General features: G+C 43.0%; 1 protein-coding gene and 1 long non-coding RNA gene across 4 annotated transcripts; both read left to right on the plus strand.

The window, feature by feature from the left end:
• Positions 1-6,234: 6,234 nt before the first annotated feature.
• Positions 6,235-110,379, plus strand: LOC138745784 (uncharacterized). Of its 3 annotated transcripts, none has more exons than XR_011346508.1 (4): positions 6,235-6,426; positions 103,730-103,857; positions 107,574-107,676; positions 110,130-110,379. It is a non-coding gene; the product is annotated as an uncharacterized lncRNA (long non-coding RNA). The 3 variants fall into 3 exon arrangements; XR_011346507.1 differs by lacking the exon at positions 6,235-6,426 and adding an exon at positions 100,695-100,824; XR_011346506.1 differs by lacking the exon at positions 6,235-6,426 and adding an exon at positions 101,469-101,677.
• A 9,821-nt stretch (positions 110,380-120,200) lies between these two features.
• LOC138745211 (uncharacterized) lies at positions 120,201-123,004 on the plus strand. The gene is made up of 3 exons (XM_069902275.1): positions 120,201-120,545; positions 121,370-121,821; positions 122,911-123,004. Exons 1-3 carry the CDS (start codon positions 120,201-120,203, stop codon positions 123,002-123,004), a joined length of 891 nt encoding a protein of 296 aa, XP_069758376.1.
• Positions 123,005-144,179: the final 21,175 nt, after the last annotated feature.

Consider the following 144,179-nt stretch of genomic DNA (forward strand, 5'->3'; position numbering starts at 1 on the left):
CACACACGGACACCTGGGGAATCCTGTTGGGCGGAGAAAAGCTATGCTTCAGAGGATACGGAGCTTCAAATCAAGAATCGGCAACTGAGGCAAGAACCCAAAATCAAGAAACCGCAATTGTAGCAAGAAGAACAAATTGAATAGAGGAAGGAAAATAATTCTTTCTTTGGCTTGGCTTCGCGGACGAAGATTTATGGAGGGGTATGACCACTTCTGCTGCAGGTTGGTAACTGACAAGTCCGATGCGGGACAAGCAGGCACGGTTGCGAGGGAAAATTGGTTGGTTGGGTGTTGGGTTTTTCCTCCTTTGACTTTGGTCAGTGAGGTGGGCTCTGCGGTTTTCTTCATAGGAGGTTGCTGCCCGCCGAACTGTGAGGCGCCAAGATGCACGGTTGGAGGCGATATCAGCCCACTGGCAGTGGTCAATGTGGCAGGCACCAAGAGATTTCTTTAAGCAGTCCTTGCACCTCTTTGGTGCACCTCTGTCTCGGTGGCCAGTGGAGAGCTCGCCATAGAACACGATCTTGGGAAGGCGATGGTCCTCCATTCTGGAGACGTGGCCCACCCAGTGCAGTTGGGTCTTCAGCAGCATGGATTCGATGCTTGGGGACTCTGCCAGCTCAAGTACTTTGATGTTGGTGATGAAGTCATTCCAATGAAAGTTGAGGATGGAGCGGAGACAGCTCTGATGGAAGCGTTCTAGGAGCCGTAGGTGATGCCGGTAGAGGACCCATGATTCGGAGCCGAACAGGAGCGTGGGTACGACAATGGCTCTGTACACGCTGATCTTTGTGTGTTTCTTCAGGTGGTTGCTTTTCCAGACTCTTTTGTGTAGTCTTCCAAAGGTGCTATTTGCCTTGGCGAGTCTCTTGTCTATCTCTTTGTCGATCTTTGCATCAGATGACATGGTGCAGCTGAGGTAGGTAAACTGGTTGACCGTTTTGAGTTCAGTGTGCCCGATTGAGAAGTGGGGGGGGGGGCTGGTGGTCATGGTGGGGAGCTGGCCGATGGAGGACCTCAGTTTTCTTCAGGCTGACTTCCAGGCCAAACATTTTGGCAGTTTCCATAAAACAGGACGTCATGCGCTGGAGTGCTGGCACTGAATGGGCAACTAAAGCGGCATCATCTGCAAAGAGTAGTTCACGGACAAGTTGCTCTTGTGTCTTGGTGTGAGCATGCAGGTGCCTCGATTGAAGAGACTGCCATCCGTGCGGTACTGATGTAAACATTGTTGAGGTCTTTATTGGCTTGTTTCAGCATTATGCTGAAGAAGATAGTAAAGAGGGTTGATGCGAGGACGCAGCCTTGCTTCACACCCTTGTCAATGGAGAAGGGTTCGGAGAGCTCATTGCTGTATCTGACCCAACCTTGTTGGTGTTCGTGCAGTTGGATAACCATGTTGAGGAACTTGGGGGGGCATCCGAGGCACTCTAGTATTTGCCAAAACCCTTTCCTGCTCACGGTGTCAAAGGCTTTGGTGAGGTCAACAAAGGTGATGTAGAGTCCTTTGTTTTGTTCTCTGCATTTTTCTTGGAGCTGTCTGAGGGCAAAGACCATGTCAGTAGATCCTCTGTTTGCGCGAAAGCCACACTGTGATTCTGGGAGGACATTTTCGGCGACATAGGTATTAGTCTATTAAGGAGAATCCTAATGAAGATTTTGCCTGCAATGGAGAGCAGCGTGATTCCCTTGTAGTTTGAGCAGTCTGATTTCTCGCCTTTGTTTTTGTAGAGGGTGATGATGATGGCATCACGAAGGTCCTGAGGCTGCTTTCCTTGGTCCCAGCAGAGCATGAAAAACTCATGCAGTTTGGTATGCAGAGCTTTGCCGCCAGCCTTCCAGACCTCTGGGGGGGGATTCCATCCATACCTGCTGCTTTGCCACTTGAGCTTGAGGAAAAACATCCTATGAATACGGTCAAAGCATTAGCTCAGGCTTTTGCGAGATTTGTCATTCAAAGTGACAAACCCAAAGGGCTAGCACCTAATCTTCCAGCAGAGCAATGGGTAACGCAGCCACAAGAAACAAATATACTTGAGGAAGGAGCCACGGATTTCACTGTTAGTGCTCAAATGGCTATGACCAATCCTATGGATAGAGGTAGTGACATTCAATCTTTCCACAGCACATAACATAAGGATCTTCCTAAGAGTATTTCAAAAATGTTCAACCTTGGGAATTGATCATGCTCAGCCATTATGTCTCTCTATGTTGCTGGAGAACCAGCTACAAGTCAAGGATTCCCATCAGTGCCATCACTTACAACTGGTGGCACCAGTTCAAGATTTGTTTTCTCCATTAACCTTAAGACAACCAGTCGCAAGCCATGGAGGATAAGACAATATAATATCAAAATAAAATGAAATCTCTATATTAGCGCAGCAACAAGGTTTATATTGTTTACCTAAGAAGGAAATTCTGTTTTTAATGGAAGTCCATTACAATATCTGACACTTATGAAATCTTTTGAACATCACTTTGAAAGTAATACTAAAAATGCTGAAGATCATCTTTATTACTTGGAACAGTATACTGGAGGACAGAAGTCAGAGGAGATGGAAGACATTTAATTTTTTTTTTCTTCAGTGTTTACCAAGGAAACGAATATTGAGCTAGATGAAGTTAAGAAATATGATAAGGATCTCATGGATAATATAAGAATTAATGAGGAGATAATGTTGGATATATTAAAACAGATCAAGGTGGATAAATTTCCAGGTCCAGACAAAATATTCCCTAGATCCCTGAGGGAGGTTAGTGAACAAATAGTGGGGGCGTTGACAGAAATATTTAAAATGTCATTGGCCATAGAAGTGCCAGAGGACTGGAGCATTGCTTATGTTGTTCTGCTGGTCAAAAAAGGATCTAAAGTAAACTGGCAATTATAGGCCTGTAAATCTGATGTCGGTGTTGGGAAAATTAATGGAAAGTATTCTTAGAGATGGGATATACAACTATTTGGAAAGACAGGGATTGATTCAGAGTAGTCAGCGTCGTTTTGTACGTGGTAGCTCATGTTTAACAAATCTTAGAGTTTTTTGAGGAGGTTACTATAAATGTTGATGAGGTGGTGGACATTGTTTGGTCCTTAGTAAGGCTTTTAACAAGGTTCCCCATAAGAAGTTAGTAAGGAAGGTGGAAGCATTAGGGATTAATGATGAAGTAGTGAAATGGATTTAGTAATGGTTGGATAGGAGATACCAGAGAGTCGTGGTGGAAAATTGTTTGTCGAATTGGAGGCTGGTGTGGAGTGCCTCAGGGATCGGTACTGGGTCCATTGCTGTTTGTCATATATGTTAATGATCTAGATGATAGGGTGGCAAATTGGATTAGTAAATTTGCAGATGATACAAAGGTTGGCGGTGTTGTAGACAGCAAGATTATTGAGGCTTACAGGGTGATATAGTGGACTGAAAGATGGCAGATGGAGTTTAATAGTGATAAATGTGAAGTGCTACAATTTGGTAGGACTAATCAAAATAGGTCATACACGTTAAATGGTGGACAATTGAGGAGTGCAGTGGAACAAAGGGATTTAGGAGTCATGGTACATAATTCCCTGAATGTTGAATTGCATGTGGATAGGGTGGTGAAGAATTTTGTAAATCAGAGTATTGAATACAGAAGTTGGGATGTTATGTTGAAATTGTATAAGACATTGGTGAGGCCAAATTTGGAATACTGTGCAGTTTTGATTGCCGAATTATAGGAAGGATATAAACAATATAGAGAAAGTGCAGAGGAGGTTTACGAGAATGTTGCTGTGGTTTCAAGGTTTGAGTTACAGCACAAGGTTGAGCAGTCTGAGACTTTATTCCTTAGAGAGTAGAAGATTGAGGGGTGATTTGATAGAGGTAATCAAAATTATAAAGTGAATGGATAGAGTCAGTGTGGATAGGCTTTTTTCCACTGAGAGTGGGGGAGATTCAAACAGGAGGTCATGAATTGAGAGTAAAGGGGGAAACATGAGGGGGAATCTCTTCACACAAAGGTTGGTGTGGTATGAAATTGTGATGGAATATTTGTGAATGTTTTTGGTAAATAAATTGGTAAAATTAGAGTAGGTTACATACACTTTAAAACAGATCTTATTTGAAATACTGAAGAATTCATATTCAGTGACTTTACAGAAGTTATGAAGAATGCTATGGAGATTTCACAAGTGGCTGTTAATTGAAGTGAATGAATGGACTGTTGTCTTTAAAAGACACAGCAAGAGACAGGGCATCTCCTAATATTTCTTATTGTTTGATGGTGAAGTGGGGGGGGGGGTTGCAAATAAGGGAAAGAAGGACATGCTGCTGGCAGTTTGAATCTCAGATAGATAGAGAGACAGAAGGGAGTCTTTGACTGTGTGCATGACACAGAAAGCTATTACAAGTCAGGAGAAGCTTGTTGGAACTGAAACAGAAGCTCCAGAGTGGTAGATGGCTGGAAGTGCTATCTGTCTGATGTTTCTCTTGGAATAAGCAGAACAGAAAGGAACTCTGTGATAGCCTGAAAGAAAGAGGTTATCATCTGGAGAACCCTGATGGGGCAAGTTTCATCAGCAAGACATTGAGGTGACTAATGGTGGTACCTCAGTTGTGGAATTCCTGGAACAACACATCTCTCTCTGCAAACCTACAAGAACCTTCTTGAGCGGTAACCATTTGTCTTTCAAGCACCAAAGCCTGGTGAACTTCATACATGTTAAATTCTGTGCACAGTATAAGAATTGCCTGCAACCAGTGAACTTGGAAGAATGAGAAGTGAAATTGAACTGTGAACCAAAGAACTTTTCTTAAATTTACACACACATTACATACACATGTGCTTAGAATTAGAAGGGGATTAATTTGGGTTAATTAAGTTAATAGTGATAAGTTAAAGTTTGATTCTGTTTTCATGTTTAAAGATCATTGAAAACAACTTTTATTTAAGTAACCATTTGTCGTGGTGAATATTGCTGCTGGGTTTTGGGGTCCTTTGGGTTCATAACAGAATGAACTTCCTGCAGAGATGGTTAGAAGTGAGATCAATGTTAATATTCAAGGGAAAGTTGAATAGGTATATTGACGGGAGAGGTGTGGAGGGTTATGGGCCGAATGCGGGTTAGTGGGACTAGATGGGAGATGATGTTCGGCACAGATTAGTAGGGCCGTACTGGCTGTTTCTGTGCTATAGATGGTTATATGGACAGGTGAAGAAGTTAGTCAAAATTGCCAATATTTAAATCCAGAACAAAGTTTTAAAAAGGCAAAATGTCTATTACATTATCATTATGGCGATGAACATAAAATCACAAGGGTCCACATGGAGAAGATTCTTTCTTGGTCAGCAATAAAATCAGAGGACACTTTACAAGCATATGCACTCTTTCTGAGAGAGTGTTGTAATGCAAATGGAAGTTGTACACATTTGCAATTTGTGAATTTTCTTGCTAATTGGTTGATTATTGTAAATAAGTTGTCTTAGAAGCTGAAGGATTTATGAAGAACCAAAGATGCCAAGCTTAAGATTTTTCCTGGAAGGGATTCCACTTTTGAGGATGTTCTACAATTTTTGGAATGGGTATGTGCATGTTATTACTGTAGCAGGATTTGGAAATATTAAGGATACTTCAATAGTTCCTAAAGATGTAAAGAAGTCATTGTCTCAGCAGAAACCAAAGGGAAGTACCTTTGTTACTATTGTGTCAGATGCCTGTCCTGTTTGCTCTGCAGAACCTCAGTACTTCTCAGGAACCAATTGTTATATTCACTGACCACAATCCTCTGATGTTTTTGAATAAAATGAAGAACAAGAACAGAAGATTGTTAAACTGGAGTTTGATATTAAAGAATATGATCTGCAAATTAGCCATGTCAGAGGTGTAGTGTTATTGCTGATTGTCAAATTGTTAAAATTGATCGTGTATAAAAATACTTTCAATTTTGAATTACCTTATGATATATATTGTGCATTGTTATCTATTTAGTAATTTAGTTATAACTGAATTTTAACTCAAGAATTAAAATTCTCTTTAAAGGGAGAAGGTGTGACAGAGTATTTAGAGGTGGTTTAGGAGGAATTGTTAGAGCAGGTTGCACACACACATTTTAAAACAGAATTTTTGCAGGACTTTTGCAGAAAAATGCAACAAAGTTGCAACAAATACAGCTTGCCTGAGAGAACATGTGATCTTTGCAGGCAGAGAACAGTTTTGCTCTCAGAGAGGGAGGGTGTGAAACAGAGAGGAGAGACACATAAAACAATTCCAGAAGGACAAGCTGGCAAACTTTGGAAGGCTGCCTGGTCAAAGGAGAAGACTGATGTGTGAAAGATGATCTGAAAGAAAGAAGATTATCTGGAGTTTTGTCAGCAAGATTGATTGAGAAGGAATCAGTTGTGGATGTCCTGGAAAAGGAATCTCTCGCTGAAAACCAGCAAGAACCCTCCTGAGTGGTAAGCATTTACCTGTTAAACACCAAAGCCTGGTGAACTTTGTTAATGCTAACCAAGAATTGCCTGCAACCAGTGAGACTGGACTGTGATCCAAAGAACTTTTCTAATCTTAAATATACATTACACACACCTGCACTTAGTGTTAGGGGTGCCGTGGGGAGGGGGGGGGGGAAATTAAGTAATAAGTTAAAATTTGATTATATTTTCGTGTTTAAAGTTAATAATAAACAACTTTTGTTTAAGTAACCCTGTGTTGTAGTGAATAACTATTGCTGCTGGGTTTTGGAGTCATTTGGACTCGTAACAGTACGTTATTACGTCTTTATACCCTTGATCTATAGGAGTTGCGATCGCAAACCACACCCGCCCACTAGATTCTGCAGAGGCCAGGCTCATACCCTCACTTAACTCTCCCAAAATTTTACTATCCTCAAATCTACTCAAAACTTACAAAGATCAATTCATTTTTTTTAATATAGATCTATCGGGTAGAAACTGTCCTCTCTAATGTTCCCTCTCCTCTTAAAACTTGCATCATTTCATTATATTATCCCCAACTACAATCTTTCTACTTCCTCTCTTACTTCAAATATCTCCCAGTTCTTGTCTCATTTTCTCAGGCAAGAATCTGCAAACATTTTTTCATCAGGTTCTGTAAAAAATCTATTTTTACCCTTAGGAACAAAAACTTTTAACACTGCTGGGTACCTTAAAGCAAAAGTGTAACCTTTTTTTCATAACACATTTTTAACAGCATTCAATTCTTTTTTTCAACAAATCAAAACTTATATCAAGGTAAAAGAAAATCTTATTATCATTGTAAATCAATGGCAATTGTCTCTCCTTCGCTTGATTCGCAGCCAGCTCCAAAATCTTCTCCCTCACTTCATATCGAAGCAACTTGACTATAATCGAACGTAGCTTCTGATCTGGTTGTGGCTTTGATCGTAATGCTTGATGAGCTCTTTCAATCTCAATACCTCCTTGAAATTCAGTTACCCCCAAAGTTTGCTGAATCCAACGTTGTAAAAATCTCTTCATATCTTGCCCTTTGTCACTTTCCTTAAGTCCAACAATTTTTATATTATCTATTCTACTACATTTTCTAACATATTAATTTTTTGAGTTAATTGTTCTTTAGTTACAGCTGCCTCAGCTTGAATCTTCTTCATTTGCTCTTTAATATGCTGAATTTAAAATTAATTACCTTTAATTTTTGCATCTAACACTTCAAATTTTTGTTCCATTTGAGACAGCATTGTCTCCACCTTCTTCGTAGAACCCTTATTTTCAATTATACCCTCATTACACTTTTTAACTTCCATTGTTAACTGTAACAACGTTTACTGGAAAACATCCATATACTTCTTTATTTCAGTTGTAGATATGTAAGATTCCTTTATTTTTCCAGTTTTTTGGTCAAAACTCTGTGTTCAACATACATCTTCTTCCTGCTCCTCTTTTTGATCACTGGAGCTGGAAGCGTCTTGTGCTTTTTTAAAAAAATCCTCTTTTTTTGTGCTCTGTGCATGTGTGACTCCTCACTCATGCGCAGTATCACTTCTTCACTTTTGGCAGTTGGCCATTGTCGGGGGAGACCTTGTACAGCAATGGCCAAGGTCTCTCCAGCTTCAGGTCTGTCCCAACAGGTACCTGCCTTCAGGAGAGCTCCAGGATCCTTCTTCAAGGTAGGCCTCTTCTTAATCAGCTTGTTTTTCTTGTTCATGTCTTGAAAAGTAACAGTTGGTTTATCTTTCGTAGGAGGCATTGTTTATTGTTCTGAAGATCTTCAAATGGCATCTGTGGTGATATGTAATTACACCACTAGATCTCCAGGGGTCATGCCGGTGTCCTTGTAAATAAAGCAGTCGAGAGCTATGTCTACCCTTCCAGGACTGTCTTGCTGAGAGACAAGACCTCTTAGTGTATATATTAGTTTATTAAAGCTGCCTTATACTCACACTGCTGTTGTGGTTATTGTCAGTACACATATCACCACAGCTTCCTCTACTATTTTCTTTCAGTCAGTTCAGGCTTCTTAACTCTTTTTAAAAACTTTTTCGGAGAGAGCAGAGAATTCAAGTCTTGGTCTGCGTCATCACGTGGCACACCCCCAATGCCTCCAATTTTAATGTCTGCAAATTTGCTGATCCAATTTACCTCATTATCATCCAGATCATTGATATAGATGACAAACAACAATCATCCGAGACACACTGTAAGTCCACAGGCCTCAGTCTGAGAAGCAATCATCCACCACTACTCTCTGGATTCTTCCATCCAGCCACTGTCAAATCCAGTTCACTGCTTCACCATGAATACCTATCGACTGAACCTTCCTGACTAATCTTCCATGTGGGACCTTTACCCAAAGTCCCTGTAGACAACATCCACAGCCTTTCCTTCATCAACTTTCCTGCTAACCTCCTCGAAAAACTTGAAAAAAATTAGCCAAATACACCTAAACATCATCATTTTGGTGCTCATCTTGTAGTGACATCAAGAAAACATCGCTGTTTTTAAAAAAAAATGGTGATTTGTAACACATGCGCAGATTGGTGTCGCTGGGGAGGGAGAGAGAGATTGAAGAGGGAAAGCGAGCAACGGCAACCTGTGCATGTTCCAAATCACAATGTAGGTTGTGATGTGAAGTCGCTGCCTAGAGTTACCAGACACGATCTCGGTAATGATAACTTTACCTTATGATGCAAGTCGTGGAACTTGCCCCATGTAAATTGCCCCTGCAATTTCCACACTAGTCTAAGGTGATATGTATCAGACTTTAGGAATTTATCCACCCTTATTTGCACTTCCTCCTCTAATCTGTCTTAGTTCCATGACCACTCTGCTTATTTTCCTAACTTCCCACGACTCTGAGCCCATTTCCTGAATGAATACTGACAATTAAAAAAAAATTATGATTGATTAGACTGGGTTTTATACATTGGAGTGTAGATAGTTGAGGTATTTATAATGATGAGGGTGATAGATAGAGTAGATGTGAATAGGCTCTTCCCCTTGAGGGTAGGTGAGATTGGAACAAGGGGTCATAAGTTGAGGGTTAGGGGGCAAACATTTAGAAGTAACAAGAGAGGGAGCTTCTTCACTCAGAGTGGTGGCTAAGTGGAATGACCTTCCAGAAGAGGTAGTTGCAGCAGGGTCAATTTTATCATTTAAGAAAGGATAAGTGCATGGATGTGAGGGGATTGGAGAGTTATGGGCGGGGAGCAGGTAAGTGAGATCACTTAAAGCAGTACGGTGTAGAGGGGTTGAGATGGCCTGTTTTCTTACTGTAATTGTTATATGGTTATAATCCCCGATCTCTTTTGGCTCCATATAAGCCAACCACTCTGATCTTCAAGGTGACCAACTTTGTCCTGCACAATCCTTTTGCTTTTAATATACCTGTAGAAACCCTTAAGATTTTTCTTCATATTGTCTGCCAAGGCAACCTCATGTCTTATTTTAACCTTGATTTTTTTTGAAGTTTTTCTTGCATTTTTTAATACTCCTCAAGTACTTCATTTGCTCCATGTTGCCTATACCTACTATACACCTCTCTCTCCTTCCAAACCAAATCCACAACTTGCCTTGACAACCAAGGTTTCCTATGCCTGCTAACCTGACAGGAACATACAAGCCCTGTGCTCTCAAAAGTTCACCTTTAAAGCCCATCGACTTACTTCGCACATCCTTGCCTGAAAACAACTTATCCCAATCCACGCATTCTAGATCCTTTCTCATTTCCTTAAAGTTGGTCTTTCTCCAATTTAGAATCCCAACCCGAGGCCCAGTCCTATCCCTCTCCATAATTAACTTGAAACTAATGGCATTATGATCACTGGACCCAAAATATTCCCCTACACTTACTTCTGTCACCTGTCCTGTTCATCTCTAGTTGGTATCTCTATATATTGATAAACTTTCTTGAACATATTTGACAAACTCCAAGCCATCCAGTCCTTTTACAGTGTGGGAGTCCCAGTCAATATGTCGAAAGTTAAAATCTCCTACTATCGCAACGTTCTGTTTCCTGCAACTGTTCGCTACAGCTTTGCCCCTCTAATTTTCGCTGACTATTGGGTGGTCTATAATGCAACCCCATGAGTGGTTCCCATTCCTCAACACTACCAATTTAGCCTCAGTAGATGAGTCCTCTGGTCTGTTCTGTTTGAGCACAGCTGTAATATTCCCTGATGAGTAATGCAACTCCTCCCCCTTTCATTTCCCACCCAGGTTCCATCGTATCTAAAGCAATGGAAGTCCAGAACATTGAGCTGCCAGTCCTGCCCCTCCTGCAACCAATTTTCACTAGTGGCCACAGTGTCATAATTCTGTTCTTTAATCCACACTCTAAGTCCTTCTGCCTTTCCTCCAATACTCCTTGCATTGAAATAGATGGATCCAAGAACATTTCCACCTCATACAACCTGTTGACTTCTAAAAGTGCACACAATTTTCACATCATCTATTCCCTCCTCCATCTGTTCTGCCACTCTGGTTTCCATTTCCCTGCAAATCTAGTTTAAACCCACTGGAACTGACTTAGCAAACCTTCCTGCAAGGATATTAGTCCCTTTCCAGTTCAGATGCAAACAGACTTGTCAGAACAGGCCCCACTTTCCCTGGGAGAGAGACCAATGATCCATAAACCTGAAAAGTCCTCCCTCCTGCGCCAGGTCTTTAGCCATGTGTTGAGCTGTTTTATCCTCCCATTTCTAACCTCATTAGCACGTGACCTGGATAGAAATTGTGAGATCACTACTCTGGAGCTCCTGTCCTTCAACCTGGTGCCTAACTCCCTGTACTCTCCTTGCAGGACCTCCTCACCCTTCCTAACCACATCATTGATTGCTATGGACCACAACATCTGGCTGCTCACCCTCCCTCCTGAGAATGCCATGAATTTGATCTGAGATATTCATGGACCCTGGCATCAGGGAGACAACATCCCATCTGGGATACTCAATCTGTTCCACAGAACCTCTTATCTCTTATTCTAACTGTGGAATCCCCTATCACTACAGCTCACCTCTTCTCCTCCCTTCCCTTCTTAGCCACAGGGCTGGAGCTGACTGCCATGGCTTGTCCCTGGTAAGTCGTCCCTTCCCTTCAGCAGTATCCAAAATGGTCCCATCTGTTGACTGTCACTCATCTACCCTCCTATCTCATAGGTGTCCCTGAAACTCCTATCACCCCTCTATCTCCCAAATGATCCAATTCCTTAACTTGGCTGGTCAGGAGCTGAAGCTGGATGCACTTCTCTCAGATGAAGTCATCAGGGATACTGCTGGGTTTCCTGATGACACACATGCTGCAAGAGCAGCCTTCCCATGTCTTGACTGCCATTCTCACTGTCAAAAACTTAAAAAACATGATATTTAAAACCTGCCCTAGCCTGTGCCTACCTGCTGAATCCTTTTTATTCCTCAAATACGGTAGCCCTTTCTTACTTCAACTCCTGCACCACCACCTATTCATTGAGTCAAAGCCTTTCCACTCTGACTCCAGTTCTTGAATGAGCAGGGCATCGAGGAACATGATATCAATGGAGCCAGGTGGGATTGGTGTGTATCGGTTATAGTCAGCACAGACATGATGGTCAGAAGGGCCTGTTTCTCTGCTGTACAAACCTCATGATGAGACTCTATCCCTGCCTGCAGTAGCTCTGGCTGCTGGAGCCCTCACTGAATGACTCTTGCACCCTCCCACATTGACCAAGCTGTCGGTCATCTTTCCTGATATTGACCAATTCAACACATCACCAAAGTGTTACTGATGCCATCCTGCGTCTGTGCATCACCACAGAACCAGGAGTTTACCCCATCTCCTTCAGACCTGCCCCATTATTCAGTGGAGTCAATGCTGATCTTCCCCATGCCTGACCTCCTCTTCTGAGCCAGCTTCACACACCTCAGAATTCCCCAGTCATTCAAAAAAATGACCATCCTTCTCTTCAAGTACCTCCTGTGATCTGTTCTCCACAAACCACTCAGGTAGAACATTCAAGAGATTCAACTGTCCCTCCACCCTGCTAATGTTAGACGAGTCTGTGTCTCTGCAGGACTATGGTTAGTCTCTACTTGTCCATCTCCTTGCAGTGCAGGACTGGAGCTTGTGAGAAACAGAAGTACCTTCACAGAATTTGCTCGAGACAAAATTTGAGAACAAAGAACATTTATTATACAACAATGCAAAGTTGGGTGCTTTCCCCTTACCCTGGGAATACACACATACACTGGGGCTCACCCAACTTTTATACAGTTTATTTCAGTATAGAAATACCCTCCCCTTTGTTAGGTCTGCTTTGTTCATGAATGAGTGAGTCAAACACCAGACTGAGTCGAAATCAAGGTTCTTTGTTCTTTATTGCTGGATTGTAACACTTGCAATTAACAGTGTTAGTTGGAGAAGGCGCATTCTGCCGTTATTAGCAAGTGGTGTTTTTTATATACCTTAGGATACGTACTTAGTAAATTATCATACCATGACATTGTCCAATGAATAAACTGTTGCTATCCTTCTCTGCTAGTTTCCTGCACATCAATTTGTCATCCCCACTCTTATCTTGAGAGTACAAGGTCACAACTGCATCTTGTTACGGCCCAGCACTGGGTGACTCCTTCTACATTCCCAGCTCATGATGTTTTTACCTAACACCTTACATTCTTCTGCCTCCTGGATGAGTTTGGCATTAGGCAATCCTGTCTGCCTACGTGCTGTTTCTATGAACTTGGAGGACTAGGGGGTATCCTGTCGTGTCCCATCATGTCATTGTCCTTATTCACACCTTCCTGACTCTCAGGGCTTACTAACTTCTTATATGCAGAACTTGCAAATTCTGTCTAAGCCTTTTACTAATTACATATGCGGAACTTGCTGATTCTGTCTAAAAGGCTAGAAGACCCTTATCTTAGTCAGACTAACTTTACTTCCTACATTCTATTATCTATCCTTATCCTATTCATACTGGCTTTATCATTACATATATCCATACTAGTTTTATTCATCTTTCATATTTTCATATTAGTTTTACTCATCTCTCACAATCCTCACTTTTCTTTTAGCTGCGCTTCGTGAATTCTCAACTGTAATGTATTACTTGTAAACTTGGTCTTTTTCCCAGCGAGTCAGTAAACGAACTGCAGTCTCAGCATCATCAGACAGAATTTGGGAAACATACATCCTTTGGGTTATAGTGTTCTGCCGAGGGGTCCGTTGAATTAAATACTGCACACAAGTCTTTAGGCAGGGGAGTACCATAATGGCCAGAATAGCGAGTCCAGCTGCTATAAGGGCTGTGGGTATCAGACTCCAGTTACCAATAAAAAGTCTAGTCCATCCCACACCGGACCAAGGTTGCCAAGTCTGAACCTGGGCATGGGAAGATTTTCGAACTCCTGAAGAAGTGTCTTTAACCGCCTGACCGTTGTGAGCATTGTCATTAACCAGTCTTTCACAAACGTTGCCTTCAGCAGCCAACGAGTAATCGAGAGCCAGGCGGTTTACAACTGGAACTCCCCTTACAGTGGTGGTTCTTAACATTCCGAATGTCTGTGTGACCCAAAGGATGATTTACAGGAGACCAAGTTGGGGAGGGGTGTTTCTTGTCACTTAACCTGTGAGTTGCAGCCTGTCTGTGAACATTAGCATATGTATTCACTCTATCTCTGCTACATGTACAATCCTGACTAACATTCTGTCTGTCATTGTCCCACCATCTTCTTTGTGCTATCCCTTTAAAACTCCTCTTTTTAATACCTGTAGAGGCCAAAATACAAATCAAATCTACTCCTCCAGAGCCGTTCTGTTCCCCTGGTCCATGTTGGGATCCTATATTAACCCATACCCCACTATGACTATACTTTATATCTGTGCCCTGTCTATATTCTAAAGGTAAATAATTGTCACCTCTGCTGCCCCTATTCCAGGAGGACTTAATACATTGTGAGCAATTTGGTGATTTCCCAAAAATTGGGAACCAACAAGTAAACAAAACAGCAAATGGTAAAAACAACATTACAGCACTTTTTCTCAGCATAGCGTAACTTTCAGATCAGAAGGATGAAGGACTGCACGCCAGGTGGAGGGTAGATTATCAATGTCGTTAGTCTGTGGTTCAGCAGCTCATTTAATTTGTTGGATGTGGCTCCATCCCTTTTCTTTCGTTCGCACGGCAGTGTCTGTAATCAAAAGTACACAATAGGGGTCATCCCAGACAGGTTTTAGTTGGTGATCTTGCCATATTTTTACATATACCCAATCACCAGGTTTAATAGAATGAATAGGATACTCCAGGGGTGGGCAGTAACAGCTGCATGTCTATTTTCTCTGTGAGCGCAGCCTGTTTGGCAGCTGTTCCCCTGTCTGTTCCCCTCTGCTTCAGGACTGTCACCACTTTGATGGCTTCGTACATGAACTACAGCTATTTCCTCAGGTAATGTAAGAGCATCTAGAGATTGGACAATTAAGTTTTCATGGATCAACTTTTGTCCTTTTCCAGTTATCATTCCCCGCTCTTTCCAAATCTTCCCAAAGGTGTGCACTACACCAAAAGCGTACTTTGAGTCTGTGTAGATTGTGCCCACCTTGTTCTCTAGACCCTGAGAGCTCTACAGAGGGCATACAATTCACAAGATTGTGCTGACCAATGACCGGGAAGGCGACTGGCTTCAATCACTACTCCTTCCTTCCCATCCACTACACTATACCCGCTATAGCGAGTACCATCAATGCAATGGGAAGATCCATCAATAAACCATCTTTCACCCTCCTGTAAAGGCTCATCGCTTAAATCCTCTCTAACTTTGGTCTGTAAATCTATTACCTCTAAACATGCATGCTCTAACTCATTCATGGTATTGTCAGAATTTGGAGAAACCAAGAAAGCTGCTGGATTGTGTTCTTTATTCGTAATCAAGGTCAAATCATCTCTATCCATTAGGATCGCTTCATATTTTAAAATTCTAGAATCTGTAAGCCACCTTCCGGCACGTTGTAAGAGAATATTGTGGACTGTGTGAGGGGTGTGAACTATCATCGGGGTACCAAACGTAATCTTTCGTCCTTCCTCAACTAAAATAGCAGTGGCTGCGATGGCTTGCACACAATCTGGCCAACCACGACAAACAGGGTCTAAAACTTTTGACAGAAAAGCAACTGGCTGTCTACAGCCTGCCCTCTCTTGTGTTAGTACTCCGGTGGCTACACCTCCTTTCGCATTGGTATATAGGTCAAATGGCTTATTTAGGTCGGGTAAAGCACTAATAAGGCGCTGTTTCACCAAGTTAAAATCTTTAATCTCTTCCTCTGTCCAGACAACAGCTTCGCCCCCTAGAATCGTGAGTTTATCATAGAGAAATCTGACCATGCTGGAATAATTTTAAATCCAGATTCTACAGTATCCCACTAAACCAAGGAATTTCCTAAGTTCTTGGGCATTCTTTGGAGGTAGGATCTGTAGAATACCACGTATCCTCTCTGGACTTATTTTCCTAGTTCCCTGACTTACCAGATGACCTAAGTATTTAACTTCTGATTGAACAAATTGTAATTTGGATTCGCTCACCCTGAGACCCTTATTCTCAGAAAATTCAAAAGTTCAACAGTATACTGTTTAACTAATTCATTCTTTTTTCCGTGATTAACAAATCATCAACATATTGTATCAACTGGCAATTCTCTCTCTGAGGAGCCTCATCTAGTATTTGTTCTAAGACCTGGCCGAATAAATTTGGTGATTCTGTAAAGCCCTGGGGAAGGACCGTCCACCGGTATTGATTCTTGCGTCCAGTAAAAGGATTTTCCCATTCAAAGGCAAACATGTCTCTGCTCTCTGTTGCTAACGGACAGGTCCAAAAAGCATCTTTGAGGTCAATCACACTAAACCATTTACTATGTGGATCGATTTTACCCATTATTGTATAGGGATTAGGTACAACCGGGTGACGGGTAAGAATAATTTTGTTCAGCTCCCTCAAGTCCTGCACTAATCGATAGGTACTGTCTGGATTTTGGACAGGTAAAATTGGGGAATTAAAAGGTGACATACAAGGTTCGAGTATACCATCTTTCACCAACTGGTCAATTACAGGCTGCAGCCCCTTTCGGCCAGCCATAGGAATTGGGTACTGATTTCGTCTAATTACTTGCTCAGGATCTTTTAAAGTAACTTGCAGGGGAGGAATATCTAACACTCCTCTATTGCCTCTTTCTGCCCATACTCCAGGATTTATTAGTTCCCGATCTTCCTCGCTTAATACATACAATTGAACCCCGATACCCGATTCCTGTGGTCTGGTGCCGATAGCCAATTGGTCCTGTAAATCTCGTCCTAACAAACAAACTCCAGCTTGGGGAACTAGTTAAATATCCTCTGCTATTATCTTTTCTCCCATTTGTATTCTTACATCCCTTAATACAGGGACTGTAAAATCTCTTCCTCCTACTCCCGAAATCATCACTGTCCCCTCTATCTTAACACCCTCGGCTGGTTGTAAAATACTAGACCGGGCTGCCCCAGAATCTACTAAAAAGGTCATCTTGTCACTGTGGGGTCCTATGCTTAAATTTACCAATGGTTCTCCGTGCAGCCCCACGGTGTGTATTGACTGAGAACCGTGACCCTCCCTATTCATAATCTGCTTCCATCTGTCAGACTCTGGCTTTACCCTACCCTTAATTTAGTCTATGTGTGGTCTGAGTCCAGCGTGTTCATTAAATGAAGTGATAGGAGAATCAATTTATTACACAGCATAAGAATAAAGCTGAACAGAGCTCTGGTTCAGTCGTTAGTTCATACGTCACCTGCACAGTGAGCTGTTCCCCAAGACTCTACTGTCCAGTCTCTACAGTTTATATAGCTCAACCTTATCATACAGAACAAAAGTTGGCTTCCTTTGCTAGATTTCATTATCATACAGAACAAAAGTTGGCTTTCTTTGCTAGATTTTTTGCATAAGATTTATCACAGGTAATTTCCTGCTCTGCAGTTATCTGGGGTGCAGAGCTCCCATCTTCATCCTCAAGGTCAGAATATCCTGCTGTTTTGATCAGAAATCAATTCATACCCCAGATATTTCTAATTATTTCTTTGTTCTCATCTGGCCATATCCTTCTGTTCTACTCAACACCTCCTTCTGTCTTAGCTTCAGCTTCTTACTTATTCCATTCTCTTTGTTTCTGACAGTCTCTGTCAGATTCTTTTTGTTTATGCTAATCAACACCTCCTTTTGCCTTAACATTCCTACTAAATTGTTTCATACATATCCTTTCTTTTGTATTTTGGGAGCAGGCAATTCTAAACCTACTGGAATCAGCCAACTTTGCTACATACTGTGGCTGCCCCTTACATTACTCTTTCCCTTCACCATGAGGTAAATATTAAATTGTTACATAGTACTGGATTCATGTATACAAACTGAATAGTACATAAGAATATATTCTACATATTTTCTATGATTAATTAACCCCTATATTCCAACACATCAGTGCGTAAGATCGCGTCTCCCTGCCTTGCATTGGGCATTCTCTCTTAAAATGTCCCTCCTTTTACAATGGTAGCAAACTAATGCTCCTGTTTCCCAATTCCTACCGGGATTACCACGAGGTCCCGGGAACAGTTGTCGTCCCCGGAATCCCCTCTACCCTTGCCCCTGCCCTGGTCTCTACTCTCCCACTCCCGGAGCTCCTCCCAATGTCCAGGAGCTGGCACACAGCCCCTACCCTTTCCTTGCTGTCCCTCCACGACTTCCTTGACTGCCTGCATCAAAATCTTAGTCTTTCCTTTCTGTTTATTGGGCATTCTCTCTTAAAATTACGCACCTCCGTCGTAGTCAGGGGCACATTTACAAAACCGAGACCCCCTCCCATGGGAACTTCCCGTAAAGGTCTCATCCAGTTAATTTCTGGCTTATCCTCTCCTTTATAATGTCTAGATTCCTGCTGTCCAGGAAATGAATCAAAGGGTTCTGCCCTTCCCTCCCGGAGGGTCTCACACTGTTTTGAATCAAAGTCTCCTCCCTCTCTTGTCAATTGAGATGGTAATCTAGAACTTTGTGAACAGGTCATCATACCACCCCTACTTTCTTCTCCTTTCTTTAGCTGTGGGGGAGGAGTGGAAGGTGAAGAAGGGTAGAGCATAGGAGAGAGGGGAAAGATAGGAGCCGGCATAGGAGGAGCATAAGGTGGAGGAAGGGAATGTAACACATCCCATCCTTGTGCTTCAGGGACAAAAGGTTCCTCATCCTTGTCCTTACATTCCTTTTCATTCAAAACCAGTTGATCAACCGATCCACTGAGCCAGCACGCTGCATATTTTCTGCTCTCAATATTATCTCTGGTTTTGATAGAGCCAGATGTTCAATGCCTGACACATCCAGTCCTCATCGGATCCGAACTTTGGCCAATATACCGAATTCCCTTTTATCAGGGTTTTTTTTAACCCATTCCAGACAGCAATACCCGACCATGGTCTGTTTGTCTTTCCCACGGGTTTTCCCCACACCCCAATCAGATAGCATTAATCCTAACGGACTTTGCTTAGTTATCTGATTGTCCCGTCCTTCCTTAGGACTATTTCCCTTGCTACTCACACCTCCCATACTAACAGGTAAGTAAAATTCCTCTTACTGGGATCCAGTAGCTATTCCTAGCACGCTTCCTTAACGTCCTCCCGTCATTTGTTCTCAGTGCCTCTTCTTGGATATCACTCGCTTCATCCACTGACCAGTCACCCGCCGTCCGTGAGTCCAGCTGAATCAGCTGGGGTGCACCTACCCTCGTCATCAGGCACTCTGTCAGTGGAGGGAGTGGGATCCCGGACGAATCCTCATTTGTGAGAAACAGCAGTACCTTCAAAGAATTTGCTGGAGACAAAAATTGAGAACAAAGAACATTTATTATACAACAATGCAAAGTTGGGTGCTTTCCCCTTACCCTGGGAATACACACATACGCTGGGGCTCACCCAACTTTCATACAGTTTATTTCAGTATAGAAATACCCTCCCCCTTACATTCTTCTGTCTCCTGGATGAGTTTGGCATTAGGCAATCCTGTCTGCCTATGTGCTGTTTCTATGAACTTGGAGGACCAGGGGGTATCCTGTCTGTGTCCCATCATGTCATTGTCCTTATTGTCTTTATTCACAAACCTGCCTTTGTCCTTATTCACAACTTCCCGACCCTCAGGGCTTATTAACTTCTTATATGCAGAACTTGCTAATTCTGTCTTCTTCTTTGGCTTGGCTTCGCGGACGAAGATTTATGGAGGGGGGTAAAAGTCCACGTCAGCTGCAGGCTCGTTTGTGGCTGACAAGTCCGATGCGGGACAGGCAGACACGGTTGCAGCGGCTGCAGGGGAAAATTGGTTGGTTGGGGTTGGGTGTTGGGTTTTTCCTCCTTTGCCTTTTGTCAGTGAGGTGGGCTCTGCAGTCTTCTTCAAAGGAGGTTGCTGCCCGCCAAACTGTAAGGCGCCAAGATGCACGGTTTGAGGCGATATCAGCCCACTGGCGGTGGTCAATGTGGCAGGCACCAAGAGATTTCTTTAGGCAGTCCTTGTACCTTTTCTTTGGTGCACCTCTGTCATGGTGGCCAGTGGAGAGCTCGCCATATAACACGATCTTGGGAAGGCGATGGTCCTCCATTCTGGAGACGTGACCCACCCAGCGCAGCTGGATCTTCAGCAGCGTGGACTCGATGCTGTCGACCTCTGCCATCTCGAGTACTTCGACGTTAGGGATGAAAGCGCTCCAATGGATGTTGAGGATGGAGCGGAGACAACGCTGGTGGAAGCGTTCTAGGAGCCGTAGGTGATGCCGGTAGAGGACCCATGATTCGGAGCCGAACAGGAGTGTGGGTATGACAATGGCTCTGTATACGCTTATCTTTGTGAGGTTTTTCAGTTGGTTGTTTTTCCAGACTCTTTTGTGTAGTCTTCCAAAGGCGCTATTTGCCTTGGCGAGTCTATTGTCTATCTCATTGTCGATCCTTGCATCTGATGAAATAGTGCAGCCGAGATAGGTAAACTGGTTGACCGTTTTGAGTTTTCTGTGCCCGATGGAGATGTGGGGGGGCTGGTAGTCATGGTGGGGAGCTGGCTGATGGAGGACCTCAGTTTTCTTCAGGCTGACTTCCAGGCCAAACATTTTGGCAGTTTCCGCAAAGCAGGACGTCAAGCGCTGAAGAGCTGGCTCTGAAGGCTTTTACTAATTACATATGTGGAACTTGCTGATTCTGTCTAAAAGGTTAGAAGACCCTTATCTTATTCAGACTAACTTTACTTCCTACATTCTATTATCTATTATCTATTCTTATCCTATTCATACTGGCTTTATTCATTACACATATGTGTAATACTAGTTTTCTTCATCTTTCATATTTTCATATTAGTTTTACTCATCTCTCAGAAGCTGTACTGGGAAGTGTCCATGTGTCCCGAGCTGGGTCGTACAGGTCTGTGTCCCTCCATTGTGTGGGTGGCTGGTGCAGTGCTCTGATCATACTGGGCTGAGTATGGACTATGTGGGATGTGACATTGCAGTGCAGTGGTTATTCAGGATTATTGCTGTCAACGGTGTCCCTGCAGAGCAGTGCTGAGTTTATTTGGGTTTGGGTTCTTGCATTACAATGCCTTGTCATCCAGCATTGTGTGGTTGAATCAGTGTGCCCTAACAGGAGAGATCGGGTTGGGGGGGTGGGGTAGTTGGATTATTGTGACCTTAACAAGGATGTTTAGGTCACACAGTCAGTAAATGTCAGTGTGTCTGACTGGTACAGTTCTGTGGCTGTGCCTGGATTTGTACAACAAAACTCAACCAAGGGAATGGGGGAAGTATTCAGAAGGTACAAACTGACCTGATTGTTCCAGTATTTTCTGTCTGTATTTTAGATTTGTGCATTTGATTTTTTTTAAAATTCTAGCTATTTTAAAGGTCTGTGTCCTTATAGTGACTGGTGAATGTTTGGAGCTGTGATTTGTTCCAGACAAGTTTAAATTGAAGCTGAGCAAGAACCACCAGCCAATAAAAAGAAAGGAAGCTCAAGTGGAGCAGCATGGTGTGGAGCAGCCGCGGTGTGGAGTGGACTGGCGTGGGGGAGAGGCCTGGCTTGGCTCTGGTGGTGGTAGTAGTGCCTTGGCCTGAGTGGCTTCAGGGAGCAGAGGCTGAACATGTGCTATGAGTACAGGGAAGGTTATGTCCGGTTGTTTTAGAATAAGTAGTCAACATGGCAGCGAGACAAGTGGATGCTCTAGTCGTAGGATATGGGAAATCTGGAGCAACATGAGGGTTCCTGATGACTGTACCTGTAAGAGGTGCATCCAGCTACAGTTCCTTATGGAATGTTAGGGAACTAGATGAACTCCAGATCATTCGGGAGGCAAAGTGGGTGAATGAAGTCATAAGGAAACAGACCCAAGAAGAAGATAACTGTTAGGAGAGGGAAAGGGAATTGGCAGTCACCACTGAATACTGTTCCGCATAACAATAAATATACTAGAACCATAGAATGCTGCAGCACCAAAAACAGGCCATTCAAGTCTGTTATTCCGCTAGTCCCATTGACCTGCTCCCATTCCATAACCTTTCAGACCTCTCCCACACATGTATCTATCCAATTTATTCTTAAAACTTAAGATTGAGCCCGCATTCACCACATCAGATGGCAGGCAGCTCATTCAACACTCCCACCACTCTGTGTGAAGAACTTTCCCCTGATGCTCTCCCTAAACTTTTTCCCCTTTCAGCTTAAAACTATGACCTCTCACCTTTATCTCCCCCAATCTAAGTGGAAGAAGTCTACTTGCATCCACTCTGTTTATGCCCCTCATAATATTGGTAACCTCTATGAAATCTCCCCTCATTCTTCTTCACTCAAAGGAATAAAGTCCTAACCTATTTAATCTTTCCCTGTAACACAACTCCTGAAGACCCAGCAACATCCTAGTAAATCTTTGCACTCTTTCAATCTTCTTATCCTTCCTGTAGTTTCATGCCTTGAACTGCACACAATATTTCAAATTTGGCTTCACCAATGTCTTAAACTACTTCAACATAACACCCCAACTCCTATACTCAATACTTTGATTTATAAAGGTTAAGATACCAAAAGCTTTCTTTACAACTCTGCCCACCTGCAACAACACCTTCAGGGAACAATATATCTGTATTCCCAGATTCCTTTGTTTCTCCGCACTCCTCAGTACATTATCATTTACTGTATATCTTCGACTTTGGTTTGCCCTTCCAAAATGCATCAGCTCACACTTGTCTGCATTAAACTACATTGGCCATTTTTAGCCCATTCTCCCAGTTGGTCCAAATCCCTCTGCGAGCTTTGAAAATCTTCCTTGCTGTCCACAATACCTCCCATCTTTGTGTCATCAGCAAACGTGCTGATACAATTTATCACATTATCATCCAGATCATTAATATTGACAACATACAGCAATGGTCCTATTATGGGCCCAGGAGGTCCCCAAAACCCAGCAGCAATAGATATTCACCAAGACAAATGGTTACTTAAACAAAAGTTGCTTTTAACATCTTGAAACATGAAAACAGAATCACACTTTAACTTAACTTAACTAACCTAACTTAAATGTGTGTGTAAGTTCAGAAACGTTCTTTGGTTCACCGTTCAATCTCACTTCTTGCAGTGCACAGAATTTAATATTTATAAAGTTCGCCAGGCATTGGTGCTTGAAAGGTAACTGGTACCACTCTGGAAGGTTCAGAGAGAGATTTGTTGTTCCAGAACATCCATAACTGATGTACTTCTTTCAGCCACTTCAGTGTCTTGCTGATGTAACTTGCTCCTTCAGGGTTCTCCAGATGATAACCTCTTTCTTTCAGGTGAACACAGAGTTTTTTTTTGTTTCACTTATTCCAAGTGAAACAGACAGCCAGTACTCTCTTCTTGCATGAACCACAAGGACTTTGACCTGGCCTTTTCCAACTGGGGCTTTCCACAAGCTTGCCAGCTTGTCCTGTTCCAGTCCCAGCTGCTGTTGCTGACTGAAACACTTCAGTCTTTCTCTTTCTCTCTCCGTCTCTTTCTCTCTGAGAGAAAGCCTGTTTGATTCTCTCTGCTTGCAAAACCACATGACCATCTCAGAACAACAACTTCTCTTCCTGACAATCAATCTGCGGCTCCAACAAGATCTTTCATCTGTTGCCTTTTGAAAACAACAATCCATTAGTGAAGTCTCGAGCACTCTTCAAAGCTCTTGCAAAAGCTGTGGAGCCGATATCTCTAGCATTAGAGCTCCAGTATTTCAAAAAAGATCTGTTTTAAAGCATTTGTATGTAACAAACCTTTCCCAATTTATCTCTCAAAAACATATATGTATATACTCTGTTACATTCCCAACATTCAAGTAGATTAATACCATTGACAGTGGGTAACAAGATCTTGGACACTTAGCGTCATAATGGCATCAGGTGTGTAGAGGACCGTTAGGAGTGGGGGCAGCTCATGTCATTTTAACAACTTAGAAATAAGTATGATTTATCAAATAAAATGTTTCATAGATAAGATCTTTGCAACAGGACTGATTGGGTCCAGCTATGGCCCAACCAGTGTGCAGTGACATGGAGACCCTGATTCGAAGAGGGAACACAAAGAAATTAATCTTGGCAATATATTTCTTGCTCCGAGTGGAAGGGCCTAAACCTAAACCTAAACCTAAATCAAGGCAGAGGTGGGAGTCAGGTACAATTTCCTAAACCAGCTGTACCCGATGCTGCAAAAATTGAATAAATCTGAATTATCAGACCAATGCTTCAGATGTGGCACTGGGATAGGGACCTTTGTGCATGCAACCTGGACACGTACCAAGGTGAGATGTTTCTGGGTGGACCTGGGCCAAGCTCTGGGAAAAATAGATAAAAAATTCCCACAGGACCCAGAGTTACTCCTGTTGGAAACATAATGGACACGAGACTTAAAATAAACCTGTCCAGATTTCAAATCCAATTAGTAATGTTTGCATTGGCAATGGCCAGGAAGTGCCTAGTGGTTACCTGGAAGTTCTACTCCGGCTTGAGCATTGCATGTTAGAACGCAGAAGTGCAAAGTTGTATTCCCCAGGAGAAAACTACTTACAAATTAAGTAAAAAGTACAACACTTTCATGAAAATTTGGCACTCTCAAAAGTTTGCCTTTGAAGGCCATCCATTTATTTAACATATCCTTGCCAGAAAACAACATATCCCAATTCTCTCTTCCTGGATTCTTTGTCATTTCCTCAAAATTTGCCTTCCTCCAATTTAGAATTTGTTACTTTGGTACTGTTAGGGGAGGGGTATGATCTGCCAGGGACAAGTTGGAATGATCAGGTCTCTAGCAGACATTCTGCTGGTGTATCACTGTCTGGTACATAGGAACCAATGCTCAGGACAAGAAAAAAATTCTAGAAGATTGTTAACTTGGCCTGCAACATCATGGGCACCAGACTTCTCTCCATCAAAGACACCCACAAGAGGCGGAGACTTAAGAAAGCAACCTCTATACTCAAGGACCCCCACCATAAAGGCCATGCACTCTACTCTCTGCTACCATTGAGAAAAGGAGCCTGAAGACGAGCACTCAGTGGCACAAGAACAGCTTCTTTCAAGCTGCCATCAGATTCCTGAATGATCAATGAACCAAAGACACTCCGTTACTTTGACTTCTTGTGCATTCTTTTAATTTATTTTTATTTGGTGGTTTATGTGAATATTTGCACTGTCTTCTTTGGCTTGGCTTTGCGGACGAAGATTTATGGAGGGGGTAAAAAGTCCACGTCAGCTGCAGGCTCGTTTGTGGCTGACAAGTCCGATGCGGGACAGGCAGACACGATTGCAGCGGTTGCAAGGGAAAATTGGTTGGTTGGGGTTGGGTGTTGGGTTTTTCCTCCTTTGCCTTTTGTCAGTGAGGTGGGCTCTGCGGTCTTCTTCAAAGGAGGTTGCTGCCCGCCAAACTGTGAGGCGCCAAGATGCACGGTTTGAGGCGTTATCAGCCCACTGGCGGTGGTCAATGTGGCAGGCACCAAGAGATTTCTTTAGGCAGTCCTTGTACCTTTTCTTTGGTGCACCTCTGTCACGGTGGCCAGTGGAGAGCTCACCATATAATACGATCTTGGGAAGGCGATGGTCCTCCATTCTGGAGACGTGACCCATCCAGCGCAGCTGGATCTTCAGCAGCGTGGACTCGATGCTATCGACCTCTGCCATCTCGAGTACTTCGACGTTAGGGGTGTAAGCGCTCCAATGGATGTTGAGGATGGAGCGGAGACAACGCTGGTGGAAGCGTTCTAGGAGCCGTAGGTGGTGCCGGTAGAGGACCCATGATTCGGAGCCGAACAGGAGTGTGGGTATGACAACGGCTCTGTATACGCTTATCTTTGTGAGGTTTTTCAGTTGGTTGTTTTTCCAGACTCTTTTGTGTAGTCTTCCAAAGGCGCTATTTGCCTTGGCGAGTCTGTTGTCTATCTCATTGTCGATCCTTGCATCTGATGAAATGGTGCAGCCGAGATAGGTAAACTGGTTGACCGTTTTGAGTTTTGTGTGCCCGATGGAGATGTGGGGGGGCTGGTAGTCATGGTGGGGAGCTGGCTGATGGAGGACCTCAGTTTTCTTCAAGCTGACTTCCAAGCCAAACATTTTGGCAGTTTCCGCAAAGCAGGACGTCAAGCGCTGAAGAGCTGGCTCTGAATGGGCAACTAAAGCGGCATCATCTGCAAAGAGTAGTTCACGGACAAGTTTCTCTTGTGTCTTGGTGTGAGCTTGCAGGCGCCTCAGATTGAAGAGACTGCCATCCGTGCGGTACCGGATGTAAACAGCGTCTTCATTGTTGGGGTCTTTCATGGCTTGGTTCAGCATCATGCTGAAGAAGATTGAAAAGAGGGTTGGTGCGAGAACACAGCCTTGCTTCACGCCATTGTTAATGGAGAAGGGTTCAGAGAGCTCATTGCTGTATCTGACCCGACCTTGTTGGTTTTCGTGCAGTTGGATAATCATGTTGAGGAACTTTGGGGGACATCCGATGCGCTCTAGTAACTGTGATGCTTCAAAAGCACTGTGATGCTTCAAAAAATAACCAAATTCTTGACTTGTTCATGACATAAATTCTGATTCTCATTCTAATGAGGTGGCCCACCTATTCTCAGACCACATCCTCTGGTTAGAGTCATACAGCAGTGAAACAGACCCTTCAGACAAACTTCCTCACACTGTCTGAAATGCACCTGCACAAATCCCACACGCCTGTGTTAGGATCATTCCCCTCAAAACCTCTCCTATCCATGGATATAAACAATTTTTTTCTGAATCATTGCAATAATGCTTGCCTCAACCACCTCTTTCAGCACCCCGTTCCATACACCCACTACCTTCTGTGTGAAAATAAAGTTAACCCTCAGGTTTCTGTTAAACCATCCCCCTACCTCCATCTTAAACCTGTGGCCCCCGGTTATTGAAATCCCCCTACCCTTGGCAAAAGAATGTAGCACATTATAGCACAGTACATGTAGATGACACTTTCCTTATTCTAATATTTCCTAATTTCAAAGTATCATCTTTCAAAGCGTAAGATGCAATATCCCAAATTTCAATCTCTTTAATAAATCAAACTCTGGCTGTTAATTTATGTAGTTTTAATTCATTGATAGAACAGATAAACATTTTGCATAGCTTTGGCACAAGACTTTCATAACAGTGAATAACAAAGCATTTACTGCAAAAAGATGGTCCTTTAGACTCTAATTACTTAAAAGTTGTCATAACAAAAGCAATAACTAAAGAATGCTTGCTATAAACACAATGATACATTGAGATATAAAAATTTAAAGAAGAATTTCTCGTGCTCACGCTTCCTTCACATTTTGTGGAAGAAGAGCAAGCATTTAGCTGGGGTGGATATTACATTATAGTCACTATGGTTACACTACAAACAATAGCTCTCTTAAAGAGACAGGTACAAAATTAACTAAGAATCAAAACCACAAGATTTTAACCTTCACGTTCCAGCCTTTAATTATTACAATAGACATTAATAGCCAATATGTAATAATTACTAATACAGATGCACAAAGCAAATATAATAAGTATAAGATTAGAAATCAAAATGTTCAGCTTTCTTTGGAAGGGTAAGATGTCCAGAGTTTCCATAGAAAAATTTACATAGAAATATGAATTAGAAGGTTTACAGCTCCCAAGTATTAAAAAGTTATTACCGAGTGGCGTAGTTGAAAATAGAACTAGAAAAAGTAGGAGAGAGAATCGCAGGAAATTTTATATGTAAATGGGAAGTTAAATTAATATCTGGTGAGAAAGAAACCGCTTGTTAAAACATGTAATTAATATTTGGTATAAAATACATTATGAGATTGGAACAAAAGGGTGTCTCTAATTCAAAAGAGGCTTATCCCTTTTACAATGAGTAATAACATTTTAGAGACATGTAGAGCGATCAGTTATATTGAGAATTGCTATGAGCAGGGGGATTTGTGTCATTTGAACAATTAAAAATTAAATATGGAATCTTTAAAAACTCAATCTTCTGTTTTTTTCAATTAAGTGCATACACAAGGTACAAATTGGGGCCAACAATATTTTTATCAAAGTGTCGTGACGTGGAGACTCAGGTTCAAAAGACAAACACATAAATTCACTTTGGCGATGTATTTCTTACTTCAAACGGGAGCCCCTAAAAAGGGGATTCATAAATCTAGACAGAGATGGGAATCAGACTTAAATGTGAGTATTGATGAGCAAATCTGGTCTGATTTATGTAAGGACAGTATGACAAACAAAATGAATGTAAGATATAGATTAGTACAACACAATTCTTTTGCATCAGTTATATCTCACGCCACAGAAATTAAATAAAATCACACTTATCCAAGGAGATGGGAACTTTCTTACAATCGACTTGGTCATGTTCCAAAGTGAGGCCTTTTTGGGTGGATTTGTAGCAGTTACTACGGTAGAGCTACTAAAGAAATACAAACACACACCAGAGTAGTCAACTCAAGACTGATTTATTCTGGGTCTACAGGCTTCTTTTATACACTGTGTGCTGGGTTCCACAGGACAAGGTGGGACATCACTATGAGATTGCTGCTGATTCACGGGACCGGCAGGTTTAAATTAAGCCTTGTGAGTGTCCTGCACCTTCAATATGTCGTTCTTCGGTACTCGGTATCTCTCGTGTGCAGTCCATTAGGTGAGAAGGCAGATGTCTATTATGGTTCAGCATACCCGCAGAACCATGCCAGTGACAGTTCGCATTGCTACTCAGCCACGAAAGCACCCCCCGAGAATTGTTGCCGGAAATTAAAACACCAGTTGCGTGTGCCTTTGGAGATCGCCCATGATGTCTGGGTGGGGGCATTGAATGGATGCAGTGGAATCCACATGGGAAGGCTTCAGTCTGTCTACATTAAACAGCTGCCAATGTCCCCCAATGTCCAAAGTAAACACAACTTTGTCCCTCTTAATCATGCAGAAAGTGCCCTCATACTGTCGTTGGGACCTGGGACCTGTCTGTACAAAAACAGAATCAGCATTGAGGAACTGTGGGGTTTCAAGCCAGCTGGTAGGAACAGGTTTCCAGCTAGTGATACCGTGTTGAAGTTGCTGAAGGACGTCTAGGTCAGAGTTGGTTGTGAAATGAATGTTCCCTGGAACTGTAAGGACCGTACCATAAACCATCTCTGCTGATGATGCAGACAAATCCTCCTTCTACTGGGGCCATGCGCACTCCCAGTAGAACCCATGGCAACTCATCGACCCAATTGGGTCCGGTGAGTCGGCCTTAACTGTAGACTTTAGTTGCCGTTGGAACCGTTTCATAAGGCTGTTGGACTGTGGATGGTATGCCATGGTGTGGTGCATGTGTGGGCCACAAAAGCACGCAAAGGCAGACCATGATCCAGAGGTGAAGCGTGCTCCGCGTTCTGAAGTTATGTGCTTTGGGACACCAAATCTAGTGATCCAATTGACGATGAATGCCCTAGCATGTTTCAGTGTCACTGGATGGCAACGGGATGGCCTCTGGCCCATCTCATGTTTTGAGATACTAGCAATGGCCCGACCAGGTCCACATGCATGTGTTTGAACCTCCTGCGTACCACTGGAAAAGGCTGAAGAGGCTGAAGAGGTGCCTTGGTGGGCTGCTGAATGTTGGCTGTCTGGCAGGAGGCACATGTACGAGACCTTTAAGTGACATTTTTTCTTAGTCCATGCTATACGTATTTATTTGACATGAGCTTGACTAATGTCCTGATGGATGGATGAGACAAGCTGTGTATCTGATCAAAAAGGCAGAGCCTCCATGATGCCAGATTCATGGTCTAGGGTAGCCCCAAGACACATCACAAAGAAGGATTGGGCTACCCTGTTGTGGTGCCACCCGTTGTATGTGGCCGTACTGTATGCCTGAACATCGGGGTCGATGGCCTGTTCACTGGCCAATTCAGGAATATTGATTCCACCCTGAATATCATATACAGTCGGTCTGGACAGCATATCTGTGACAAGATTATCTTTCCCTGAAACATGGTGCACGTCCGTCGTGAATTCTGAAATGTACGATTGGTGACACTGCTGTCTTGCCCACCTTTATTTTGCTGAAGGCAAAAATGAGTGGCATATGATCGTAAACACAGTGAAATGGCTAGGTACAATGCCAACAGTTTCTGATCAAATGTACTATATTTAATTTCCGCTGGCTTTAAATGGCTGCTGAAGAAAGCGAGGGGTTGATAATGTACTGCTCGAGAACCGCACCTACGGCCATACTTGAAACGTCAGTGCTCAGTACCAAGGTAGCCTTAGGGTTGGGATGGGCAAGCATTGCTGCTTGGACCAATGCCTCTTTGGCCATCGTAAACGTAACCTCTGCCTCAGGTTACATCCCTGTGCTTGGTGGAGACGATCGGAAACAGTGGCCGAAGAAAGTCAGAAGCTGCAGGAATTTCTGCAGTCCCTTAACCGTGGTAGGTTTGGAAAAAGCAGAGACTGCGTCTACCTTGCTGGATAAGGGAAATATACCGTGATCCGAGGGTCGATGGTGGATCTGCCAAATCGACATTTATCAGTGTTGATGGTAAAACCAAATTCTTCTAGTCGTTGGAAAAGGCAGTGCAAATGCAAGTGGTGATCCTGCTCAGTTTGACTGGCTATGAGGATAGCATCCAAGTAAATGTATGCAAACTCAAAATCCCTGCCTAAAGTATCCATCTACCGCTGGAAGGTTTGAACAGTATTTTTCAATCCAAATGGCATTCTGAGGAATTCAAAACCCCAAAAGGGAAAATAATTGCTGTTTTAGGAATGTCATCCTTATGGATAGGTATCTGATGATATCTTTTGACCAGATCAACGTTGGAAAAAATATGGCAATGGTGTAGATGGGAAGCAAAATCTTGTATATGAGGAATTGGGTACCTGTTGGGTGTACATCGTTAAGTCTACGGTAATTGCCACAGGGTCTCCATCCACCTGTCTTCTTGGGTACGGGGTACCATGTGCACTGGTGATGCTCAAAGACTGTTGGAGTGTCGAATGATACCCAAATCTTTCATTGCTGTGAATTCCGCCTTTGCTTGCAGCAATTTATCAGGTGGAAGACGACGAGCCTTGGCTTATATCGGTGGGCCTCAAGTGTCTATGCAATGAGATGCACCGTGGGCTGTTTTTGAGACATTGAAATTAGGAGACTATGGGGAAATTCATTGAGCAGGGCAGCATAGGCATCCTTGTGCAGCGTATGTACCCTGAGCTGGGAAACTCTCCCTTTGCTGCATGCCAGTGGGTATGTCTGAAAAGTGGTGGTATGAACCTAGTTCCTCAGTTTCACGTCCACTAGTAAATCATGGGATTGTAAAAAGTCCAAACCCAAAATAGGCTGAGCAACAGAAGCTAAGACACAATTCCAATGGAATGTGGTCCCTCCTATTCCATTTGTGATCCATCACATGCCAAAGGTGGGAATGGTAGTTCCATTCACCGCTCGGAGAGCCAGGTGTTGTTGTTTATGTGGGAGATGTATCTGCTGCCAAAAACAGGCAGACTCTTGTGTAGGAGTATGATAGAGCCTGTCAGCCTCCCATGCTATGTCATGGGGTTGGCGGAAATCCATGTTAGCAAAGGGTATGGCGACATGAGCTGGCAGCTTTGATATGAATAGGGTTTCAAAGGGCAGACAATGAGAATGACCATCTGCCAATGCCAGCAACTCATTTATTAGGTCCGATAGATTCCTGTCACCCAGGCCTTCCATTTTTAAAAGCCACATGCTGTGCTCATGCCTTGTCAATTCCAGTGTATCCATAAGAAATTGGTGGAACGTGGTGTACTGGTTTTCCGCCAGGGGATTGGTAATAAATTTGCTTACTCGAAATGTGGTAGCAGCATCCAATGCACCTACAACATGCCAGAACTTTGTGTCCTCCGCCGTTATGCCCCGAAGACGAAACTGGGTTTCAACCTGAAGAAGCCAAACCCAAGGTTGATGGGTCCAGAAAGGAGACAAGTGAAATCCCACTGCGTTAACTGCCACTGTGGCAGCAGCTGCTGCTGCTACTGTGTCCATTATAACTTTGGCCGAAACTTGCAGTCAGGGACACCAATTGTAGCGGCTACTACGGTAGAGCTACTAAAGAAATACAAACACACGCCAGAGTAGTCAACTCAAGACTGATTTATTAAGGGTTTACAGGCTTCTTTTATACACTGTGTGTCCCGGGTTCCACAGGACAAGATGGAACATCACTTATGAGATTGTGTAAATTTAACTTGTAAGTGTCCTGTGCCATCTGACAGAAGACTCAACAGCTCAATGTGCCATTCATGGTCACTCGATGTCTCTCGTGTGCAGTCCATTAGGTTAGTAGGCAGACTAATGTATTATTGTTCTGCACGCCCTCAGAACTGCGCCGGCAACAGTTCGCGTTGCCACGCGTGTACCCGCTCAGCCTGCTACACGGCCGCTACATATTTAGAAATTTTTTAAAAACAGATTACTGGAATTCCATTTCCACGAAACCCAAAATTGCTTTCACTGGTAAATATAGTGGGGAGAAGACCAAAATTGGAATTATCTAAATATCAATTTGAATTTGTTAAAATTGCAGTGGGAGTAGCCAGAAAGTGCATCCCATTTAGGTATGGCACACTGGAATGCAGAGATGCATAGCTGAGTTCCGCTGGAGAAAATTACTTACAAACTAAGAAATAAGTATAATATATTTTTCCATTTCAGGTTGACTTCCAGTCTTCGAATCCACATTAACCTTCTCCAAAGAAGACTAATTAAATAATTAATTGAAATCTGTGGAGTGAATGGCACTTTCCAGCAACCTTTCTTATTTTTTCCACTCTCACATTTTTTTCTGGGTCTTTGGGGTAGATGGGGGTGGTGGGGGGGGGGATTTTTAATCTTGTATTTGACAACATGTATGGTTTAAAAATGTTTAAATAAAATATTCACAAAATTAGAAATGCAGTGTTGTCATCTCAGAATGCCATGAATCAGTGATGTAGTGAGGTAAGAAATTGGAAGACCTTCCAGTCAAACATGTAACTAAGGAGTTGGTGCAGGTGTACAGTATTATATGGCGAGCTCTCCACTGGCCACCGTGACAGAGGTGCACCAAAGAAAAGGTACAAGGACTGCCTAAAGAAATCTCTTGGTGCCTGCCACATTGACCACCGCCAGTGGGCTGATAACGCCTCAAACCGTGCATCTTGGCGCCTCACAGTTTGGCGGGCAGCAGCCTCCTTTGAAGAAGACCGCAGAGCCCACCTCACTGACAAAAGGCAAAGGAGGAAAAACCCAACACCCAACCCCAACCAACCAATTTTCCCTTGCAACCGCTGCAATCGTGTCTGCCTGTCCCGCATCGGACTGGTCAGCCACAAACGAGCCTGCAGCTGACGTGGACTTTTTTACCCCCTCCATAAATCTTCGTCCGCGAAGCCAAGCCAAAGAAGAGAAAAAAGAAGACAGTGGACAGGATACATAACTGACATTCCGGGTTTGAGCCCTCCATAAAAGTATGAGAAAATGCTAGCAAGCATCCGAACAAAAGAGTGGGAAAGGTAGGAGATGATAGGTGGAGAAAGGAGGGAGGGGACAGCAGCCATGAGCGGAGGAGTGATACTGGGAAAATGGGAAAAGAGGGAGGGGAAAGAAAAGGCGAGCAGGTTTAGTGCAAGGCAAAGTCAATGTTAGCGCCATCTGGCTGGAGGATGCACAGACGGAAAATATGGTTCTGTTCCTTATTACATAAAAAAATAGGAACAAGAGTAGGTGATGCGGCCCATTGAGCCTCCTCTGCCATTCAGCAAGGTCATGGCTGATCTGATGATTGACTGATGATCTGCACCTTCTTGCCTTTTTCCCCATATCCCTTAATCCCGCTAGTCCAGTCAAAGTCGAAAAATCTGGACCGAGTAAACTCTTGTTTGAAATTCAGACCATTCGAGAATCTGGACTTCTCAAAAAAAGGGATTTGCATGCAGGCATGTGTAAATGCCACAGAAGCAGAGCAGTAACAAGTAACCATGCAGAAGTTGTGGAAATGCAAGAATAAATATTGCTTTTATTTTGTATGAAAACCATTAAAATTTACCTGTTTATTCTCCTTAAATTTGAGTCTTACAAGTACTGGCCGTGAATCAGGAAAATCCAAACTGACCTGATCCCTGATCAGTTCAGATTTTAGGACTTTTAACATCAATCCAAAATTGTCTTAATTATATTTACTGACGTCATCTCCATTGCTTCAATGGGCAGAGAATTCCATAGATTAACCAACCTCTGGGAAAACCAGTTCCTCCTCATCTCCATCCGAAATCTACTACCCTGAATATTGAGGCTGTGTCCCCTGTTCTTGATCCCCCCACCAATGGAAATAACTTACCCACCTCAATTGTATCTATGCCTTTCATAATTAGAAGATCCCCTCTAATTCTCCTAAATCCCAGCAATGTCTCCTCATGCTAACCCCCTCATCTCTAGAATCATTTGGCGAACCTCCTTTACAACACCTCCAATGCCAGTATATCTTTCCTCAAGTTTGGAGACCAGAACTGCATGCACTACTCCAGATGTAGCTTCACTAGTACCTTGTTCAGTTTCAGCACAACCTCCCTGCTACTAAATTCACTCCCTCCAGCAATGAAGGCCAACATTTGTCTTCTTAATAGCCTGCTGTACCTGCAAACCAACCTTCTGCAATTCATGCACAAGTACTCCCAAGTGTTTCTGCGTGGCAGCATGCTACAATCGCTTGCCATATAAATAATAATCTGATCTTCTATTTTTCCTTCAAAAGTGAATAATTTCACATTTACCATCTGCAACCTCTCCGATTCCTCTGCACAATTTGCTTTTCCACTCAATTTAGTGTAACCAACAAACTTCGATACACTACACTTTGTCCCCTCTTTCAGATCGTTGATATATACTGTGATCAGTTGCAGGTCCAGTACTGACCCTTAAATTACCTCTGCTTCTCTTGTCCACTCAAACTGCATCCTTTAATCTGTTTATCAGCCACAACTTTCCCAACTCCAAGATGACTGGGTCAAACCCCCTGCCAGACGTGATCTCCTTGACGTGATCTGGATGCTCCTCCAGTTCAACTGCACCTGCTGCCACCCTGCACCAGTTCCTCAGACACAGAATCATTCGCCAAATGATTCTAGAGATGAGGGGGTTAGCATGAGGAGACATTGCTGGGATTTAGGAGAATTAGAGGGGATCTTCTCGAAATGTATAAAATTATGAAAGGCATAGATACAATTGAGCCCTCCATTCCTTGTCGCTTCCTGGCACATGGAGTAAGCCTCAGATCGGAATACTTTTACTTTTAACTTGCTACCCAAGTCTCAAATTTTCTTTGAAGAACCTCGTCTTGTTTATGTTGCCGACGTCATTGGTACAAAGGACTACACTAATCTGCCCATATTGAACATATCCCATCTATTGTGGAAGAGAGCCCAGTGGTCAATATGTGTGAAGCCATCACACTTGCAACAGCTCCTTAGTCACATGTTTGACTGGAAGGTTTTCCAATTTCTTACCTCTACATCACTGGTTCATTGGCATTCTAATTTTTATGCTGTGAACGCTATCTGCAAGATCTTATCTCTTCCTGCCAATCAGGGTCTCTGACAGGAATTTCATCGGGGGGTACAAATTTTATTTCCTTTCTCCATTAGTCATCCAATATGGCCAAAATGGAATGGAAAATTAGAGAATTGAGAGCTGCTTATTTTCTGCATTTGAGGCCTTGTGCTCCTGTACTCCCTGCATAATAAATATAATTACAATAGAAGGATCAAAGAGAAGAAAGCACATCCATTTCAAGCATCCTTGTTGATGCTACAAGACAGAGGAATAAGGATTAACATTGAAACATTCTTTTATATTGCAATGCAGATCAGAACATCGGAAGGCAATTATTAATAAAAAGAAAAAAGTAGATAGGCTTAGTGTGAGAGATGAGTAAACTTGACATGAAAATATGAAAGATGGGGAAACTAGTACAGACAGATGGAGTGATGGATTAAACCAGTATGAACAGGCTAAGCATGGAAATTAGGATGCAGGAAGCAGAGTCAGCCTATGTAAGATAAGAACCTGTAGTCCTTTCGACAGGATCAGTGAGCCCACCTTATGAATAAGATAAGGAGAGGCAAGGAATAATAGAATATAGGAAGTAGAGGTAGTCTGGGTGAGATAAGGGTCTCCTAGCCCTAGACAGAAATATACCAAGTTCTACATATATAATTAGTAAGCCTTACACAGATTTATCAAGTTATGCATATTAAATTAGTAAACCCTAGACAGGATTAGCGAACTCTGCATATGAAGAGACTGTAGCTCTGAGAGTCGGAAAGGTGTGAATGGGGACAAGGGCAAGGTTGTGAATAAGGACAATGGGGACAATGACACGTTGAGACACTGACAGGATACCCCCTGGTCCTCCAAGTTCACAGAAACAGCACATAGGCAGGCAGGATTGCCTAACGCCAAACCCATCCAGGAGGCAGAAGAATGTAAGGGGGAGGGTATTCCTAGACTGAAATTCACTGTATAAAAGTTGGGTGAGCCCCAGTGTATGTGTGTATTCCCAGGGTAAGGGGAAGCACCCAACTTTGCATTGTTGTAAAATAAATGTTCTTTGTTCTCAATTTTTGTCTTGAGCAATTTCTGTTAAGGTACTTCTATTTCTAACATTAGTGTTTACTTTTAAAAATGAACTTTCCTTGGCTTTTTTTGGTGAAAATTTTTGAATTACAGCATGAAAATTAATTACTCTGGCAATGTTTGATTCAATACTTAGCTTGGTCAAATCCACAGACATTCCTGACTCATTGTAGAGCTTAAATAATACTTAATCAGCTTGAGTTTGCTGAATGACTTCTCTCAATGATTCCTAAAAAAATTTCCATTGTTTGAATCACCAAATCGACGGGATGAACCAGTAAATGCCAGACCATGTTCTCCCAAGAAGAATACAACATTGGTGATCTGCCTTAAAAGATTGTACCATTTCACACCTTCAGTTTTGATTGATGCTTCTAAGATGGTGTCATCTCCTGTCCCAGGTAGCAGGCACATTTTTAGTTTTCGCCAAGCTAGGTAACATTCTCTGTGACCATTGCCTTTCTCATGCTTTGGAATCCTGTAGGAACGTTTTCACCACTTCCCGTTAGAATCTCAGCCTTCACCAGATACCAGTGCAGACTTAGACACAGAAGTGCTGGTCTTGACAGTTTGGTGCCAAAATAATCGACATGGAAAACATGTTTCCATTGACTCCAAACAAGCCAGCTCTTACATGTAGTTCACCATTGATGCTTTGAAATCTTGATATGCTTTCTGGGAAAACATGACTGCAAGTGTCTTTAAGGGGATGTTTTAGGCAGAGAGATGTGACCATTCTTAACATCATTTTCTATTTTATTTTGAGATGGAAACTCAGTTGTGATACATCCAATGTCAAGGCCTACATTATGATGACCCCTCTCACCTTCCAAATTCACTTTCACATGTGCATGTATGTCTGTTTCTTTCAGTTTTCTATTTTCATTTTCTGAATCTGCCCCTTCATCCAAATCCTGTGCAGGATTATCCAAATCAACTGCTCCTTGTTTGGGTATGAGGTTTCCAACACTATCTTCTTGCTCCAATTCTATAGTTGAGTTCAAAGAAAATTTTTTTGAAGCTGCCCTTTTTTGGATGGCACAGTTGGTGCAGTGGTTAGCACCATGCTGTTACAGCGACGGCTATCGGGGTTTGAACCCTGTGCTATCTGTAAGGAGTTTGTACATTCTCCCCATGTCTGCGTGGGTTTTTTCCCGGGGACTCCAGTTTCCTCCCACTGTTCAAAATGTATGTTAATTGGGTGTAAATTGGGCGGCACAGACTTGCGGGCTAAAATGGCCTATTGCTGTGCTGTATGTCTAAATTTAAATTATTAATTTTCCTCTTGTTCTTTCTTGTCTTTTCTTCTCTGGGCTCCTGATTTGTGAGAATACATTTTGGAGAGAGGATTTATAATTTATATTTTAATATCTGACAAAAGGAAAAATAACGACAAAAAATATACACTAGTAGTAGTAACATTATAAAAATAATCTTTACATAGTTAACATGTTGGATATCAGTTATCCAATAAAAAGGGCCTTGTGAGTGTCCTGCACCTTCAATATGTCAATTATTTTGTTACAAGTGTTACAACCCCAGAGGACCACAAAACCCAGCAGCAATAGATATTCACAAAGACAAATGGTTACTTAAACAAAAGATGCTTTTAATTATCTTTAAACATGAAAACAGAATCATACTTTAACTTATCATTATTGGCTTAACTAACCTAAATTAACCCCCTTCTAATTCTAAGCGCAAGTGTATGTAATGTGTGTGTAAGTTAGAAAAGTTCTTCGGTTCACTGTCCAATCTCATTTCTCATTCCTACAAGTTCACTGGTTGCAGGCAATTCTTATACTGTGTACAGAATATAACATGTATAAAGTTCACTAGGCTTGGTGCTTGAAAGGTAAATGATTACTGCTCAGGAAGGTTCTTGTCAGTTTTCAAAGAGAGATTTGTTGTTTCAGGACACCCACAACTGACTTACTTCTATCAGCCACTATCAGTCTTGCTGACCAAACTTTCCCCTTCAGGGATTCTCCAGATGGTAACCTCTTTCTTTCAAGTGACCACAAAGTTCTTTTTTGTTTCTCTTATTCCAAGTGAAACATTAGACGGCCAGTCCTCTCCTCTTGCATGAACCACAAGGGCTTTGAGCAGGCTGAACAAAGCACTCACAACCCATCTTCCAAATGGGGTTTCCACAAGCTTGCCAGCTTGTCCTGCTCTAGTCTCAGCTGCTGACTGTAAAACTGTAGAACTGATCTCTGTCTCTGTCTCTCTCTCACAAAGAGAAAGCCTGTTTTGCTCTCTCTGTTTGCAAAACCACCTGGCCCTCCTAGAACAGCAAGTTCCACTCCAGACAGAATGCGGCTCTGACAAGCTCTTTCACCTGTTGCCTTTTTGTAAACATCTGTTCATTAGTGAAGTCTCTTGGGCACTCTCCAAAGGTTTTGCCAAGGCTCTGAGGCCCCGACATGTCTAGTATTAGCAGAGCTCCAGTATTTCAAATAAGATCTTCTTTAAAGTGTTTGTAAGTGACCTACACTAACAAGCCTTGCCCCAATTTATCTCCCAAAAAACATATCTATATTCTGTCACACAAGCAAAAAAAAATTCTGTGGTTACTACATGAACAATGAAAAACTTATCAGCACTGACATGGACTACATGAGGTCAGTTCTAATGGAATAATTTTGAAAAGATCTATGTGTGAGGTCAATATCTTTTTTACTAGATTCTCACCAACAGCTGCAGATTAGTTCTTGCAGTGACACGCCCATCACACTTCCTCTAATCGTGCATGCATGCAAAAAGAAACATGGTCGTACACGGCAAATTTAAAAGGTAACTGCCTTTTCTGCCACAATTCGTGCACCATTTGAGGGCATAGGGTCTGCACCCCCAAATAGACAAATTAATGTCTGGGTCGAGGTGGTGCTTGATGGTGGATAGATAGCTCAAATCCTGCCTAAAACTGGATGACTGGCTACCCCACTCCCCATAGTTGTATGGGGTCTCATAGGTTGGGCAGGTTTGGGGGGTGGAGGGGTTGGGGGTGGAGGGGTGAGGTGGTGGAGGGGTTGGGAGGTGGAGGATTGGGGTTGTGGAGGGGTTGGGGGTGTGGAGGATTGGGGGTGGAGGCATTGGCGGCGAGGAGGGGTTGGGAGGTGGAGGGTTCCACCTTTGATCTCCACCCATGGCAAAGCATTACTGGAATATTTTTCTCCCTTGAAGTGACAGAACTGTGCACATAACGAGTCATTTAGGTATAGTAAAACATCATTAGAACACGGTAGTTGGGGTCCAAGATTTCATATCGGGTTGCAGCCAAGTTGCAGATCAGGTGCAGGGATGGCCGGCGCAGGACATTGGAGCAGGGGCAGCTGGCATGGGATTTCAGGGCCGGCAACTCCTGCGCAAAAGATCGCACAGGCCATCCCTGTATTTGTTCCGCAACGGGGAGTTGGGTCACCGGCTGATTGTCATCTGCCCACCCCTTAGCAGTTTGGGGTCTACAGACCCACCCTATCAGTGAACTACAGATTAACGAATTGCATTCTAACGAAGTTTCACTTTACTATTAAAACAGTGGCTTTCAACTATGTGAGTGGAAAGAAAAAATTTGAAAACCACTGCTTTAAACGATCATTTGTTATTAAAATATTGTGATTTGCTTTCAACAGCATCCACTGGTTAGCAATAAGTACCAGATTTTTTTTTGGTGGGGGGTGTCTTTTACAAAACCAACAATTTAGATAGAAATTCTGGGTTGTCCTATACTACAGCAGACACTGTGTTGACTGTGGCAGGAATGGGACGAGGCTTGTGTGAGTGTTGCAGCTCACAAACTTCTGAAGTTTATCATATGTTTATCAGACTTCATTGCAGGCAGGGAGGACACACTATCTGGAAGGGCAGTGCACGCAGATTCAACAAGAAGTTTTCCCAGGGGAAACTGGATGTATTGAATGTTCACAGGGAAATGCTTCCAAGGCTCATTGGTAAAAATCACATGGTGGGGGTGGGACTGGCCTCCTCATTAAAGGACAGAGCTAAGAACCAGGGAGCCTGGTCTCTGGGTGGCCACTTTGGACTGAGATCAAGAGGACCCTTGTGTTTGGTGATGGTGAATGGAAACCACCACACTAGTGTGCGAGATTGTTCAGCCACTAGGTGCTATTCAAGGGTGTAATGGGTGCAATTTCAAACGTGATGAAAGTAGTGGGGAGGGAAAACTAATCAAAGCCTTGCTGGATTGGGTATCACAGGCTGAGATAGGACCGAGACTTGTAACTTGAGCCCTCCAGTCCCAGAATCTCTTTTGCACCCCTTCAACTCATTGACATCCTTCCTATAGTTGGGCAACTGGAACTGTGCACAACATCTTCACTGCAGTCAAGCCAACAGCTGGATCAGGGGTCCTAATCTTTGTTCTCAACACCCTGCCAAATGAAGGCCCTCATTTCCAAACACCTGGTTCATTGTCGTGTCCAACAGAGTGGACACTTTCAAGGAACTGTGTCCCTGTCCCCAGATCTCAGTTTTGCATCACTCTCCATATCAGTCAGACACTGGATTGATTACCAAAGAGCAACACCTCAAACTAGAACATAACAGCACACCACAGGCCCTTCAGCCCATGATGTTGTGCTGACCAATAGAAACCTACTGAACAAACTAAACCTTCCCAACCTCACATCATAACCCTCTATTTTCATTGTATCTACGTCTAAAAGTCTTTTAAATGTCCCTATTGCACCATCCCTGACAATGCATTCCAGATCATCACCACTCTGTTTAAAAAGAAATTACTCCTGATGTCTTCCCTGAACATTCCTCCCCTCACCTTGCACATCCTTTGGTGTTTGCTTGACTCATCTTCAAGGAAATGTGAGGACGATATTCCAAATTACTATCTTATTAATCCAATAAACCAAACTTTGTGGCTACAGCTTTAAGTATCTTTAATTTGTTGATGAAACAGTTAAACATTTTGCTTAACTTCGCATTAAGATTTTCAGAATGATGAATAAACAAAACGTTCAGCTATATTTAAAGATATAATGATAAACAAGAAGAAATAAGATGAATTCAAAGAAAATTATCTCAAGCTTACGTCTCCTTCATAGTTTGTTGAAGAATGAAATGCAAGCTCTTAGTCTGTGCAGATATTACAATACATTACATCATTGTCACTATGGTAACACTACAAACAATAGTCTTTCTTGAAGAGATAGGCACAAAATTAACTAAGAATCAAAAGCACAAGTTTTAACCTTTACATTCTGACCCCTAATTATTATCATAGACATTAATGGCTAATATATAATCATTACTATTACAGATAAATATGGTAAGTAGATATGGTAAGTAGAAGATTAGAAATCAAAACTTTCTGCTTCTTGTAAAAGACAGATTTTAGTAATAGGTCAATTTAAATAAGTAGTCTTGGTTTTCATCCTTATTTGCTGAATGAAACCTTTCTTATCTGGAACTGTATCCACGATTTTCTCCAGCAACCAAGAATTTCTTGGTGCAGAATTATCCATGATAATTACATTATCACTGCATAAAAAATTGCTTTTAGCTTTAGACCATTTTTGTCTTTCTTGTAATAATGGAAGATATTATTTAATCCATCTTTTCCAAAACCTGCACTTGTCTCCATCTCTTTTCTTTCTTTGACTTGGCTTCGCGGACGAAGATTTATGGAGGGGTAAATGTCCACGTCAGCTGCAGGCTCATTTGTGGCTGACAAGTCCGATGCGGGACAGGCAGACACGGTTGCAGCGGTTGCAGGGGAAAATTTGTTGGTTGGGGTTGGGTGTTGGGTTTTTCCTCCTTTGTCTTTTGTCAGTGAGGTGGGCTTTGCGGTCTTCTTCAAAGGAGGTTGCTGCCCGCCGAACTGTGAGGCGCCAAGAGGCACGGTTTGAGGCGATATCAGCCCACTGGCGGTGGTCAATGTGGCAGGCACCAAGAGATTTCTTTAGGTAGTCCTTGTACCTCTTCTTTGGTGCACCTCTGTCACGGTGGCCAGTGGAGAGCTCGCCATATAACACGATCTTGGGAAGGTGATGGTCCTCCATTCTGGAGACGTGACCTACCCAGTGCAGTTGGATCTTCAGCAGTGAGGATTCGATGCTGTCGGCCTCTGCCATCTCGAGTACTTCGATGTTAGGGATGAAGTCGCTCCAATGAATGTTGAGGATGGAGCGGAGACAACGCTGGTGGAAGCGTTCTAGGAGCCGTAGGTGATGCCGGTAGAGGACCCATGATTCGGAGCTGAATAGGAGTGTGGGTATGACAATGGCTCTGTATACGCTTATCTTTGTGAGGTTTTTCAGTTGGTTGTTTTTCCAGACTCTTTTGTGTAGTCTTCCAAAGGCGCTATTTGCCTTGGCGAGTCTGTTGTCTATCTCGTTGTCGATCCTTGCATCCGATGAAATGGTGCAGCCGAGATAGGTAAACTGGTTGACCGTTTTGAGTTTTGTGTGCCCGATGGAGATGTGGGGGGGCTGGTAGTCATGGTGGGGAGCTGGCTGATGGAGGACCTCAGTTTTCTTCAGGCTGACTTCCAGGCCAAACATTTTGGCAGTTTCCGCAAAACAGGACGTCAAGCGCTGAAGAGCTGGCTCTGAATGGGCAACTAAAGTGGCATCGTCTGCAAAGAGTAGTTCACGGACAAGTTTCTCTTATGTCTTGGTGTGAGCTTGCAGGCGCCTCAGATTGAAGAGACTGCCATCCGTGCGGTACCGGATGTAAACAGCATCTTCATTGTTGAGGTCTTTCATGGCTTGGTTCAGCATCATGCTGAAGAAGATTGAAAAGAAGGCTGGTGCGAGAACGCAGCCTTGCTTCACCCCATTGTTAATGGAGAAGGGATCAGAGAGCTCATTGCTGTATCTGACCCGACCGTGTTGGTTTTCGTGCAGTTGGATAACCACGTTGAGGAACTTTGGGGGCCATCCGAGGCACTCTAGTATTTGCCAAAGCCCTTTCCTGCTCACGGTGTCGAAGGCTTTGGTGAGGTCAACAAAGGTGATGTAGAGTCCTTTGATTTGTTCTCTGCACTTTGACACTAACTGTACATTCTAACCACTCATCAACCGATTAACTTATTCTTTATTTTTCCTTGTATGAGGAACCCTTGGACACTTTTCTTAAACTCGCACCAGTCCCGCGCTTTCTGAACCCAAACAAGGAGATACGACAGGGCTGCTGTTACGGCAATGTGACGTTGCTGGCCTCTCATTCGCCGGCAACTTTTGTTGTCCATTTCCTAATCAATGGGGGGGGGGGGACGAGAGTTCAAAGACTGAGGAAGGGGACGCAATTCTGAATTCTTTCCTATAATCACCTTAAAAGTTTTCCGCCGGCTTCAATTCTGGGGAGTCCGGATGAAACCTTAACGGGGGAAACACCAGGCAGGAGAATGACCGATCGCTCTCTCTTGTGAAACTTTAAGTAACCCTCCCAACTACTGTCACAGCAAATTCCAGCCTGGATTCCTGAAACTCCCCAACCAACCCCCCACGCAAACAACTTTCTTTCACTTTTAAAACTCCTGACAGCCAGAAAGAGGGGACTCAGAGCAGTGTGCCAGGGTCGACTCTTCACAAAAGCAGTGGGGGGGGGGGGGGGGGGGAGAGATTCCAGCTGAGAGGCTGCTGCCTGAACTGTATTCCTGATCTCTCGCCCCAGCCTTAAACACACACATATACAACTCTTGATTGGAAGACGAGAAATATGACCAAAAGATCCAGGCAAAAAAAAAACAGAGGGTCTCTCTTTATGGTCTAAACATCCATCAAATCTCTCAGCACAATTCCACACTCCTGTCACCAAATCCTCTCCACACACAGCATGAGAGGGCAGGTGTAAGCCTGTCAATTCCGCGCCACTTTGCAGTTGTCATACACAGGCACTTTGCCGCACGGAACTTCCTGCTTCATGGTGGCAATCAGACTCCAAGAAACTAGAGGCTTGCCTTAAACTGTCCGCGGATGGTAACTGTATACAGAATGTGAATGCGCTGAGAGTATGTTGCGCGCACAAAAATGTCGACTTAGGCGAGGGAATTTACATGTAATTTACCTCGGTTGGAACTGAAAATCATGTCGACATATGCGAGTTGTCAACTTATAAATGTCGACTAAGACGAGGAAATTTTCATTGAATAACAGGGAAAAATCGGGACTTTTCTGCTGCGTCGACTTGGGCGAGTTTTCGACTTGCCCGAGGTCGACTTGTGCGAGGTTACCTGTATCACAATTGGTTCACAAGAGGTACCAAGATATACATCAAAACGCTGCACAGCAAATATTATAGTAAACAGTTCTTTCTCAATGGTGGAAAAGTAAGCAACTGGATCGTCAATTTCAATGTTTTTGCAGTAAAACTGCACCTCACTGGCATCCACTGCTACAGAAAATAGTCTTGTCAAAATCAGGAGATTTTAACACAAGGCAATGGCATAGCATCTCCTTTAAATTTTCTAAAGCTGTCTGACAAATTTTAGTCCACACAAATTTCTCCCCTTTCTTCAAAAGGTTGGTTGAAGGAAGAGCAACCTCAACAGAATTTCTGCAAAAATTTCTATAATATCCTGCTATTCCTAAAAACCTTCTCACTGCTTTCTTGCCATTGGGAATAGGAAACTCAGAAATTGCATTCACCTTAGCTTGAATAGGTGCAACTTTGCCATGACCAGTTAAGTATATTACAGCGGCATTTGCAAATTGATTTTTGCCAAATTAACAGTTAACTTTGCTTTGAATAATCTTGCAAACAATTTGTCCATTTCCCTTAAATGTTCTTCCCATGTGTCACTTTTTGTCACCAAGTCATCAATATGAGCATCTGTATGTGTTAACCTTTGGATTACTGAATTAATCATCCTTTGGAATATTGCAGGGGTATTTTCATGCCAAAAGGTAACACATTATACTATTTAAACCGGATGGAGTAACCAAAGCCAAAATATTCTTTCCATTCTAAGTTAAAGGTACCCAACAAGCAGTAACCCTTCAACAAATCCAACTTAGTAAGAAATTTAGCTTTCCCAATTTTATCAATATAGTCATCTATTCTGAGAATAGATAAGCATCTGTTTTAGTTACTGATCTGTACAGAAGCTAACAGTTCCATCTGGTTTCAGTACCAGAATACAAGAACTCCAATCTGAGTTCTAAGGTCTAATAATATCATTTCTCAACATATATTCCAGCTCCTGATCCAGGATTTTACTCTTCTGAGTGTTTATTCTATATGGGTGTTGTTTTATGGGACTTGCTTCTCCCACACCTACATCATGATAAATCACTGATGTCCTCTTTGACACATCAGGAAACAAATACAATAAAACCTCATTAGAGCACAGTAGTTGAGGTCCAAGATTTCATACTGCATTACAGCTGAGTTGCGGGTGGCTGTTGGCAATGGGGAGAGGGGCTGTCGGCAGCGGGGAGGGGGGCTGTCGGCACTGGGGAGAGTGGTTGTCGGCAGTGGGGAGGTGGGCTGTCAGGCAGCTGCCCTGGCCACGACTCAGGAGCCAGCGTTTGCTCCATGTCACCTCTCCCCATTGCGGACATTTCAGGTGGCAGAATACCGCCTGAACGTCCCTTGCAGATACCCACAGCTGGGTCTGGAGCCATATTCTCCAGGCGATTCCACCTGAAAGCGGCTTTTAGGGACAACCGCGCTATAAGCAATTCCGTGGATTAACAAATTGTGTTCTCGCGTGGTTTCAGTGTATGTATATTTCAAAATTAATTCTTTCAACTGCATCTGTTCTTGTGACTTACGATGACCTAACTTTTCCTCCAAATTTTCCAAAATTGTTGAGTTAGACAGGCATTAAACATGGTTGTTTTAAGGTTACTCTCACAAGATTCTGTTTCCATAATCTTACGATCCACAACTTCTTCAACCCTGTCAACAACTAACAACCCTGATACAGATTATTCTCCACTCCCATCATCCTTATAATAAGGCTTCAACATATTTATATGACAAACCTGACTTTTATTCCTTCGATCTGGAGTGTTAACAACATAGTTAACATCATTCAATTTTCATTTAACTATGTACGGTCCAGAATATTTAGCTCTCAAAGGATAGTCATGTGTTGGAAACAAAATCAAAACTTTACTTCCTGTCTTAAAATTCCTCACGAGCTTTCCTGTCAAATAAACTCTTCATTTTTACCCTGAGCCATTTCTAAATTCTCTTGAGCCAAAGTCCACACTTTTTGTAGCCTATCTTTAAATTTAGAAACATAATCCAGCAAGTTCAACTGCACATCCTCATTAATCCACTATTCTTTTATCAACATTAAAGGTTCTCGAACCCAATGTCCAAACACAATTTCAAAAGGGCTGAAACTTAATGACTCCTGCACAGCCTCCCTTGCTGCAAATAACAATAAATGAATACCTTCATCCCAATCTTTTCCATTCTCCAGATGTTACAAGCCCAAAGGACCCCATAACCCAGCAGCAATAGACATTCACCAAGACAAGTGGTTTTTAATCAACTTTAAACATGAAAACAGAATGAAACTTTAACTTATCTCTCTTAATACTTAACTAACCCAAATTAACCCCCTTCTAATTCTAAGCGCGCGTGTATGATGTGTGTGTAAATTTAAGAAAAGTTCTTTGGTTCACAGTTCAGTCTCACTTCTCCTTCCTCCAAGTTCTCTGGATGCAGGCAATTCTTATACTGTGCACAGAATTTAACATGTATAAAGTTCCCCAGGCTTTGGTGCTTGAAAGGTAAATGTTTACCAATCAGGAAGGTTCTTGTAGGGTTTGCAGAGAGAGATTTGTTGTTCCAGGATTTCCACAACTGATTTCCATTAGTCACCTCAATGTCTCACTGATGAAACTCGCCTCATCAATGTTTTCCAGATGGTAACTCCTTTCTTCAAGCTACCACAGAATTCCTTTCTGTTCCACTTATTCCAAGAGAAACATCAGACAGATAGCACTTCCAGCCATCTACTGCTCTGGAACTTTCTGTTTACAATCAGCTCTTCCTGGCTTGTTTCAGCCTTGACTGTTCAGTCACTTTTCAGTGTCCCACACACTAACTGGGAGAGCTTGTTAACTTTTCTCTCTCTCTCTCTCTCTCTCTCTCTCTCTCTCTCTCTCTCTCTCTCTCTCTCACTTGCAACAAAACCCCAACCTTCTTCAGCAAACAACAGGAGTCCTTCTCCTTGGTCAAGATGTTGACTTATGTAAACAAAACCCAGGGGTGACCTTTTTGTGAGCTCTTTGCAGAAAGGTACTTGTAGCCAGTTTGTCTCCTCCAAAACAATGGTCTTTCACTTTGTGATGTCATTTCAATTAGCACCTACTTGTGAAATGTGCATCACATTCTCCAGAGATCCAGCAATGTTACTAAATATGAATTCTTCAGTATTTCAAATAAGATCTGTTTTAAAATGTGTGTATGTATGTAACCTCCTCAAAATCTTAACAAATTCCCAAATATTTATAATCCATTATACAGACAATAAATCCTCATTTTAATTTTAAGAATAGAATGAAATCTTTCCAAAGTTCCCTGAGTTTCAGGATGGTACGCAGATGAAGTGATCTGTTTTATTCCCAACTTATAAATCAACTGCTGAAAAAACTCAGACATGAAGTTAGATCCTTGATCACACTTTAGGTATTCCAAAACAGAAAATTCTTTCCATGGCCTTTACCACCATTTTGGCTTTAATATTCCTTAATGGTATAGCCTGTGGAAATCTCGATGCTGTACACATAATTGTTAACAAGTACTGATTCCTAGACTTAGTTTTAGGCAGTCCACGATAACCCTAGTGAAAGGTTCCCCAACAACAGGAATAGGTTGCAATGGAGGACCCTGGTGAGGTTTCCCCTCAACCTGACAAAAGTGACATATCCAGCACCAATTTACATCATCCTTCCTCAAACCAGGCCAGAATAATAATCTCAAAATAGTACACCCAAAGGTGTACTTTGGGCTTGATTTAAAATTTCATTCCGGTAATTTCTAGGAACGATCACCTCAGAAATCACCACAGACTCTTCATTAGCTGGAATATCAAGAGGTCTCCTTTTCATCATCAACAATTCACCCTTCAAGTAATATCCACGTCATTTCTTTAATCTCCTGTTCACTTACTGCTTTGTCCCTTCAGTCAATAAGATCTGTATATGTCCTATGTGCTGAATTAACTCTTTCCTTGACAAAGAGAAATCCTTACTCTCACAATGACCCTGCTCTTTCAAAACTATTTCAGAAGCACTGGGCAAGTCTTTATCAACTGGATCTTCCTCAGCTCTCATCATTTTATTAGACAAAGACCTTGTAACAGCACATGCAGGATATATCTCACAATCCATATCAACCTCATCCTTACTAGGCCGATTTGTTAATCTCAAAATTAACCCAATTTTATCCTCTGCCAAATCATTCCCTAATAAAAATGAGACCCCCTGCATGGGTAACTTTCAAATTACTCCTACTACAACAGGTCCTTTAACTAATTCTGAATTCAGCACTATGTTGTGAAGAGATATTGACTCTACCTCACCTCCATCACCTTTAATCAAAGTTGTCTCCCCTGTGTCAGTCTTCTAATCAAGAGTTAAAACACTTTCCAGCAACAGTGACTGAGCTGCCCCAGTATCTTTAAGAATTTTAACTGGAACCTGTGATTCTCCCTCCTTTACTGAAACTGAGCCCTCTGACACAAAAGGTTTGAAAACATCCATAACACCGTCACCAGGCATGGAATATCTGGTCTCCTTAAATTTCACTGTTGGAATACATGCTTTTGGTAAAACCTCCTTTTCTCGTCTCTTTTTCAATACTGGACAATTCTCAATAACCTGACCAGGTTTCTTACAAAAATGACTTACAAATCCAGAACTTCTGTCCTTTCCCACTTTACTTTAATCTTTTCTCCTAACATTCTCTCCAGACTTAATTTCAGGTTTACTAGTCCACTTGCTGCTGGGTTTTGGGGTCCTCTGGATTCATAACGTTTTATGGGACTCGTCCTTTCGGATTGAAAATTGGAGTTTTTGTGATTAATTAGTTAATTGAGTTCATTTAGCTCCATCTTTCAGCTACCTCACTCATATTTCCTCCATTTTTCAACTTCCTCTGCTTCATATATCCTCTGTTTTTCAGCCTCTTCTCTTGTTTTTTAGTTTGGTCTGCCTCATATCGTTGTCTCTGCAACTTAAAATTCCATTTCTCTCTTGCCTCTTCCACCCTTTTTTGTGATTCCAATTCCAATTGCAATGCAACAGATCTGTCCTCTGGAAAATTTTCTAAGTCTTTCTCAACAAATTTTCCCTCACATATATAATATTTCACTATAATCCTCTTTTATTGTATTTTCCTAATCTAATCCTTGACTTCAGTCAGCTTTAATACCTTAGAAATTACCTTCATTTCCTCTTTCCTCTGCAGGTGATGGTTGTGACATAAATGTGTCAACATCCATTGCGGCTCTTTTTCCACACACAAGCTTTAAATTAGCTTGAAAAAAACTCAATTAACTGATAAATCACAAAATCTCCAATTTTCAGTCTGAAAGGATGAGCCCCATAAAAGATTACGAATCCAGAGGACCCCAAAAACCAGCAGAAATAGATATTCACCAAGACAAATGGTTACTTAAATAAAAGTTGCTTTTAATTATCTTTAAACATGAAAACAGAATCACACTTTAACTTATCACTATTGACTTAACTAACCTAACTATAACCTAACTTCTAATACTAAGCGCACATGTATGTAATGTGTGTGTAAGTTCAGAAAAGTTATTTAATTCAGTCTAATCTCACTTCTTATTCCTCCAAGTTCATTGGTTGCAGGCAATTCTCATACTGTGCACAAAATTTAACATTTATAAAGTATATAAAGTTCACCAGGTTTTGGTGCTTGAAGACTCTGGAAGATTCTTGTCAGTTTTCAAAGAGATTTGTTGTTTCAGGACACCCACAACTGATTCCATTTTAATCAGTGTCTTGCTGATGTAACTTGCTCCTTCATGGATCTCCAGATGATAACCTCTTTCTTTCAGGTGACCACAGTGTTCCTTTTTGTTTCTCTTATTTCAAGTGAAATATTAGACAGCCAGTCCTCTCCTCTTGCATGAACCGTAAGGGCCTTGACAAGGCTGAACTAAGAACTAACAACCCCTCTTCCAAATGGGGAAATGGGGTGTTCCACAAGCTTGCCAGCTTATTCTGTTCCAGTCCCAGCTGCTGTTACTGTCTGTAACACTGTAGAACTGATCTCTCTCCCTCTCTCTCTCTCTCTCTCTCTCTCTCTCTCTCTCTCTCTCTCTCTCACACACACACACACACACACACACACACACACACACACACACACACACACACACACACACACACACACACACACACACACACACACACACACATACACACACACAGAGAAAGCATGTTTTACTCTCTCGGTTTGCAAAGCCACATGACCCTCCTAGAACAGCAAGTTCCCTTCCAGACAGAATGCGGTTCCAACAAGCTCTTTCATCAGTTGCCTTTTTGTAAACAATAGTCAATTAGTGAAGTCTCTTGGGCACTCTCCAAAGCTTTTGCAAATGCTCTGAGTCCCCAACATGTCTAGCATAAGCAGAGCTGCAGTATTGTAAATTTTTAAAAGTGTTTATATGTGACCTACACTAACAAACCTTGCCCCAATTTATCTCCCAGAAACATATCTATATTCTGTCACAATACAAAGAGAGCGTCGAATAGGAAAAATATCATTGTAATAATTTGCAATTACTTAGGTCCGGTAGTGTTGTAACTGTGGCCAGAAATGTTAAATGAGGAACCGAACACCCACTCTTGGTTACCCAGAGTAATGAAACGACAGACACAGAGGTTGCCCAAAACACCGTGCTCTTTACTTCAGATTCTCAAGACATAGACTATTTACAGAAAATGGCATAAACTATTTATAGTATTTAAGCAAGGTTGTGACTTCAAGACACAAGGTAATCTCGTGAGTCCTTTAGTTTATGGATGGCTTTCATGGCAACACCCCCTCCTGGTGACTGTGGGTCACTCTCCAGCACCTACCCCTTTGAATTGTTACTCATACGAGTGGAGACTTGGGTCCACTTGGAAGGGCTTTACTGGTTGGCGAACTCTTTGTGAAGTTTGTACAGGTTCCTGTGGTGCAGCAGGTAAAATCTCGTTTTCCTGTGATGGTTGCTCTTGGTTGGTCACTGGTTTCTGAAGTTCAAAAGTTTCCAACAGAGCATCCAAGTTGAGATTACCTTTGGTTGGTCGCAACTGTTGGCATGTCAAGTCCATCTATCCAGTTCAACCTGCACATGATAGAGAACCTCCCCAATCTTCCTCAGGATTCTCCCCAGCTGCCACTCACCTGACTTCATCCTGTACTCTCGCACCATCCTGAAACATTCTTTGTTTTGATCCATGCTGGTGGTTCAACTGTCTTTCCATATACAAATCTCTGTGTCCAGGTTCTGACTTTTGTGTGAAGATAATGTCAAATAGTGCTCTAATTTTCCTACTGAAGCTGTTTTCTGCAGGCGAAGTGCCACCAGGACTTTGTGGGTTTGGATTGATCCTGTAATTTAACAAGAATGTCTGTAAGATCTCCTCCGTTGGACGTTCCCCCTTGGCTTTGTTTAGAGCCTGTTTGAATGTATCCACAAAACGTTCTACCTGACTATTGGACTGCGGATTGTATGGAGGTGAGCGAATATGAGAGATGCCATATTGTTTGCGGAATAAATCAAATTTAACTGCCATGAATTGCGTCCCATTGTCCGAAACTAATATTGCAGGTGTACCAAAATGATTGAACATGGACTTGAGTTTCATAATTGTAGCCGATGCAGTTGGTCGGGTTACCTTGATGATCTCTGGCCATTTGGAATATTCATCCACTACGATTAGACAGTACTCCCCATTAATTGGTCCTGCATAGTCTACAAGGAGACTATGGCCCGCTTGGTGGTGGCCAGGAACGTAAATTCGTCTTGACAGGGAATTTCGCAGCCGAAACATATCTGATACATAACCATTATAGTTGCTCAATCTGGTCATTCATCAGAGGCCAATAAACATAGCTTTGTGCAAGGGCTTTTCTGCAATTTGTTCCAGGATGTCCTCTGTGAAACTGTTTTAGGATTGCTGATTGCAGAGTTTGTGGTATCACAGTACTTTCTGCAAACAAAAGACAGCCATTAGAGATTGTTAACGATCCTTGTCTTTTTAAATATGGTTGAATTTCCATTCTTGGACAAGTTTTTGGCCACCCTGTACGATGGTAATGCATTATCTCTTGAAGAATGTCATCTTCGCTTGTTGCTTGTCTGACTCTTTCTGTCACAGGCAGTGACATCTTTAAATACTTGGTTGACATCTGCCTCTACCGATAGTTCCGCAACAAGAATATCTTCTGGCTGTTTCTTGCTCACTAAAGAGTTGTGACAATGCATCAGCTTGTCCGATGCTTGTAGTCGGCAGGTATTTAATTTTGAAATTATACCCAAGAAGCATTGTTGCCCATCTTTGCAGTCGGTTTGCCATGTAAATTGGAATTCCTTTCTTTGAACCAAATACTGCTAATAGCGGCTTGTGATGTCAGAAGAGTGAATTGCCATCCATAGAGAATTTTATGGAATTTCTTAATTGCACAAACAATGGCTAGAACCTCCTTTTCAATTTGTCCATAGTTACACTCTGCAGTGGTTAGAGAGTGTGCTGCATGTGCCATGGCTTTTTGCTTCCCATCTGGGAATATATGGAATGACTGCACCCACCCCAAACCGTGATGCATCTGAAGCTACAACAATCTCCAAGTTTGGATTGTAGTGCATCAAAAGAAGGTCCGATTTTAACTTTGTCTTAACTCGATTAAATGACTCTTGACATTTTGAAGCTTGCTGAGTGGATCATGGAGTTTATGCATCTCCGGCAGGAATTAACTATAATGACTCATAGACCCAAAAATGAATGTAGCGTGATCACATCTGTGGGTGCAGGCATGTGCCTGATTGCATCCGTGTTTTGTGGATCTGGCCGCCGTCCATCTTCATCAATGATGAAACCCAGATATTTTACTGATTTCATGAAAAATATGCATTTTTCTGCATGCAATCGAAACCCATAGATGTGGGACAAAATGCGGTCAAGATGATCAAACAATTCACGAGCATGTGCTCCCATGACCAGCATATCATCTAGGTACACTGCAACTCCCAGAACACCATTCACCATTGTCTCTGTGATCTGTTGAAAGATAGCTGGAGCAGTCTTCACTCCAAAAGGTAGATGTATGTATCTGAACAGTCCTCGATGTGTGTTGATGGTCAGCAGTTCTCTGAATTCGGCCTCAACCTCCAACTGTAGATATGCCTCTGCTAAGTCGATCTTCGCAAAGCATTCAGTTTCAAGAAAAGGTTATCAGGCAATGGCAGTGGGTATTAATGGTCATCCAGTCCTGTATTCAAACCAGTTGAAAAATCAGCACACAGACGTATGGATCCATTAGATTTCTTCACCACCACGATAGATGCAGCTCATGATGAGTAGTTGCAGCCGTTTCAATTCATGCTCCACTTCTTGCAGAGCTACGTATGGGACAGGTCGTTTTGTCTTAAAAGTTGGTTTCACATTTGGCAAAAGACAATTTTGCCTTTGTTTTAGTGCACTGCCCGAGGCCTTTGAAAAATAACTGTGCATGACATTGCTTCAACTGTATCAGCAACTCTTCTGCTGTATTTGCCGCTGTTGGGATATATGTCACTTCCAACTTTTTACAAATATCATAAGTGGACGGTCAAATAGGTCGAGGCCCATGAGATTGAGGTTAGCACATTTTACCAAATAACATGATGCCGTTTAAGCTGATGGAACAGTCAACTGAACCTAACAACTCCAGGATCCCCCCAGAAGCATTCCGTTTTCAGTTGGAGTAACCTCTTGCTGACCAATCTGTTTCCATGTTTTCTTTGATATTAGGGTTACATCAGACCCTGTATTAATTTGCAGCCTCAATGGAATGCCGTTAATGTGCATCTTCGCGTATTTGGCAGTTGCCACCTTAAAAGTTGCTTTGCTTGGTTTCACTTTTGTGTGTGAAGCTAACTTAACGGGTGTTTTCCCTCTGCAGCATTCTGGTTTATGTCCTTGACGCTTGCATTTACTGCAACGGTGCCGTCTGTATGGGCACTCACGAGCGTAGTGCCACTCATTGTAGTTCAAATTGCAGGCTTGGCTGGGTGGGTCACCCTTTTTTTGGTCTAGCGGCATCTGCTGACTTTACTGTTCGTACACCGCTTGAAGATGAATACGCCGCTTCTACCATTTTGCTGTCGTTTCAAATTAATCAAAATGTTGGCATTTGGTGATTAATTTTTGAATGGTCATATCAGATTCCTGTTCAATCTTCACCAGCAAACGCGTTCTGAGGTCTACATCTTGGTGGGACCGCATTCCTGCTACAAAGACTAGACACTTGAACTGGTCTTCAGTCAGCATAGAGAGTTTAAAACGCTCGCACTGTCGATTTACCATACTCATGTATGCCACAAAATCTTTGGTATCTCTCTTGGTCATTTTTAAACACCGATAGCGAATGTTGAACAGTGATATTTGTTCACCGAATATTTCTGCCATTACCTCAATAGTTTCCCTGAAACTGTGCTCCCTGGGAAGTTTTGGCAGAATGAAGTTTATGTAGCGCTCATGTTCTTGAGTGCCTAACTTCCTCAACAACAGCCTAATCTTCCACGTCTCACTGAACTTGGAAAAGTCTACTGAAAACATGTCTTCGTACTTTCTATACCAAGTTTCAAAAGTGCATGACTCCGAGTCATAATTAAACTCAGTGTTAGAGTTCATTAATGCGCCTGCAGAATTTGTTTTAAGTTGCAGGCTTACCTTCCTCCATGAGTAAAGACTGACATTTTTGCTGCAGTTGGTCCATTAATTTTGATTGTATGAGCTCAAAGCTCTTTTGTTGCTGTATGAGGACGGTCTTGAGCTGTTCCATTGTTACTGACATTTGTTGTTAAATTCAGTTATCCAAGGTCCTCGTTGCCAAAATATGTTGTAACCATGACCAGAAATGTTAAATGAGGAGCTGAACTCTCACTCTTGGTTACCCAGAGTAATGAAACGACAGACACAGAGGTTTCCCAAAACGCCGTGCTCTTTACTTCAATTCTCAAGACATAGACTATTTACACAAAATATTGTAATCTATTTATATTATTTACACAAGCTTGTGAATTCAAGTCACAAGGCAATCTCGTAATTAACTGCAGAGGTCTCGGTGATTAATGTTATCTAATTTTGGCTCTTGCTTTCTCAAGCTTCTCCCTTGTTTCCCTCTTTAAAATGCTATCTCTCTTTCTGTACATACCTTGAGTTTGTCCAACTCACTACATCATGAGTTCTCTCTCTCCCTCTCTCTCTCTCTCTCTCTCTCTCTCTCTCTCTCTCTCTCTCTCTCTCTCTCTCTCTCTCTCTCTCTGTCTCGGTCACTTTTTCTCTCTGTGGGGATTGCCTCTCAGAACTCTGTTTTATTTTGTTCCTTCCTCTTGCTTTCATGGTCATTCTTTCTTCTTCTACCCAAACACTCAGGTCACAACTCTCATTGTTCCATTTCCATGTTTCTAGCGTCTCTTGGATCTATATAGGCTGGACCACCTGATTTTGATCTCTCTAGAAAGCTCCCTCTCTCTATCTATCCAAGGTCACTCTCTCTATTGTTTTGTCCGATATCCTGGGTCCCACTCTATCCCATATATCTCCATGGCTGATCTTCTCCTCTAACCCAAGTCTTACACTATTCAAGGTCTATTGATCGATCTCCCCAGTTTCCCTCTGTCCCAGGACTCTCTCTTTCTATTGCATATTTCTCCTTCCTGGGGTTCCATACTCAGTCCTGAATCACTCTATCCCTAGATTCCTCTGTTCCTAATATCCTTGTCGTATCTTTCTCATATCCCGGGACTCTCTCCTTGCTCTTCTTATCAGTCAGTACATCCTCTCCCAGGTCTTTTTCTATCTCTCCCTCCGATTCTGGGTCTATCTCCCACGTTTCTGCCCTGACCCATCTCCCCCCCCAAACTCTCTCTCTCTCTCTCTCTCTCTCTCTCTCTCTCTCTCTCTATCTCCCTTTCTCTCCCTCTCTCTCTCTCTCTCTCACACACACACACACACACACACACAAGCACACACACACACACACACACACACACACACACACACACACACACACACACACACACACACACACACACACCCCTAAACTATCTCAATTTCGACTCTGTATTCCGAGTTTCTATCTCTCTATTCCCTGCTTCTATCTATCCCATGCTTCTCTCTCCCCCCTCTATCCAGTGCCTTTCTCCATCCACCCCCCCCTACCCCTGCCATTCTGTGTCTTTCTTTTTTTTCTGGGTCTTTCTCTCTCTCTAAACTCACCGGTACAACTTTGACCCCAGCCAAAGGCCCTTCCATTTCAACAACTTCTGAAAAATAAAAAAATATAATTTCTACTTAAAGGCTGTAATGCGCGTCAAAAGAACCAAAGACTTGTTGATCCAAACCAAGGCTTTTATTAACTAAAAGACTGGAGCATATCACAAGTAGGTTGACCAGTCCAGAATGACCTGGTCTGGCTAGGAGCAATCCTTTAAGACCTGCCAGTAGGTGTGGCTACACTCTCAGCCAATCACAGTCATCCTACACTACCATCTGTACAAATGTACCATCTGTACACATTGGTGATAGAATCTGTACTATCACAAGGGCTAATTTTGAATGGAATACCGTTATTAGTTTGATCCATTCTGTAAGTGGTGAGCACAGCTCAATTGATAGAGGCAAAGATAAAGCAGGCGAGATGGGATATTGGAGTTTAAGCTTAAACTAGTTGGTGACTTCCTTCTCTGTGTAAATATCACAAGATTTAACAGGACCACGGTATCCTTTCTCACATACGTTGGAGTACAGGAGCAGTAGAGATCTCCACCAATCATTCCCTTAACTTGCAGTCTGGCCACGCCACCATTCCTGATTCACTAATGCCTGTGTGCCAAATGGAAAGTTGGGGAGCAGACAGTATTCCAACTTAAATTCCAACATTTTTGGGAGAGGAATGTTCTCTCAAATCTACAATCACATCTCCCTCATTCATGGAGAAGTTTATCCTTTTCTTACAGATGTGCCGGAGCAGTGGTCTGGTGATATCCGGCAGTACTGCAGCTCTGGAGAAGGGAATAGAATCCTTGTAGGGGACAGGATGTCAGAAAATATAATCAAGGTGATTGTGAGAGTTAGTGGGTTTGTAATATAGATCGGTGGAAAGCTTGTCTCCCGAGATAGAGACAGAGAGATCCAGGAAGGGGAGAGTGTTGTTGGAGATGGACCAGGAATGTTTGAGATCAGTTTGGAAATTGAGCGCACAGTGGATGAAGTTGACAAGCTCATCACAAGTGCATGAGGCAGGCCCAATATAGTCATCGATATATTGCAGGAAGAGATGAGGGGCCTTGCCATGGATTCCTCCACAAATCCCACAAACAGGCAAGGGTAGCTGCTCATGGATTCATAGAGATACAGTATTAGACAATAGACAATAGGTGCTGGAGCCCATTGAGCCAGCACCACCATTTATTTAGATCATGGCTGATCTTCCATTTGTCAACTGTGTTCACAAAAACCATCAAGCATCATTTTCCTCTAATCCTACCGCAACATTTTCTATTCTCCCCATATTTCTGTCAACACCCCCAGATTTTAAGACTCGCCCATGAATGAAGGTAAATTATCTGCCATCCTGCCCATCTTTTGGGCTGTGGAAGGAATTGGAGCAGCTGGAAGAAACACACGTGATCACAGGATAAATGTGCAAACTTCACAAAGTCGAGTTCAGGATCAAAGCTGCGTCACTGGAGGGGTGGGAGAGTGGCCAAGTAATTGAGTAAATGTGCTGCCATTGTTGATCAGTGTTAGCCCTGAATGAATATCACTTGTCAAACTGCTTCACAAATTGACATTAGGAAAACAAAAACATTTGCCTTGTAAAGGATTGTTTGAAAAATATATATACTATTTAAAGGCAAATGCTTTTGTTATTTATATATATATATATATATATATATATATAGTTTAAATTATCAAAAACATCTAACATCTTGAATTTATTTCACTGAATAATGGGGTTTTGTGATAATCACAATGTAACTCATTTGACTTGATAATATCATGGGGTTCACCGTTTATTTAACTTTTAATGCCTTGTAGATTTGGCAAAAAGCAACATTTCATTGATCTCGAAGTCTCTGCTTGATATAGAAAGTGGCTTTGTTATTGACAACAATAAATTCTAAAAAACTAAATTAGGTGTCACATCAGAAATACCCGGGTAAGTGCCAATCCTGGATGTAAGCATCATACTCATGCATGAACACACATTGAACACTCTCATCAAATGGCTGTGTGGAGGCGATTTAATGTTGTAAAATGCCATGTTGGGATGGGATAGGCTTCATAGACCAGTTGGAAATTTCTTATCTATGCTGATAAAGATTTTGAAATTGAATAATGTTGATTGTAGCGAAGTGTTTGGCACAGACCAAAACTTCCACCGCCCACTTCTGAATTACTTCTATGACTATTGATGCAAAGAATCAAAGTTCACATTTTAGACAAATTCTCAAATGCAGTGAAATATTTTGTGCAGGTTTCTTAATGCAAAAGAAAATTATGTTGGGAAGAGAAATTAAAGAGAAACTTATCACCCAAGTATTCAGGTTCTGATTGGATGATTGCAGTAATGTTTTGCTCCCTGTTTTATTGGAGCTAATTGTGTGCTTTAGCTCATCAGGCATATACTATTAGAAGACATCTTAGATTATAAGACCAGAAGATACAGGAGCAGAAGAAGGCCATTTTGGCCCACCAAGCCTGCTCTGCTGTTACATCATCAGCTGATCTATTATCCCACTCAGCCCCACTTTCCTGCTTCCTCCCCATAACTTTTGATAGCTATCAATCTCTACCTTAAGTACACCCAATGACTTGGCCTCCATAGTTGCTCATGGTAGCAAGTTGTTTTTTCCAGATGTTCAACACTCTCTGGAAAAAAAGGAATTCCTCTGCATACTTATTATAAATGGATGAATTTAAATACTGAACTTGTGTCCCCTTGTCCAAGACTCCCTGGCCATAGGAAACAACTTTGCCACATCTACTCTGCCCAGGCCTTTCAACATTCACAATGCTTCTATGATATCCTAACTAATTTTTCTGAACTCCAAGGAGAACAGTCCTAGAGCCATTAAATGTTCCTCATATACCTTCATTCCAGGAATCATTCGTGAATCTTCTCTGAACCCTCTTCAATGCTAGCACATCCTTTCTTAAATAAGGAGTCCAAAATAATGAATCCCATTGTTACAACCTAGACTAGCAGCAATCAAAATTCACCAAGGTAATGGCATCGCTAAAATAATATTTTTTTATTAATGGCTATTAATGATATAAAATCTTATTTAATTCCAAACTTAACCCACAATATATATATATCTGTGTGTGTGGGTGTGTGTGTGTGTTGCGGGGGGCGGGGGAGGGAGTCGCGTGCAGATCCCAAACCATTACAGTTCAAGCACAAACTCAATTTCAAAGTTCAGTCTTATAAATCTTTTGTGTTGAAACTCAGAATCTTTAAACTTTTATTCAAAAGTAATTATGTAGTTGAGACATCGAGTCATCAGATTTCTCAAAACTCATGAATTCTTGTTGAGTTGCTTTCAGAGAGATGTTTCTTCATAAGAATGATTTCACAATTCACCTCTCTTGCATGGAGGTTACAGAACTTGTGATTTCCACAATGATTTCACAAACCCAGCCAAGAGCTTTAGATGAAATGACCATTACAATGGCCACAGTAGGATTGCTCTCTCTTAACAAAAAAAAGACATACAAAGTGGCCATATTTTATGAAGCCACTTTGATCCTATGTTCCTCCCTTGACAAGCAGAACACAATAGCAGTCCTTCCTCACAGAATGTTACTGCATTTCTGCCTTCAGATGAAACTGGTTCATTATATTAAAGATGTTTTCTTGAAGTGTCATATTCACATGACATGACTTCACTACTGGTTCTTTTTAAAGTTTAATTTCTTCAGAAACCATTTCATTTTCCAAAAGCATGACTCATGGAAAATGGTCCCTGGCTTGTCAATACAGCCCAACAAGCAAGTGGCTGCTTGTGTACACAGGTGGCTTTCTGAGCAAACATTTATTATCTTCAGTATTTCTATGGAACAATCAACTCTAGTTTTATTGTTCTTTTCACTGGTGGTGTACTCTGTGTATAAGTGACCTTGTGTGTGTTTTCCTGTTTCCAACCCACAAGTTACCTCCCTAAAATATAATATATTATACCATACAAATTAATACTGTAGTATTACAGCATAATTCTGTAACACTGTACTCTAAGTGAGGCCTCACCTGTGCCTTATACAACCTTCACACCACATTCTTGCTCTTTTCTTCTATTCATCTAGATATGAATGTCAGCATTGCATTCACCTTCTTTACCATCAACTCAACCAGGAGGTAAACCTTTAGGATATCCTGCATAAGGACTCCCAAGTCCTTTGAATCTCTGAAATATGAAATTTCTCCTATCCAAATAATTGTCTGACCTTTTATTCCTTCAACCAAAGTGCCTGACCATACACTTTCTAATGTTGTACTTCATTTGCCACTTGTTTTCCCATTTTCCATATCTATCTAAGTCTCTCTGCAGCCTCTCTGTTTCCTCATCACTACCTGCTCTTTCACGTATCTTTGTATTAGCTGCAAACTTAGCCTTTAAGCCATTTCCTCTATAATCCAAATGATTAACAGACAATGTAAAAAGAATTGGCCCCAACACCAGCCCATGTGAAACACCTCTGGTAATTGGTAGCCAATTCTTTTAATCTCACTCTGTTTCCTGCCATTCAGCCAATACTCTACTCTGTAATTCTATGGGCTCGCATCTTGTGAAGCAGCCTCATGTATGGTCCCTTGTCAAAGATCTTATGAAAATCCAAATATTAAACATCCACTGCATCACCCTTGTCCAGCCTGCTTGTGGTTTCCTCAAAAAATTGCAAGTGGCTTGTCAGGCAAGATATTTCCTAAAGGAAACCATGCTGACTTTGCCCTGTTTGGTCATGCATTTCCAGGTACTTCATAATCTGATCCTTGACGATCAACTCCAACAAGTTCCCAACCACCAATGTTAGGCCAAGAGTTCTATTTCTGCTGCCTCCCTCACTTTTTAAATAATAGAATGACCTTTGCAACTTTCCAGTCCTCCAGAACCATGTCATGATCTATTGATTCCTGGTAAATTGTTGGTAATGCTTCCACAATCTTTACAGCAACTTCCTTCAGAACATGAGAGTGGATATTATCTGATCTGCGAGACCTATCTACCCTGAGACCATTCAGCTTCCCAAACACCTTCCTTCTGCTGATGATGACTGTACTTACCTGCCTTCCCTGATGCCCTCAAAAGTCTGGAAAATTACTCATATCTTCCACCATGAGGACTGATGCAAAATACTCATTCCACCGCTCTGAAATCTCCCTTTCTCCCATTACAATCTCTCCAGCATAATTTTCTACTCTCAATTTTCTTTACTCTTAATTTGTTTAAAAAGATTTTTGTATCCTTTTTGATATTACTACTAGCTTTATTTCAAAGTTAACTTTTCCTTTCTAACCACCATTTTAGTTGCTTTCTATAAGTTTTAAAAGCTTCGCAGTCCTATATCTCCTCACTAATTTTTACTTTCTTGGATACATTTTCATTTTCATTTAGTTTGGCTTTCACTTCCTTGTCAGCTACAGTCGTATCATTTTACCATTCAAATATTTATTCTTTTTTGGAATATACCTGTCGCACACCTTCTTTATTCTATATACCTGTCCCACACCTTCTATATTTTTATATACCTGTCCAACACCTTCATTATTCTATATACCTGTCCCACACATTTTTATTTCTATATACCTGTCACACACAATTATTCTACATACCTGTCCCACACCTTCATTATTCTATATGCTTTTCCCACACCTTCTTTATTCTATATACCTGTCCCACACCTTCTTTATTCTATATATCTGTCCCACACATTCTTTATTTCCATATACCTGTCCCACACTTTCATTATTCTATACGCTTTCCCACACCTTCTTTATTCTATATACCTGTCCCACATCTTCATTATTCTATATACCTGTCCCACACCTTCTTTATTCTATATATCTGTGCCACACATTCTTTATTTCCATATACCTGTCCCACACTTTCATTATTCTATATAGCTGTCCCACACCTTCTTTATTCTATGTACCTGTCCTACACCTTCTTTATTTCTATATACCTGTCCCACACATTTTTTATTCTATATACCAGTCCAACACCTTCTTTACTCTAAGTACCTGTCCCAAACCTTCATTATTCTATATACCTGTCCAACACCTTCATTATTCTATATACCTGTCCCACACCTTTTTTAATAAATATACCTGTCCAACATCTTCATTATTCTAAAACCTGTCCCACACCTTCTTTATTTATATATACCTGTCCCACACCTTTTTTATTCTAAATACGTCCCACACCTTCTATATTCTTATACCTGTCCCACACTTCCTTTATTTCTATATACCTGTTCGACACATTTTTTATTCTATATACCTGTCCCACACCTTCTTTATTCTATATATTGTCCCACAGCTTCTTTATTTATACATTCTTGTCCCACACCTTTTTTTATTCTATATACATGTCCCACATTTTCTTTACACTATTACCTGTCCCACACCTTCCTTATTTCGATATAACTGTCCCACACCTTCTTTATTCTATATAACTGTCCCACACCTTTTTTATTTCTATATACCTTCCCCACACCTTCTTTATTCTATGCACCTGTCACACACCTTCTTTATTATATATACCTGTCCCACACCTTCTTTATTTGTATATACCTGTCCTGCACCTTTTTATTCTATATACCTGTCCCACACCTTCTTTATTTCTATATACCTGTCTGACACACTTTATTTATTTCTATATACCTGTCACACACCTTCATTATTTCTAAACACCTGTCCAACACGTTCTTCATTTCTATATGCACCTCCCACACCTTTTTTATTCTATATATCTCTCCCACACCTTCTTTATTTTATATACCTGCCCCACACCTTCATTATTTGAAATACCTGTCCCACACCTTCTTTATTTCTATACACCTGTCTCACACCTTCTTTATTTCTATATACCTGTCTGACACACTTTATTTATTTCTATATACCTGTCACACACCTTCATTATTTCTATACACCTGTCCAACACGTTCTTCATTTCTATATGCACCTCCCACACCTTTTTTTATTCTATATATCTCTCCCACACCTTCTTTATTTTATATACCTGCCCCACACCTTCATTATTTGAAATACCTGTCCCACACCTTCTTTATTTCTATACACCTGTCTCACACCTTCTTTATTTCTATATACCTGTCTGACACACTTTATTTATTTCTATATACCTGTCACACACCTTCATTATTTCTATACACCTGTCCAACACGTTCTTCATTTCTATATGCACCTCCCACACCTTTTTTATTCTATATATCTCTCCCACACCTTCTTTATTTTATATACCTGCCCCACACCTTCATTATTCGAAATACCTGTCCCACACCTTCTTTATTTCTATACACCTGTCCCACACCTTCTTTTTTCTAAAGATCTGTCCCCCACCATCTTTATTCTATATACCTCTCCTACAACTTCATTATTCTATATACCTCTCCTACAACTTCATTATTCTATATACCTGCCCCATACCTGTCCCACACCTTCTTACTTTCTATATGAATGTCCCACACCTTTATTTCTGTATACCTGTGTCACCCCTTCTTTATTTTTTTTACCTGACCCACACCTTTTTTATTCTATATAGCTGTACCACACCTTCTTTATTTTAATATACCTGTCCCACACCTTCATTATTTCTATCTACTTGTCCCACACTTTCTTTATTTCTATATACCTGTCCCACAACTTCATTATTTCTATATATCTGTCCCACACCTTCTTTATTTCTACATACCTGTGCCACACATTCATTATTTCTATATACCTGTTTCACATCCCTCATTATTCTATTTTTATCCCACACCTTCTTTATTCTATACACCTGTCCCACACCTTCTTTATTCTATATAACTGTTCCATACCTTCTTTATTTCTATTTACGTGTCCCATACCTTCTTTATTTCTATATACTCTCCCACTCCATCATTATTCTGTATACCTATCTCACACCTCCTTTATTTCTATATACCTGACCCACACCTTCTTTATTCTACATACCTGTCCCACATTATTTATTCTATATACCTGAGCCACACCTTCTTTATTCTATATACCAGTCCCACATTTTCTTTATTTGTATATACCTGTCCCACACCTTCTTGATTTCCATATACCTGTCCCACATCTTCTTTATATCTATCTACCTGTCCCACACATTCTTTATTTCTATATACCTGTCCCACACCTTAATTATTTCTATATACGTGTCCCACACATTCTTTATTTCTATATATCTGTCCCACACCTTCTTTATTTCTACATACCTGTCCCACATCTTCATTATTTCTATATACCTGTTCCACACCCCTCATTATTCTATATACGTCCCACATCATCTTTATTCTATATATCTGTCCCACACCTTCTTTATTTCTACATACCTGTCCCACACCTTCATTATTTCTATATACCTGTCCCACACCCCTCATGATTCTATATATGTCCCACACCCACTTTATTCTATATACCTGTTCCACACCTTCTTTATTTCTATATACTTGTCCCATACCTTCTTTATTTCTATATACACTCCCACTCTATCATTATTCTATATACCTATCTCACACCTCCTTTATTTCTCTATACCTGTCCTACACCTTCTTTATTCTATATACCTGTCCCACATCTTCTTTATTCTATATACCTGTCCCACACCTTGTATATTTCTGTATACCTGACCCACACCTTCTTTATATCTATATACAGTCCACACATTCATTTTTCTATATACCGATCCCACACCTTCTTTATTTTTATATACCTGTCCCACACCTTCTTTATTTCTATATACCTGTCCCACACCTTCATTTTTTCTATATACATGTCCCACACCTTCTTTATTTCTATATAACTGTCCAACAACTTCATTATTTCTATGTACCTGTCCCACACCTTCTTTATTTCTTTATACCTGTCCCACAACTTCATTATTTCTATATACCTTTCCCACCCCTTCTTTTTTCTAAAGATCTGTCCCCCACCATCTTTCTTCTATATACCTCTCCTACAACTTCATTATTCTATATACCTGCCCCACAACTTCATTCTTCTATATATCCCTCTGACACCTTCTTTATTCTGTATACCAGTCCCACACCTTCTTTATTTCTATATTCCTGTCCCACACCCACATTATTCTGTATACCTGTGTCACACCTGCATTATATCTATTTACCTGTCTCACAGCTTATTTATTCTACACCTTTCCCACACCTTCATTTTTCTACATACCTTCCCCACACCTTCTTTATTTCTATAGACTTGTCCCACTCATTCTTAATTCTATATTCTGTCCCATACCTTCTTTATATCTATATACCTTTCACACACCGTCTTTATTCTATATACCTGTCCAACACCTTCTTCATTTCTATATACCTGTCCCACACTTTCAATATTCTATATACCTGTCCCACACCTTGTTTATTCTCTATACCTGTCACACACCTTCATTTTTTCTATATACCTGTCCCACACATTCTTTACTTCTTTATACCTGTCCCACAACTTCTTGATTCTATATACCTGTCCACACCTTCTTTATTCTATATACCTGTCCCACACCTTCTTTATTTCTATTTACCTGTCCCACACATTCTTTATTCCTATGTATCTGTCCAACACCTTCTTTATTTCTATATACCTGTCCCACACCCCTCATTATTCTACATACGCCCCACACCTTCATTGTTCTATATACCTGTCCCACACCTTCTTTATTTCTACATACCTGAACCATATGTTCTTTGTTTTATTTATCTGTCCCACACCTTCTTTATTCTATGATCTTGTCCCACACCTTGTATAATCTGTATATCTGTCCCACACCTTCTTTATTCTATATTCCTATCCCACACCTTGTATATTTCTGTATACCTGTACCACACCTTCTTTATTTCTATTATCAGCCCACACCTTCATTTATCTATATACCTATCCCAAACCTTATTTATTTTTATATGCCTGTCCCACTCCTTCTTTCTTCTATATACCTGTCCCACACCTTCATTACTTCTACATACCTGTCCCACACCTTCTTACTTTCTATATGAATGTCCCACACCTTTATTTCTGTATACATGTGTCACCTCTTCTTTATTTTTTTACCTGACCCACACCTTTTTTATTCTATATAGCTGTCCCACACCTTCTTTATTTTGATATACCTGTCCCACACCTTCATTATTTCTATCTACCTGTCCCACACTTTCTTTATTTCTATATACCTGTCCCAAAACTTCATTATTTCTATATATCTGTCCCACCCCTTCTTTATTTCTACATACCTGTGCCACACATTCATTATTTCTATATACCTGTCCCACATCCCTCATTATTCTATTTTCATCCAACACATTCTTTATTCTATACACCTGTCCCACACCTTCTTTATTCTATATAACTGTTCCATACCTTCTTTATTTCTATTTACGTGTCCCATACCTTCTTTATTTCTATATACTCTCCAACTCCATCATTATTCTGTATACCTATCTCACACCTCCTTTATTTTTATATACCTGACCCTCTTTGGCTTGGCTTCGCGGACGAAGATTTATGGAGGGGGTAGAAAGTCCACGTCAGCTGCAGGCTCGTTTGTGGCTGACAAGTCCGATGCGGGACAGGCAGACACGATTGCAGCGGTTGCAAGGGAAATTGGTTGGTTGGGGTTGGGTGTTGGGTTTTTCCTCCTTTGCCTTTTGTCAGTGAGGTGGGCTCTGCGGTCTTCTTCAAAGGAGGTTGCTGCCCGCCAAACTGTGAGGCGCCAAGATGCACGGTTTGAGGCGTTATCAGCCCACTGGCGGTGGTCAATGTGGCAGGCACCAAGAGATTTCTTTAGGCAGTCCTTGTACCTTTTCTTTGGTACACCTCTGTCACGGTGGCCAGTGGAGAGCTCGCCATATAACACGATCTTGGGAAGGCGATGGTCCTCCATTCTGGAGACGTGACCCATCCAGCGCAGCTGGATCTTCAGCAGCGTGGACTCGATGCTGTCGACCTCTGCCATCTTGAGTACTTCGACGTTAGGGGTGTAAGCGCTCCAATGGATGTTGAGGATGGAGCGGAGACAACGCTGGTGGAAGCGTTCTAGGAGCCGTAGGTGGTGCCGGTAGAGGACCCATGATTCGGAGCCGAACAGGAGTGTGGGTATGACAACGGCTCTGTATACGCTTATCTTTGTGAGGTTTTTCAGTTGGTTGTTTTTCCAGACTCTTTTGTGTAGTCTTCCAAAGGCGCTATTTGCCTTGGCGATTCTGTTGTCTATCTCATTGTCGATCCTTGCATCTGATGAAATGGTGCAGCCGAGATAGGTAAACTGGTTGACCGTTTTGAGTTTTGTGTGCCCGATGGAGATGTGGGGGGGCTGGTAGTCATGGTGGGGAGCTGGCTGATGAAGGACCTCAGTTTTCTTCAGGCTGACTTCCAGGCCAAACATTTTGGCAGTTTCCGCAAAGCAGGACGTCAAGCGCTGAAGAGCTGGCTCTGAATGGGCAACTAAAGCGGCATCATCTGCAAAGAGTAGTTCACGGACAAGTTTCTCTTGTGTCTTGGTGTGAGCTTGCAGGCGCCTCAGTTTGAAGAGATTGCCATCCGTGCGGTACCGGATGTAAACAGCGTCTTCATTGTTGGGGTCTTTCATGGCTTGGTTCAGCATCATGCTGAAGAAGATTGAAAAGAGGGTTGGTGCGAGAACACAGCCTTGCTTCACGCCATTGTTAATGGAGAAGGGTTCAGAGAGCTCATTGCTGTATCTGACCCGACCTTGTAGGTTTTCGTGCAGTTGGATAATCATGTTGAGGAACTTTGGGGGACATCCGATGCGCTCTAGTATTTGCCAAAGCCCTTTCCTGCTCACGGTGTCGAAGGCTTTGGTGAGGTCAACAAAGGTGATGTAGAGTCCTTTGTTTTGTTCTCTGCACTTTTCTTGGAGCTGTCTGAGGGCAAAGACCATGTCAGTGGTTCCTCTGTTTGCGCGAAAGCCGCACTGTGATTCTGGGAGAATATTCTCGGCGACACTAGGTATTATTCTATTTAGTAGAATCCTAGCGAAGATTTTGCCTGCAATGGAGAGCAATGTGATTCCCCTGTAGTTTGAGCAGTCTGATTTCTCGCCTTTGTTTTTGTACAGGGTGATGATGGTGGCATCACGAAGATCCTGAGGCAGTTTACCTTGGTCCCAACAAAGCTTGGCATGCAGAGTTTGGCATGCAGTTTGGCATGCAGAGTTTTGCCGCCAGCCTTCCAGACTTCTGGGGGGATTCCATCCATACCTGCTGCTTTGCCACTTTTCAGTTGTTCATTTGCCTTATATGTCTCATCCAGGGTGGGAACCTCAACCAGCTCTAGCCTTAGGGGCTGTTGAGGGAGCTGGAGCAGGGCGGAATCTTGGACTGAGCGGTTGGCACTGAAAAGAGATTGGAAGTGTTCTGACCATCGGTTGAGGATGGAGATCTTGTCGCTGAGGAGGACTTTGCCGTCTGAGCTGCGCAGCGGGCTTTGGACTTGGTGTGAGGGGCCGTACACAGCCTTTAGAGCCTCGTAGAAACCCCTGAAGTCGCCAATGTCCGCGCTGAGCTGTGTTCGTTTGGCGAGGCTAGTCCACCACTTATTGTGGATCTCCTGGAGTTTGCGCTTCTTTATTCTACATACCTGTCCCACATTATTTATTCTATATACCTGAGCCACACCTTTATTCTATATACCTGTCCCACATCTTCTTTATTTGTATATACCTGTCCCACACCTTCTTGATTTCCATATACCTGTCCCACATTTTCTTTATATCTATCTACCTGTCCCACACATTCTTTATTTCCATATACCTGTCCCACACCTTAATTATTTCCATAGACGTGTCCCTCACATTCTTTATTTCTCTATATCTGTCCCACACATTCTTTATTTCTACATACCTGTCCCACATCTTCATTATTTCTATATACCTGTCCCACACTCCTCATTATTCTATATAAGACCCACACCATCTTTATTCTATATATCTGTCCCACACCTTCTTTATTTCTACATACCTGTCCCACACCTTCATTATTTCTATATACCTGTCCCACACCCCTCATGATTCTATATATGTCCCACACCCACTTTATTCTATATACCTGTTCCACACCTTCTTTATTTCTATATACCTGTCCCATACCTTCTTTATTTCGATATACCTGTCCCACACTTTCCTTCTTCTATATACCTGTCCCACACCATCTTTATTTGTATATACCTGTCCCACTCCTTCATTATCCTATGTACCTGTCCTACACCATCATTCTTTCTTTCTAACTGTCACTCACCTTCTTTATTTTATACCTGACCCACACCTTCTTTGTTTCGATATTCATGTCCCACACCATGTTTATTCGTATATACCTGTCCACACCTTCAATTTTTCTATATACCTGTCCCACATATTCTTTATTTATTTATTACTGTCCCACACCTTATTTCTTCTATATACCTGTCCCACACATTCTTTATTTATGTAAACCTGTCGCACACCTTCTTCATTTCTTTCTACATGTCCCATACCTTCTTTATTTCTATATACCTGACCTACACCTTCTTTATTTTTTCAACCTATCCCACACCTTCTGTATTTCTATATACCTGTCCCAAACATTATTTATTTCTGTATACATGTCCCACACCTTCATTATTTCTATATACCTGTCCCATACCTTCTTTATTTCTATATACCTGTCCCACACTTTCTTTATTTCTAAATACCTGTCCCACACCTTCTTTATTTCTATATACCTGTCCCACACATTCTTTACTTCTTTATACCTGTCCCACAACTTCTTTATTCTATATACCTGTCCACACCTTCTTTATTCTGTATACCTGTCCCACACCTTCTTTATTTCTATATGCATGTCCCACACCTTTATTTCTATATACCTGTCCCACACCTTCATTATATCTATAAACGTGTCCCACATCTTCTTTATTTCTATTTACCTGTCCCACACCTACTTTATTTATATATGCAGCCCACACCTTCATTTTTCTATATACCTATCCCAAACCATATTTATTTTTATATGCCTGTCCCACTCCTTCTTTCTTCTATATACCTGTCCCACATCTTCTTTATTTGTATATACCTGTCCCACTCCTTCTTACTTTCTATATGCATGTCCCACACCTTTATTTCTGTATACCTGTGTCAACCCTTCTTTATTTCTTTTTACCTGACCCACACCTTTTTTATTCTATATAGCTGTCCCACACCTTCTTTATTTTAATATACCTGTCCCACACCTTCATTATTTCTATCTACCTGTCCCACACTTTCTTTATTTCTATATACCTGTCCCACAACTTCATTATTTCTATATATCTGTCCCACACCTTCTTTATTTCTACATACCTCTGCCACCATTCATTATTTCTATATACCTGTCCCACATCCCTCATTATTCTATTTTCATCCCACACCTTCTTTATTCTATACACCTGTCCCACACCTTCTTTATTCTATATAACTGTTCCATACCTTCTTTATTTCTATTTACGTGTCCCATACCTTCTTTATTTCTATATACTTTCCCACTCCATCATTATTCTGTATACCTATCTCACACCTCCTTTATTTCTATATACCTGACCCACACCTTCTTTATTCTACATACCTGTGCCACATCTTCTTTATTCTATATACCTGAGCCAAACCTTCTTTATTCTATATACCTGTCCCATATCTTCTTTATTTGTATATACCTGTCCCACACCTTCTTGATTTCCATATACCTGTCCCACACCTTCTTTATTCTATATACCTGTCCCACACCTTCTTTATTTCTATATGCATGTCCCACGCCTTTATTTCTATATACCTGTCCCACACCTTCATTATATCTATAAACGTGTCCCACATCTTCTTTATTTCTATTTACCTGTCCCACACCTTCTTTATTTCTATATGCAACCCACACCTTCATTTTTCTATATACCTATCCCAAACCTTATTTATTTTTATATACCTGTCCCACACCTTCCTTCTTGTATATACCTGTTGCACACCTTATTTATTTGTATGTACCTGTCCCACACTTTCTTTACTTCTATATACCTGTCCCACACGTTCTTTATTTCTATATACCTGTCCCACACCTTCATCTTTTTCTATATACATGTCCCACACCTTCTTTATTTCTATATAACTGTCCAACAACTTCATTATTTCTATGTACCTGTCCCACACCTTCTTTATTTCTTTATACCTGTCCCACAACTTCTTTATTCTATATACCTGTCCCACACCTTCTATATTTCTATATACCTGTCCCATGCCTTCTTTATTTCTATATACCTGAACCCTAACTTCATTATTCTATATACCTGTCCCACATCTTCTTTATTCTATATTCCTGTCCCACACCTTCATTTTTTCTATATACATGTCCCACACCTTCTTTATTTCTATATAACAGTCCAACAACTTCATTATTTCTATGTACCTGTCCCACTCCTTCTTTATTTCTTTATACCTGTCCCACAGCTTCTTTATTCTATATACCTGTCCCACACCTTCTATATTTCTATATACCTGTCCCATGCCTTCTTTATTTCTATCTACCTGTCCAACACCTTCATTATTTCTATATACCTGTTCAACACCTTCTTTATTTCTATATGCATGTCTCACACCTTCTTTATTTTTATATACCTGTCCCATACCTTCTTTCTTCAATATTCCTGTCCTACACCTTATTTATTTGTATTTGCCTGTCCCACACCTTCTTTACTTCTATATACCAGTCCAACACCCTCTTTATTTCTATATACCTGTCCCACACCTTCATTTTTTCTATATACCTGTCCCACACATTCTTTACTTCTTTATACTTGTACCACAACTTCTTTATTCTATCTACCTGTCCACACCTTCTTTATTCTATATACCTATCCCACACCTTCTTTATTTCTATATGCATGTCCCACACCTTTATTTCTATATACCTGTCCCACACCTTCATTTTATCTATAAACGTGTCCCACATCTTCTTTATTTCTATTTACCTGTCCCACACCTTCTTTATTTCTATATGCAACCCACACCTTCATTTTTCTATATACCTATCCCAAACCTTATTTATTTTTATATGCCTGTCCCACTCCTTCTTTCTTCTATATACCTGTCCCACACCTTCATTATTTCTATATACCTGTCCCACACCTTCTTACTTTCTATATGCATGTCCCACACCTTTATTTCTGTATACCTGTGTCACCCCTTCTTTATTTATTTTTACCTGACCCACACCTTTTTTATTCTATATACCTGTCCCATACCTTCTTTATTTCTATAAACTCTCCCACTCCATCATTATTCTGTATACCTATCTCACACCTCCTTTATTTCTATATACCTGACCCACACCTTCTTTATTCTACATACCTGTCCCACATCTTCTTTAGTCTATATACCTGAGCCACACCTTATTTATTCTATATACCTGTCCCACATCTTCTTTATTTGTATATATCTGTCCCACACCTTCTTTACTTCAATATACCTGTCCCACACCTTTTTTATTTATATACCTGTCACACACATTCTTTATTGTATATACCTGTCACACACCTTCGTTATTCTAAAAACCTGTCCCACACCTTCTTGATTTCCATATACCTGTCCCACACCTTCATTATATCCATCTACCTGTCCCACACTTTCTTATTTCTATATACCTGTACCACACCTTAATTATTTCTATATACGTGTCCCACACATTCTTTATTTCTATATATCTGTCCCACACCTTCTTTATTTCTCCATACCTGTCCCACACCTTCATTATTTCTATATACCTGTCCCACACCCCTCATTATTCTATATACATCCAACACACTCTTTATTCTTTCTACCTGTCCCACACCTTCTTTATTTCTACATACCTGTCCCACACCTTCATTATTTCTATATACCTGTCCCACACCCCTCATTATTCTATATACATCCAACACACTCTTTATTCTTTCTACCTGTCCCACACCTTCTTTATTTCTATTTACCTGTCCCACACCTTCTTTATTTCTATATGCAACCCACACCTTCATTTTTCTATATACCTATCCCAAACCTTATTTATTTTTATATGCCTGTCCCACTCCTTCTTTCTTCTATATACCTGTCCCACACCTTCATTATTTCTATATACCTGTCCCACACCTTCTTACTTTCTATATGCATGTCCAACACCTTTATTTCTGTATACCTGTGTCACCCCTTCTTTATTTCTTTTTACCTGACCCACACCTTTTTTATTCTATATACCTGTCCCATACCTTCTTTATTTATATAAACTCTCCCACTCCATCATTATTCTGTATACCTATCTCACACCTCCTTTATTTCTATATACCTGACCCACACCTTCTTTATTCTACATACCTGTCCCACATCTTCTTTAGTCTATATACCTGAGCCACACCTTATTTATTCTATATACCTGTCCCACATCTTCTTTATTTGTATATATCTGTCCCACACCTTCTTTATTTCTACATACCTGTCCCACTCCTTCATTATTTCTACATACCTGTCCCACACCCCTCATTATTCTATATACGTCCCACACCCACTTTATTCTATATACCTGTTCCACACCTTCTTTATTTATATATACCTGTCCCATACCTTCTTTATGTCTATATATACTCCCACTCTATCATTATTCTATATACCTATCTCACACCTCCTTTATTTCTATATACCTGTCCTACACCTTCTTTATTCTATATACCTGTCCCACAGGTTCTTTATTCTATATACCTGTCCCACACCTTGTATATTTCTGTATACCTGACCCACACCTTCTTTATATCTATATACAGCCCACTCATTCATTTTTCTATATACCAATCCCACACCTTCTTTATTTTTTTTACCTGTCCCACACTTTCTTCTTTCTATATTCCTGTCCAACACCTTCTTTATTTCTATTTACCTGTCCCATGCCTTCATTATTTCTATATACCTCTCCCACACATTCTTTATTTCTATATGCATGTCCCACACCTTTATTTCTATATACCTGTCAAACACCTTCATTATTTCTATATACCTGTCCCACACCTTCTTCATTTCTATATACCTGTCCCACATCCCTCATTATTCTATATCTGCCCCACACCTTCATTATTCTATATGCCTGTCCCACACCTTCTTTATTTCTATAAACCTGAACCATACCTTCTTTATTCTATTCCCTGTCCCACACCTTCTTTGTTCTATATTCCTGTCCCACACCTTGTATATTTCTGTATACCTGTCCCACACCTTCTTTGTTTCTATATACAGCCCACACCTTCATTTTTCTATATACCTATCCCACACCTTCTTTATTTGTATATAACTGTCCCACACCTTCTTTATTTCTATATACCTGTCCCACACCTTTTTTATTTATATACCTGTCCCACACATTCTTTATTGTATATACCTGTCACACACCTTCTTTATTCTAAAAACCTGTCCCACAACTTCTTTATTTCTATCTACCTGGCCCACCCCTTCATCATTTGTATATACCTGTCCCACACCTTCTTTATTTCTATGTCCCTGTCCCACACTTTCTTTATTTCTATATACCTGTCCCACACCTTCATTATTTCTATATACGTGTCCCACACCTTATTTATTTCTATATATCTGTCCCACACCTTCTTTATATCTACATTCCAGTCCCACACCTTCATTATTTCTATATACCTGTAACACACCTTATTTATTTGTATGTACCTGTCCCACACCTTCTTTACTTTTATATACCTGCCCCACACCTTCTTTATTTCTATATACCTGTCCCACACTTTCATTTTGTCTATATACCTGTCCCACACCTTCTTTATTTCTTTATACCTGTCTCACAACTTCTTTATTCTATATACCTGTCCAAGACCTTCATTATTTCTATATACCTGTCCTACACCTTCTTTAGTTCTAAATGCATGTCCCACACCTATATTTCTAAATACCCGTCCCACACCTTCATTATTTCTATATACGTGTGCCACACCTTCTTTATTTCTATATACCTGTCCCACACCCCTCATTATTCTATATCCGCCCCACACCATCTTTATTCTATATATCTGTCCCACACCTTCTTTATTTCTCCATACCTGTCCCACACCTTCATTATTTCTATATACCTGTCCCACACCCCTCATTATTCTATATCCGTCCCACACCATCTTTATTCTATATATCTGTCCCACACCTTCTTTATTTCTCCATACCTGTCCCACACCTTCATTATTTCTATATACCTGTCCCACACCCCTCATTATTCTATATACATCCAACACACTCTTTATTCTTTCTACCTGTCCCACACCTTCTTTATTTCTACATACCTGTCCCACACCTTCATTATTTCTATATACCTGTCCCACACCCCTCATTATTCTATATACATCCAACACACTCTTTATTCTTTCTACCTGTCCCACACCTTCTTTATTTCTATTTACCTGTCCCACACCTTCTTTATTTCTATATGCAACCCACACCTTCATTTTTCTATATACCTATCCCAAACCTTATTTATTTTTATATGCCTGTCCCACTCCTTCTTTCTTCTATATACCTGTCCCACACCTTCATTATTTCTATATACCTGTCCCACACCTTCTTACTTTCTATATGCATGTCCCACACCTTTATTTCTGTATACCTGTGTCACCCCTTCTTTATTTTTTTTTCCTGACCCACTCCTTCTTTCTACTATATACCTGTCCCATACCTTCTTTATTTCTATAAACTCTCCCACTCCATCATTATTCTGTATACCTATCTCACACCTCCTTTATTTCTATATACCTGACCCACACCTTCTTTATTCTACATACCTGTCCCACATCTTCTTTAGTCTATATACCTGAGCCACACCTTATTTATTCTATATACCTGTCCCACATCTTCTTTATTTGTATATATCTGTCCCACACCTTCTTGACTTCAATATACCTGTCCCACACCTTTTTTATTTATATACCTGTCACACACATTCTTTATTCTATATACCTGTCACACACCTTCGTTATTCTAAAAACCTGTCCCACACCTTCTTGATTTCCATATACCTGTCCCACACCTTCATTATATCCATCTACCTGTCCCACACTTTCTTATTTCTATATACCTGTACCACACCTTAATTATTTCTATATACGTGTCCCACACATTCTTTATTTCTATATATCTGTCCCACACCTTCTTTATTTCTCCATACCTGTCCCACACCTTTTTTATTTATATACCTGTCCCACACATTCTTTATTGTATATACCTGTCACACACCTTCTTTATTCTAAAAACCTGTCCCACAACTTCTTTATTTCTATCTACCTGTCCCACCCCTTCATGATTTGTATATACCTGTCCCACACCTTCTTTATTTCTATGTCCCTGTCCCACACTTTCTTTATTTCTATATACCTGTCCCACACCTTCATTATTTCTATATACGTGTCCCACACCTTATTTATTTCTATATATCTGTCCCACACCTTCTTTATATCTACATTCCAGTCCCACACCTTCATTATTTCTATATACCTGTAACACACCTTATTTATTTGTATGTACCTGTCCCACACCTTCTTTACTTTTATATACCTGCCCCACACCTTCTTTATTTCTATATACCTGTCCCACACCTTCATTTTGTCTATATACCTGTCCCACACCTTCTTTATTTCTTTATACCTGTCTCACAACTTCTTTATTCTATATACCTGTCCAAGACCTTCATTATTTCTATATACCTGTCCTACACCTTCTTTAGTTCTAAATGCATGTCCCACACCTATATTTCTAAATACCCGTCCCACACCTTCATTATTTCTATATACGTGTGCCACACCTTCTTTATTTCTATATACCTGTCCCACTCATTCTTTATTTCTATATACCTGTCCCACACCTTCTTTATTTCTATATACCTGTCCCACACCCCTCATTATTCTATATCTGCCCCACACCTTCATTATTATATATGCCTGTCCCACACCTTCTTTATTTCTATATACCTGAACCATAACTTCTTTATTCTATTTCCCTGTCCCACACCTTCTTTATTCTATATTCCTGTCACACACCTTGTATATTTCTGTATACCTGTCCCACACCCCTCATTATTCTATATCTGCCCCACACCTTCATTATTATATATGCCTGTCCCACACCTTCTTTATTTCTATATACCTGAACCATACCTTCTTTATTCCATTTCCCTGTCCCACACCTTCTTTATTCTATATTCCTGTCACACACCTTGTTTATTTCTGTATACCTGTCCCACACCTTCTTTATTTCTATATACAGCCCACACCTTCATTTTTCTATATACCTATCCCACACCTTCTTTATTTTTATATACCTGTCCCACACCTTCTATATTTCTATATACTTGTCCCACACCTTCATTATTCTATATACCTGTCCTACACCATCTTTAGTTTTTTCTACCTGTCCCTCACCTTCTTTATTTTATACCTGTCCCACATCTTCTTTATTTATATTTACCTGTCCCACACCTTCTTTATTTCTATATGCTACCCACACCTTCATTTTTCTATATACCTATCCCAAACCTTATTTATTTTTATATGCCTGTCCCACTCCTTCTTTCTTCTATATACCTGTCCCACACCTTCATTATTTCTATATACCTGTCCCACACCTTCTTACTTTCTATATGCATGTCCCACACCTTTATTTCTGTATACCTGTGTCACCCCTTCTTTATTTCTTTTTACCTGACCCACACCTTTTTTATTCTATATACCTGTCCCATACCTTCTTTATTTCTATAAACTCTCCCACTCCATCATTATTCTGTATACCTATCTCACACCTCCTTTATTTCTATATACCTGACCCACACCTTCTTTATTCTACATACCTGTCCCACATCTTCTTTATTCTATATACCTGAGTCACACCTTATTTATTCTATATACCTGTCCCACATCTTCTTTATTTGTATATACCTGTCCCACACCTTCTTTACTTCAATATACCTGTCCCACACCTTTTTTATTTATATACCTGTCACACACATTCTTTATTGTATATACCTGTCACACACCTTCGTTATTCTAAAAACCTGTCCCACACCTTCTTGATTTCTATATACCTGTCCCACACCTTCATTATATCCATCTACCTGTCCCACACATTCTTTATTTCTATATATCTGTCCCACACCTTCTTTATTTCTCCATACCTGTCCCACACCTTCATTATTTCTATATACCTGTCCCACACCCCTCATTATTCTATATACATCCCACACACTCTTTATTCTATATATCTGTCCCACACCTTATTTATTTCTACATACCTGTCCCACACCTTCATTATTTCTACATACCTGTCCCACACCCCTCATTATTCTATATACGTCCCACACCCACTTTATTCTATATACGTGTTCCACACCTTCTTTATTTATATATACCTGTCCCATACCTTCTTTATGTCTATATATACTCCCACTCTATCATTATTCTATATACCTATCTCACACTTCCTTTATTTCTATATACCTGTCCTACACCTTCTTTATTCTATATACCTGTCCCACATGTTCTTTATTCTATATACCTGTCCCACACCTTGTATATTTCTGTATACCTGACCCACACCTTCTTTATATCTATATACAGCCCACACATTCATTTTTCTATATACCAATCCCACATCTTCTTTATTTTTTTTACCTGTCCCACACTTTCTTCTTTCTATATTCCCGTCCAACACCTTCTTTATTTCTATTTACCTGTCCCAAGCCTTCATTATTTCTATATACCTCTCCCACACCTTCTTTATTTCTATATGCATGTCCCACACCTTTATTTCTATATACCTGTCAAACACCTTCATTATTTCTATATTCCTGTCCCTCACCTTGTATATTTCTGTATACCTGTCCCACACCTTCTTTGTTTCTATATACAGCCCACACCTTCATTTTCCTATATACCTATCCCACACCTTCATGATTTGTATATACCTGTCCCACACCTTCTTTATTTCTATGTCCCTGTCCCACACTTTCTTTATTTCTATATACCTGTCCCACACCTTCATTATTTCTATATACGTGTCCCACACCTTATTTATTTCTATATATCTGTCCCACACCTTCTTTATATCTACATTCCAGTCCCACACCTTCATTATTTCTATATACCTGTAACACACCTTATTTATTTGTATGTACCTGTCCCACACCTTCTTTACTTTTATATACCTGCCCCACACCTTCTTTATTTCTATATACCTGTCCCACACCTTCATTTTGTCTATATACCTGTCCCACACCTTCTTTATTTCTTTATACCTGTCTCACAACTTCTTTATTCTATATACCTGTCCAAGACCTTCATTATTTCTATATACCTGTCCTACACCTTCTTTAGTTCTAAATGCATGTCCCACACCTATATTTCTAATACCCGTCCCACACCTTCATTATTTCTATATACGTGTGCCACACCTTCTTTATTTCTATATACCTGTCCCACTCATTCTTTATTTCTATATACCTGTCCCACACCTTCTTTATTTCTATATACCTGTCCCACACCCCTCATTATTCTATATCCGCCCCACACCTTCATTATTATATATGCCTGTCCCACACCTTCTTTATTTCTATATACCTGAACCATACCTTCTTTATTTTATTTCCCTGTCCCACACCTTCTTTATTCTATATTCCTGTCACACACCTTGTATATTTCTGTATACCTGTCCCACACCTTCTTTATTCTATATTCCTGACACACATCTTCATTTTGTCTATATACCTGTCCCACACCCCTCATTATTCTATATCCGCCCCACACCTTCATTATTATATATGCCTATCCCACACCTTCTTTATTTCTATATACCTGAACCATACCTTCTTTATTCCATTTCCCTGTCCCACACCTTCTTTATTCTATATTCCTGTCACACACCTTGTTTATTTCTGTATACCTGTCCCACACCTTCTTTATTTCTATATACAGCCCACACCTTCATTTTTCTATATACCTATCCCACACCTTCTTTATTTTTATATACCTGTCCCACACCTTCTATATTTCTATATACTTGTCCCACACCTTCATTATTCTATATACCTGTCCTACACCATCTTTAGTTCTTTCTACCTGTCCCTCACCTTCTTTATTTTATACCTGTCCCACACCTTCTTTATTTCAATATTCATGTCCCACACCATCTTTATTTCTATATACCTGTCCACACCTTCAATTTTTCTATATACCTGTCCCACATATTCTTTATTTATATATACCTGTCCCACACCTTCTTTATTTGTATAAACCTGTCGCACACCTTCTTCATTTCTTTCTACATGTCTGACACCTTCTTTATTTTTATATACCTGACCTACACCTTCTTTATTCTTTCAACCTATCCCACACCTTCTGTATTTCTATATACCTGTCCCAAACATTATTTATTTCTGTATACATGTCCCACACCTTCATTATTTCTATATACCTGTCCCATACCTTCTTTATTTCTATATACCTGTCCCACATTTTCTTTATTTCCGTATACCTGTCCCACACCTTCTTTATTTCTATATACCTGTCCCACACATAAAAGCTTTATGTTCCTGTTAGGTTAAAAGCATGGGCAAAAGGTTTGAGAGAGCTGTGGTTTTCAAGGAATATTGGAAACTAGTTTCGAAGAAAAATGGAGGCGTACATTAGCTATAAGAAGCATGGAATTAAGGAGATGTTTGAACATTATATTGAATGTAAGAGGAATCTTAAGAGAGGAATTAGGAAAGCTAAAAGAAGGTACGAGGAGACTATAGCAAGCAGGGTGAAAATTAATCCAAAAGGGTTCTACAAATATGTTAATGGTAAAAGGAAAGCGAGAGACAAAATTGGTCCCTTAAAGAATCAGAGCGGAAAACTCTGTGTGGAGCCTAGAGAAATGGGGGAGATATTGAACAGTTTCTTCTCTTCGGTATTCACCAAGGAGAAGGATATTGGGATATGTGAGATAAAAAAAAGCAAATTGGGTAAATATGGAGAATATAATGATTACGAAAGTTTTAGTGTTATTGCTTTTGAGGAATATAAAGGTGGATAAGTCTCCAGGACCAGATGGGATCTTCCCCACGACATTGAGAGAAGTAAAGGAGGAAATAGCAGAGGCTCTGACGGTAATTTTCCAAATGTCATTAGAGATGGGGATAGTGCCGGAGGATTGGCGTATTGCGCATGTGGTTCCGTTATTTAAAAAGGGTTCAAGGAGGAAGCCTGGCAATTATCGGCTTGTAAGTTTGACGTTTGTGGTAGGTAAATTAATGGAGAAAGTTCTTAGAGATAGTACTTATAAACATCTGGAAAGACAAGGTCTGATCAGGAGCACTCAACACGTATTTGTGGGCAGAAGGTCCTGCTTGACCAATCTGATTGAATTTTTTGAAGAGGTGACTAGGAATGTGGATGAGGGTAGCGCGGTGGATGTTGTCTATATGGACTTCAGTAAGGCCTTCGATAAGGTACCACATGGAAGGTTAGTTAGGAAGGTGCAGTCTTTAGGTATAAATTTTGAGATAGTCAAATGGATTGAACATTGGCTGAAAGGGAGAGGCCAGAGAGTGGTAGTGGAAAATTGTCTGTCAGGTTGGAGGCCAGTGACCAGTGGTGTGCCTCAGGGATCTGTATTGGGCCCATTGTTGTTCATTATATACATTAATGATCTAGATGATGGGGTGGTGAATTGGATTAGTAAACATGCAGGCGATACTAAGATAGGTGGAATAGTGGATAATGAAGAAGGTTTTCAAGGATTGCAGAGGGATTTGGGCTGCTTAGAAAAGTGGGCTGAAAAATGGCAGATGGAATTTAATGCTGATAAGTGTGAGGTGCTTCATTTTGGTAAGAAGAATCAGAATAGGACATATGTGGTAAATGGGAGAGCATTGATGAATACAGAAGAGCAGAAAGATTTAGGAGTAACGGTACATCGTTCCCTGAAGGTAGAAACTGATGTGAATAGGGTGGTGAAGAAGGCTTTTAGTATGCTGGCCTTTATCAATCATTGCATGGAATATAGGAGTTTGGAAGTGATGTTGAGATTGTATAAGGCGTTGGTGCAGCCTAATTTAGAGTTCTGTGTGCAGTTCTGGTCGCCTAATTATAGGAAGGATATAAACAGAGTGGAGAGAGTGCAGAGAAGATTTATCAGAATGTTACCTGGGTTTAAGCATCTAGAGTACAGGGAGAGATTGGGCAGATTAGGTCTTTATTCTTTGGAGTGTAGAAGGTTGAGAGGAGATTTGATAGAGGTATTTAAGATTATGAAATGGATAGACAGAGTGGATGTGGATAGACTATTTCCGTTAAGAGTAGGAGAGATTGAAACAAGAGGACATGAGTTAAGAGTTAAGGGGCAGAGGTTTAGAGGTAACATGAGGGGGAACTTCTTTACTCAGAGAGTGGTAGCGGTGTGGAATGAGCTTCCGGGAGAAATAGTGGCGGCAGAGTCAATTTTATTATTTAAGAAAAAGCTGAACAGGTATATGGATGAGAAGAAGGTGGAGGGTTATAGTCATTGTGCAGGTAGGTGGGACTAGAGAGGAGTGTTTGGTTCGGTGCGGAATAGAAGGGCCTAATGGCCTGTTTCCGTGCTGTAATTGTTGTTATGTTATTATCAGACTGAATCTAATCTAAAGAGAAATTAAATGATTTAGTCCTTGGATAGTACTAGCTTGGTCAGCCGTCTTGGTGGGAAAAGAAAAAACCAGGCCCGAAAAGGTGTCAGCCCTTACTAGGACGTAACGTTTACCCATACAGTCTAGCATGGGGCCTATGTAATCAATTTGCCAAACCGCAGCTGAGCGAGCACCCCGTTTTATTTGGCCATGCAGACCAGGAGGAACGGTGCGGGACTTCACAATCTGACATTCTGGCCATGTATGTACGACCATGCGGACATCATCCTGATGGACGGTTAAAGCATGTGTTCGGGCCCACATAGCTGATCCCTTCTCCTTCAAATGACCACTCTGTTCATGTGCCCATTGAGCCAGGGGGAAGGTATCAGCGCGGCTGATAGTGGCAAGCTGATCTGCTACTGCATTATGTTGTGCCATGTTAGTCGCCACATTGGTATGGGCATCAACGTGATACACAGTTATCTCACGGTGGTGGGAAGCATCCCACAACAGCTCCCACAACTGTTTGCTCCATACTGGGCGGTCATGTATCAGCCAGTCATTATTTTGCCAATCAGGCATCCGTACCACAAGTCCATTAGCCACAGCCCAGGAATCAATAAACAGGTGAAGAGGGTGATCATGGGGATCTAGTGGTAAAGTGACTGCCTTCAACTCAGCATACTGACTGGAGCCACCATCCCCCTCTTCTGATAAGTGAGTTCCTGACTTGGGATGGTAAGCCACTGCCTTCTACTTCTGCTTTCCTTGCACCCACCAGCTGCTACCATCAGTAAACCAGGCATCCCCTTGTTCTGCTGGAGTGAGCGAATCATATGGTTTACCCCACTGAACTGGTGAAGGGGGTAAAGGAGGGCGCAAGGCAGGTTCAACGTCCTCATGACGAGACGGAAGATCAGCCACCTGTTTGTGTATGCGGCCCACCCCTTCAGGTCCTCTGGTCGCATGACTCTGAATATACCACTTCCATTTAACAATAGAAGACTGCTAAGCCCGCCCGATCTTTAGATTAGCATCATTAGTCAGGACCCAATTCATTATTGGAAGTGCAGATCGCAATTGAACATCTGCATCGCCTGTCATTCTTTCAGTCTCCAGCAGGGCCCAGTAACAGGCTAGTAACTGTTGTTCAAAAGCAGAATAACGAGTGGCAGCCTCAGGCATGGTACGTGACCAGAATCCCAGTGGGACTCGGTGGCCCTCTTGTTTCTGCCAGAGGCTCCAGGAGGCCACATCATCAGTAACGGAGACCTGTAGTTCGTAGGATGTATCTGGGATGGGGGGAGAAATGGGCAGGGCCTGAAGAATAATAGCCTGCTTGGCAAACTGGAACACCCTTTCCTGATCGTCACCCCATACAACGTCTGTTTTCTTTCGGGTAACCTTATACAGAGGACGTAAAAGCAATGCCAAGTGTGGAATATGGCGTCGCCAGTATCCCAATAACCCCAGGAAACGCTGAGTCTCATTTTTGTTAGTAGGAGTGGCCAAGTGCGATTTTATTGCAAACTTTATCGGGAACCACTTGTTCTCCAGCATGCCACTGAATTCCAAGGAAAATAACCATCTGGGACGGGCCCTATACCTTGGAGGGGTTAATGGCCCACCCGCTTTGCATCAGGGTATCTTGGACACTCTCTAAACCTTCCTGTACCATCTCTTCTGTGGCCCCTTGGATCATCACATCATCAATGTAATGGTGAATTGAGAGGGAAGGCGATACTGGCACCGTCTCCAAATCACGGGCAATTAGGCTGTGGCAAATAGTGGGAGAGTGCATATAACCCTGAAGGAGGCAGGTGAAGGTATACTTGCGCCCCTTCCAGGTAAAGGCGAACTGATCCTGTGAGTCCTCAGCTATAAGAATACTGAAGAAGGTGTTAGCAAGATCAATGACAGCATACCATGTTCTTGAGTTCCCAGTAGCAATGTTTCAATAAGGGTAACAATGTCCGGAACTGCTGAAGCAAGTGGTGGGGCATGTTTGTTCAAAAAATGATAATCAACTGTCATTCTCCAGGAGCCGTCCGGCTTCTGGACTGGCCAAACAGGGGTATTAAAGGGCAACGTTGCGGGCCTTACTACCTGTTCTTCTTGCAAAGCATCAATGGTGGCACTAATTTCTTCTTGCCCTTCAGGGAGGCAATATTGTGGAATGCACACTCGTTTCATGGGGAGTGGCACCATCACATGATCCCACTTAGCCTGACCCACTACTAGTTTTTTTGTAATAGTCTGAATTCCAAATGCAAATCCCCTAAGGGCCGTACCGGCCAACATATTAATACCCAGGATATACTCGTCAGTAGCAGCCACCAGAGCATGTAACCAGACAGGGGAAGGGCTATCACCTACTGTGGAATGGACTTTTATTTCCTTTGCCAACCACTCTATTCGAAAGGTCGGTCCAGTCCAGAGGTCGGGGTTACCCGGAATCACCGAGTGCTCCGCCCCGTATCAACCAAGGCCAAATATTGGCAATCATTACCCCCACCCCAATGGATTGTTAACAGTATGTAGGGCCGTGGGTCCCTGTGTATCCGCCGTATCTCAATGGAGTAGACACGGGACCCCTGCCCACACCTTCATGCTTTAGTAGGGTTCGGGGGCTTCCAAGCCCACATGCCACTATTATCCATAAGAGCCTTGTTAACCATTTGATTTACCTCATCACGGGTAACTGGAGCAGGAAAAGCCGGCTCGATAGAAGCAGCAGTGGGAGCAGAAGGCACAGTTGGGCCAGGAAGACTCAACAGCTGGGGATGATGTTCCCCTGCCTTCCTCTTAAAAAGGGCATAAAGGACCGCGGTAGGTTTCCCATCAATATCACTTTTAGGTACGCCTAACTTTAACAAGGATAGAAAAAGGTCCTTTCTTGTCGGTCCGTTATTAGCAGCAGCCCCTCTCTTTTCATCCTGCTTGTCTGATTTAACCTGGGCTGTACGCGAGTGGATTTTACCTCTCAATTCTAATTCTTGAAGCCCAGATAAGGCGTGCACCACCTCAGACACAGGGTGCCCAATTAGCGGGCTAGTTACGGACAGAACTAGTCCCCGTGTAGTGGGCTGGGCGGAACGAACTAATCTGGTATGCATTCCGGCTGTGAATATCTCTTCATCAGGGCTCCCCCAATGTACCCACAGCCTCAAACGCCCCGCATACAAGGCAGAAGCCAGGGCCTGTTGACGAATTATTGCTATACAATCCTCTGGGGTTCTCCAATTGTTCTGCAAATGTAAATCCCAATCTACTGGTGATGGGTATACTCGTAGCAGGGCATCCCCTAGAGTAGTAAGTAAGTAATGCACCTCTCTCCCTCTACCCTGCAGCTCAGCAGTGACCCCGATATCAGTAGACAATGTTCCTAATCCTAACAATTCTTCAGGGGTTAAAAATACATTACCCCCCACCCCCTTGTTCCCAGACACACAGGAGCCAGGCTGCCAGAGTTTCTCCTGCCTTTTGCCTAAATCGATCTCGAATGGCAGCCAGCTCTTTTACAGAGAAATCACAGATCATTGACGGCTTCCGACCCCTGTTCCCACTTTGGCCCTCAGGGCCCTCCACCCAGTCTAGGGGAGGATTCCGAGGCCATCCCATAGAGTGAGTAGGCCATAGAGCATAAGCAGGGGTTTGGGTATTTTCCCCTGGGTCCAGGTGGGAGACCGGGGTATCCATCCCTTCAATCTCTACCCTTACATCATTCCCCCTTCCTTCTGTTTGGGAAATTTGCTGCCTTATAGGGCGGACGTGAACAGCAGGTGGAGAGGGTAGTATGTTAGACACATGCTGAGGAGTATCTGCATCATTACCATTGTCATCATTCCAGATATTCCCGTCCCAATCCTCAATTACATCAGGATCGTCGCCATTCCTTATCATGGCACGAATACGATATGGATCGGGTTCTACTCCATGCCTTTCCTTATCTGCATAGAGCTGCTGCCGGAGTTTAATATTTCGGCAGATCATTTGGACATGCTTATCTTCCCATTCTTTGGCTCTGTCCTGACTGGTGCGAACAATCTCACTCATTATGGAACAGCGTTGTCGATGGCTTCTAGCTCCTCCTCTAGTTGCTCTCTCTCTTGCGCTGACATTCTACTTCTCTTTGAACTGATTCTGCTTCACGCTGAACGGAGTGGCGTAAGGCTGTGGCCAGCAGCCAAAAACCGTCCGACAGCGTCCCCTTTTTACAAGGAAATTTACTTTCTTGAAGGAGAGTGGCAACCCGCTCTCCCAGAGGTGCACTTGATGCGTCTAAATTCTCATCCCAATTAATGGGTGGTCCCAACAAAGACAGGGTATTGGCCAACATGCCAAACCCATCGTCTTTAGATGGCCATCCAGGAATCAAGAACTGCTCAGGGCTCACCTCTTTCTTTCGGCGAAACATCTTGAGACCAACCCTGCTCGCAGCGCCAATTGTCTTGAGTAAATTTATACCTCTCATTTTGTTCGTTTGAGATTGGTCAGTGTTTGAGCTACCGAAAGAAAATAAACACACACACTGAGTTCAGTTTATACAAGTCTTTATTACTAAATCTAAAGCTGAATTCACACTACAATATGCAAGCCCTTCCCAACTATACTTATCAACGCCTGGACTGGTCCCAACTGCTGAAGCGAGGCAATGACTGCACACTTGTATTAGGTTGTCAGGGCGCCGGTAGCAGCTTCTCCACCTCCCCGACCAGTGGCAAAGGACGGCTTCTTCCCCACAGCCATCAGATTCCTGAATAATCAATGAACCACAGACACGGCCTCACTTTTCATGCACTGTAATTGTTATTATTATTTTATTTTTTATTGTAATGTGGTAAGACGGTTATAATACGAACATTTTCACTGTGACGCTGCTGTAAAACACTGAATTGTGAATTGTTCATGACAATAAACCCTGATTCTGATTCTGCTGAAGGTATTCTATAAATTTCTTTTTGGAATCCAGGATCAACCTGTCTTTCCTAATCATCCTACATATCAGGGTTGGCACCACAACGAATGTTAGAGGGGGCATTAACATACTAGAGGGAGACAGGGTCACGCTTGTAAACTCACTCAGTGGCGGGGGGGGGGGGTGGATGCTGGTCCTACCTGCCAATGAATATTAACATCCTCCATCCCTTCAATGTAGCAGACAAAAGCGCTGCTTTTATTGCATCAAGTTTTCCATGCTAGACACTAGTGACGCTTGCCGCGTGGCTGGGGGCGGGAACGGGTCTGACAGTAAGTGACAGTCAAGACCGTTTGGGGGGAACAGCACCTCATTTGTGGGGGGGGGACAATGCCTCCTCCCTTGGTGCCGACCCTGCTCCATACTGAAATCTTCCATAACTATTATAACATTGTCCTTTCTGTAGTTTGCATGCCACATTCTGGTCGTTTGGAGGCCTGTATAAAACACCCACCAGAGTATTTTCACCCTTACAGATTCTTAAATCTACTCACAGTGATTCTTTCTCTTCTGTTTCAATGTATCATCTCACCAATGATTTAATTCCATTTTAAAAAATATTTTATTTTAGTTTTCACAGACTTCAAAATCCAATCAGCAAAGCCATTCATGTACATATACATACCCAAAGGGTATATTTGTCCCAACCCGCCCCAGCGAATACATTCTAAAAACATCTCCATCCCACTCGTCATGATGCAGCCAATCCCTGTCAAGACCCTCCACTTGCAGCCAACCTTCAAATGCCGTTTAATTTCATTTTGAACTAGCATAATCACCTCCTCCCCCTCTACTTACCTCCCTGTCCTTTGAGACACAGTGTATCCACGGAAATTTAGTTCCAAGTTGTTATCTTCTTTCATTCACAACTCGGTGATGGCCACAATGTCACATCTGCCAACCGCCAGCTGCAAGTCAGCACTGTTTTATATATCTGTAGTCACCTGTAGTCATTTAAATACAAAAGCTTCAGTGCCACATTTATAACCCATCTCCATTTTGGATCAACGGCTTGTTGATCCAAACCAAGGCTTTTATTAACTAGAAGACTGGAGCATATCACCTGTAGGTTGGCCAGTCCAGAATGACCTGGTCTGGTGAGGAGCAACCCTTTAAGACCTGCCAGTAGGCGTGGCTACGCTCTTAGCCAATCACAGTCATCCTACACTACAATCTGTACATATACATATTGGTGATAGAATCTGTACTATCACACTCCCATACTGTAAAAGGACTAGATGGCTTGGAGTTTGTCTAATATGTTCAGAAAAGTTTTCCATATCAATATATAGAGGTATCAACTAGAGAGAGTGAAATATTGGATCTACTATTATGGAATGAGACAGGACAGGTGATGGAATGTGTCGGGGAACATTTTGGATCCATTGATCATAATGCCATTAGTTTCAAGTTAATTATGGAAAAGGATAAGTCTAAGCCTTGGGTTGAAAATCTAAATTAGAGAAAATCCAATTTTGAGGAAATGAGAAAGGATCTCGAAATGCACAGATTAGGATGTTGTTTTCAGGCAAGGATTTGCCAGGTAAATGGAAAACCATCAAAGTTGAAATTTTGAGACTACAGAGTTTGTATGTTCTGGTCAGGATAAAAGAAGTGAATAGGCATAGGGAACCTTGCTCTTCGATGGGATCTGGTTCGGAAGAAGAGAGAGGTTTATAACAGATAAAGGCAACACAGAGAAAATGAAGTATTTAGGAATATATAAAAAAAACAAGAAAAAATCAAGAAAGAAATCAGCAAGGCTAAAAGAAGAAATTCAAGATTCAATATTCAAGACCTGCAACAAAGACAGTGCAATATTACATGCAATTTGCTTTTGTCGGTGCTGCTGCAGGTATCCACGGACATACAGAGTCCAGTTCAAACAATCAGTAGCACAACACTCCAGACCTGAACCTCCGATGTGATCAGAAAATCCTCAGTGAAGGTGTGGGAACAGAAAGGAATTAAACTGGTAGAAGATTATTACGAAATGGGATATTTTAGTTCCTTTCAAAGAATGAAAGAGAAATATGAAATACCTTCAAACACTCTTCTTATTATCAAGTTAAAGCATTATTATTGGACAATTTTAGGCGCACCTTAAAGCTACCTAGATGGTGTAAATTTGAAATTTTGCTTACTGATGGTGGCAAGAAAGGATTTACATCTGAGATGTATGCTTTATTACAGAATAAAATGCTTAAGATGGACATTCATAAATCTAGTTTAAAGTGGGAAAAATATTTGTATCTATTTCTCAGGATGATTGGAGGAATTTTTGTGAGGATAGTATGACTAAAATTTTTAATGTAAGTTATCGATTGGTTCATTATAATTTTCTTCACCAATTATATTTAACTCTGGAGAAGTTAAGGAAATATAAATGTATTTCTTCCGATTTATGTTTTAGGTGTTATAAGGAAGTGGGTTCTTTTTTACATTCTGTTTGGTTATGTGAGACAGTGAAACATTTTTGGAATAAAATAAGGGAATTTTTAGAAGTTATTTTTAAACTTAAAATTTCACTTGATCTTATGGTATTTTTATTGGTTTATATTAAGAAATGGAGGTTCGAGCTAAAATTAGATAAATTTCAAATTGCTTTTCCGAGACTGGCCTTAGCTGTGGCTAGAAAATGATTGGCAATTACTTGGAAAAATGAGACTAGCTTGAGTATTCAATGATTGCATTTGGAAATTAGACTTTGTATTCCATTGGAAAAGATAACATATAATTTACATAATAATTATTCCTTTTTTGTTAAAATGGAGCCCATATATGGAATATATGTGGTTTAATCATTAATATTTTTCTCCCATACATTGATGGTGTTCCAAACCATGGCAAATAATTGAAGGTTGTTATATTATTTGATCTCCTCTTCTTTTCCCTTCTTTCTTTTGGGGTAGTTTAGAGGGGGGTTGGGAGGGGTGGTTGGGTTAGGGTTGAGGGTTGGGGGTCACATGGGGTAAAATATCATGTATTTGTTTGTACTTTAATTGCATGATTTATTATGATCAATAAATACATTTTTCAAAAAACCTCCTCAGTGCCCTCAGCACCCATTCACATCACAGTTCCAATACCTGGTATGCTTTTACCCATTCTCCAGCTGTCCACCTCCTGGTATGAATTTCACCATCGTAGTTATCAGCAGGCCCACAGATGACACTGGTTCCTCATCTCAGGTCACCATCAGCCAACTGCCTGTGTGCTCGTCAGCTGTAGAACCCCTAACTGGTCTTCCGCCTCTGATTCTCCTTCTCCACCTCATGGAGGTCTTCTCTCCATTTTCTGGTGCCAGATGGCAGTCCTCTGCTTCTCCGGAGTCTGCAAACCTTCAAAGCTGCTGTCAATCATAGGTGCTGCCATTTTGGGTGCAGACCCCATGGTCTCAGAAAGTGACGTGAGGTTGCTTTGGCAGACAATATAAAGGAGAAAACTAATGGTCTCTACATATACATTAAAAGGAAAAATAAAGTAAGGGATAAAATGTGCTCTCTTGATGATCAGAGTGATCAGCTGTATATGGAGCCAGAAGAGATGGGAGAGATCATAAGTGGCCTTGTAATGTCTGAGAAAAAAATGCAACCGGTCTGCCCGCCTGGTTGAGGGTAGAGGCCAGGGCTATATCCGAAGCATCGCTTTCCACTTGGAAAGGTACATTCTCATCCACCGCGTGCATGGGGGCTTTTGCAATGTGATTCTAGACATAGTTAAAAGGTGTTTGGGCTTCAGCCAACAGGGGGAAAGTAGTGGCATAATACCTTATCAGTGTATTGAGGGATCCACTGGGCATAATAGGAGGAAAAACCCCAGACATCTCCTCAAAGCCTTCATGGTGCTGGGAATGGGGAGCTCTAACAGGGGTGCATCCTATCAGGATCAGGGCTGATGATGCCATTCTCCACCACATAGCCAAGGATAGCCAACCATTTAATCCTAAACACACACATTTGTCAGAGTTATAAGTGAGGTTCAGGACTTTCGCTGCATGAAGAAAACTCTGGAGATTGGCATCAAGGTCTTCCAAAGTGTGGCCACAGATTGTGACATTTTCGAGGTAAGGGAAGGTAGTCTTCAACACATACTCATCCACCATTCCATCCACCTGCCTCTGGAAGATAGAAACATTGTTAGTATTACTGAAAGGGACCCTCCGGAATTGACAGAGATGACCATTAGCCTCAAATGCCATATATGGATGGTCCTCAGAATGGATTGGCAGCTTTCAGGTTGATGGTCAAATAGACCCGATACTGCACAATATCATTCACCATATCTGGAATTTGAGGAAGGGTTATGCGTCCAGGAGTGTGTACCGATTAATAGTTTGGCTACAGTCAATTACTTGCCTGGACTTGTTTTCCCCTTTTACCACTACCTCTCCATGAGCACCAGCTCTCCACGAGCTGGTGCTAGATTTGATGATACCGTCATCGAGCAGACGTTGTGTCTCAGACTTTATGAAATCAGTCTGCTGTGTTGTACCTCCTGCCCAACAGCATTGGAGCACACAATTCATCAAATACATATAGGCATTTACAATGCATTATAACATAATTTCAACTTAGTTAATGCTGCCTTCTTATTTTCAGTACAATTTTTCTGAAACTCTATTTCTAACTCAGTTATCTGTTTCTCCAATATCAAACTTTCTGCTAAATATTTCTTTTTTTTCTTTTGCTGAATAACTAATAATTTAACCCCATAAATATGCTTTCAAAGTGTTCCATTACTCTGTACTAAATTTGTATTTATACTAAAAAAAAGCTATTTGCTCCTTAACAAAACTAACAAATTCAGATTTCTTCAATAGCATTGCATTAAATCTCCAATGATAAGTTGATTGCATAACTTCAGATCCAGCACAAGATATAAATAACATAGAATCATGGACACAATCCTGCTCTTATATTCAGCCTGAACAATTCGAGCTTGAAGATGAGCCGATATGAAAAACAAATCTATTCTGGAAAATTAATCATATCTCGATGAATAAAACAAAAAATCTTTCTCTGTTGAATTTAATCTTCTCCAAATCTCAACTAAATTCAGATCTTTCATCAAAGACACCATTTGCACAGCAGTCTTCGATTTTTTTATACTTTTCGGAATGGATGTAAAATGCAATTAAAATCCCTTCCAATTAAAATGTTCTCTTTTGCCTGGTTTAATGTCAAAAAAGCCTCAGATATTAATCATTCGTCATCTACATTAGGTGCATAAATATTCAGCAATGTCCATGATTCTGCAAAAATCTTACAATTCACCATTAAAACTTGACTAGCTGTTTCAGAAAATGATTTCAATTCAAACGGTATTTTCTTATGAACCAAAATTGCTACTACTCGCACCTTAGAATTAAAAGAAGAAGCAATTACATGTTGTACCCAATCTCTCTCTTCAATTTTAAATGTTCTTTTTTAGTTAAATGTGTTTCTTGCAAAAAAGCAATATCAAGCAATATCAACCTTCATCTTTAGGCTTCATCGGATTATTCAATCCCTGTACATTAAAAGTCGCAAAATTTAAATTAGACATTTTATATTAAAAAAACCTTCCATTATTTTCACATTTCACACGTCTATAGCAAAAAAAGAGCTCCCCTTGCTCAAATAAAAAGAAAGACCTCTAAAATAAAATGCAAAAAACCCTTACTGTTAAAAAGACACAAAAAAACTCCCCCAAACCTACACCAATGTAGTAACTCCCAAATTAACTGGGTGTGGAAAAAAATCCACTCGTGGCAGATGACTTTCGAAAGTTTCAGAGTTTCGAACTTCTCAACAATTATCCGTCTCAATCATATTCCCAATGATTCCAGTCCCAAAGATTGTTCTGGATCTTCAATATTAATCAGATTCCTTGACAGTTCTCCTTTCTTTCCCATTCCCATTCCTCTTTTCAGACGTCTTCCTCTTAGGTGACTATGATCAGCCAGCTCCTCAGACGTCTGGTAAAGAATTAGCAAAAATTAATGCATCATAATCACTCTCAAAAAACTGAGATTGAAAGTTCCCCTTTCCTTGTGCCTCTTAATATTCTCCTGACTCAGGTCAGGTCAGTTTGATTTTGTCGAGCTTTCTGGACAGCAACCTGTAGAATCATCTCTCTATCCTGATATCTCAAACATCGAAGTAAAACTGCTTGAGGTGGCTAACCCGGATAAGGTTTCTTCCTCAACGCTCTATGTGCTCTGTCCAATTCCAAACCATTCAGGAAAAATTCAACACCTAATAAATCCAGAATCCCCTTTTTTAAAAATTTCACTGGATCTGAACCCTCAATATCTTCCAGAAGTCCTACTATTTTCACATTATTCCACTGGCCTTGATTTTCCAAAGAATCAATCTTCTTCAACAATTCTCTCTTCTGAATCTCCCATCCGACAAAAGAATCTTCTATGGCAGCATACCACTAGGCAGGTGAACCGGCCCCACTTGTAATCCATGTGGTGGGGCAGCAGGCCAAAATGGCACCTTTGGAGGTTTCCCCTTCTTCTCAGCACCAAGCTCAGAAGCCCGTGCTGGGGGACCACATGATGCCCGGGTAACATCAGCACCCCCCAGCGCAGTTCTCAGCCAGGTCCAGGCTGGGAGTATAAGTCCAGCCCAGCAACCTGCAATAAATCAGTTCTGCTCACTGAGCTCAACCTGTCTGGTTGTGTGTTCTTTCAGTAGCAGTGTAGGTGCCGCTACAATTGGTGACCCCGACTAGTTCAAACGTCTTTGAACCCAACATGAGCGAACCTGGGATCAGTGCTATAGCTGTCAAGCTGCCTGACTTCTGGGTTCAGGAGCCGGAGACCTGGTTCAGCCACATGGAGGCTCAGCTTCACCTCCGCCAGATTTCATCCAACACGACCAAATTCTACCATGTGGTCGCTGCCCTGGACCAGGCTATTGGCAAACGGGTGCTGCACCTCATTCAGCACCCACCCGCCAAAGACAAATATGGAACCATCAAGTGAGTGCTCACCGGATCCCTTGGACTATCCAGGCGCCAGCGCTCTGCTCGGATGCTGCACATCAACACCTTGGGGGACAGGTCTCTGATAGAGCTGATGGACGAGATGTTCACGCTCATGGGTGATCACACCAACTGCCAATTCTTCGAGCGCATTTTCCTCGACCATCTGCCCGAGGACATCCAGCCTTTACTGGCCCAAGAGAGCTTTACCGATCCGAGGAAGGTTGGCTCGAGTGATTCCCGGAGGGCTCGGCGGTCCAGTAGGTCACAAGGCATGGGCATGACCACACCAAGCCCACCCCTAGCGCTGCAGTAGAGCACCCAGCCCCTGCGGGGGTCATTAAGAGTATAGCCAGGGTCGCGGCATCAACTCCAGGCCTCTGCTTCTACCACCAGCGCTAGGGAGCCAAGGCTTGGAAGTGTTGTCATCCCTGCTCATTCCAGGGAAACGAGCAGGCTGGCCACTGTTAATGGGTGTGGCGGCTGGCCAAGGACACAGCCTCCTCTACCTGCGGGACTCAGTCAGCAGCCAGCGTTTCCTCGTTGACACTGGGGCCCAGATCAGCATCATCCTGACCATGGTCATCGAGTCCAGGAACCGACCTCAAGGACCTCCCCTCCATGCGGCCAATGCAACAAGGATCCGGAGGTATGAGACAAAACAGTTCATTTCCAGATCGGCTGGTGAAAGTTCTCATGGAGGTTCACTGTCTTGTCCCTTCCGACTGCCATCCTGGGTGCCGACTTCCTCCTCATCCACGGGCTCCTGGTGTTCATTCGAGGTAGGCCCTTGGTAGATGCCTGTACTTTCCAGGCCGTTCGACTCGACACCTCCTGCTCAGAGCAGCCGCAGATGGCCACGATCAGCACACCCAGAGACGAGTTCCAGCAACTCCTGGATGAGTTCCCAGCCCTCCTCAAGCCACAGTTCTCCACTGCCCCACTGCACCATGGAATGTTCCACCACATCCCCACCCAGTGTCCACCAGTTCATGTCAAGGCATGCCGGCTCCCGCCTGACAAGCTCCAGGTGGCAAAGGAAGAGTTTTTCCACCTACTGGAGTTGGGGATCATTCGGTGCTCCAACAGCCCATGGATCTCACCACTCCACCTGGTCCTAAAAGCCTCCGGCAGCTGGCGCCCCTGTGGAGACTATCGACGACTCAACAAGGCGACAGTTCCTGACTGTTAGTCCATCCCTCACATCCAGGACTTTACCTGCATGGTGCGGGGGTTTTCTCCAAGGTTGACCTGGTGCGTGGGTATCACCAAATCCCAGTGCACCATGAGGACATACCATCATCACCCTCTTCGGCTTGTTCAAATTGCTTCACATGCTGTCGGGCTCAAGAACACCACTCAGACCTTCCAAGACCTCATGGACTCAGTTTGCAGGGACCTGGATTTCATCTTCATTCACTTGTACAACATTCTCATTTCCAGCAGGAATCGGGCGCAACACAAGGCCCACCTGCACACGCTCTTCTCCCGAATGGCCGACTTTGGCCTCACCATCAACCCAGCCAAGTGCCAGTTTGGGAAAGAGTCCATGCAGTTCTGGTCATACCATCATGGCCGAAGGAGCAACACCCGCCACTACAAAGGTCACCGCTATCAAGGATTTCCCACGCCCGGACAACCTCAAGGGGCTGCAGGAGTTCAGGAGTTCGCAGGTATGGTCAACTTCTATAACTGATTCATCCCAGGAGCTGCACGCATCATGCAGCTGTTATTCACCTTTATCGCAGCCAAGCACAAAACGCTCACCTGGACCTTAGAGGCCTGCATTGCATTTGAGGTCACCAAGGACACCCTCACAAAGGCTACTATGCTCGCCCACACGCACACTGGCCTGCATATGGCTCTCTCCGTCGATGCCTCTGCCACAGCTGTCGGTCCCATCCTGGAGCAGCAGGTGAATGGACATTGGAAGCCGCTGGCATTTTTCAGCCGCCTTCTCCACCCACCAGAGCGCAAGTATAGCACTTTCGACCGTGAGTTACTGGGCATGTACCTGGTGGTGCAGCATTTCCGCTATTTCTTGGAGGGGAGGACTTTTACCATTTTCACTGACCACAAATCCCTCACTCAGGCGCTCACAATGGCAAAAAATTCCTGGTCGGCCCGCCAGCAGCGTCACTTCTCCTTTGTGTCAGAGTTTACCACTGACATTTGGCACAAGGCGGGGAAGGACAACATGGTTACCAATGCACTCTCACGACCGGCCATCTGCACGCTGACACGTGGCTTCAACTTCAACTGCAGTGCCTGTAACAAGTTCTTCTTGTCTCCATTCTGACAAGGCAGGACTTCCTTCCTCCTCTTCACCTGCGCTTGTCGACAGCGGGTCTGGACCCCCACCACAGCCTTCTGCAACAACTTATGAACACGCAATGCACGGAATGGCAGTAACCCCCGCGAATCACGCCACTGACCGAATGATGCTGCTGAGTGGAGCCGGCGATGAAGCCCGGCAGTAGGTCCCTCCTCCTCCTCACATCGGCAACAAATCCCGGCGCCGGCCTCGGGTGAGTGTGTGTGGGGGGTAGTCGGCGGGTGGGGGGTGAGCCTGCTCAGTGCCAGTACTGGTTGGAAGGTGGGCGTCGGAGAAGGCGATTTAAAGGGGCAGGGCGCGGGGCCTTGTATGACGGAGGGACGCCCTGGGCAGCAGGTATGACCCAGAAGATTGTAATGATCCACAGAGAATGTCATGCCCTTCATTCAAGACTTGTCAGGCTACACCCGCAGGGCCGGAGGGCAGCAGCTTCCTGGTTGTGAGTCCCTTCATTTCCCCGTGGGGTTCTCCACCGGGGCTTGTCACCACCCCCCCCCCCCCCACCCAACCTTCCCACCCAGACTGGTCGATGGGTCTGCCAAGTTTCCAGACGAAGAGGGTCATTTGCAGGAAGCAAGTTGAAGGGGAAATAAGGGGTAACCACGTGTTGCCCAGTGTCGTGGATTATCAACGCATTGTCGGCTACTGGCCCAGCATGGGTATTATGGCTGCACCTCAGTCGTGGTGGGTGGCCATGTCCAATAGGAGGACTTGGTCAGAGGTTTTACACACACACACACACACACGCACACACACGCACACACACACAGACACACGCAGACACACACACACACACACCCACACACACACACACACACACACACACACACAGACAGGGTGGGGTGGCATGGTTTGCTTAGCATTTGCATTTGTTGTTTTTGCAATACCGTTTAAAAAAAGAAAATAAAAACACGCAATGCACCACACATGCCCAGCAGCACCACCGACCGCACAGGCGCACCTTCTAACGGGCCTCCATGCGTCTCAGGGCCACAGGGCACAGTTGCAGGATCACGCAGCATTGTTGGGAGATCCGCTCAGCCACCTCACCTGAGCGTCCGGTGTCACGGGCACCCGTATTAGAGTCGGGTGGATGGAAAGCGCTGCCAGCGCCATCTTGAGTCCGCAAGACAGGCGTGTCATACTTAGCTGGCCAGGAGTTCATTGTGTCTTGGGAGCAGGACCTGTTGACTCTGTGGCTTCAGTTTGGTGAGTAGGCCTCAATTCTTCAGCACACTTTTAAGGTAGTTTCTTTTGTAACTGAGTTTTTGATTTCTTTATATTGGTAGTCATTTTCTTCCTTTTGACTTCAGACACCTTTAAAAACTTTTTTTAAAACTTTCCAAATTTTTAAATTCAGGCATGAATTATTTCAACTTGGGAAAGGTGCAATTACACGTCTTCTTCCTACGCCATCACGCCATGCCCTTGCGTGCTGAGGGTGGGAGGGAGAGGTGGGTTTGTATTGTTTTGGTTTTTTTTTGTTATTATTTTTATATATTGTTTCTATGTAATTTGAAAATCTTAAATAAAGTTTTTTTTAAAAAGTACATACAGGCGTATCTTACAGAAATCCCCCCCCCCCCCCCAAAACGACAAGTGCATTATACAATGTTGTTGAACACACGTAGAATGCGAATGAGATGAAAGGAATATGCGATAATCGGAAGGATACATCTTTAGGTTGTTTTCCTGCAGAGTCCGTGGTCTATGAAGCTTTCAGCAGGACCTGTGATGATTAGGTATTTAGTGGAGTGTCCGTTTATCTTCACGGTCACTATGGAGTTGCTGAGCTGGTGAGGTCTATCCTGATCTAAGACCATCGAGGCTAGGACCCTGGAGACTCCATACTCCTCACTCAAGTGGCCCCCACCATCCTAGGTTGCCCCGTGTGGGTAAGATGATGTCAACCTCGTGGCATGACAAGATGGCCATTCTCCTTCCTCCTCTGACAATGATGAATTTGGGTTGCGGCAAGATAGCCGCCAAGCCTTTTTTGTGCCGTTTCCTCACTGCCACCATTTGTCAGCATGTAGCGCACCAAGTGGGTTCAGGAGAATTTGGAGCAGACGCATTGGGGCTGGAATAGGATCTGGGAGTGGTGCAGGCCGTGGACTTCCCCAGGCTTCCCCTCACACTGCAAACCTCATCCAATGCCCTTGCCATAGTTGTAAGACACTGAGTCTTTAGCTGGGCAACAAGATCAGGGATGCTGGCTCTTTCTGCAGATAAAGCTCTCCCTAGCACAGAAAGCATCAGCTGTTAGGGTTGGGGTAGCGGGTGCAACTGGTCCTTGGAAGGGGTCATCTGGGTGAGTGAGCTCGCTGGCTGTTCTTGAGCTTGACCTGTTCCAATGATTTGGCCAGTTCGATGTGACTAGCCAGGTCATTATTACCCGACTCGAGCAGTTGCTGCCTCATGTACCTCGAATGGAACCCTATGACTAGAGTGTCTTGGATCTGTTCTTCCTCACGAATGCAGCCCATAGCTGTTTCATACCTACACTTCTTGGCAATCATCCACAGATCCAGCAGGTAGTCATTGATGGTCTCTCCTGGCCATTGGCAATGTAGAGTAAGTTGGTACCTCACTAGGGCCTCATTTTGCGACTTCAGGTACTGAGCCTTCAATACCTCGATGGCAGCATCATATGTAGTGCAGTCCAGATGACGGCATACTGTTTCGATCCTACCCTCGAAATGAGTGCGGACCTCCTGAGTTCATCGGTGTAGAAGACGTCTCTGGTCACGTTCAGGTAGGCCTGGAAGCAGTCTAACCAGTACATGAATTCCTCAGCCACGTCGGGGGACAAGAGGGTCTATCAGCATCATACCAGGCTTTCATCATGTAGGGAATAAGCGAATAAAATTGTAGCACGAATAAAAGCTCTCACGACTGGAGGGAGAACAAATGCTGTTATTAGTTTATAGCTATGGGTAAGGTCTCACAATTGTCTTCAGAAAGGTTCTGGGTTTAGGTGGGAACACAGGGGCAAATGGAGGAAGAGCTGGTAGGCAGGGCCAGCCATCAGCACAGCACCCTACCAGTGAATCCCAATTCATCATGTTGGTTCTAACTTAATTCGTCCTTCCAAAATGCAACACCTCATACTTTTCTGCATTAAATTCTATTTGCCACTTTCCGGCCGATTTTTCCATTGGTCCAAATCCCTCTGCAAGCTTTGAAAACCTCCTTTGCTGTGCACAACACCTCCAAATTTAGTGTCATCAGTGAATTTGCTGATCCAATTTACCACATTGTCAGCCAGATCATTGATATAGATGACAAACAACAATGATCCCAGCACCCATCCCTGAGGCACGCCACCAGTCACAGGCCTCCAGTCAGAGAGGCAATAATTAATCACCACTCTCTGTCTTCTCCCATAGACTCTGGTAAATTTCAACAGGTAAAACATGGAGAGTATTCTGACTGGTTGCCAATGCACAGGATTGTGAAAAGATCACAGAGAGTTGTGAACTCAGTCAGCACTATCACGGGCACCAGGCAGCACTCCATTGAGAACATCTACAAGAGATGGAGACTCAAGAAAGCAGCCTCTACCACCAAGATCTTGCCCACTTCACACAACTGCCATCAGCAAGGAGGTATAGGAGCCTGATGGGGAACAATAAAAGGTCACATACACCACAGTCACGTCCACACTTTTCTATTCTTTTGCACTAATTTATTACTTTTCAAAAATGTACTTCAGAAAATTTTGCAACTTAATTCTACCACAAACAAGACATTTCATGACATGTGTTCATGGCAATAAATTCTAACCTGTGGTTGAAGAAGTGCCTTCTGCTCTAATAAATTTCCTCTCACAGGTTCTCAACGCCATTCATCAGCAGTAATCAGCCCAGTATTAATTTTGCAAATTTGAAATATGACAACTATAAAAGTCACATATTCATTTTGGTATTTTCCTGAATTAGAATAAAGGAAACACAAGTCACTTTAAATTTCAAAAAACTCTAAAATTTCAAAAAGACAAAGCTCAAAACATTGACAGTTCATTTCATTCTGTAATGTGGATTGGCTGGGCGAGTTCTGCGGATACGTGACTCGCTTCTGACACCAACAAGTTGAAACTGTTTCCTGGACTCGTGGTCAGGTTTACAGAGAAACAAGTTGAAATATTTGGTGAGATCAGTCATTTTGCAGGGAGTTGGATATTGGAAACAACATGATTAACTGTATAATCTTCGAATGTCATCAAAGATCCCAGGATAGATGTTAAATGGAATAAAGTCCAATTTTTATGGGATCATGAAGGATTTGGCAAGTGTGAATTTGGAGAGGTTGCTTTCAAGGAAATTTGTGCTTGGTAAGTGGCAGGCGTCCGAAGGTGACATTTTGAGAGTCCAAGGGCAATGAACTAGGTAGATCTCGTCGATGGTGGGGAGGGAGCCCCCAGCGATCTTTTCTGTCACTTTTATGGTGCTATGAATTGCCCTCAGATCCAGTGCTCTGCAGCAACCATCCTACAGTGTGATTCTCCCAGCTAGGACACTTTCGATGGAATTCCTGTAGAAAGTGGACCGGATGTTGGCGGCAGCCTTGCCTGACTCCATTTTCTGAAGTGCGGTTGATGTCATTTTCAATGTCACGCCCTTGGTCTCAGCAGTAAAGAGGCATTTCTGAGGAGAACTAGAAACAGAGTCAGTTACTGGCCAGATATTTTACTAGGAGCGTAGCCAGGTTCTAAAGTTAGTGTGTGTTGGGGAGGTGGGTGCGAGGGGGTGTGCGTGGGCACAAGAAAAAGGCCCCACAACCCTGACCAGATGGTAACTCAGTGGTTACATGGCAGGCTACACGGATTTTTATCCTCAGTACTGGTCAGCAAGCCTCAAATCCTGATCCTCTGCATTTGCCTCTACAACTGGGTCTTGATTTCCTCATCACAAGATCACAGTCAGTAGGGACTGGAAAAACTGTCTCCTCCTCACTAACAATCCACACAGGCACACCTCAAGAATGCGTGCTTAGTCCACTGTTCTAGTTGATCTACGCCCAGCCAGGCACAGTTCCAACGCTTTCTACGAATTTGGTGATGACACCACAGTTGTTGGCAGGAGGAAGCATAGAAGGAGGGAGACAGATTAGGGGTTTGGTGGCATCATCACAACTGTGCACTCAACATTGGAAAATCTAAGAACTGATAGTAAACTGCAGGAGGGGGATATCATAGAAACATAGAAGATAGGAGCAGGAGTAGGTTATTCGGCCCTTCGAGCCTGCTCCGCCATTCAACGAGATCATGGCTGATCTTAAAGTTCAGTACCCCGTCCCCGCCTTCTCTCCGTAACCCCTAATTCCCTTATACTGAAGAAATATATCTAATTCCCTCTTAAATATATTCAATGCACCTTCCTCTACTGCTCTCTGTGGCAATGAATTCCACAGATTCACCACCCTCTGGGTAAAGAAATTCTTCCTCATCTCGGTTCTAAATGGTTTGCCTATTATCCTCGAACCATGGCCCCGGGTTCTGGACTCCCCCACCATTGGAAACATCCCTTCCACATCCATTCTCTCCAGTCCTGCCAGAATTTTATATGTCTCTATGAGATCCCCTCTCAATCTTCTAAACTCCAGCGACTACAATCCCAATTTGCGCAATCTTTCCTCATAAGTTATTCCTGCCATTTCAGTTATCAGCCTGGTGAATCGCCTTTGTACTCCCTCCATTGCAAGAACATCCTTCCTCAGATAAGACGACCAAAACTGCACACAATACTCCAGGTGTGGTCTCACAAAGGCTCTGTTCAACTGCAGTAAGGTAAATTAATTCCTATACTCAAATCCTCTTGATATAAAGGCCAACATACCATTTGCCTTTTTAACCGCCTGCTGTACCTGCATGCTCGCCTTCAGTGACTGGTGCACAAGAACCCCTAGGTCTCTTGCACTTCCCCATCTCCCAATCTATTGCCATTCAAATAGTAATCTGCCCTCCGGTTTGTATTACCAAAGTGGATAACCTCACATTTATCCACATTGTAGTGCATTTGCCATGTGTCTGCCCACTCCCCCAATTTATCCAAATCACACTGGAACTTCCTGACCCCGTCTTCAGTGCACACAACTCCTCCTAGATTAGTGTCATCTGCAAATTTGGAGATATTACATCCAATCCCCTCATCTAGATCATTAATGTAAATTGTGAACAGCTGGGGTCCCAGAACAGATCCCTGTGGCACCCCACTGGTTACCGCCTGCCACTCAGGAAATGAGCCGTTTATCCCAACTCTCTGTCTTCTATCTGCCAGCCAGTTCTCAATCCACATCAATACCTTGCCCCCAATCCCATGAGCCTTGATTTTGCATGCCAGTCGTTTCTGTGGAACTTTATCGAAGGCCTTTCGGAAATCCAGGTACACCACATCCACTGGCTCTTCCCCCATTTATTTTACCTGTCACCATCTCAAAGAATTCCAATAGATTTGTCAAGCACGATTTACCTTTTGTAAATCCATGTTGACTCTGTCTGATCCCTTCTCTGCTAGTCATATGCTCCGCTATTACATCCTTAATAATGGATTCCATCATTTTGCCCCCTACTGATGTAAGGCTCACTGGCCTATAATTCCCCGCTTTTTCTCTACCCCCCTTTTTAAATAGTGGGGTAACATTAGCTGCCCTCCAATCCATGGGTACTGATCCTGAGTCTATCGAGTCTGGAAAATAATTTTTAAAGCATCTGCTATCTGAATATCCACTTCTTTAAGTACCCTAGGATGTAGATTATCAGACCCTTGGGATTTATCGACCTTCGATCCCTTCAATTTCCCCAAGACCATGTCCTTAGAGATAATAATTTCTTTCAGCTCCTCTGCATTAGTCTTTATGTTTTCCAACATCCTTGGGAGGTTATTTATATCCTCTCTTGTGAAAACAGAACTAAAGTAAGAATTTAATTGGTCTGCCATTTCCTTATTCCCCATTATATATTCCCCTGATTCTGACTGCAAGGGACCTACCCTGGATTTCACCAATCTTTTCCTTTTGACATATCTATAAAAGGTTTTGCAGTTGGTTTTTATGTTTGCCGCAAATTTACTTTCATAATTTTTTTTGCCCTCTTGATTAATCCCTTTGTCCTCCTTTGCTGCATCTTGAACTGTTCCCAGTCTTCGGATTTGGTACTTTTTTTGGCCAATTGATATGCTCTCTCTTTGGACCTAATGCTGTCTCTAATTTCCCTTGTTATCCATGGTTGAGTCACCTTTTTTGGTTTATTTTTATGCCAAACTGGTATAAACGATTTCTGCAATTCTTCCATTAGATCTTTGAATGCTTTCCATTGTCTATCCACCATCAACACCCCCATAAACACCACCAATCAATCCTACTCAACTCCCGTCTCATACCATCATAATTCCCTTTATTTAAATTCAGGACCTTAGTCTCAGTTTTAATTTCTTCACTCTCCATGTCGAGTGAGAATTCAATCATATTGTGATCGCTCTTACCCAAAGGGCCTCGTACAACATGATTGCTGATTAGCCCCTTTTCATTGCATAATACCCAGTCTAAAATGGCCTGCTCCCGAGTTGGTTCCTTGACATATTGGTCTAGGTAACCGTCCCGTAAACATTCAAGGAATTTCTCCTCCTCAGTATTTTTACTAATTTAGTTAGTCCAATCTATATGTAAATTAAAGACTCCCATGATGACAGCTGTTCCCTTATTGCACGCTTCTCTAATTTCTCTTATTATGCCTTCCCTCACCTCTACATTACTATTTGGAGGCCTATATACCACCCCCACTAACGTTTTCCGCCTCTTGCTATTCCTCAGTTCTACCCATGTAGATTCCGCATCTTCTGAGTTAATATCCTCCCTGTCAATTCAAGGGAATACAAGTCAGTCCTCATCAAGGGGTCCGCAGAGGAAAACATTAAGTTCTTCAAATCCCTGGGTGTCCTTATCTCTGAATATCTGACCTGGGGCCTCCAAGTTGATGCAATCATGAAGAACGTTTACCAGCAGCTGTAATTCAGGAGGATTTTGCAGAGATTTGGGACATTACCAAAGAACCAGAGAACACGACAGCACAAAAAGCAGGCTATTCAGCCCTTCTAGTCTGTTCCAAAAACTTCATACCACTAGTCCCACTGACCTGAACTTAGTCCATAACCCTCCAGACCTCTCACGTCCATGTATCTATTTATAAAACTTAAGAGTGAGCCCGCATTCAGCACATCAGATGGTAGCTCGTTTCATCCTCCCACCACTCTCTGAGTGAAAAAGTTATCCTTAATGTTCCCCCTAAACCTTTCCCCTTTTACCCTAAAGCCATGTCCTCTCGTATTTATCTTTCTAATCTAAGTGGAAAGAGCCTACTCCAATTTACTCTGTCTATCTCCCTCATTCTTCTACACTCCAAGGAATAAAGTCCTAACCTGTTTAATCTTTCCCTGTAACTCAAGTGCTGAAGAAACGACAACATCCTATTGAACTGCAATCAATGACTCATGAAGCCAGAGTTATGTGAATAACATAGGCTTTTATTAGCAAGAACATTGCAGTGTTAGCCATCTACGAGTCTAGTCCCAATCTGAGCTGAAAGCATTGGACAGGAATACTTATGTGCAAGCAAGGGGGCTTCTTCCCCTGTGTCAGCCAATAGCACCAGTCCAACCAGCAGAGAGCAACTACATGCAACATATATGCATGCAATTCCAGGGGTCACCACATTCAACCCCCCCCCCCTTTTTAAAAAATTAAAACCAGCCGTGATAGCCTGGTAAAATAATGGACCAAGGCTACATTAAGAGTATACAATCGGAGAATTTCTTGTTACAATTACAGATTCAGTCTGTCCGGCGGCTTGATGTGACTATGTATGTGTTTCTACTGAGTTACCGCGAATCACCCCGTATCACCTCGGTGTCCCCTTTGGAGTCACCAACAGAGACGTGTTCAACACCCAGGCCCGTAGCAAAATTAAAAACAACAAAATACTCCTTGATCTTCAAACTAAATGCCTCCCTGGCTCCCGCTGGCAGCAACTTCTCCCATCTGCACTACCTTCCATCTGCTCCCTCCTTTTCACAGTCACCAATGTGATGCCTCATGAACGTATGTTTTCTTTCCCAAGGTAATCGACTACTGGAACGACTATTCCCAGCTGGGTCACAACCACTGGAACCATGCTGCTCAAGTGTCATGTCTGACCCCACCAATCAGATCCTTTAGTCGAACCTGTTAAACTCCTCAAGGCCAACCCACATTATGTTTTTGTTGCTTTTCCAGACGGGAAGGAGGAAATTTTGTCCGTCCGACACGTCCCACCAACTGGGGTGCCTGAATCTCCACCTTCACCCCAATCTCCACCTACCTACAAATGTTGAACAAGCAGTTCACTAATGTCCATTTACTTCTATGTTAAGCAGAAACGGGTTAAATCATGGCTACTCACATGATTAAGTTCCAGTGAGGCCAGCATCGTCAGTGATGAATCACCCTGTTCTTCATGTCATTTGTCTCCAGAGTACGCTGACTGACCAGATTCATCAAATAATTGAACTTCGGTGAAAGATTTTGAGATAAGCAGACAGAAGGGATTAATGGGTTTTCCCACTCTCCTTCAGAGGTAAGAGCAGTGTTGGTGGTCTTTTTAGAGAGTCCTCTGCAGACTTTTCTGTAGTGAGCCCCTTGCCGCATTTAACACACACATTGGGATCTTGGGTTCTTGGCTTGTCCACAGAAGTAGCATTTCAGCTGATTTTGTGGAGCCGCTGCCATGACCGGGTCACCAGCTGAGTCTTGAGGTCTGGCCATTCAGGCTATCGAGTAGAGTAGGGGCACGTTGCCAAAATTCAGGAGCTGGTTCAGATGAGTAGATATTCCCCTTCTAAGCGCAAGGTTTAAGGACGGCGATTCTTATAGCTTGATTTAAACCTAACTCACTCTTCTCCAGCAGCTGGTGTCAACTCTCTCACATAGTTTGATTTTAGTCCAGAGACCAATGAATCTAGGACCAGTATGTCAACAAATTCTTCAGCAAACTTCACTCTCCTTAAGCATGATCTACCCAGGTCACGAAGGGTCAGGATAAAGTCACTGATCGACTCTCCCGGCTGCTGCCTGTGTGTAGGCATGCACTTCATTCCCTGGCCTACATATTTCTCTCTCAGCAGCTGAATAAGTGTCCTTGTTTCTAATGAGCACAAAAGCCTTGGTGCCCACCCAGGACAGAAGTAGGAGGAGCTTCTGCTCATCGTCCACTATTCCAGCCACATTTAAGAATGGTTCCAGGCACCACAGCCAGTGCTCAAAGTGGGTCACAGCCTCCAGAGCCCATGGATCTAGCTCAAGCCTGTCAGGTTTCATAACTTACTTCATTCTTACCAGAAATCAAAGTCTGTGGTGCATTGTTAGACAGAATCAGAGACACACAAGGTAAAGACTGAACAACAGGCTTTAATCCACAAAAACCTTCACAGAGCCAGGCTTGCTGTGCCTGCAGCAACTCAGTGTGAAGCCTTGGGAGGCCGGCGCAGGCTTATATCCCGGAGGGTGATTGACACCCAACTGGGTGGGGCTTGATCCATTCAAGCCAACTGATTGACAGCCAGCCAGATGTTGTCCTGTCCCCTTACACTCCTGCAGGTACAGAGGTTGCCCCCTGCAGTAGGGCGGTGGTGGACCACCACAAGGTCTGGGCGCAAGCGTCTGTTCCGACGGTGTTGGAGGCTGCACTGGCTGTGAGTCTTGAACTGGCCGTGGCTGCAGCCCCCAGAGGAGGGAGTGGTGGTGGTTGTAGAGCCTCGAGTCAGCGAGCCTGTGCTCCACCAACCGCTCCTCATCTTCATCCCTTGACTCTGTTTTGTGATCGGCACTGTTTTTGAAGTCATCTCAAACAAATATTGCTTATAAAATTGAACCACAGTCAATAACTCACAAGGCAGGAGTTATGCGAATAATATAGGCTTTTATTAGCAAGAACTTGGCACTGTTAGCTATCTCCGAGGCTAGTCCCAATCTGAGCTGAGAGCAGTGGACAGGAACATTTGCATATGCAAGCAAGGGGGCTACTTCCCCCATGTAAGCCTATAGCAACGGTCCTCCAAACCAGTCAGCAGAGAGCAACATATATGCATGCAATTCCAGGGGTCACCATACCTAGTAAATCTTCTCTCCATCTTACTGATATCCTTCCTGTAGTTTGGCGACCAGAACTGCATACAATACTCCAAATTTGGCCTCACCAATGTTTTATACAACCTCACCATAACATCCCAACTCCTGTACTCAATACTTTGATTTATGAAGGCCAAGATGCCAAAAGCTTTTTTCTCAACCTTCTCTACCTGTGGTGCCACTTTCAGGGAATTATGTATCTGAATTTCTAGATCTCTTTGTTCCTCCGCACTCCACAGTGCCCGACCATTTACTATGTATGTCTTACCTTGGTTTTCCTTCTAAAATGCAACACCACACTCTTTTCTGCATTAAATTCCATCTTCAACTTTCTGGCCAATTTTTCCAGTTGGCCCAGATCCCTCTGCAAGCTTTGAAATCCTCCTTTGCTGTCCACAACACCTCCAATCTTAGTGTCCTCAGTGAATTTGCTGATCCAATTTACCACATTGTCATCCAGATCATTGATACAGATGACAAACAACAATGGTCGCAGCACCGATCCCTGAGGCACACCACCAGTCACAGGCCTACAGTTGGAGAGGCAATCATCCACCACCACTCTCTATTTTCTCCCATAGACACTGATAAGTTTTAACAGGTGAACTGTGGAGAGTATTCTGACTGGTTGCCAATGTGCAGGGTGAGAAAAGACCTCATGGAGTTGTGAACTCAGGCACCAGGCCCCACAAGAGATGCAGGCCCCTATCCTCAAAGACTTTCACCACCAATCTTAATGTCCTCAGTGAATTTGCTGATCAATTTACCGCATTGTCATCCAGATCATTGATACAGATGACAAACAACAATGGTCGCAGCACCGATCCCTGAGGCACACCACCAGTCAGAGTCCTCCAGCTGGAGAGGCAATCATTCACCACCACTCTCTATCTTCTCCCATAGACTCTGAAAAGTTTCAACAGGTGAACCGTGGAGAGTATTCTGACAGGTTGCCAATATGCAGGGTGAGAAAAGACCTCATGGAGTTGTGAACTCAGGCACCAGGCCCCACAAGAGATGGAGGCCCCTATCCTCAAAGACTTTCACCACTAAGACCTTGTCCACTTCACATGACCGCCATCAGCAAGGAGGTACAGGAGCCTGAAGAGGAACATCAGATTTTTGTATAGACAATAAACCAGTCATTACCTCACTTTTCTTTTGCACTAATTTATTACGTTTCAAAAATGTAATTCAGAAACATTGCAATGTAATTCTGCCACAAACTACACATTTCATGACACATGTTCATGACAATAATTCTAAGGTTGGAGAAGTGCCTTCTGCTCTGATTAATTTCCTCTCATAGGCTCTCAACGCCACTCATTTCAGCAGTAATTTTTCAAATTTGAAATTTTAAAACTATAAAAGTCACATTCATTTTGGTATTTTCCTGAATTAGAATAGAAGAAGCACAAGGCATTTTAAATTTCAAACAAAACCAAAAATTTCAAAAAGACAAAGCTCGAAACATCGACGGTTCATTTAATTTTGTAATGTGGAATAGGTGGGTGAGTTCTGTGGATATGTGACTTGTTTCTGACACCAACAAGTTGAAACTGGTTCCTGGCTACATTGGCAGGTTTACAGAGAAGCAAGTTGAAGTATTTGCTGAGATCAGCCATTTTGCAGGGTGTTGGTCATTGGAAACAACAAGATTAATTGTACAATCGTCAAATGCCATCAAAGACCTCAGTATATGATTTTAAATTGGATAAAGTCCAATTTTGATAGGATCTTGAAGGATTTGGCAAGTGTGGATTTCTACAGGTTGGTTTCAGGGAAATTTCTGCTCAGTAAGTGGGAGGTGGCCAAAGGTGACATTATAAGAGTCCAGCGCTTTTCTGCTCCTGTCGGATTAAAATCGAAACTCACAGCTGTAAAGAAGTTTGCTTTACGAGAGGTATTGAGGCCGTGCCTGAGAAGAAGAAAGAGGAACATAGCACTTATGGGCAGCAAAAGACGAACTGAGAACTTGAGGATGAGTGTCATCCAACAAAAAACAAGAAGGAAAACAGCATGGCAAAGAGAAGACACAAGGTTGCTCTGGCCGAAGGGGAGAAGGGAAATACCCAGGACTTCTACAGATATATAAACAGCAAAGGGATGGCAAAGGATAAAATTGTTCCTCTTGAAAATCTCTGTGGCCGTATATGCATGGAGCCCAAAGAGATGAGCTAGATTTTAAATTAATTTTGCAACTGTACCTACTTGGGAGATGGAGACAGAGAGCAGAGAAGAGAAGAAAATCAGCCATCATGTCATGGACCCTGTACTGATTCCAGTGAAGGAGGCTCTTGTTGTATTGATACATATAAAATTATGTACCACCACCCTGCCCACCCAACACCACATAGGCCTGACATACTGATATTCCCTTGGACATTGAGGGAGGCGAGTGTAGAAAATGCAATGGCCCAGCAAACATATTTAAAACATCCTTAGCCACAGCTGTTACCGGAGAACTGCAAGATAAATAATGTGGTTCTGTTTCAGACAGACAGACAGACATACACAGGCACAAACAAATGTATACACGTGTGTGCACACACAAGCATACTCACACAGACACACTCACCCTCACAAACTCCCACACCCACACACACCCACACAAACTCCCACACTTACCCACACTCCCAAACACGCACACACACCCACACACACACCCACACACACACTCCAACACACACCCACACACAGCCACACACTACCACCACCCATGCACCCACACAGATATGGACACACACACACCCTCACTCACACACACACACACTCCAACACATACACACACACACACACACTCATACCAAGACACCCACCCACCCACACACACCACACATACACACCCCCACCCACACATCCACCGCATACACACATCCACACACACACATTCACACAAATACAGCCACACACACGTACACACCCCCACTCACACATCCACACACCCTCACTCACACACACACTCCAACACATACCCACACACACACTCATACCAACAGATATATAATATCAACTTGGAAAATGGAAGAGTACCTGAGAATACAGCAATGGTACATGGAAATGAATATATTCCATTGGAAAAAATAATATATAATATAAAAAATAAAGTTACATTGTTTGAACAAATTTTGGAACCATACATGGAACATAACAATGAGAGCTTGCCTCGGACCTCCATCTCCTAAAATGATAAGAAGACAAAATGATTAGATTTAGTGTGTAAAAGTAGATGGCACATTTTTCTTGTTTGTTTTTCCCTTGTGTGAAGATGTTGTTTTATGCATTTATTGTATTGTATATGTTTAATATTTATTGGTTTTGGAGGAGGGTGGGAAGGGGGAGAGGAGGGAAAGGGGGAGAAAAGGGGGAATATGTCACTGTGTATATTTGATGAGAAATGTCTGTACATATTTTGGTTGATATGGTTCATAGTGTGATAAATAAAAAATTTTAAACAAACTATGATGGCACAAGGATACCTGGCAAATATTTGTTCCAAAGCCCTTTGAAACACCTCATTTGCTGAGTTAATACTGAATGGCATTTTCCGGAACCTGGTTCGGCTGATTACTGGGCTGAAAGTGGTCAGCAGGGGTGAACAACAATCAAGTGATATCTGCTCGAATGAGTTCCTTGCATCTAGAACTGAGATACCACCACTGAGATCCAGCCATCAGTGTGGCAACTTCCTCTACTGTACGCATAGGGTGATGTGGCTTTCTGAGAGCTGTGTTAAGGTCTCATGGATAGATGCAGATGCAAATTTGTTGTCCGTCCTTTTTGGTAGCCACCATGGACAAGACCCATTCTTTTGGCTCCGAAACCAGTGTTATGACACCCAATTGTTCCATTCCGTCCAGCTTGGCTTTAACCCTTTCTTTCATGACCATGGGAATGTGGTGTGCTGGATGAACCATGGGTCTTACCTCTGGCTTGAACTGCATGGAATATGTCACTGGGTGTCTTCCCAGCTCATCGGTGAAAATTTCATTATATTCTGAGAAAATTGCTCATGAAAATTCTTCTGCCAGACTTACTTGATGGAAGTCCAGGCAGTGAGCCTCTGAGCTGAACCAGGAGGGCAGTCAATCTACTGGAGCCAGGGTACTGAGACAGAGGCATTGATCCAGATGATGAATACCATGTCGATGGAGTGTCCGCAGGAACGACGGCCCACATCAGACCTGGGTCCAGTCCATGCAGAGGCTCGCTGTGAGGTCTTCAGGAATTGAGATACAGGGAAAGATTAAACAGGTTAGGACTTTATTCCTTGGAGTGTAGAAGAATGAGGAGTTTAGACAGAGTAAAGTGAATAGGCACTTTCTGTGGTGGTATGTCATGCATGATGTCATTACACCACTAGGTCACCAGGTGGCTTACCTGGTGACCTTGTATATAAGCCCGGGGGCTTATATACCTGTTCACGAACTCACCTGTTCATGAACTCATGGAACCAGGATCAGCCGTGCATCATGTGGGGATCCTGGGACAAGTAACGAGAGGCAGAGTGCCCTGTTAGCAAACTCACTGGGGCAGCACGGGGGTACCTGGTGTATGACCAGAGTCATGCCAGACACGGGAGAAGGGCATACAGCAAGTCGCCTTGCTGATCGCGGTTACCGGTAGGATCGGGGGTATGGGCTGTTACCCCAGAGCCACCCCGAACTGTCTCTGATTCCCCAGAGGGGGCCCGCATCTCCGCAGGGGCGAGTGTACCAGAGGGATCAGGCCCAGCACACGCCTACCCCCAGCTATCGAACCACAAGCTGAGCCAGGTACTGTGGCCAGAGGAGCTTGAGCTGGATCCCAGAACCCCCGGTGCAAGTATGCATTTCAGCCGGTCATAGAGGTGTTTTTTAAATTACGTGGAGGTAGAGGGAGCGTCAGAGGAGGAAATGCTGATGCTACTACTGGCTCAGCTGGGAAATCGTTCATACTTGTTAATTCAGGACACCAAGTCATACCGGGAAGCAATGGACACTCTGCAAAGACATTATAATAGGGGGCACAGGGAGCTGCACTCCAGACACAGACTCATGACCAGGTTGCAGCAAGCAGGGGAGTCTGTTACAGACTTTATACTCGCGCTAAAGGATTTGGCGAGGGCTTGCAATTTTAAGATATTATCTGCCCAAGAGTACGCAGACAACCTGGTGAGGGACAGAATCGTAGCCGGGGTCAGGTCAATGGAGATAAGATGAAGGCTATTTGGAAAAAGGGATAGTGAGGCTAGATGAGGCTGCAACCATTGTGGAGGCTCTGCAGGACTCTAGGAGGGAGCTAGAGGAGTACACTGAGCCAGACTTGTGGGCCACTTACAGGGAGAGGTACACGGGTGAACAAGGGCAACATTACGCAGCAACTGCCTCATTAGACCATTCCAAGTGCGTTTTTTGCGGGCAGCTGAAGCACCCCAGTGCCCACTGTCCAGCTAAGGAGAAGGACTGCTCGAGGTGTGGAAAAAAGGGGCATTATGTGAAAGTATGCAGAAGCCGCAAGGCTCCTGCCAAAGCCCTCTCTTATGCAAAGGAGAGGCGGGAAAGATCTCCTTTCCCCACAGGTGAGATGAAGCAGAATTCCATGTGCTCTCGGCCATCTTGGGACACTAGGCAGAGGCACAATGACCAGATGACGGCTTTGGTACCGAGTAGAGTAGTGCGATCGAGGTTGGGATGAAAGCTCCTATCAGAATGGAGGAAGCACCAGGCTGGCCTCATTACGACTGAATCAGGTGAGTCCATACGACCTATTGGATGTGACAGTTAGTATTAAGTTTATGGGGCTTCTATAAATTGTTTGGATAGTGCGAGTACAGAGAGCTTTATAGACCAAGGGCTGGTAGAACACCTCGTGTTAGAAACGTACCCCAGTGACCATCAGATTCTAATGGCATCTAACAACCATATAACTAAGGGCAACCACTTCTGCAAGGTCACTCTGGAGATCCAGGATACAACATATGAGAAGTTTAAATAGCTGGTGCTCCCACGCCTCTGTGCTCCAGTTTTGCTGGGGTTGGATTTTCAGTGCCAACTCAAAAGCATCACTATGGTGCACGATGGGCCAGTTCCCTCATTAATCCTTAGAAGGAAGCGTTACTGCAGCCTCACAGCTCTGAACATAGAGCCCCCCCCCTTCCCTTTATTCATGCACTTTACTCCTGACTGCACCCTGGTGGCCACCAAGAGCAGAAGGTACAGCCCAAAAGACAGGGAGTTTATCAGTGCAGTGCAGTAAGGTCAGACTCAGGGTCAGAGGAGACAGTGAGTCAGTGCCTGGTGTCGGGTGAGAGGAGGAGGAGCCGGGAGTTAATTGGGGTTAATTGGTAAGGGCTAATAAAATGAGTAGAAAAGGAGGGAGCGGCCAGCGAGGAACAGCGCAGTGAAGGAGTGGGGACTTGGGACTTTGGCTTGAGGGTCTTCGGTAAGAAGGAGCTCCTTGTGTGGAAAGGGTATTTATAGTAAGAAAGGAAGAAATGGAGTCAGTTGGGGTAGTTAAGTGCTCCATTTGTGGGATGTGGGAAATCAGAGACTGCACAGCTGTTTCTGACGACTACACCTGCAAAAGGTGCATCCAATTGCATATAATGAGTGACCGTGTTAGGGAGCTTGAGCTGCAATTGAATGAACTGAGGATCATAAGGGAAGCAGAGGCAGTGATAAAGAGGAGTTACAGGGAGACAGTCACCCCCCCCTAAAGGCATAATTCAGGGAATTGGGTGACTGTGAGGAAAGAAGGGAGAGTGCCAGTGCAGAGTACCCCTGTGGAAGTGCCAGTCAGCAATAAGTATTCTGCATTGGATACTGCTGGGGGATCAGCCTATCAGAGATGAGTCAAAGGGGTTCAGTCTCTGGCATGGGGGCTGCCCCTGAGGTTCAGAAGGGAAAGAAGGATAAGAATAGGACACTTGTAGTTGGGGACTCATTAGTCAGAGGGACAGATAGAAGGTTTGTGGGACGAGATCGGGGATCCAGGTTGGTATGTTGCCTCCCTGGTGCCAGGGTCAGGGATATCTCTGATTGAGTACATAGCATTCTGCAAGGGGAAGGAGAACAGCCAGAAGTCGTGGTCCATGTGGGGACCAATGACTTATTTAGAAGTGGGGGTGAGGTCCTGAAACAGGATTATGTAGAATTAGGTAGGAAGTTAAAAAACAGGACCTCCAAGGTAGTAATCTCTGGATTGCTGCCGGTGCCACACACTAGTGAGGGTAGAAATAGGAGGATGTGGAGGATGAATGCGTGTGGGGCTGTTTAAAGAGATGGTGCAGGAGGCAAGGGATAAGATTTCTGGATCATTGGGATCTCTTCTGGGGAAGGTCAGACCTGTACAAATGGGACAGACTCCACTTGAACTGGAGGGGGACCAATGTGCTGGCAAGCAGATTTGCTAGAGCTGTGGGGGAAGGTTTAAACTAGTTTGGCAGGGGGGTGGGGAACAGAATATGAGAGCAGTATCAAAGGAGCATGGCCACCTAGATAGGAATAAAAAAGATAACAAAGGTAGGATGGAGATTAGGGTAGAAGGTAGAAAAGAGAATATATGTGAGGGTCATTCTCTAAGATGCATATATTTTAATGCAAGAAGCATAGTGAACAAGGTAGATGAGCCTAGAGCATGGATAGATACTTGGGGTCACGATATTGTGGCAATGAGTGAGACATGCCTACAGGAGGGGCAGGACTGGCAACTTAATATTTCAAGATACATTTGTTTTAGATGTGATAGATCAGGGGGTAAAAAAGGGGGAGGAGTTGTTCTGCTTGTTAAGGAGGACATTACTGCCATGAGGTGGCAGGATGGTATGGAGGGATCGTCCAGTGAGGCTGTTTGGGTGAAATTGAGGGGTGAAGGAGGCATGAGGGTGCTAATAGGGGTGTATTACAGACCACCAAATGGGCCAAGAAAATTAGAGGAACAAATTTGTAGGGAGATAACGTATATGTGTGAGAATCATAAGGTAGTGATCATGGGAGATTTTAACTTCCCTCACATTGATTGGGATACCCATACAGTTAGAGGGCTGGATGGGCTAGAGTTTGTTAAATGTGTTCAAGATTGTTTTCTAAATCAATTAGTAGAAGAACCGACTCGGGACGGTGAAATACTGGATCTCCTGTTAGGGAATGAGCTCGGTCAGGTATCGGACATTAATGTTGGAGAACCAATTGGGTCTAGTGATCATAATTCTGTTAGTTTTAAGGTAGTTTTAGGGAAGAGCAAGGAGGGGCCTAAAGTTGAGGTTCTGGATTGGAGAAGAGCAAATTTTGAAGGAATAAGAAGGGATTTGGGGAGTATTGAGTGGGATAGGATATTTTCAGGTAAGGATGTTAATGAAAAATGGAGGATATTCAGAAAATAAATTTTGAGGGTACAGAGTAGTTATGTCCCAGTGAGGATCAAAGGAAAGGCTGGAAGTCATAGGGAGGCTTGGTTTTCGAGGAATATTGAAAATTTGGTTAGGAGAAAAAGGGAGGTGTACAAGAAGTATAACGAGCAGGGAGCTGAGAATTTGAAGGAGGACTACAAGGAGTGTAGAATAAATCTTAAGAAAGAAATTAGAAAGGCTAAAAAAAGCCACAAAGAGGCTTTGGCAGACAGAGTAAAAATAAATCCAAAGGGTTTCTATAAATACATTGAAAGTAAAAGATTAATGAGAGATAAAATTGGACCCCTTGTAGATAGAGAGGGTAGGCTGAGTGAGAAGTCTGAGGAAATGGGGGGAAATTTTGAATGATTTCTTTGCCTCGGTATTCACTAGGGAAAAAAATATTGAACCAGTTGAAGTAAAGAAAAATAGTGGGGAGGTCATGAAGCATATAAGGATAACCAAGGAGATAGTGATGGCTGTGTTGAAAAAGATAAAGGTGGATAAATCTCCTGGACCGGAAAAAATATTCCCAAGGACACTCAGAGAGGCTAGTGGACAGTTAGTGGGGCCATTAACAGAGATATTTAGGATGTCACTGGCCATGGGGGTAGTGCCAGAGGATTGGAGGGTGGCGCATATGGTTCCGCTGTTTAAGAAAGGGTCCAAATGCAAACCTGGGAATTATAGGCCTGTAAGTCTGATGTCTGTGGTGGGCAAGTTGATGGAAAGTGTTCTGTGGGATGGTATTTACAAATTTTTGGAGGTACAGGCATTGATAGGGAGTAATCAGCATGGTTTTGTCAGGGGTAGATCATGCTTGACAAACCTGATTGAGTTCTTCGAGGGGGTTACAAAAAAGGTTGATGAAGGGAAAGCTGTGGATGTTGTCTATTTATATTTTAGTAAAGCTTTTGACAAAGTTCCCCACAGGAGGTTAGGAAAAAAGGTGGAGGCATTAGGCATAAATAAAGAGGTAGTGTAATGGATTCAGAAATGGTTGAATGGGAGGTGTCAGAGAGTAGTGGTAGAAAATTGTTTGTCCAATTGGAGGCCGGTAACTAGTGGAATTCCTCAGGGTTCGGTCCTGGGTCCACTATTATTTGTTATATATATTAAAGATCTGGATGTCGGGGTGGAGAATTGGATAAGCAAGTTTGCAGATGATACAAAGATTGGTGGTGTTGTGGACAGTGAGGAAGATTACTGTAGATTAAAAGGTGATTTAGGAAGGCTGGAGGTGTGGGCTGAGAAATGGCTGATGGAATTTAATACAGATAAATGTGAGGTGTTACATTTTGGAAAGGCAAATTTAAATAGGTCATATACATTGAATGGTAGACAATTGAGGAGTGCAGAGCAACAAAGGGATTTAGGAGTGATGGTAAATAGTACCCTCAAGGCTGATACTGTGGTGAAGAAGGCATTTAGAATGTTGGCCTTCATAAATCAGAGTATTGAATTCAAGAATAGGGAGGTTATGATGAAATTGTACAAGGGATTGGTGAGGCCAAATTTGGAGTACTGTGTACAGTTTTGGTCACCAAATTATAGGAAAGATATAAACAAAATAGAGAGTGCAGAGAAGGTTCACGAGAATGTTGACAGGATTTCAGGGTTTGAGTTACAGGGAAAGGTTGTGCAGACTGGGGCTTTTTTCTCTGGAGCGTAGAAGATTGAGAAGGGACTTGATAGAGGTGTTTAAGATTTTAAAAGGGACAGACAGAGTATATGTGGATAGGCTTTTTCAATTAAGAATGGGGGAGATTCAAACTAGAGGGCATAGTTTAAGATTGAAGGGGGAAAATTATAAGGGGAACATGAGGGAAAATTTCTTTACGCAAAGGGTGGTAGGGATGTGGAATGAGCTTCCGGCAGACGTGGTCGAGGCGGGATCATTGGTTACATTTAAGGAAAGACTGGATAGTTACATGGATAGGAGGGGACTAGAGGGGTATGGACCGGGTGCTGGTCAGTGGGACTAGGAGAGTGGAGATTTGTTATGGCATGGACTAGTAGGGCCAAACTGGCCTGTTCTGTGCTGTAAGTGGTTATATGGTTATGTCCGTAGACTCTTGCAGGAGAACATTATAGAAAAGAGTTCCAGCTCCTGGAGAGCACAAATAGTGGTAGTGAAGTCTGGGGAGAAGAGACGTATGGTCGTAGACTACAGTCAGACCATCAACAAATTCATGCAGCTGGATGCATACCTGCTTCCCCGTATCGCGGACATGGTAAACAGCATTGCCCAGTGCAAAGTGTTCTCCACAATCGACCTCAAAGCAGCGAACCACCAGTTGCCCATTAGAAATAGCGATAGGATATGCATGGCGTTCAAAGCAAATGGCAGGTTGTACCAGTTCCTCCCCATCCCCTTTGGTATCACCAATGGAGTATCCCTGTTCCAGCGGGAGATGGACCACATAGTGGACGAGTACCACTTAAAGGCAGAGTTCCCGTGCTTGGACAACGTTATGATCTGCGGCCACTCACAAGTTGACCATGATGCTAACCAACATTTTTTTCAGACAGCAAAGGACCGCAATCTAACGTAAAATAAGGATAAATGTGTCTTCAGCACCAGGAAGTTAGCGATCCTGGGCTACATGGTGCAAAACGAGGAAATCAGCCCGGACCAGGCCCGCATGCACCTGCTGCTAGACCTCCCAATCCCTCATTCTCAAAAGGCATTAAAGAATTGTCTGGGGCTGTTTGCATACTATGCGCAGAAGGTCCCCAATTACACTGACAAGGCCTTCCCACTCATAAAGGCCTCAACCTTTCCCCTCAGCCCTGCTGCTATCAAAGCCTTCAAAGAGATCAGAGATCTGACCTGTGATCCATTGACAAGAAGGTCCCTTTTCAGGTGGAGACCGATTCCTCAGACTGCCACCCTGAATCAAGAGGAGCGGCCGGTGGCCTTTTTCTCGTGGACTTTCCATGGGTCTGAGGTAAGATACTCGGCAGTGGAGAAGGAGGCCCAGGCTATCGTGGAAGCAGTGCTGAACTGGAGACATTTTCTGGCCTATATACACTTCACCTTTGTCACGGACCAGCTATGACATCCTATACCATCCAGGGAGGCTCAATGAGCCCTCAGATGCATTGTCCAGGGGCATTTGTGCAGCCCTTAATTACATGTCCCAGCTGCAGAGCTTGCACAACAAGCTGGGCCACCCGGGAGTCGCAATGCTCTTCCACTTTGTCAGGGCCCAAAACCTCCCGCTCTCAGTGGAGGAGGTACGGAAGGTAAGCAGGGGTTGCCCCATCTGTGCTGAGTGTAAACTGAAGTTCCACCAGCCAGGCAGCGTCCCCTTAATAAAAGCTACCAGGCCTTTCAAGAGGCTTAGCTTTCACTTTCTACGACAGGAACATTTATTTCCTAAATACTATCGATGAGTACTCATGGTTCCCCTTTGCTATCCCATGTCCTGATGTCACCACAGCCACAGTAATAAAGTGCCTGCCATCTATATTCAGTTAGTGTGGGTACCCTCGCTACATATGCACGGATAGGGGTGCAGCCTTCATGAGCACCGAGGTCCAACAGTACCACCAGTCGCACTACGAGTTATAACCCTAGGGGGAGCGGGCAGGTAGAAGGGGAGAATGCCACCATCTGGAATACAGTTCTGCTCACTCTCAAAGCAAAGGAACTATCAGTAGCAAGGCGTCAAGACATGTTACCGGAGGCTCTCTCACTCCATACGCTCTTTATTGCGTACTGCCACTAACGTGACATCACCTGACCGTATCTTTTCTTTCCTGAGGAAAGCATTGCAGACAGCACAGGACGGACCTGCTGGTGGAGGCCATGGTGAGACACGCGAGCCCTCACTACACCTACGTCGTGTTCGAGGATGGACGGGAAGAGTCAGTGACCACCAGGGACCTCACATCGGCAGGAGATGTGGGCGGCGCAGAAGAACTACAGACCCCTACAGATTGGCAGGACGGAACAGCAGATGACGCAGGAGCACCACAAGTTTCGGAGGATCAGCAGGAAGGAACCACGGTCGACGCGGGAGGGCCGCAGACCCCCATGGTGCAGCATGAAGAGCGGCAGATGAGCACATCCCCATGGGTGGAAAGCACTGCACCCATGCACCATACCTGCACCCAGGGCAAAGACCTCCAGGCCCTGGCACTCCCACCTTCCCCAACCCGGCCCCCTGAAGGTCCAGAAGAAAGAGGAAACCATGTAAAATACTGGACTTATGAACAGATGCAAAGAGACAGAGGGGGTGGGGGGGGAGGGTCAGTCACAATTTTTTAAGGTGGGGTGAATGTGGTGGTATGTCATGTATGATGTCATTACACCACTAGGTCACCAGGTGGCTCACCTAGTGTCCTTGTATATAAGCCCGGGGGGCGGGGGTGGGGGGGAGAAAAATTCCTTCCCCCTCATTCTGGCCTAGGCTTGTACACAGGCAAGACCAAGGCTACATACCAGTCTATTAAAACTACTGTTTTACCTGCACTTTGCCTCATGTGGTTTGATTCTAATAGTCTACAGTTTCCATTTAGATTAGAAGAGATAAATATGAGAGGACATGGCTTTAGGGTAAAGGTTTAGGGGGAACTTTTTCACTCAGAGAGTGGTGGGAGGGTTAAACGAGCTGCCATCTGACGTGGTGAATACAGGCTCGATTTTAAGTTGTATAAAAAATTGGATAGATAGTTGTGTAGGATTACCTGTGGGTCTGAGTGAGAACAGTTGGTGTGTGTGTGTGTGTGTGCCTTTATATGTCTATTTGTCTATCTGAAACGGAAACACATTAGTTATTTTGCAATTCTCCACCAACTTAACCATGGCTAAGGATGTTTTAAATATGTTTGCTTGGCCCTTGCATTTTCTACACACCTCCATCAATGCCCAAGAGAATATCTGTATGTATGGGGGGATATTTACTTTTATTTGCGTCAATACAAGAGCCTCCTTCACTGGAATCTGTACAGGGTCCATGATATGATGTCTGATTTTCTTCTCTTCTCTGCTCTCTGTGTCCATCTCCCAAGTAGGTATACTTGCAAAATTAATTTAAAATCTAGCTCATCTCTTTGGGCCCCATTCATATACAGCCACAGTGATTTTCAAGAGGAACAATTTTATCCCTTGCCATCCCTCTGCTGTTTATATATCTGTAGAAGACCTTGGGATTTCCCTTCACCCGATCGGCCAGTGCAACCTTGTGTCTTCTCTTTCCCATGCTGGTTTCCTTCTTGTGTTTTGTTGGATGACGTTCACTCCTCAAGTTCTCAGTTAATCCTTTGCTGCCCATAAGTGTGATCTATGTTCCTCATTCTTCTTCTCAGGCAGGGCCTCGATATCTCTCAAAAAGCAAACTTCTTTACAGCTGTGAGCTTTGCCTTTAATTCCGATAGGAGCAGAAAAACGCTGGACTCTTGAAATGTCACCTTCAGACACCTCCCATTTACCGAGCACAAATTTGCCTGAAAGCAACCTGTCTAGATTTACACTTGCCAAATCTTTCATGATCCCATCAAAATTGGTCTTTACCCAATTTAACATCAAAGTCTGTGGTCTTTGATGACATTCGAAGATTATACAATTAATCATGTTGTTTCCAATGACCAACACTCTGAAAAGTGGCTGATCTCAGCAAATCAACTTGCTTCTCTGTAAACCTGTCATTGAGTCCAGGAACCAGTTTCATCTTGTTCGTGTCAGAAGTGAGTATCTGGAGCATGTCGCTATTAGAGAATGAAATGAAAGGTCAATGTTTCAAGCCAAACCTTTTCATTGATACTTTTTAAAATGTTACTCTTTTGGTAATTTAAAATGGAGGTAAAGACAGAAATCTTTGGATGATGGTAGTAAAAACACACAGTAAATTCTGGAGGTTCTCAGCCAGTCTCTCTTTTTTTTGAATATTTTATTTATAATTTTCCAGATTCGAAGTCAAAGTCAATGTTAACAAATTGGCACTGAATACAATGTATCCATATTAATTCTACAAAGATTTCTCAGCCAGGCTTGAGTTGTTTCCTTCCCCACAACCCCCACCCCCACCCCATCGACACTAAACACTTAACATATCAACTAACCATAAGCATACAAGACACTTAAACATGAACCACAGAGGTATAAGTTATATCAGAGTTTTGGAGGTCTGTCATGGCGCTGAGGTCCAAGCTCAGACTGTTTTCTTTTCTTGATTTTACCTGCTAGAATGAGATGGACTCCCTGCTGCCACCCCCACTCCTCCACGCACACTGGCTGGTGAGTAGACAGGGAGAGCAGGGCAATAAGGTATGACAATTCACTCTACAACTGTGCTCCCTTGAAGTCTAAATATGGCTGCCAGATTTTTTGAATGTATTATACTTTCCCCTTAAGTTATAAATGACCTTCTCCAGGTGATCACAACTTTGCATTTCTCTATTCCACCACACGACACTCAGGCTATGCACTTCCTGGCCACCACCAATGCAATCATTATAAATTAAATTTGGAATTTGTAAAGCTCCATTTTAAGTCTCTTTCCCAACAGGAACAACTCAAGGTCCTTTGAGGATTCTTTACCTATAATCTTTCCAAAATACACCCAAAAGGGTCTCACTTTGGCACATCTAGGTTACGTATAAAGTGCCAGTTGATGAAGTAGACAAAGACGATGCGGTCAGACAATATACATGGCTTTTATTAGCAGAAACTTATGGTACAATAATGAAAGACAATGGGTGCATACACAGTTATACCCGAGGGGAGTGTCTTGAACAGTAGAGATAATGCACAGCAATTATTAGCACAGCAAGGCTTGCCAGAGGGGAGACAGGCAGCTTAGCAGAGATTCACCACAGCATACACAAAGGTTCCTGTCTCGATGCTGCATCTAAAATACTAATTTTAATCATTGTGGTTTAGATATGCTCATTTTTGGGGTATCAGGTATAAGCGTATACAGAGCCGTTGTCATACCCACACTCCTGTTCGGCTCCGAATCATGGGTCCTCTACCGGCACCACCTACGGCTCCTAGAACGCTTCCACCAGCGTTGTCTCCGCTCCATCCTCAACATCCATTGGAGCGCTCACACCCCTAACGTCGAGGTACTCGAGATGGCAGAGGTCGACAGCATCGAGTCCACGCTGCTGAAGATCCAGCTGCACTGGATGGGTCACGTCTCCAGAATGGAGGACCATCGCCTTCCCAAGATCGTATTATATGGCGAGCTCTCCACTGGCCACCGTGACAGAGGTGCACCAAAGAAAAGGTACAAGGACTGCCTAAAGAAATCTCTTGGTGCCTGCCACATTGACCACCGCCAGTGGGCTGATAACGCCTCAAACCGTGCATCTTGGCGCCTCACAGTCTGGTGGGCAGCAGCCTCCTTTGAAGAAGACCGCAGAGCCCACCTCACTGACAAAAGGCAAAGGAGGAAAAACCCAACACCCAACCCCAACCAACCAATTTTCCCTTGCAACCGCTGCAATCGTGTCTGCCTGTCCCGCATCGGACTGGTCAGCCACAAACGAGCCTGCAGCTGACGTGGACTTTTTACCCCCTCCATAAATCTTCGTCCGCGAAGCCAAGCCAAAGAAAGGTACAGCTGGTGCAGAAAATTGTACTGCCTCACCCTGTACCACATGTTGATGACTGCTGTCATTCTGGTCCAACACAGGTCAGAACAGCACCGCTCATCAATCATTATTCCTAAGTTCAACTCCCATTTCTGTCTTGTTTGCCATTTTGGCAAGAAATCCCAGTAAAGTTAACCAGGATAACAGGAGTGGCCTTCATGGGTGATCCAGAGCTATATCTATTAGGTAACTTCCTGGAAATAAGAGACAAATTTACCAAATATCAAATCAAATTTATAAAAATAGCACTGGTGGTATCAAAAAAATGTATCATGATCACTTGGACATCCGACTCTCCTCTACTTATAGCATGATGGACTGTGGAAATGAACAGCTGTAAACCTTAAAGGAAAAATATAACACTTTTGTAAAGGTCTATTATACAAACAAAAATGTAATTTCCACAACTGTATTCTAGTTTTTGTTTTTGTTTGTTGTTGTTTGTGAGAGAAAAATTTAATACATTGCATATTTAAAATGTCACTATGTATAATTTTTGAAAAAAAAATTCAAAAAAGGGTTTGGTTTCGGTAAAGGAAGTGACACCACAAGTGCAAGCGAATGTACTTCAAGATATTGGGGCAGCCCAGTCTCTTGTGTTGGATAGTGTTTTGAAGTTTGGTTATGAGATGGCCATGGGTGAAATAGATTTAATCCAAGGTGTAGGAGGTGAAACGGAGCCAGTGTCTTTGCATAGGATATTATTAAAGTCAGAATAGGATGGCTACTGTCGGGATTCGAGAGAGTTTATCAATAGATGGAATTTCATTGATTTTGGGGAATGACTTAGCAGAAGGTTAAGTGGGTCCTGTGGTAAAACTGACAGGGAAGCCAGTTATTGATGAGGTAAAAAATGGATTTTGAAATCGCAAAGGCAAAGAAACTTGACAAGGAAGATGAAATTTTAATAATGGAGAGACAGTTTTTAGATTGTGTGGATTTGTCAGAAACTGTTCTTGTAGACCAGGATATTAATGTTGAACCTGAAAGTAAGGATTCTCCTTTATCATGAAAGGAATTTATAAGAAAACAGAAAACAGATATTTATCGTGCTGAGGTAAGAAATAAGGTTTTATCTGAGGAGGAAATTGAGAAAGTGCCAGTTAGAAAGTATCTTAAAGATGGTGTGTTTATGATAAAGTGGAGACCAAGGGATATTCTTACTAATGAGGAATGGGCAGTTATTCATCAGGTTGTGATTTCTAAAGCATATAAGAATGACATTTTAAACTTGCCCCATAGCACACCCTTGGGTGATCATTTTGCAGTAAAGAAAACTGTAGATAAAATAACAAAACACTTTTATTGGCCTAGCTTAAGGAGGAACATTGTGAAATTTTGCAGGTTGTGGTTAAACAGGAGCTGCCAAAGGCACCATTACAACCTTTATCTGTTTGTGGAGAACCCTTTTCTAGAGTTTTTTTGTGGATTGTGTTGGTTCATTGCCCAAGACTAAAGCTGTAAATCAGTGCTTGTGAACTTTTATGTGTGCAGGTTTCAGGTTTCCAGAAATTATTTCCCTTAGGAACATAAAAGCTAAATCCTTAACTAAAGCTTTGACTAAATTCTTTACATTAGTGGGATTGCCTAAGGAAATTCAGTAGGATCAAGCGAATAATTTAATGTCAGGACTTTTCCAACAATTTATTTATAAATTGGGAGTTAAACAAATTACATCATCTGCATATCATCCTGAAACTCAAGGAGCATTGGAGAGATTTAATTCAACATTCAAGATCATGATGAGGAACTATTGCTGTGATAATGAGAAGGATTTGGATGAGGGAATCCATTTGCTTCTGTTTGCAGTAAGAGAGTCTGTACAGGAATCATTAGGTTTCAGTCCTTTTGAGCTGGTGTTTGGACATTAAGTTAGGGGACCCTTAATGTGGTTGAAAGAACAATGGATGTGAAATTAGATGTATTGGATTATGTTTGTAAGTTCAAAGACCAATTGCAGAAAGTCTGGGAATTGGCTCAGGATAAAAATTGAAGTTTGGAATGACAGAATATTAAGTTTCATTGTTTCAGAGCAAAAAGAATACTTTGTTGTGTACGCTTCTAAAAGAATGTTATTTATCTGCATTATATACCCCCATACCCACACTCCTGTTCGGCTCTGAATCATGGGTCCTCTACCGGCATCACCTACGGCTCCTAGAATGTTTCCACCAGCGTTGTCTTCGCTCCATCCTCAACATTCATTGGAGCGACTTCATCCCTAACATCAAAGTACTCGAGATGGCAGAGGCTGACGCTGCTGAAGATCCAACTGCACTGGGTAGATCACGTCTCCAGAATGGAGGACCATCGCCTTCCCAAGATCGTGTTATATGGCGAGCACTCCACTGGCCACCGTGACAGAGGTGCACCAAAGAAGAGGTACAAGGACTGCCTAAAGAAATCTCTTGGTGCCTGCCACATTGACCACCGCCAGTGGGCTGATATCACCTCAAACCGTGCATCTTGGCGCCTCACAGTTCAGCAGGCAGCAACCTCCTTTGAAGAAGACCGGAGAGCCCACCTCACTGACAAAAGACAAAGGAGGAAAAACCCAACACCCAACCCCAACCAACCAATTTTACCCTGCAACTGCTGCAACCGTGTCTGCCTGTCCCGCATCGGACTTGTCAGCCACAAACGAGCCTGCAGCTGACGTGGACATTACCCCTCCATAAATCTTCGTCTGCGAAGCCAAGCCGAAGAAAAAAAGAAGATAACAATAATGAATGTTATATAACGTTATAGATAGTACTGAAAAATTTTGCTCTTAAAGCTAAAACTTTTCCTTTGCTGAGGGGAGGTATTATGAGCTTCCATTTTAGTAAAATGGGATTATCACTGGAATGGATATTATAGACAGCAGGGACTGAATGGTCACAGTGTAGCGGTAGCTACAATGATTGAAACACACCACAGGTCAATACAGGTTACAGTTGAACTGCTTTATTTGAATCTTTGTGCAAGCCCTTTTATGGCCGATGCGAGCTCCGCCCTGTGCTGGCAGTGACATCACCACGCTGCCTAGAGGTGCGCACTGTGACCTAAGACACGAGGCACTGTTGAACCCCCAATGGCGCCATCTTCACACGGCTACTCCGCTGGTGTCGCCAGTGATGGATGTGTGCCGCCGCACAACACACCGCCCCCCATCCCCAGAACTGGCTACGCGTCTTGCTGCTTCGGTGGCCGATCCTGGTGTTTGGGTTCGGCTGCCACCACTGCTGGCTGAGGTCTAGGTCGCCTGCTTTCAGCCTGTTCACCGTAAACAGTTCTTCCCTGCCACCAATGTCCAGAGTAAATGTTTTGCCTGACCACTTCAGGACTTTGTAGGGGCCTTCATAGGGACACTGCAGAAGGGCTTGGTGTGGGCCTCGCCGAACAAACACAAAGTCTTTTGTAGCCAGTTCTTTAGGAATCCAGGCAAGCCAGTTGCCATGGTGTGAAGATGGGGGTGGGGGGGTGGTGCCAGCGAGGCCAGCTTGTCCCGCAAGTCTGCTAAGAGGGGCTGATTCTTGTTGCCAGAGTCTTTACTTGTGCCGAAAAACTTTCCAGGTAGCATAGACCAATTCCACGGATGATGCCTGTAGATCTTCCTTGGGGGCCGACCTGATGCCAAATAGGACCCAGGGTAGTTTGTCTGCCCAGTTGTGGCCAGTTAGTTGCGCCATGTGCGCCAATTTGAGATGGTGATGGAATCGTTCCATGAGTTCGTTGGCATGGGGATGGTAGGCGGTAGTGTAGTGAAGCTTAATCCCCAGTTTTGCCAGTTGTGACTAGAGAGCGGATGTAAACTGAGTGTCTTTGTCGCTTATCATGTGTGCTGGAACACTGAACTTGGCGATCCAGTGGGCGAGCAGGGTTCTGGTGCAGGACTCAATGGAAGTGTCATTGAGTGGAATGGCTTCCAGCCACCTCATCATGCAGTCAATTACAGTCAACAGATAGTGGGCATTCCTAGACAGTGGTAGAGGGCCCACTGTGTCTCTGTGGATATACTCGAACCTCTTCGCCGGAGGATCGAACTGCTGCACCAGGGTCTTGACGTGGCGATGGACCTTGGAGGTTTGGAACTGAGTGCAGTTAAGTGCCATCTGGGCAGCCTGTTTTTTGAGGCCATGCAACATGAATCGCTCCACAACCATGCCCATCAAGGCTTTGATGGATGGATGCGCGAGGTCGTGGACCATTTTGAATGCTTGCAGTCTCCATTGTTGCGGTACTACGGGACATGGTGTGCTGATGGAGACCTCACAAAGTAGTGTATCGGGGCTGTCCAGTAGCTTTAGCTCCTCGAGGTGGAGGCCTGTGACGATGGTTCGGAATGCCTGAGTCTCATTGTCCCCCTTTGTGCCTGTGCTAGTTGGGCATAGTTCAGGCCGGGGGCCAGGTTGTGGATCGTGCACCATGAGAGTGCATTGGCAACAACGTTGTCCTTACCCGCCAGGTGCCAGATGTCCGTGGTGAACACAGAGACATAGGACAGATGTCGTTGCTGGCGCACTGATCAGAGAATTTTGGCCATGGCAAGGACTTGAGTTAGCGGCTTGTGGTCGGTAAACACGGTGAATGGTCTGCCCTCCAGGAAGTACCGGAAGTGCCTGAAGACCAGGTAGAGGGTCAGGAGCTCCCTGTTGAAGTTGTTGTACTTGAATTTAGGAGAGCGTAGATGCCAGCTGAAGAATACTAAGGGCCGTCCCTGACCTTCCACCGCCTGCTCCAGGATGCCCCCGATGCATGGAGAGTGCGGTGTGTGCGCCGGACCGTGGGTGGGCCATTAGGGTGGTGTTCGCGAGGGTGTCGTTCATTGCGGAAAAGGCTGCTTCGGCCTCCATCGCCCACTCCAGGGTTTTGTTCTTGGTGGCGATCATTGCGAACAGCGGTCGCATGTTGCAGGCTGCCCACGGAATGAATCGGTTGTGGAAATTGACCATCCCGGTGAATTCCTGCACAACCTTGAGGGGATTGGGTCTCGTGAACTGGCATATGCCCACGACCTTCTCTGCTGATGGGGTGACTATATCCACAGTGGTGGCCCAGGAGCTGCAAGGATTCTTCGCCAAACTGGCATTCGGCCACATTGACTGTGAGGCCAAACTCTGCCAGGTGGGCAAACAGTGTGCAGAGGAGGGCTTTGTGCTCGGTATGATCCTGACTGGCGATGAGGATATCGTCGAGGTATATAAACACAAAGTCCAGATCCCTGCCCACTGCATCCATTCGGCACTGGAATGCCTGGCCAAAGGGCATTCATAGGACTCCAAAAGGCCAAACGGGGTAATGATGGTTGTCTTACCGATGTCATCGGGGTAGACCAGGATTTGATGGTAGCTCCGTACCAGATCGACCTTGGAAAATACCCTCGAACCATGCAGGATGGCTGTGAAGTCCTGAACGTGCTGTTTTAAAATTAAAGACTGGTTCATTGTCTATTGTTGCTCGTTACGCGCAGTTTGTAACATGATAAACTGAAAGAATACAACGATAAACTACAAGGACTGCTTGATCATTTCCTTGCCAGGTTTGAGACTTGCAGAACTTTAACCCTTGCCTCGGACTCCAGTTACAGAGTCATCTGCTAGGGAAATGGAACTAATGGAATTACAGACACCTGGGTCTAAAGCTGATTCATAAATCCCAATCTACAATTGAGTTCTGGAAACAAGTTCCAGAAATATTCTACCCTGAACTGAAGAAAACCAGCATGCAACTCATCTCAGTTTTTAGCACCAAGCACTGCTGTGAATCATTGTATTCTGTCAGGAAGTTTGTGAAGTTGAAGCATCGTCTGATCAACACCTGACAGAGCTAATTCATACAGCCTCGACAACAGATCAGCCAGATTTTGAATGATTCCCAGCCAGAATGGAGACTCACAATAATCAGCCGGGATTCTGGAAATATTTGATAGGTATATGTGGTTTTTTTGATTATTGAAACTAATACAAATTGTCAGTTTAAAAACTACATTCATGAATAAATATTATTATGTACATGTATTTCTTAATACATAAATGTATGCAGTAAAATATGCATGTCAATGTAAAAACATGTATGCAATATTTGTTCTTGTCTTGTAACTTCAGACATCAGAAGTTTATCATGTGTGTGCTTGGGGAGCATGTGTGTTTTGTATGTGTGTGTGCATTTATGTGTATGAGGGTGTACTTATGATTTTGTGTTTGTGTCCATGTCTTTGCATGTTTGTGGGTGTATATGCATCCACGTTCATGAGCATGTGTCTGTGTATGTATGTGTGTGCGTGTACGTGTGATTGCCTGAGTGTGCATGTCTTTGTGCTTCTGTGCGTGTGTGTGTTTGTGTGTGTGTGTTTGTGTGTGTGTGTGTGTTTGTGTGTGTGTGTGTTTGTGTGTATGTGTGTGTTTGTGTGTGTGTGTGTGTGTTTGTGTGTGTGGGTGTGTGTGTGTGTTTGTGTGGGTGTGTGTGTGTGGGTGTGTTTGTGTTTGTGTGTGTGTTTGTGTGTTTGTGTGTGTGTGTGTAAAAAAACCAAGCCATGAAAGACCTCAACAGTGAAGACGCTGTTTACATCCGGTACCGCACGGATGGCAGTCTCTTCAATCTGAGGCGCCTGCAAGCTCACACCAAGACACGACACAAGAGAAACTTGACCGTGAACTACTCTTTGCAGACGATGCCGCTTTAGTTGCCCATTCAGTGCCAGCTCTTCAGCGCTTGTCGTCCTGCTTTGCGGAAACTGCCAAAATGTTTGGCCTGGAAGTCAGCCTGAAGAAAACTGAGGTCCTCCATCAGCCAGCTCCCCACCATGACTACCAGCCCCCCCCAGATCTCCATCGGGCACACAAAACTCAAAACGGTCAACCAGTTTACCTATCTCGGCTGCACCATTTCATCAGATGCAAGGATCGACAATGAGATAGACAACAGACTCGCCAAGGTAAATAGCGCCTTTGGAAGACTACACAAAAGAGTCTGGAAAAACAACCAACTGAAAAACCTCACAAAGATAAGCGTATACAGAGCCGTTGTCATACCCACACTCCTGTTCGGCTCCGAATCATGGGTCCTCTACCGGATCACCTACGGCTCCTAGAACGCTTCCACCAGCGTTGTCTCTGCTCCATCCTCAACATCCATTGGAGCGCTTTCATCCCTAACGTCGAAGTACTCGAGATAGCAGAGGTCGACAGCATCGAGTCCACGCTGCTGAAGATCCAGCTGCACTGGGTTGGTCACGTCTCCAGAATGGAGGACCATCGCCTTCCCAAGATCGTGTTATATGGCGAGCTCTCCACTCACTGGCCACCGTGACAGAGGTGCACCAAAGAAAAGGTACAAGGACTGCCTAAAGAAATCTCTTGGTGCCTGCCACATTGACCACCGCCAGTGGGCTGATACCACCTCAAACCGTGCATCTTGGCGCCTCACAGTTCGGCGGGCAGCAACCTCCTTTGAAGAAGACCGCTGAGCCCACCTCACTGACAAAAGGCAAAGGAGGAAAAACCCAACACCCAACCCCAACCAACCAATTTCCCCCTGCAGCCGCTGCAACCGTGTTTCCTGTCCCGCATCGGACTTGTCAGCCACAAACGAGCCTGCAGCTGACGTGGACTTTTACCCCCTCCATAAATCTTCGTCCGCGAAGCCAAGCCAAAGAGAGTGTGTGTTTGTGTGTGTGTGTGCTTGTGTGTGTGGGTGTGTGTATGTGTGTGTGTGTGTGTGTGTGTGTGTGTGTGTTTGTGTGGGTGTGTGTGTGTGGGTGTGTTTGTGTTTGTGTGTGTTTGTGCGTGTGTGTGTGTTTGTGAGTGTTTGTGTGTGTGTGTTTGTGTGTGTGTGGGTGTGTGTTTGTGTGTGTGTGTGTGTGTGTGTGTTTATGTATAATTTGTGTGCATAATTATGCATCTTTCATGTGTGTGTGTTGTAATGGAGGATTTAAACCCTGCTTTTTCTTATGCGAGGCTGAGTATTAGTAACCTATTTTGAGAATAATGTAAGAATCAACAGACACAAGCTAAATTCCACCATGGGGCCCAGAGATGCAGTTATCTGACAAAAAGACATCTGGTACCAAAAACGTTTAATCTTCCTGCTTGTTAGCTGGTTGCTGTTTGAGATTGATGAGATTGACAGTCGCAGACTGTCAGGCAACACCTTGAAGCTAAGTAAACCATTGTATTCAAAGAGATAAGCTAGAATGGGTAATATAAGCCGTGGTCCCGCTGCTGAAGTTTCAGACTCCCTGAGGGATGGCAACATCTCTCATTAAGATGAAGAACTTCTAGAGTCCATCCAATGTACCGGTTGGGGGAGGTGCAGAACCTGCTACCGGCACCCTGACAACCTACTATAAGTGTGCGGCCATTGCCTTGCTTCGGCAGTTGGGACCAATCCAGGCATTGATAAGTATAATTGGGAAGGGCTTGCATATTGTAGTTTGAAATCAGCTTTAGATTTTGTAATAAAGATTTGTATAAACTGAAGTGCTCTTGGCGTGTGTTTCTGTTTTCTTTCGGTAGCTCAAACACTGTGACCAATCTAAATGAACAAAGTGAGAGGTACAAGTTTACCCAGGACATGTCTATGTGTGTGTGTTGTGCATGTGTCTGTACATGTGTGTTTGGGCATCTCTGTATGTATATGTGAGCTTATGTGTGTGCGTTAGTGTGTTTAGGTGCATGTGTTTGTGTGTATGTGTGTGTTTTGATTGTATGCCTATGCACATGTGTACAGGTGTTCCTCAACATAAGATGGGGTTAAGTTTCAGAAAACCCATCGCAAGTTCAAAAAGAAAACCACACCTATCATTTTTTTATAATTACATTTTGAATATTTTTATTCCACACTGAAAAAAAATATGAACATATATGCATGCAGATAGGTGTGTTTGCATGTCTGCAAACATGATGCGTACATGTGTGTTTGTGGGCATATGTTTTTGAGTGTGTGTGCATGTGTGTTCCTGTGCATGTACACACTTATCTGTTCATCATGTCTGCTTGTGTGTCAGTGTGTGGGAACCTTGGTGTGTATGTTAGTGTATGGAGTTGCGTGTATCTGACAGAAGTGACCAACTCCCATGCAGCAGAAGGAGTGTTTTTGTGACTGTGCCAATAAATAGCAGGAGTGGTAGATTGCCCGGGGCTTGTCCACCCCCATCACCTGGATGTTTGTCAACTGTTCCTGGCGCCTGGTTTCTGGTTGGAGATAGTTTCATCACGTGGCATCGAGAGCTAGATAAAAAGGTCTCGTCAAGTCAACTCGTCAAACGTCTCAGTGCGGAGAGAAGTCTGGTGGACAGTGCTGGCTCTGGGTGACGATGAATAAAATCGTTCTGTACGATCAAGTTCACCAGTTAGGTGAGATGAAGGAGTTTACTAACGATGTCATTAATCTGAGCGAGCACTTCTTCAGCGCGGTGGCCCGCTCGGTGAAGGTGTTTGGTCAGCACTGGGTCGCCTACACCCAGGAAAATTTCCAGGGTGAATTCATGGTGTATGGAAGAGGAGAACACGGCCAACTAGGTTCGATGGACCAGCAGATTCGCTCCTTGAGGCTGGTGAAAGAGGATCTGAACAACCCCGAGCTCATTCTCTACGAACACATCAACTATGATGGCAAAGTGAGGGAAGTGATCGAGAAGGAGAGCAATCTGAACAGCGGAGGCTTCGATGAATTGGTCTCCTCCCATTGGGTGAAACAGGGCGTGTGGATCCTTTACGAAGACATCAATTTCAACAAGAAGAAATTCATTACCTTCCAAGGAGACAAATGGCCCGACTATCGCCAGGTCGCTTGGAATGACAAGTTGTCCTCTGTGCGCGCGGTGACCAGCAGCGACTTCGAACTGTGAGGGACCGTGGAGGGGCTTCGACCCCCTGCTCCCTGCCCGCTTCCTCGGTGCCCTGGGTGAAGGGACTCCAACCCACAAAGCTGAGCGCTGAATGATTGCAATAAAACACGGCAAAACATCATGAACCTGCATCATTGTCCTGTTTTTGATCGTTCAAACCGTGGCTGTGGGGTGGGGGATGGGCGAGTGGGGGCAGGGTGGGTTGGGGGTCTGGAGGGGGTGTGGGGGTGGGCGTATGGGTTGGGGGGGCTGGCTGGATGGGGGACTGGGTGGGTGGGTGGGGGATGTTGGGTGGGTAGAGTGTGTGAGGGGTTGGATGTGTGAGAGGTGGAGAGGGGATGACTTTCGTCTTTCTCACTGCTCATCGGTCTCGAGTTCCCACTTGGCAGGGAACGGACGCTTCAAAGCGTCTCTGAGCGGAGAGTCCGAATGGAGCTGGGAGTTGCGGAAAGAGGAAACACCAACTCCTCCATCCCACCTCACACCCTCCTTAACATCCCCCTCACACCCCCTCTCCTCCATCCTCCTCACACCCCCTCCCCTTCATCCCCCTCACAATCTCCCCTCCATCCACCCTCACCTCCATCCACCCTTACACCCCCAGCCCTCCACCCCCTCACACCCCCTTCCCTCCAAACCCCTTCACACTCCCTTCCCTCCATCCACCATCACCCCTCACCTCCATTCACCCTCACCTCCATCCACCCTTAAACCCCATCCCCCTCACACACCCTTCCCTCCATCCCCCTCACACTCTCCACTCCATCCCCCCAAACACACCCTCCCCTCCATCGTCCCACATACACCCTCCCCAACATTCCCCCAGACCTCCTCCCAGCGACCCTCTCACACTCTCTCCCCTCCATCCAATTCCCACCCCATTCCTTCCATCCTCCACCCACTCACTCTCCTCCATCCCCGCTTAACCTCTACTCTCTATCACCCCTCACAACCATCCCACTCATATCCCCTCCCCTCAATACCCCCTCACACCCTTCTCTCCATCCATTTCATAACCCTCCTATCCATCTCCCCTCCTACTCCCCTCACCCATTCCTCTTCATCCCCTCTAATACCCCCTCCACTCTATCATCCCTCACATCCCCTCCCCTCTATCCCCTCTGACCCCCCACACAAACATCTCACTCACACCCTATAACTTCTCTCTCATACAACCTCCTCTCCATCCCCCTCACCCCTCAGCCTCCCATTCATTCCCACTCACCCAGTCCCCTCCATAGACACACACCCTGCTCTCCATCCTTCACACACCAATTCCACTCCATCGCCCTCCCCTCTATCACCCCTCACCACCAACCCACTCACACACCCTCCCCTCCATCACCCCTCACTCCTCCCCTTCAATCCCAAACATACACCCCTCCACTCCATCCCCATCAACCCTCAGCTCCATCGCCCTCAGACCCACTCCCCTCCATCTCCCTTATCTTTCCCCTCCATCCCCCTCACATCCTCTCCCTTCCATCCACACATCCCTCCCTTCCATCCACTCACAGCCCTCTCTTCCATCTACTCACACCCCTCCCCTCCATCCCCCTCACACCCTCCCCTCCAAGCCACTTACACCCTCTATCCTCCATCCCATCTCATACACACACCCCTCCATCAGCCACAACCCCTCCCCACCATCCCCCTCACCCCAGCCTCTCCATTCCCCTCACACCCCTTCAAAACCATCACTCCTCACAACCCCTCCCTATCTGTCTCATACCTCTCCCATCGATCCCCCCTCACCCCTACCCTTGATGAAGGGTCTCATGCACCCTCCCCACCATCCACCCTCACCACTTCATCCCCTCACACCCCCTCCTTTCCATGCCATACCCCCTCATCTCCATCTCACCTCACACCTTCCCCTCCATCCCCTCACACCCTCTTCCCTCATTCCCCCTCACACCCCCTCCCCTCCATCCCCCATACATTCCCCTCCATTATCCCCTCATACACCCTCTCCATACCACTTCACCCCCTCCCCTCCATCCCCCTCACACCTTCCCCATTCCCCCCTCATGCCTCCCTCACACCTCCCTTCCATCACCCCTCAACCTCTCCCATCCCTCTCACAACCCCTCTGCTCCATCCCCCTCACACACTCTCCAATACACCTCACACCCACTCCCCTTCATCCCCCCCAGAGCATGTGCAGAAAATGATCTAAACATTTCTGGACTTGGACGATAAACCACCACTGGGTGGTGCTGTGCAGTGGAAGAAGGCCCAGAGCATGAGTCATGGTCTGGAGGAAAGTTTAGAATGTTGGAATTTCAAAAAGGATGAACATTCCGAAGGCCGCCAGAAGGATCCAGACCAAGCTAGGTGTTCCTCTCTCTGCAAGCAACACAAGAAGACAACTTTGAATTTTGTGCTCTCTCTCTCTCTCTCTCTCTCTCTCTAAGATCTTTTGGCTTCAGTTTAGCAAACAAACTAAATTTTGTTTACGATACTTGCTTCAGTTGAGATCGAAGTTTTGTGAGTCTTGTGTGTTTTGTGTCTTAAGTTTTTCTGAGGGCTGGTTGGAAGTGTAACTTAGACTTTATGTATGTTATGGCTGTGGAGTTTATTAGTTTTACACTGTTATAGAAATTTGCATAGTAACCAGTGGGCATTGTTATAAAAGGGGGATTTTGAATTAAAGTTTGAAGGTGAATTTTTTTGTTAATAAAGTCATTGTTCAACTTTACCCCTGTGTGATATGCCTTCTTTGTGGTTGTTGGTTTAATCTTGTAACATAATTTGGGGCTTCGTCTGGGATCAAACCAATCTGGAAGCTTTAGGGACAATTGTCTTGTGCTTAGTTATCAGTCGTCTGAGTTTGACTCAACCTCCAGTTTGAAATTAAAAATAAACGGTGAGTGTATAAATCACCAGCAGAAAAATCAGCAACTATGAGTATTGACCAGTACATAGTTAACCCTCCAGTGGTTAATTTAAAAATGGCTAAAATGTCAGAACTGATGGTTATAGTTGGCAAGTTAAAACTTCATACAGTAAGAACTGGGATGAAAAAAAGGAAATTGCTGAAAAGATAGTTAAGCACTATGTAGGAAAGTGGGTATATGAAGAAGCTGCATTAGAACAGTTTCCAAAGGAGAAAACTTCAGAGGAAATAAAGTTGGCTTTGATAAAACTAGAGTTAGAGGAAAAAAGAGAGGCAGAAAGGAAAGTCGAATGGGAAGCAGTAAGGCAGGCAGAAAGGGAAGAGGGAGAGGAAAAAAAGGGAGGCAGAAAGGAAAGCCAAATGGGAAGCAGTAAGGCAGGCAGAAAGGGAAGAGGGAGAGGAAAAAAAGGGAGGCAGAAAGGAAAGCCGAATGGGAAGCAGTCTCTTTCTTCTCTTTGGCTTGGCTTCATGGACGAAGGTTTATGTCAGCTGCAGGCTCTTTTGTGGCTGACAAGTCCGATGTGGGACAGGCAGACACGGTTGCAGCGGTTGCAAGGGAAAATTGGTTGGGGTTGGGTGTTGGGTTTTTCCTCCTTTGTCTTTTATTAGTGAGGTGGGTTCTGCGGTCTTCTTCAAAGGAGGTTGCTGCCCGCCGAACTGTGAGGTGCCAAGTTGCACGGATTGAGGTGATATCAGCCCACTGGCAGTGGTCAATGTGGCAGGCACCAAGAGATTTCTTTAGGCAGTCCTTGTACCTCTTCTTTGGTGCACCTCTGTCACGGTGGCCAGTGGAGAGCTCGCCATATAACATGATCTTGGGAAGGCGATGGTCCTCCATTCTGGAGATGTGACCTACCCAGCAGTAAGGCAGGCAGAAAGGGGAGAGGAAAAAAAAGAGAGGCAGAAAGGAAAGCCAAATGGGAAGCAGTGAGGCAGGCAAAAAGGGAAGAGGGAGAGGAAAAAAAGGGAGGCAGAAAGGAAAGCCGAATAGGAAGCAGTAAGGCAGGCAGAAAGGGAAGAGGGAGAGGAAAAAAAGGGAGGCAGAAAGGAAAGCCAAATGGGAAGCAGTAAGGCAGGCAGAAAGGGAAGAGGGAGAGGAAAAAAGATGGGCAGAAAGGAAAGCCGAATGGGAAGCAGTAAGGCAGGCAGAAAGGGAAGAGAGAGAGGAAAAAAGAGAGGCAGAAAGGAAAGCTGAACGGGAAGCAGTAAGGCAGGCAGAAATGGAGTAAAGAGGAGCAGCAAGGGAGGAGAGAGAGAAAGAACAGAAACATGCTAGAACAAGCTAAATTGAGGCAGACCCTAACACAAGGAGAGGGAGAATCCCAAAACCCACGTGCTGGACAGGAGGAGAAGTTATTTGCAACATTTTGAGAAAGTAGCTTTAAATTTAAAATGGCCACCATACCAGTGGTAACTCCTGCTACAAAGTGTTCTTAAAGAGAAAGCCCAACAGGTGTACTCATGTCTCACGGTACAACAAGCAGCTGATGACGAATTTGTAAAGCAGGCTATACTCCGATCTTATGAACTAGTCCCAGAGGCTTATAGACAAAAGTTCAGGAGTTTAAAAAAGGCAGCAACCCAATCTTACCTGGATTTTGCTTATAGGAAAGTTATGTGTTTTGATCGGTGATGTGCCACAATGAAAGTAGAAAATAACTTTGATTTATTGAGGGAAATCATTCTGATTGAGGAGATTAAAAATTGTGTTCTTGATGACATTCAAGTGTACTTGGCTGAAAAAAATATAAAAACTTGGCAAGAATTGACTAAATTTGCAGAGGAATATGCTTTAACCCACGAATCTATGTGGACACCAGGGAAAACCTTTTAAAGGAATACTGCTGATAATCCAAGTAAAGTAGAAAGAAAATCTAGAAGTGAGGTTAAAGGAAGAGAGGAAAAATAGTAGGTAACTTTGTTCAAGATGGCATATTGATGAGAAAGTGGAGACCACAAGTGAAAACTGGGCTGTAATAAGGCAAGTTGTAATTCCCAAAACTTACAGGAATGAAATATTAAAGTTGGCTCATAGTACACATTTAGGAGGTCATCTTGGAGTGAAGATGAAAAGATAAGGAAACAGTTTTATTGGCCAAAATTAAGAGGGATGTTGTGAACCTTTGTAGAACCTGTCACACTTGTCAACTGGTGGACAACCCTAATGAAGGACCACCAGTGGCACATTTTCAACTCATCCCTGCTTTTGGGCAGCCCTTCTCAAAAGTGGATTGTGTTGGCCAAAAACCAGAGCAGGAAATGAATATTTGCTAACACTCATGTACATAGATTCAAGGTTTCCAGAGGCTATTCCCTTGAGAAACATTAAAGCAAAGATGATTGTGAAGGCTATGCTAAAATTTTTCACACTGTTTGGCCTACCAATGTAAATTCAATCGGACCAAGGGAGTAATTTTATGTCTGGAATATTTCAACTGGTGGTGAATGAATTGGGAGCCCATCAAATTGTGTTGTCTGCCTATCATCCTGAAAGTCAAAGGGCCTTGGAAAGGTTCCATTTAACTGTGAAAAATATGATGAAGGCTTATTGCATGGAAATTAATAAGGATTGGGATGAAGGAATCCATTTGTATTGTTTTATTTAGTCCATTTGAGTTGGTGTTTGGTTATGAAGTCAGGGGTCCATTATTATTGTTGAAGGAAGAGTGGATACATAATGATATACAATCAAATCTGTTGGATTTTGTTTTTGGATTTAAAAACAGATTACATCAGTTTGCGAGATGGCAAAGAAAAATTTTAAAACTGCTCAGGGAAAAATAAAAATTTGGCATGATCAAAAGCAAAAATTAGGACATTAAACCTGGTGACAAAGTATTGCTTTTGTTTCCAATGCAGTCAAACCTTTTGTGAGCAAAGTTTAGGACCATATAAGATAAAATCAAAAATTATCCAGGTCCCCTATGTCATTGAGATGCCTGATCATCGAAGAGAGACTCAGGTCTGTCACATGAACATGCTTAAATCTTACTTTCAGAAAATTAGTGAGGAGGAGACTAGGATTCAAACCAAGGTGCTAGTTATAGAGGAAAGTAAGGAGGAGATAAGTTTCATGAAAGGTCATGGAGTACAGAAAGTGTTAATCCGCAGGCTGGAAAATTTTATAGTTTTGCAAAACTTAGACACCAAGTTAATGCATTTCACTAAATCAGAAAGGGAAGTGATGAAGACATTACTTATGAAATTTAAGGATATATTCCCAGATATTCCAAGAAGAACTACTGTGGCTTGTCATGATGTCGATGTCAGTGATGCTAAGCCTATTAAGCAGCATCCTTACCAAGTTATTCAGGAAAAGAGCAGATTGTTGGACCAAGAGGTGGATTATATGCTCAAAAATGACATCATCTGTAAATCAAGTTCAAATTGGAGTTCACCCTGTGTTCTGGAGCCTAAGCCAGATGGCTCAATTAGGTTTTGTACAGATTATCGAATGGTGACAAAGACTGATGCGTTCCCTATTCCCAGAATAGAAGATTGTATAGATAAGGTGGGGAAGGCTAAATTTCTTACAAAAATTGATCTCTTAAAAGGATACTGGTATGTTCTTTTGACAGAGAGAGGCTGGGAGATTTCTGCATTTGTTACACCTTTGGAATTGTATGATGAAAAATGCACCTGGAACATTTCAGAGAATGATTAATGCAGTAATTCAGGGTTTACAGTACACAGGAGCCTATATTAATGATTTAGTAATGAGTACAAATACATGGGAAGAACACATGCTTGAATTAGAGCAGTTATTTCAGAGACTGGTGGATGCACACGTCATGGTGAATTTGCACAAGAGTAAGTTTGGACATGCCATTGTAATTTACCTGGGTTATGTGGTAGGACAGGGACAGATGGCACTGGTTGGACAAAAGTATTGGCTATCACTGCATTCCCTATCCCCAGTAATAAGAAAGTTCTTCGGAGATTTCTAGGTATGAATGGCTACTATCGTAGATTTTGTAAAAACTTTGCAGAAATTACACTCCCATTAATAAAACTACTTGGAAAGAAAGAAAAATTTATCTGGTCAGATGCATACCAGGAAGTGTTTCTGAAATTAAATGCCATTTTATCCCATCAGCCTGTACATGTGTCCCATAACTTTGAAAAGCCATTCTCTTTAGCTGTGGATGCCATTCACGAAGCTGTTGGTGCTGTACTGTAACAGACAAAGGATGGTGATGGAGTAGAACATCCTATTCCATATTTCTCGAAAAAGTTTAATGACCATCAATGAAATTATTCAACCATTGAGCAGGAGTTATTAGCACTTGTTTTGGTATTGCAACATTTTGATGTGTATATTTCTACTGCTCAAAAACCATTAATAATATATACTGATCACAATCCATTAGTTTTTCTGTCTAAAATGAAAAATAAGAACAGATGATTATTGAACTGGAGCTTAATGTTACAAGAGTATGATTTAATTATTACACACATAAAGTGGACAGATAACATCATAGCAGATTTTTTGTCAAGAAGTTAATCTGGGTAGATATGAATCTAATCACATACTTACTGTAAAAAAATGGAGTGTTTACTTTATTTTATTTATGTAATACCTATTAATTGTTAAAAATTTGTTCTTGTACACCAAATATTTTTAGCAGGGGGGGGGGTGTTACAAAGTTCTGTGTTGTGTATTGACCTATGTGTTGTGTGGTTTTATGTTAAAAAATGACAGTTTGTCTTAGAGAGCCAAAGTGAAGGTGGACTGCTGAGAGAGTGGGAGATGGACTGAGAATGTACAGAAATTGATCTAAAAATTTCTGGACTTGGATGATAAACCATCACTAGGTGGTGCTGTGGAGTGAAAGAAGGCCCAAAACATGAGTCATTGTCTGGGAGACAGTTTAGAATGTTGGGATTTCAAAAAGGGATTAACATTCTAAAGGCAGACAGAAGAGCCAAGCCGTTTTTCCTCTATCTGCAAGCAACACAAGAAGACAACTTCAAATTTTGTTTTCTCTCTCTCTCTCTCTCTCTCTCTCTCTCTCTCTCTCTCTCTCTCTCTCTCTCTCTCAAGGATCTTTTGGCTTCAGTTTACCAAACAAACTGAATTTTGTTTATGATCTTGCTTTGGTTAAATCGAAGTTTTATGAGTCTTTGTGTTTTGTGTTTGTTTTGTGTTTAAGTTGCTCTGTGGGCTGGTTGGAAATATAACTTAGACTTTAATTAAATATGTTATAATTAGCCCAGGGAATTTATTAGTTTTACACTGTTATAGAAATTTGCATTGTAACCAGTGGGCATTGTTATAAAAGGGGGGATTTTTGAATTAAAGTTTGAAGGTGAATTTTTGTTAATAAATTAATTGTTCATCTTTACCCCCCATGTGATATGCCTTCTTTGTGGTTGCTGGTTTGATTTTGTAACCGTATGTTCCTGTCAGGATCAAAGGTCCTTGGTTTACAAGGGATATTGGAGATCTGGTTTGGAAGAAGAGAGAGGTGTATAACAGGTATAGGCAGCAGGGAGAAAATGAGGTACTTTAGGAGTATAAAAAATGAAACAAAAATCTCAACTAAGAAATCAAGAAGGCTAAAAGAAGAGGTTGCTTTGGCAGACAATGTGGAGATAAATCCTCAGGGTTTCTTCAGGTGTTTTGAGAGAAAAGGATAATAAGGGATAAAATTGGTCTCCTTGAAGATCAGAGTGGTCGGCTTTGATGGGGGAGATCCTACATTTTTTTTCCATTCACTCAGGGAATGGGCACAGAATCCAGGGAAGTAAGGAAAACAAGCAGTGAGGTCATGGAACCTACATAGATTAAAGAGGAGGAAGTGCTTGCTGTCTTTAAGTGAATAAGGGTGGATAAATTTCCAGAGCCTGAAAAGATATTCCCTTGGAACTTGAAAGAGGCAAGTGTAGAAATGGCAGGGTCTCTGACAGGAATGCTTAAAATGTGTAGTTGTCGTGGGGTCACCACGGTTATAACTCGAGGTTGAAAGAAACTCACTCACCAAGGGAGTATAATATACACTGGCTTTATTAGGCTGCAGCACTGCCTTTTATAGGCAGCTGGCTATGTCAACTCCGGGGTATGGCCAGCTGTTGATTGGCTGTCCTGGATGCGTGGGCATGGATTGGACCCCCTGTGTGATTGGTCAATTCAACCACATTTCCTGCAGCCTCTGGGAGTGGGTGTCTCATCCCGTGTGTTATCCATCCAAACATTGTGTTCGATGGCTCTTTGCTATGCCAGCCCACAGGCCACTACACCAACCCCCCTCC

This window comes from Narcine bancroftii, chromosome 11 (genome assembly GCF_036971445.1).
Source record: "Narcine bancroftii isolate sNarBan1 chromosome 11, sNarBan1.hap1, whole genome shotgun sequence".
Lineage (NCBI taxonomy): Eukaryota > Metazoa > Chordata > Chondrichthyes > Torpediniformes > Narcinidae > Narcine > Narcine bancroftii.

What these genes read in the sequence shown, in the direction of transcription:
- LOC138745211 (XM_069902275.1), top strand. Translation starts at nt 120,201, where the DNA reads ATGGTGCAAAACGAGGAAATCAGCCCGGACCAGGCCCGCATGCACCTG. An exon ending in GGACTTTCCATGGGTCTGAG is followed by an intron (nt 120,546 to 121,369) that starts GTAAGATACTCG and finishes TCCTGAGGAAAG; the next exon opens with CATTGCAGACAGCACAGGAC. An exon ending in TACTGGACTTATGAACAGAT is followed by an intron (nt 121,822 to 122,910) that starts GCAAAGAGACAG and finishes TCTTCTTCTCAG; the next exon opens with GCAGGGCCTCGATATCTCTC.